This window comes from Neovison vison, chromosome 11 (genome assembly GCF_020171115.1).
Source record: "Neovison vison isolate M4711 chromosome 11, ASM_NN_V1, whole genome shotgun sequence".
In the NCBI taxonomy this organism is placed as follows: Eukaryota; Metazoa; Chordata; class Mammalia; order Carnivora; family Mustelidae; genus Neogale; species Neogale vison.
Genome location: NC_058101.1, coordinates 174,005,080 through 174,149,258, shown reverse-complemented (window position 1 = coordinate 174,149,258; position 144,179 = coordinate 174,005,080). Strand labels below are relative to the sequence as shown.

Below are 144,179 nucleotides of genomic sequence, written 5' to 3'. Positions count from 1 at the left end.
TGAGGCAGCCAATGGTCTCTCCGCTGCTTTCCCTGCTTCCCCGTCTGACATCTCAAGTCAGGAGCCCAGGATGCTTCTGTCAAAATATAGGTCAGACCATGTCACACTTCTCTTTTCAAAACCTCCAACAGTTTCCCATCTCAGAGGAAAAGCCAACACTGCCTCACAACGCTCCCCACCCTGCCCTGCTTCCCCGCATACCGGGACCCCTCCCTGACCTTCCACTACTCTGTTCCAGACACACAGGGCACACTACTGCCTCAGGGTTTCTGCATCTGCTGTCCGTCTCATCCCCTAACACCCACCCACTTGACTCAGCCTCTCACTTGCTTCCGATCTCTACTCACAAGCTGCTTTCTCAGTGAGGTCTTTGTGTGAGTTAGCTTGCTGGAGCATCCAATGAAAGCACCAAGACTGGGGGTCTCCAACAACAGGAATTTATCTTCTCACAGTTCTGGAGGCTGGAAGCCCGAGAACAAGATGTCTGCAGGGCTGGCTTCTTCGGAGGCCTATCTCCTGGGCTCGTAGGTGGCCACCTTCTCCCCAGGTCCTTCTGTGGTTTTCCCTCTGCCTGTGCTCTAGTTGCTTCTTCTTCAAGGTCACCAGTCCTAGGGGCTTGGTACCTACCCTCATTATCTCATTATCTCACTTTCCTCTGTAAAGACCCAATCCCCACATACAGTCACACTCTGAGGGGCTGAGGGTTCAGACCTCAACGTGTGAATGCCCCCATTGCCCCAGGGTGCAGTTCAGCCTGAAACAGTCTTCCCTCACCATTTTACCTAAAATCCCACCCCCCTCTACCCCACGCCCTTCATTTCTCCCTTCTCCTGTTTATATATTTCTTGCCAGCCCTTATCATGCTCTGTCACACGACGTGCGGTGGCAATGTCCTGTGGTCTCCTCTCTCGGCCCCACTGGAGTGGAGGCCCGCACGAGAGCAGGGGCTTCTGTCTGTTCTGTTCACTGAGTTATCCGCAGTGCCTCTCACGGAGCCTGGTATACAGCAGGCCCTATGCCAATATAAATACAATTAGCATAGATCATTCACATACATTTAATTCATTAAAGCCACACCTGTGTTTGCAAGGCCTCCAGAGCATCCTGGTGCTCGTTATTTCTTCGTTTGATTATTTTTATTAAAGGTTTTGAAATGAGCTTTGAAAATAGACTCATCATCTAAAACATTTGCCATCGTCATTCATGACATGCGTTTGCTCATTTATTAGCAGACTGTTTTCTCCCTGGTACCTTTTCCATCAATTCAACTGTAAGAAGCCTTTTCGTTTCTTAACCTCTTTTTGGAACCAGAAAGCATGTATTTTTTTTTCCCTCTTGCCCTTCTGTTTGGTATTTAAAAACACACTCTGAGAGGCATAAATGAAGCTTTTTTCCCCCTTCAGTGAATTTTCAGTAATTGTGGGCCCTGCTTTACGAAGACTCAAAGTACAAAAAGTTGAAGATGCCAAAAAACAGTGAGTAAAAGGAGGGGGCACAAGGTGAAAGATGATTGCTTTGCTCAAAGGTATTTTTTTTTTTAAGATTTTATTTATTTGAGAGAGAGAGAAAGAGTGATGGGGAGGAGGAGAGAGAAAGAGAGAATGAGAAGCAGACTCCTCTCTGAGCAGGGAGCCTGATGTGGGGCTTGACCCCAGGACTCTGGGATCATGACCTGAGCTGAAGGCAGAGGCTTAACCCACTGAGTCTCCCAGGTGTCCCTCACAGATCCTTTTTTTAAAAAATTGTTTTCTTTTTAAGGATTCAGCATCTTTAATAATGGCTTTCCTCTGGAGCTTTCTACATGTGGCTAGACGTACGCTTTTTCATTCCTACAGTACTAGTCTGAGCACTGGGTTCGAGAACTGAGTTGACTATAACTGTCCCAGTGTTCTTTGGGTAAAGGCCTTCTTGTAACCTTTTTATTTCTTCCCCTTAGAATCTCTAAATGGCTGCTCTGGGCTGCAGTGTTGGGATCAAGGGCTTGTGTAAGGACAGGGTGGCAGGGCGGTGGTACAGGGTCCATGTGGAGGAGTCCGGGAGGGAAACCAGCCCCACGCACCTCTGCCCCCAACTCGGTGTCTGTTACAGCTTCCTCTGCTCTCCCCTGTGACCCAGGGGAAAGGTAATCACAGAACGGGATTCCAAGATTTCAGAGAGAGTCCCCCTCATCCATCGGGACTTCAATGTCATGAAGGAGGGCGGCCCCCAGGACCCCTGACGGAACCATGGGATATCAGAGCCAAAAGGCACCTCTACGATCCTCCCTCCCTCATCCTACCAGGGAGGAAACAGCCACAGGGAGGGGATGAAACTTGCTCAAGGCTGCCAAGAGGAGCTGCAAAAGAAGGCCAGGTTTCCCTGACACATCCTAGGATGGCAGCCCCAGAGACAGCGGTGCTCAAGGGAGGAGACAGACTTCTGGGTGCAGCTGAGGGGGTATCTCAGTGTGAGGGTTGCCTGAGGTGCCCCTTGCCAGGTGTCCCAGTGCAAGATCCTGCCTAAAACAGAGAGCAACACAGGTAACAGGCGGGCCTGGACAAAGGTGCTGAAATGGTCAGGCACAGGGAAGGGACGAGGAGGGAAAGACCTGTCAGGAGCCCTCACCGGTGAGTGAGCGGAGAAGAGCATCCAGCCCCAGCCCTCGGGGTGGCATCCCAAGGGGGAGCCAGTAACCCCTCTGATGGGGGCCTAGAGTCAGTGCGTTAAGAACATACAGACTGAGGGGGCATGAGCCACCCCCATGGTATCTGAGCTCCCACTCTAGGGAAGGGTGAACCCCCAGCTCATTTGGATTGAAGGCACGGTTTCAATTCCCTTACAAAGGAAGTCAAGTCACGGATCGGTGACCTACAGATCCCAGAAACTCGGTGGGGGGCGAGGGCAACATGCAGTGGGAAGGCCAGTCCTCGGATCAGCAGCCGTCAGGGGACCGACTGAGAGCAGGGAAGCAAACACCTACCATTTAAGGAGGTGACTGGGACGGAAGTCACTAACTTGCGTGGACTCAACTCTGAGTGGTGATTGTATAGGTGCCCCCAGAAAAGCAAAGGGGGACCTTGGGGTGAGGATTCTAAGCCCAGGTTCCTACCTAAATGCCCAGACTCGGGCACCTACTGTGGCTCAGTTGGTTAAACAACTGCCTTCAGGTCAGGTTGTGATCCCGGAGTCTCAGGATCGAGTCCTGCATCGGGCTCCCAGCTCCATGGGGAGTCTGCTTCTCCCTCTGACCTTCTCCCCTCTCATGCTCTCTTCCTCTCTCTCTTCCTCCAATAAATAAATAAAATCTTTTAAGAAAATAAAATGAAATAACTGCCCAGACTCTTGGGGCACCTGGGTGGCTCAATCATTTAAGTATTGGACTCTTGGTTTTCAGCTGGTCTCCCGGGCGGAGGAGTTCCCTGCTTGGGATTTTTTCTCTCCTTCCCTCCCCCTTGCCGTCTTCTCCTACTCCTGCTCATGCTCTCTCTGTCCCTCTCCAAAATAAATAAATAAAATCCTTAAAAAAAAAAAGAAAAAGAAAAAAAGAAATGCCCAGACTCTGCATGTTAGCAGGGTTGTCATACTGTCAAACGCCAAGGCAGCAACTCAAAATAGCTCTTTTCTCATCACACTGCCCAGGGATCAGCTCTGTGAGTCACTGAGCCTCAGCAAGTGGAAACGCAGCTCCTCGCGTCTCTCTCGTTCCCTCATTGCTAAGCCTTCAGCCTCATCCAGTGTCTGGCATAGAACTCAGTCCATGTTTGTCGAGTGAATGAATGAGACATATTGCCATACACACAATCACACACAGCCTCAAAAACGACAATCAGGTTGTGTAACCACAAAAGAACCCCCTGCCCTCTCCAGGCTTGCAGAAGGAGCTCTGCATGCTCCTTCCATCTTGAATATTCTCAGATTCCATGAAGCCATGCAAATTTAAAATCCATTTCCCATCTCCCAAGACCAAACACGGACCTCCAGAGAGGTACATAGATCAGCATGAAGAGTTTCAAATCTGTCTAAACATAAGGTGCGGAGTGTTCTGTTGAACCTTTCAACAGAGGTTTGATTTGGGGTCACATCCACCAAAAGGTGAAAGCGTCCCCCACCCCCGGGTGACGGGGCAGCCCAGAGCAAGGACAGAGGGCATGGGAAGCCAGCCACTTCCTCAAAGGCATTTCAGAGGAAAGGAAGCAGAGCAGGGTGAATAAAAGAGAAAAGGAACAAGAGGAAAAACACAAGAGAGAAGGAGTAGAAGGAAAGCAAACATAAGAGCAGGGCGGTTTTGGGGGCCGGAGAATTTGAGTAATGTCCCCGGCGGAGGTCACTTCAGTCAGGCTCAGGTACCTACCGAGCCTATCTCTGGCATGGCCCCGGGCGGAGGGCGTCGTGGTGGTACTGAGCACCCGTGCTCCCGCTGGCCCACTGCGCAGCCAAACCTAGAGGCCGCAGGGAAAAGTGAAAAGCCGTATGAGTTAGCCCAGATGCGTGATGAAACATGGCCACACAGTGGAAAACGATGCCCAGGTCGTGCGGGATGTGTACAAGCTCTCCAAGATCCAGCAAATGAACTACAAGGACGATGAGGAACAGCGCTCCTCCCAGGTGGGAGGCTCCACTGGGGTCAAAAAACAAGAGAACGGAGCTATTGCAGAGAGCCACACACTTATTTGCAGACCAATATTTCTATGCTTAGAAACGCAGAGAAAATGTCTGGAAAGACACAAGGGAATTCCTAACTAGGCTGCCCTCAGGGAAGGGAAAAAGGAAGTAGGAAGTAGGGCTTTAACTTCTCATTGTGTGCATGACCTTTTATGCAGTTTTAGTTCTTTAATGAGGGGATGTCTTCGTTCCTATTAATCACTAGTTAACTGCTACGAAGCCCAGCATTTTTACGCTCTTCGTTCGTTGGTTGCTTTGCGTTTCCCCTGCACCCGTCTCCCCGAGTCCCGGTCATCTCCTGGCAGGACCTTGAAGGACTCACGTCCGCGCCAGCGTCACGCTGGTTAAGATGGCTCTATTTCTTTCTCGTTGTTCCATCTTTATCCTTCCCACGAGCCTGTGGGCGGCTTCCCGGCTCTTCTCCCATCCATCCCCCAGAGCTGCTCTGCTGGGTGGCAGTTCCCAACTTCCCACAGCCCAGACCTGCCGTCAGGGCAATCTCCCAGAAGACCTAGGAAGAAAACACTGGTCCCAACTCTCCTTTTTCTCGCTCTCTCTCTCTTTAAATGGTCATAACATACAGACCATAATTTTACCATGTTAAGCATCGTTAAGTCTTTGGTGGCACCAAATTCACTCACGCTGTGGCGAAGCCATCCCCACGATCCATGTCCAGAACCTTTTCATCTTACCACACTGAAGTTCAGCACGCACTAAACCCTAACTCCCCGTCCCGCTCCTCCCAGCCTCTCCCTGCTGGTCTCCGTTCTGCTCTGTCTCTATGAATCCGACTGTTCAGGGTTCCTCATGGGAGTGGGATCATACCATATTCGTCCTTTTGTGTCTGGTTGCTTTCTCCTTGCATAATGTCAAGTTTTATCCTCATTGTACCATGTCATAATGCTCTTCTTTTTTTTTTTTTAAAGATTTTATTTATTTATTTATTTGACAGAGATCACAAGTAGGCAGAGAGGCAGGCAGAGAGAGAGAGAGGAGAAAGCAGGCTCCCTGCTGAGCAGAGAGCCTGATGTGGGGCTCGATCCCAGGACCCTGGGATCATGACCTGAGCTGAAGGCAGAGGCTTTAACCCACTGAGCCACCCAGGCGCCCCTCAAAATGCTCTTCTTAAGGCGGGACAACACCACGTTGTATGTATGTCTGTAACACGCTTGTTTATCCATTCACCCATCCGTGGACACTAGGCACTTTCCACTTTTTGGCTATGTGAATAATGCTGCTTTGAACAACTCTTGTTTTGTTTTAAAATCAGATTTAATCAGGACGCCTGGGTGGCTCAGTTGGTTAAACCACTGCCATCGGCTCAGGTTGTAATCCCAGGGTCCTGGGATTGAGTCCCACATTGGGCTCCTTGCTCAGTAGGGAGCCTGCTTCTCTCTCTGCCTGTGCCTGCTTCTCTGCCCACGTGTACTCTCCTGCTCTCTCTCTCTCTGACAAATAAATAAATAAAATCTTTAAAAATCAGATATAATCAGATAAAATCTATATATAGCAAAATTTACTCATCTTACATGTGCAGTCTGGTCAGTATTGTCTAGATATGGAACATTTCCATCACCTGAAGAAGTCCCTTGTGACTCACAGTGGTCAATTCCTCCCCCACTCTGAGGCAACCTCTAGTCCACTTTCTGTCACTAGAAGTTAGTTTTTTATTTTTATGTGTACACAGAATGATGCAAAAAGTACTCATTTGACTTTGACTTCTTTCGCTCAGCATTATGGTCTTGAGATTCGTCTATGTTGTCAATACTATGTCAGAAGATTTCCTCCTTATTTCAGACCAAGTGTCCCGTTGTATGGTTACCCACGTTTGAACAAACTCCATAGTTGATGGACACTGCACTCATTTGTGATTCAAGCTGCTATGAAAGTTGTGTATAAATCTTTGGTGGACAGAGGCTTCCATTTTCCCTGGGTAAATACCTAGGAGTCGGTTCAAGGGGAAGTATGTGGTAAATTTGTGTTTAACTTGGTAAGAAACTGTCAAACTCTTTCTCAGTGTGGTTGTACCATTTTCCATTCCCACCAGCAGTGTCTGAGAGTTCAAACTGCTCCAAGTCTTTTTCAACATGCAGTAAGGTTTTCCGTTCTAGGTGTGTAAAGTGGTATCTCAGTGTGGTTTCAGTTTACCTTTCCTCAATGACTAGTAATTCACACGTTATTGGTCATTTGTATGCCTTTTTTTTTTTAAAGGATTTTATTTATTTATTTGACAGACAGAGATCACAAGTAGGCAGAGAGGCAGGCAGGGAGAGAGATGGGGAAGTAGACTCCCCGTTGAGCAGAGAGCCCAATGTAGGGCTCGATCCTACGACCCCAAGATCAGGACCAGAGCCAAAGGCAGAGGCTTAACCCACTGAGCACTCAGGTGCCCCCATTTGTATACGTTCTTTATTGAAGTGTTGCTCAAGTCTCTTGCCTAGCTTTTAAAATTAGATTGTCTGTCTTATTGTGTTATAAGCATTATTTATATATTCTGGGTACAAATCTTTTGTCAGATTATGTATTGCAAATATGTATATCTCCTGGCCTGTGGCCAGACTTTTCATGTTTTAATGGTGAAGAGAAAATTTGTATTTTGATGAAATCCAATTTATCAATTATTTTATGGTTCATGTCTTCAGTGTCCTACATATATTTTGTTTGCCTTCTTTTGCTCATCGTTATTCCTAAAATTCATTCATTGCAGGCAACTGTAGTCCTTTCATTTGCACCAGCATGTAGAATTCCTTTGTAGGTACCTACTGCAAATTACTTGTCCATTTTATTGTTGAGGATATGTGGATTGTTTTCGGCCCTTACAAATTTTATTGTTGTGAATACTCTTATACATGTGTCCCTGAGCACACGTGCATATACTTCTCTAGGTTTACAACACAGTGGAATTGCTGGGTCATAAGATTATTTATATATATAGAGAGAGAGAGAGACAGAGACAGAGACAGAGAGAAAGGGAGACCAGAGAATATATATATGTGTGTGTGCATATATATATATATATATATATTCAACTGTACTAGAAAGTACTAAGATGTTTCCAAAAGTAGTTGTACTAATTTACACTCCCATCAGTAGTTTACGAATTCCAGGTACTTCACATTCTCACCAATAGTTTATATATTTTTTGTCTTCTTCATGTTTATTAATTTGGTGGGAGCATAATGGCCATTCATTTTTCACTCCTTTTAAAATATATGTACTCTATTTGGTTTTTATTATTATTTTTTAAAGATTTATTTATTTGAGAGAGAGAGAAAGAGCACAAGAGCAGGAAGGGGAGCAGAGGGTGGGAGAGAGAGAGAGAGAGAATCTCAAGCGGACGCCCTGTCAAGCATGGAGCCCAGTGCGGGGTTCAATCCCATTGCCCTGAGGTCATGACCTGAGCTGAAATCAAGAGTCGGAGGTCCAAATGACTGAGCCACCCAAGTACTCTAAAATATATGTATTTTAATTAAGGCCATACATCTTTTGCAAAGTACTTCTTTGTATGTAGTGATTTTTAAAAACACTTTAATCATGAAAAATTTTGAATGTATTCAAATGTATAGAGAATAATATCATGAACTCCTGTATATTCATTAGTTAGTTTCAATGATTGTCAACTCTCTGCTAATATTATTTTATTTATATCAATACTGAATTATTTTGAAGCAAACCCCAGACTGCATACCCTTTCATCTGTACATATTTTAACATTTAACTTGAATAGAAAATAATCTTCTAAAATATATTATATCATAAAGCATAATTTAACACACTTAGGTATATCAAATTCTTAGTATCAAATATGCAGTGTTTGAATTTCCAACTATGATAAGTAGATTACTAAATTAATTGCTTAGAATCAGGATTCAAACAAGGTCCACACATTCCATTTTATTCACATCTCTCCTAAATCTCTTAATCTGTAAATTCCCACCACATGGCTGTTCCCCTCACCTCCTATCTCTTATTATTCCTTGCAATTTATCTATCGAGAGAACTTCGGGAATTCATCTGGTAACATTTCTCATATTCCAGATTTTGTTGATTGCATCACTGTGGTGGTGTTTAACATGTTCTTCTATCTCTTGCATTTCCTATAAACTGATAGATTGAGGTTTATTCAAAATCAGGTTGATTTTCTGGTCAGAATATTTTCATAGGTGATGTAAAAATATATGATATCCTGGATGTCTCTCTTTTTGTGATGCTAGCAACACTTGTTGATCTTTTTTTTCCCAAATTTGTTTACTTGAGAGAGAGCAGGATAGGGGCAGGGGCAGGGGCAGAGGGAGAGGAAGAGGGAGAGAAACAGACTCCCTGCTGAGCATAGAACCCAATACAGGGCTTGAACCCACAACTTTGAGATCATGAACTGGGTCCAAATCAAGAGTCAGATGCTTAACCCACTGAGCCACCCAGGTGCCCTGATCTTTGTTTAGATTCACTATTTCATATGGATTGCAAATAATTCAGCTCAAAATATTTTCCAATTTTTATTTTTCCCTGGCCCATGAATTATATAAAAGCATATTCCTTAATTTATAAACATATGGGGGATTTTCTAGTTTGCTGTTGTTATTGTTGTTACAGATTTCTAGCATAATCATGTAATAGTCAGAAGATTTACTTGGTGTGATTTCAATCCTTTGGTATTTGTCGAACCGTGCTCTATTGCTTAGTATGTGCAATTTTTATTTTATTTATTTATTTTTAAAAGATTTTATTTATTTATTTGACAGAGAGACACAGTGAGAGAGGGAACCCAAGCAGGTGGAGTGGGGGAGGGAGAAGCATGCTTCCTGCCTAGCAGGAAGCCTGATGCAGGGTTTGATCCCAGGACCCTGGAATCATGACCTGAGCCAAAGGCTTAACAACTGAATGACCCAGGTGCCCCACTAGGTGCAATTTTTAAAGATAATGTATATTTTGTTATTTTTTGCATGCTGCATTTTGTATTTGTTTATTAGGACAATTTTGTTAATCTTGTTCAATTATTTTATATCATGACTGGTAGATCTGTCTTTATAGTATGACTGGTAAAACTGTTTGCTAGCTCTGTCATTTACTTTTTAAAAGTCTTTTAAAATCAGGGCATCTGGATGGCTCAGTTGGCTAAGTGACTGCCTTTGGCTCAGGTCCTGATCCTGGTCTCCCATGATCAAGTCCTGAGCTGGACTCCCTGCTTCTACCCCTGACCTTCCCCCTTCTCATGCTCTCTCTCACTCTCTCTCCTTCTCTCTCTCTCAAATAAATAAATAAAATCTCTTTTTTTTTTTAGTTTAAAAAGAAAAAAAAGTATTTTAGAATCTACCACTTTGAGCTTCTCTGTATACCAGCAATGAACAAGTTGAATTTAAAATTAAAAACACACTACCATTTACATTAGCAACTCCCCAAACTAAATACTTAGGTATAAATTCAGCAAAACATGTAAAAGATCTGTATGAGGGAAACTACAAAACTCTGAGGAAAGATATGAAAGACAACTAAATAAATGAAGAGATATCCCATATTCATGGATAGGAAGTCTCAATATAGTCAACATGTCCATTTTCCCCAACTTGATCTATAGAGTCAGTACAATAAAAATCAAAATATCAGCCAGCTATTTTGCAAATATCAACAAAATGATTTGAAAGTTTATACTGAGAGGCAAAACTCAAAAACAAAACAACAAAATAAACTTAAGAAACCAACTTAATATCAAAGAACAAAGTCAGAGAACTGACACTGCCTAGCTTCAAGACCTAATATAAAACTACAAAGTAGTCAAGACAGTGTGCTATTGGCAAAAACAAAACCAAGCAAAAGAAATGGATTAGTGGGACAGAAATAATGCCACATAAATATAAACAACTGATGTTTGACAAAGAAGTAAAGGCAATATAATAAAGAAATGATCATATTTTCAACAAATGATATTGGAACAATTGGACATTCACATCCCCAAAAGATGCATCAGGATGCAAAACTTATACCTTTCACAAAAATTAACTCAAAATGGATCACAAACCTAAATGTAAGATGCAAAACTTTAAAACTCCCAGAAGATAAATAAAAGAAAACCAAGAAGACCTTGGGTATGGCTATGACTTTTTAGATACAAAATGAAAGGCATAATCCATTAAAGAAATAATTGATAAGCTTGGTTTATTAAAAATTGAAAATTCTGCTCTGTGAAAGACAATGTTAAGAGAAAAAGAAAACAAGCCAGACTGGGAGATAATATTTGCAAAAGATGTATCTGAGAAAGGACTATTATCCAAAATATATAAAGAATTCTTAAAACTCAACAATAAGAAAATGAATAATAATTAGGAAATTGGTAAAAGAGTTGAACAGATATCTCAACAAAGAAAACATACAGATGGCAAATAACCATATGAAAAGATGTTTAACATGCCATTAGGGAATTGCAAATTAATACAAGATACTATTGGAATATACAGAAATACAGAATAGAAATACTAAATGCTGGCGAGGATGTGGAGCAACAGGAATTTTCATTCTTTGTTGGTAGGAAGGCGAAATGGTACATTCACATTGGAAGATAGTTTGGCAGTTTCTTACAAAACTAAACATTCTCTTAATGCAATCCTTCTCAAAATAACTCTAGCATTTTTCACAGAGATAGAACAAACAATCCTAAAATTTGTGTGGAACCACAAAAGACCCTGAAGACCCAAAGCAATCCTGAAAAAGAAAAGAAAAGCCAAAGGATTCACGATCCCGGATTTCAAGTTCTATTGCAAAGCTGTAGTCATCAAGACAGTACGGTACTGGCACAAAAACAGACACAGATCAATGGAACAGAATAGAGACTCCAGAAATGGACACACAACCATATAGTCAACTAATCTTTGACAAAGCAGGAAAGAATATCCAATGGAATAAACATAGTCTCTTTAACAAATGGTGTTGGAAAAACTGGACAGCCACATGCAGAAGAATGAAACTAGACCACTGTCTTATACCATACCCCAAAATAAATTCAAAATGGATGAAAGACCTCAATGTGAGACAGGATCCATCAAATCCTAGAGGAGAATAACTTCTGTGACCTCAGCCACAGGAACTTCTTGCTAGACATATCTCCCAAGGCAAGGGAAACAAAAGCAAAAATGAACTATTGGGACTTCATCAAGATAAAACGTCTCTGCACAGTGAAGGAAACAGTCAACAAAACTAAAAGGCAGCATACAGAATGGGACAAGAAATTTGCAAATGATATATCAGATAAAGAGTTAGTATCCAAATCTATAAAGCTATCAAACTCAACACCTAAAAAACAAATAATCCAGTTAAGAAATGGGCAGAAGACATGAATAGATATTTTTCCAAAGAAGACATACAAATGCTTAAGAGACACATGAAAAGATGTTCATCATCACTTACTATCAGGGAAATACAAATCAAAACCACAGTGAGATACCACCTCACACCTGACAGGCCAAAATTAACACCACAGGAAGCAGATGTTGGTGAGGATGCGGAGATAGGGGAACCCTCTGACGCTGTTGGTGGGAATGCAAACTGGTGCAGCAACTCTGGAGAACCGTATGGAGTTTCCTCAAAAAGTTAAAAATAGAGGTACCCTACGACCCAGCAACTGCGCTACTGGGTATTTACCCAAAGGATACAAAGATACAGATTTAAAGGGGTACATGTGCCCCAGTGTTTATAGCAGCAATGTCCACAATATCCAAACTATGGGAAGAGCCCAGATATCCATCAACAGATGAATGGATAAAGAAAAGGTGATTATATATATATATATATATATATATATATATATATATATTCCTATATATAAATACATATATAGGAAGCACGTGTGTGTGTGTGTATATATATACACATTTATATATATATTTATACACACACACACACATATATATAAATGTACACACAATGGAATATCACTTGGCCATCAAAAAATGAAATATTGACATTTGCAACGATGTGGATGGAGCCAGAGAGTATGAAGCTAAGCCAAGGAAGTCAATCAGAAAAAGATTTACCATAAAGGTAAATCTTTAAAGGTAAAGTAAAAGGTATTTACCATATCATCTCACTTGTACGTGGAATTTAGGAAACAAAACAGATGAACATATGGGAAGGGGGAAAAAAGAGAGAGGGAAACAAACCACAAGAGACTCTTAATGACTCTTAATGATAGAGAATACACTGACGGTTGATGGAGGAAGGTGGATGGGGGATGGTATTAAGGAGGTATTAAGGAGGATGAGTGCTGGGTGTTATGTGTAAGTGATGAATCACTAAATTCTACTCCTAAAACCAGTATTACACTATATGTTAACTAACTAGAATTTAGATAAAATTTGGGGGAAAAAAACAAAACTAAACTATTCTTTTATTATATGAGTCAGCAATAACAGTCCTTGGGTTTACCCAAATGAATTGAAAATTTATGTGAAATCACAGGATCCTGGGATCAAGCCCTGCATCAGGCTCCCTGCTCAGTGGGATGTCTGCATCTCCCTCTCCCACTCCCACTGCATGTGTTCTCTCTCTACCTGTGTCTCTCTCTGTCAAAGAAATATGTGAAATCATTGCACTGCATATCTAAACTAATATTACACTGTATGTTAACTAACAGGAATTTACATAAAAACTAAAAAGAAAAACAGCTTAGATGACACAAAACCTACACACAGATGTTTATAATAGCTTTATTCATAATTGCCAAAACTTGGAAGCAACAGAGATGTCCTTAAGTAGGTGAATGGATAAACTGTGGTACATCCAGACAATGGAATATTATTCAACATTAAAAAGAAGTTTCAAGCCATGAAAAGACATGGAGGAAACTTAAATGTGTATTATAAGTAAAAGGACTCCATATGAAATGGCTACAGATTGTATGACTCTAACTATAGAGCATTGCGGAAAAGGCAAAACTATGAAGACAGTAAAAATATCCATGGTTGGCAGGGATTAGGGGAGAGAAAAAATGAACAGGAGAGCACAGAGGATTTTTAGGGCGTTGGAACGATTATGTATACTGCTACAAAGGTGGAACATGTCAAAACCCATAGGATGTGTATCGTCAAAAGGGAGCCCTAATGTAAACTACATACTGTGGGTGATTATGATGTGTCAGTGTAGGTTCATCGGTTTTCAAAAATGAACCTCAGTGGTAGAGAATGTCAATAGCGGGAGAGGCTTGCATGCATGGAAACAGGGCTTGTATCGGAACTTTCTGTACCTGCTACTCAATTTTACTGTGAACCTAAAACTGCTCTAATAAATAAAGTTGATTAATTTTTTAAAATCTGCCACTCTGACTATAGATTTTTAAAATTTATTATAGTCCTGCCCTTTTTTTGCTTTATATATTTTGGAATTGTTAATAAGGGTATATGAATTTATAATTTTGATGTCTTACTGGTCAATTAAAACTTTACCATTAAGTAAACCTCTTTATCTTACTAATCCTTCTTCCTTAAAATCTATTTTGCCTCATATTAATATAGCTATAGTAGCTTGCTTTCGGTTAGTAATTTCCTGACATGTCTTTTTCTATTTTTTTATTTAAAAAATTTTGGTAGTCTTACCTTTTTTCTTTTTCTCTTATAAGCAGCATATTATGAAATTTTTAAGTTCTTTTAAGTCTATTTATTGTGGGTTTTCTACTTAATCGATTTTTTTTTCTCTCCTTTGCTCCCTTCCTAGGGATTTATTATTATTTTTTATCATTTCATTTTCCCCACCTACTATTTTGGAACTTATATACTCTGTTTCTATTCCTTTAGTGATTCTCCTGGAAATTAAAATATGCATCCTAAACTTACTGATAGCTAATATTAGGACAATGTAAGGACAGTAAAACACTCTAACTCAATTTATCCTCTTCTAATTCACATTAAGTTGTTCCATTGTGGGACACCTGGGTGGCTCAGTTGGTTAAGCATTTGCCTTTGGCTCAGGTCTTGATCCCAGCATCCTGGGATCAAGTCCCACATTGGGCTCCCTGCTCAGTGTGGAGCCTGCTTCTCCCTCTGCCTCCTCTGCCTGCTGCTCCCCCTGCTGGTGCTCTCTCTCTCTCTCTCTGACAAATAAATTAATAAAACCTTTGAATTGTCATCCTGTATTCTAATTTTGTGTGTGTGTGTGTGTGTGTGTGTGTGTGTGTATAATTGCTTAGATTTACCCATATATCTTCCCAAATGTTAGTTTAACATTAGAAAAGCAGTCAACATTTGGGCATATTGACAGATTATAGGAGAAAAAAAGCTGTAAGAATTCTCAATAGATGTAGAAAAAGCATTTCACAAAATTCAGCGTCCACTCATGATAAAACTACTTAAAAATTAGGAATTCAATGACTCTTCCTTTGTCTATTAAAAGTATGCCTGTTTTTACCACTTCTCTTCAACATTGTGCTGAAGATCTAACCCAGTGCTGAAAAAGGAAGAAAGATATAAAAATTGGAAAAGAAATAAAACTCACATTTTTCAAGATGATGTGACAATATAGATAAATAAACCAAGAATCTGTAGGTGGGGTGCTTGAGTGACTCAGTTATTAAGCAGCTGCCTTCAGCTCAGGTCCTGATCACAGGGTCCTGGGATCGAGCCCTGCATCAGGCTCCCTGCTCAGTGGGATGTCTGCATCTTCCTCTCCCACTCCCCCTGCTTGTGTTCTCTCTCTAACTGTGTCTCTCTCTGTCAAATAAATAAATAAAATCTTAAAAAGAAAAAGAAAAAAAGAAGAATCTGTAGGTAACTTATTAGAACTATTAAGTGAGTTAATAAGGTTATAGGATACAAGGTTAAAATACAAAAATCACTGATATTTCTGTACACCAAAAATAAACAGAAAGTAAATTTTTAAAAGTTAGTTTTTTAGGGGCTCCTGGATGACTCAGTTGGTTGACCATCCTGTCGTGGTTTTGGCTTGGGTCATGATCTCATGGGTTGTGGGATGGAGCCCCGAGTGGGACTCCATATTCAGCAGGGAATCTGCTTGAAGAGTCTCTCCCTCTGCCCCTCCCCTACTCTCTCTCTCTTTTCTTTCTCTCCAAAATGAATAAATCTTTTTAAAAAGTTAATATTTTTAATAGTTTCAAAAATATTAAATACCCAAGAATAAAGTAACAAAGCGCAGAAGCTCTGTGTGGAAATCAGTACAAAAATTTTGATAGAAATTAAAGAACTCTACATAAATATATCATGTTCAATGAATGGGACCACCAATACTGTTAAGATATCAATTTTTGCCAAATTGATTTGGAGGATCAATGCAATCACAATCAAATGTCAATGGGATCGGGCACCTAGGTGGCTCATTTGGTTAAGCATTTGCCTTCGGCTCTGGGCATGATTCTGGAGCCCTGGAATCGAGTCCCACATCAGACTCCCTGTCTGCTTCTCCCTCTCATCCTCCCCAGTCTGTGCTCCCTCACTCTCTCTCTCTTAAATAAATGAATAAAATATTTTTTAAAAAATGTCAGTAGGATCCGTTTAGGAATCTGGTAAGCTGATTCTAACAACATATGGACATACAGAAGGCCTGGAAGGGTTAATCTCTGCTGAAGAAGAGCAACTTAGTAGGCCTTGCTTCACTTAATAGCAAGACTTCTCATAAAGCCACAGTAATTAAGGCAGGATAGAGATACCGGCCAGTGCATAAATAGTCCAGCAGAGATATACAGACCAGAATAGTCCCAAGACAGATCTATGAATCTAGATGCATGATGTCAAGCAGGGATAGATGGATTAATGGAGCTGGAATTGTGTATTTACTTGGGAAGAAAATGAAACTGTTCCCTGGACTCACGCTATAAATGAAAATCATTCCAGGTATAGTAAAGAATTAACTATGTAAGAAAAACAGTGAAGCTGTAAAAATTACAGAGAACATGATGATAGTCTCAGGGTAGGAAAAGATTTCTTTATTTAGGCAGAAAACTCCCTCCTATAAAGGGAGATCATATTGAACTGGATCACATTAAGAATTCTGTTCACCAAAAGACACCATTAGGAAAATGAAAGATCAAGTGACAGAATGGGAAAAGATATGAGTATTACATGCAATTGACAGAAGACACATCCAAAATGCATGAAGTACTCCTACTAGTCACTAAGAAAAAGACAACTCAGTAGTAATACAGGGGAAAGCTTGAACAGACACTTCGCAAAATTTCAGATAGCCAATAAACACATGAAAAGGTGCTCAACGTAATTAATAATTCAGTAAAATGCACAATATAACCACCAAGAGATTCCACTACACATGCCCTGGATTGACAAAAATTAAAACAATTGAAAATAACGAGTACTGAGATGCCTGGGTGGCTCAGTCTGTTAAGCTGCTGCCTTCGGCTCCGGTCATGATCCCGGGGTCCTGGGATGGAGTCCCACGTTGGGCTCCTTGCTCAGTGGGGAGCCTGCTTCTCTCTCTGCTTCTGCCTGCCACTCTGCCTGCTTGAGCTTTCTCTCTCTCTCTCTCTCTCTCTGACAAATAAATAAATAAATAAAATCTTAGAGAAAATACTGAATACTGAGGAGAATGTTTATAACAGGAGCTCCCATACACTGCTGGTGGGAGAGGAAAAAATAGTATGGTTATTTTTGAAAACTGTTTGGCAGTATCTAGTACGGTTGAAGTTACATACTGTCATCTAGCAATTCCCTTTCTAGGAGTATACTAAAAGAAACGTCTGCAAAGGTGTGCAGGAAACCTACACAGGATTAAATATAGCCACGTCGTCTAATAACCCCAACTAGAAACAACCTAAATTTTTTTTCGTTATTCACCATACAGTACACCATTAGTTTTTGATGTAGTGTTCCCATGATTCATTGTTTGTGTATAACACCCAGTGCTCCAAGCAATATGTACCCTCCTTGACACCCATCACCGGACTTACCCAAGCCCCCACCCCATTCCCTTCTAAAACCCTGTTTGTATCTCTGAGTCCATAGACTCTCATGGTTCATCTCCCCCTCCAATTCCCCCCCACTTCATTTTTACCTTCCTTCTCCTAATGTCCTCCATGCTATTCCTTATGTTGCACAAGTAAGTGAAACCATATGATAATTTACTCTCTCTGCTTGACTTATTTCACTCAGCGTAATCTACTCCAGTCCTGTCCATGTTCATACAAAAGTTAGGTACTCATCATTTCTGATGGCCGAGTAATATTCCATTGTGTGTATGGACCACATCATCTTTATCCATTCATCTTTTGAAGGGCATCTCAGCTCTTTCCATAGTTTGGTGACTGTGGCCATTGCTGCTATGAACATTGGGGTACAGATGGCCCTTCTTTTTACTAAATCTCTGTCTTCTGGGTAAACACCCAGTAGTGCAATTGCAGGGTCATAAGGTAGCTCTATTTTTAATTTCTTAAGGAATCTCCACACTGTTCAAAGTGGTTGCACCAGCTTGCATTCCACCAACAGGGTAAGAGGGTTGCCCTTTCTCCACAACTTCTCCAACATTTGTTTCTTGCCTTTTTAATTTTTTCCATTCTTACTGGCGTAAGATGGTATCTCAATGTGATTTTGATTTGAATTTCCCTGATGGTTAATGATGATGAACATTTTTTCATGTGTCTGTTAGCCATTTGTATGTCTTCATTGGAGAAGGGTCTGTTCATGTCTTCTGCCCATTTTTTGACATGATTATCTGTTTTTTGGGTGGTCAGTTGAGAAGTTCTTTATAGATCTTGGATATCGGCCCTTTGACTGTAGTGTCATTTGCAAATATCTTCTTCCATTCAGTAGGTTGCCTCTTTGTTTTGTTGACTGTTTCCTTTGCTGTGCAGAAGCTTTTTATCTTGATGAAATACCAGAGGTTCATTTTCACTTTTGTTTCCCCTGCCTTTGGAGATGTGTCTTGAAAGAAGTTGCTGTGGCCGATGTCAAGGAGGTTATTGCCTATGTTCTCCTCTAGGATTTTGATGGATTCATGTCTCACACTGAGGTCTTTCATCCATGAAATAACCTAAATCTATGTCAACTTTAGAAGGTATAAATACACTTGGTACAGTCCCATGATAGAATATAACATAGTCATGAAAATAAATGAAATCATAGTGACATACAACAACAAGAACAAGCCTCACAATCATGTTGAGGGAAACCAGATGCAAAGTGCAGAATTTTTTTTTTTTTAAGATTTAGTACATGTATTTTTAGGTTTGTAAAATTGTCAAATATTTTTAGACTATCTCAACTTCTAGAAAATTATTCCATTTGTGTTACAGGCTTTTTTAAAATTCATGATCTAATTTTAATCCTGAAATAGACTTTTAAACTCCAGGAGACAGCTATGAGGTCTTAATTAAAATTTTAGGTACTGTAAACTTAGTGAAAATGCATTTTTTAAAAAAAAAATTTCATTATTGAAATACAGTTGACATACAGAGTTATTTTAGTTTCAGGAGCACGGCACAGTGACTGGATAATTCTATACATTCTACAGTGCTCACCATGGTGAGTGTGGTCACATCCACCACCATACAGATTATTGCAATATTATTGACTATATTCCCTCTGCTGCACATGATTCCATTTCTATGAAGTTCAAAACCAGTCAAAAATGAAACTGTGGTGTTTAAGAGTGCATATCCAAGTAGTAAAATATTTTTTAAAAATTAAGGAAGTACCTATCGCTTAAGTCTGGTGATTATCTTTGGTCGGGAGAGAGGATTGCAATCAGAAAGGGGTCCTCAGATACCTGGGCTGCTGTACTATTTTTGGAACTGATTTGGTTGTACCAACGTATTTACTTTAAATGGATGCATGAAGCTGTACGCGTTTTATGAACTCTGAATATACTCTATTTTCACATGAAGAACAGGAATAGAAAAACGTTGAGAACCAAGTTGCTCTTCTCTGGGCACATTCACATTTTCATGGTATGCCTGGAACGGCAGAGGCTGCGTGGGGAGGAGCCAGCTGAAGACTGAGCTGATGCACCAAGGAGGACGGAACAGACTGTGAAAGTCACCACATAGCCGGGAGCCCTAATGAAGTAACTCAACGAAGATAAGCTGTAATACCTGGCTTGGGTCTCTTCTGCTTTGTTTTCCTTTGTAATTCTTTTAAATTAAATTTTATTTTTTCAGTGTTCCAAGATTCTTTGTTTATACACCACACCCTGTGCTCCGTGCAATCCGCGTCCTCCTTAATACCCACCACCAGGCTCACCCATCCCCCCACCCCCTCCCTTCTAAAACCCTCAGTTTTTCTGAGTCCACAGTCTCTCATGCTTCGTTTCCCCCTCTGATTTCCCCCAATTCACTTTTCCTTTCCTTCTTCTAATGTCCTCCGTGTTATTCTTTATGCTCCACAAGTAAGTGAAACCATATAATAATGGACGTTTTTCTGCTTGACTTATTTCACTCAGCATAATCTCCTCCTGTCTTGTCCATGTTGATACAAAAGTTAGGTATTCATCCTTTCTGATGGAGGCATAATACCCCATTGTATATATGGACCATATCCTCTTTATCCGCTGAAGGGCATCTCAGCTCTTTCCACAGTTTGGTGACTGTGGCCATTGCTGCTATGAACATTGGGGTATATATGGCCCTTCTTTTCACTACATCTCTATCTTTGGGGTAAATACCCAGTAGTGCAATTGCAGGGTCATAGGTTAGCTCTATTTTTAATTTCTTAAGGAATCCCCACACTGTTTTCCAAAGTGGCTGCACCAACTTGGATTCCCACCAACAGTGTAAGAGGGTTCCCCTTTCTCCACATTCTCTCCAACACTTGTCCTTTGTAATTTTTTTTTAAAGATTTATTTATTTGTCAGAGAGAGAGAGAGAGGGAGAGAGAGCGAGCCCAGGCAGACAGAATGGCAGGCAGAGGCAGAGGGAGAAGCAGGCTCCCTGCCGAGCAAGGAGCCCGATGTGGGACTCGATCCCAGGACGCTGGGATCATGACCCAAGCCGAAGGCAGCCACTTAACCAACTGAGCCACCCAGGCATCCCGTCCTTTGTAATTTTAATAGAATTACTTCCTTGGCCTTATCAAGTTGTTCTTGCAATATTCCACATTACTCAATTTTCAGATTTACAACTTTCAATAAAGATTCCTTTGAGGCTGTCAATTTAGGAGTTCTAGTCAATTTTAGTTAATTTCCTTAAATAGGAGCTAGACAAAATTTTTCAAAAACGGTGAAATTATTCTATATTGCTAGAGGTCCTTGTGTTTAGTAAATCCTCTATCGCTGCCTCTTACTCAATATATAACTGTTCTCATTTTCCCTGGAAAACTATGATCAAATTCAATCATTTTGACATAACTTACTACAGCCGCTTTTCTAACTTTCCTTTAAAAACAAAATTACACCAATCAACTCTATGAAAAACAACACATCAATTAAACAATTAGAACTTGTACGTGGGGCAGAGCCTTAGTCCCAGCAAAGAGATTTTATGTATGAATGCTTTTCTTTACTTTGTTCATAAGAAACTTTAAACTTAGGATACCAATTTAAGGTTTTATATGAAGTTTCCAAAAATTCTGGGGCTCAAAAAGCTAAGGCCAACTTAAATAACTTGAGAAATGATCTGAATGGTGTGTGTCTCCCAACATCAACCAGATGTCAGTTTCTTGATACGTGGTCACAGAAATGCCGCTGTCCCAGCCCTGCAGGGCCAGGCGTTAAGTACCAGTGACTAGTCGATGTCAGTTCAGCCCCTTGTATCTGTTTGCTCATCTTTGTACATGTATAAAATAAAAATAGTTGGTTAAAAATAAACATGTCATCTCAGAGAATGTTTATTTTTTTTTGAATGTCGCTTAAATGTGGCTATCAGAGAGACGTCTGTGTAGTAGAGTTAAATGCAAGAACATTTTTTCTTGATGACAAGAATATAGTCTCACACTTGAAGTTTATTCACAGAAATCACCAGAAAACAATTTGCAGAGACTATCTCTGCCTAGTGTTTTGAAAGGTCTCGAAAAATCAAAGCCCATAATACCACAAGGGTTTTCCTTATTTTGGGTGGAAATTACACCTGCCACCTTTTTGAGGCCTTATGTAATTGGCACACCAATATTCAGGCTCCTCATTAATATAGCAAGGAATCTCATTAAGTCCAATTTGTAGCTGTCACTTTGGAAAGAAAATCCATGGGTCTTTGCTGCATTAGGTAACCACACCAACTTATATAACAAACCCTTCTTGCCCTTTAGCAGAAATCTATTAACAAATGAGTTGAATTTTGTTGTGGGGCTTGTCAGCTTTCAATAGGATGATTAGACATTTGCCAACATAAGAAATGTTACTCTATGTGGTCTTCTGAGTTCATTGACAGAAACACGTCACTTGAATTTTGTTTTCTTGAAAATCACATCAAGAACATGAAATTTGCTTCCCCACCACCTGTCATAATAACCTTGCTTCCTCTGTTCTGCCAAGCAGTTTGCCTTTCTATTTTCATCCTCGTTGACCTGTATATTGCACATTAAGAGGAAAGACAAAAGCCACTGTCCCCTACCCCAGCTGTAACAGGGAGAACCTGGAAAAGCAAGGATCATTTACCTGACAGACTATGGCGCTCAGGGAATACACATTGTCACCATGCTACAGAGGAAGCTGGGCACCACCTGCAATTCCCAGAGAGCCATAACAGGGATAGATGTCCTGGAACCCTGGTTACTGAGTGTGGGACAAGATTCTAACACCAGGGCAGAGGCCAAGGCTCTCAGCATACATGAATAAGTGTGTTATCATTTTCTTCCCACATCTACCTTCTGATATAGAGGGAAAAGGTCAGAAAGTAGACAATAAAGAAATGAGCCAGCTCCTCTACTGAGATCATTCATGAATTGCCTATAAACAGAATTTCATTATTCAAATTATATTTTAAGTGTAATTTAAATACAGAGGAGGTGTTAACACTTTAAAAAGTGTATCATACATTCTTTGGGTCACATGTCCTTCGTAGAAGAATCAGAATTGGGGGCGCCTGGCTGGCTCAGTTGGTTAAGTGTCTGCCTTCAGCTCAGGTCATGATCTTAATGGAGTCCTGAGATTGAGCCCCAGCTGAGCAGGGAGACTTCCCCTCTGCCTCTGCCTCTCCCCCTGCCTCTGCCTCTCCCCTGGCTTATGCCCTCTCTCTCTGATATAAATAAAATCTTAAAAAAAAAAAAAGAAAAATCAGAATTGCTTTATGTTGAATTCACTTAAAGCACGTAGTGTGCAGTAGTAGCAAAGACAAGAAGCTTGTTTTGGGGACAGTCCATTAATGACTGCAATAGTACAAGTGACAGCTGTTGGGTCCAAATCATGGTTACTTAAGTAAGCAGAGGACATCAAGGGAAACGAGTCATTTTTTTTCTGGAGACGACCTGACTACATGGCCTAAAACCTGAATGGCGTGAGAAGGCGAACAAATGTCTGCTATCGGTACTATTCACAGACACTTGGTAAAATCCTAAATCAAGAAAGTGTGGCCGCTAAACCTTGTACCTGCCTTACCTCCCCACCCCCAGCTGTCAGTTCTAAATTAGATTAGAAAATCTAATTTTCTGGAGTCTACCTTGTATCCAAATTTCTAAATGAAGAGAGGCCAAGTACCACAACTCGGAAAACATCGAAAAAGATCATTAACGTTCAGGACCTCGATTTCTGGCACAAACCTCCCTCGATGACATGATCAGGTAAGCTGAGAGGAGAAAACAGCTTTGTTCCAATCCTAGGAGCTACTTTTTTAGTGCAACTGCATTTCCGTTCTTTGGTTGAGTGAATTACAGTCCCTTTAGGCTTTCAAATGGATTTCCCTCAAAAATCCAAAGTGAGGTCATGATACCATTTGCACTGGAAGAGGAAAAACTATCTACATTGTCAGCATTTAAACACACATATGAGTGAAAACTGGCATTTCAAAGTAAAGGCCATGAACTGACACTTGCTGTATAATGAGAAATGTGAAAAAGGCTAATATTTATAAAGAACCGGCGAGATATTTGGGAGAAGAATTCCACATGCAAGACAGACATCCAAAATGGCTCAACATAATTTATTTTTTTTATGTTAAAATGTACAGAGTTCTTTTGAAAGTACTTGCTAGAAAGGGGAAAAAAAAGTGATATTACATACAAGGAGAGGAAGGGAGACCAACTGGCCCAGGAGCGCATGACATGGAGAAATACAAAGGCATCTAGGCACCCCTTCCCCGTAGCTTACAAGTCACCATGAACAAAGTACAAAGAGGTTACAAAACAGGAAAAGCAAATATAAACAGACAGGAATAGACTTAGCTTCATTTGTACATGCGGCTTTTAGAGGCATCTGGAGCTCTATTCACACACTCTAGAGATCTCTTTAAAGAGAATTTTTATCTTTCTTAAAATAGTTTTTAATATTCTACAACAAAGATAAAAAATTTTAAAGATGGAATGAAATGAAAAAGCTCTTATTTTAAAAGGCATCAAAGTCACTAACAGTGAGTTTTTAAATTTCTTTTTTAGAAGATTACCCAAGTTATCTTGCTAAAAATACATTTTTTTTAAACAGAAGTGAAAAAATGACAGGTACCAATATTATTGTGTTGGATAATTTCTTTTATAATATAGAAAAGAACATTTTCTCTACAATAGTTCTACAGTCACAAAAAGGCTTGTGGAAAAGGGAGCTGCCCGATTGAATTTTTTTTTTTTTTTTAAAAGAAACAAATGAAACCAAACACAACCGCAAACCAACAGAAACTGAATTCACGGCCCTCATTTCAACAGCTTCTCCTTCTGCCTTGGCCCACCCTCCACCCAAGATACCTCCCTCCCGACCCCCCCATCCCCACCCCAACCAGGAAGCAATGACACAGCTGAAGATGTAGGGAGAGGGCAGCACAGTGCACTTTCTACATAGATGATTGGGAACTGGAATAGTATATACAGAGAAACTGGGTCCTACACAGCCTTGCACATGCTCAGAATTGATAGCGGTAAGATGTGGAATTCTGCCGTTTTCTACCTAACACATTTAATTGAGAAAGTCAATTAAAGTGTATTAAAAAAAACAACAAACCTGTGCATTTGAAAAAATTTAATGCCTAATTAGTACTTCAAAAATTTATCTATATAAAATGTACAAATAAAGGAGAGAATTTAATGCTTACAGGTATTTCTTTAAGCAGTACTTCCCCCTTTTGGATATTTGACTGCACATACCAAGTGGTATAATAGTTTCCATCTTCTAATGATGGAACATATATATAGATATATATATATTTTTTACCTATCCCTGGAGCAAGTAACAGGAAGAGAATGGGCGAACTGGCTGCACGAGAGAAAAGATAATGGGAGTTGGGAGCAACATAGGAACCTGCTAAACCCTGCTGTCCAGATTTGCCCTAGTATGCTGGTGGTTGGTTTATCCCTCTTCTCTTTTAACCACTCACAGGAGAGGGGCTGGTGCACTCTGATTCACAGGGAATGAACTCAGGATCTCAAGACAAATGAAAACTGGAGGTATGTATCATTAAAGTAGCTATAAAACTCACACCATGATCTCCCTTATGTCATCTCTTCCAACATAAAATAAACAGTGTCAAATGTTTGTCAGGTATTTTTCAAATCACTGAAATGTACAGTCATCCATCAACACTTTATGTAAGAATGTAAGAGGCTAATCACTGGGGACTGCTGTTTGAGTTTAGTCCGAGTAGAAGGCTCAAGAATCAAGACCCTTAGCATCTCAAAGTACATACTGAAAACAAGAGGCTGCGCGGAGTACGTGCATTATGGCTGATTCACCAGGTGGTAAAAAACAAGAGGCAAAATTCCTCTTTTTGATTGTTAATTGACCATCTCTATTCCTCCAAAGCTGGATTAGGATTGCAAACAGCTTTCCTCTGAGATTCTGCTGTTAATTGAGACTTACAGTATTTTTGTGTCTCTGAGTGCTGAGTGGGAATAGTAAACAAACAAACAAACAAAAAACCCAAACAAACAAAAACAACAGAAAAAAAGAAAAAATTATATTACACTTGATTTATGAAAAACAAACATTTCAATGAAGTCCATCTATAAAGAAACATTCTTGGGGAAAGGTTTTAAGAGGTGTGTGTGTGTGTGTGTGTGTGTGTGTGTAGGGAGTGGAGGGGATTTTAAAAGGAGAAGCACTTTCCTGCCTCGCTTTATTAATAATAATAATAATAATAATATTAACAATAATAATAAGTTTAAGGAGCTTGGGTTGTTCTCCATGTCCCCGTCCGAGTCTCCCATTAAGTGCCTCCTGCTGGAATGAAGTAGGAAATGAAAGGTTGGGTTAGGAGGAAAGGGTCTGGTTAACCCCCCGAGATGTATATATAACATTTAAAAGTGACAACATTGGGAGCTGCAAACAGTGAGGGGAAACATACATCTTAAAATAAAATAAAGATAATTCACTTTTACACAAATTCTGTCCATGTGGTGTGTAAAGAAAGTAAGGCTCTTTTTAATTATGAAAAGATTTTTGTGCATGTTTCCCCTATCCCCAAATCCATTTTTAGATGAGTTCTATTGTAAAATGTTCAAGATTGTGAAGAAAACCAAAACCCAGAACAAAATGAACCCAAAAAAAGAGAAGACCAGGTTTTCTAAAAAATAAAATAAACCAAAGAAAAATTCCTCTAAATCTACAGCAATATTTTAACTGGAAAAAGGTCCATTTTTCTCTGGTTTGTCAGTATAAAAGGTTCCTTTATTTATATATATTTAAGTTTTTAATTGCAAGTTCATCTTGCTCATCTTCTCATGTAAGGTCCATTGAGTGACTGCTTGGGCACACCAGCAGCATTCATGTAGCTGTGATGGGAGGGGCCAGTGTACATCATGTTTCCATGAGGGTTTGGCTGCATAGGCTGCTGGGTATAGGCCTGGCTCCCCATCATCCCCATCTGCATCTGCATAGGATACTGTGCTGTCTGGTTCATGTAGGCAGGGTTACTATGGTAACTGCTGTTCATCATGGGCTGTGTCATTCGATAGCTGTTCATGGCATTCAAGGTGTTCATATTCATGGAATTGACATTATAGGTGGGGGTTGGCATCAAATTAACCCCCATGTTCATGCCACGCTGAACAGCCAACGCACGCGGGCCGGCCTGCATGGCAACCGCAGGTGGGCTGCGGCCGTACAGCTGCTGCTGATGCGCAGCCGCAGAGGGCAGCGGCGCCGATTTGGAGCGGATGGAAATGTGCCCCTTAACCGGCATTTGCCCTTGCAACCTCTGTGTGTGAGGAATGCCAATGTTGGTGGCCGACATGTTGCACTGTAGCAGAGGTGATGTGAGGTTCATGGTGGTGGAGGCCAAGTTCGGGGGCGGCGTCATGGTGGCTTGTGCTTGAGGGGTCCCAGCTAATGGATGAGACGGAGCCAGCTGCGCCAGCCCTGTGTTAGACAAGGAAACACTGGTTGCATAGGAAGTCACAGCAGGAGAATGGCTATAAGGCATGGCATGAGGGTCCATAATGGTGTTAGTCAGCTGCTGCAACTTGGCTAAACTGAAGGTGGCTGACGGTTGAGAGTAGCTGCCAGCCCCGAAGTCCCCCGGAATCCGCTCATAAATGCTTATGTTCCCCGTGCTTCCTGATTCCGGAATCTCCATGATCATGGGCGCGGGAGTGAAGCTGTTGTTCATGCTGCACTGGGACAGGGGGGGCTGCTGCTGCGGCGGTGGCGGGGGCTGTGGCTGCGGGGGCTGCGGCGGCGGCGGGGCGGGCGGTGGCGGCTGCTGGGGCTGCTGGGGCGGCGGCGGCTGCGGGGCCGGCTGCGGCGGGGGTGCGGGCTGTGGCGGCTGCGGCGGCTGCTGCGGTGGCGGGGGCGGCGGCTGTTGCTGCTGCTGCTGCTGGGGCGGCGGGGGCGGCGGCTGCTGCTGGTTGCTGGGAGGCCTCTCCACCACACAGCTCTGAGGTGACTTGATGTTGCAGTTGGCCGCGGCGGGCTGCACGCTGTTCTGCTGCATCATGCTGCAGCTGTTGCCCATGCTGGCCATTTGCTGAGTGACAACACAGCTGTTCTGGGTGAGGCTGCCGGAGGATGCCAAGCCGCCGTAGGAGCAGCTGCTCTGCGAAGAGTTATTCCCACAGATGCTGCCACCCATGGTCGAATCGTAACTGCTAGGGTTCTCATAGTTTTCCGTGGTGCTCTCGATGCTGCCCAGGTCACTGAAGCCACTGTCCACCACCTGCTGAGAGTGGTCTGATACGGAAGGCACATCCATCATGGGGCTGGTCTCCATGTTCTGCATAGAGGGTGCGGACAGGGATCCTTGTTCTGGGCTGATCTGGGTGTAACCACTTTCGAGCGCAGGCACGTTGGGACTACTGACCGAGCGGACTGACTGGCTGGGATGGGACTGAACAGAAGAGATTGGACTATTATGTTCCGAAGCATGGCAGTCTTCAACCATGGACATCTGAGGGTCTTCGTCAGCCTGAGTGTAACTCTGCAGGGTCTGACAGGCTGCCAGAGTTTCTTCACAGTCCTGGTAGGCTCCCTCGTGCTCGTTACTCTCCTCTTGAGTCAAAGACTGCACTGCTTGCACGGTTTCCAGGTCCAGTTCACTATGAGGAATCTCTTCTTCCTCTTTCAGCTCAATTAATTCTTCCTTAGAGTTTGAATCTTCTTCATGATCATCCTCAGACCCTGGCATATGCTCTGATACCATGGATGTTTCATGGGAAGTCTGTTCCTCTTCCGAATCTGGGTCTGCTTCATCTTTATCCTTTATATTCTCCCTACTTCTCTGCATATTAGTATCTAAAAAAGACTCCTGACCACCAGGCTCCTCCTTGACATCTTCTCTAGCGGGCTGCTCCTCTAGCTCTTTTTTCTTGGTAGCTTCCAGATGGCCATCATCTTCATCGTCCGCATCATGGTCTTCATTCTGGTTTGTCTCTACAGCCACTTCGTCCTCTTCCTCTTGCTCCTGTTCTTCCAGTTCTTGCTGCTCCTCTTCGGATTGCCTCTGCTCTTCTAAAACACGGGGCTTCTCTTCCTCCTCTTCAATCTCGGGTTCTTTCGTTTCAGTCTCAGGACTGTTGCTATCCACTGGAGAAGCTGCTCTAACTTCACTGCTGGTTGTATCTTCTTCTTCTCCCTCTTCAACCTCTTCTGCTTCCACGTGCATCTCCTCCTCTTCCTTCCTTTCTTCAGTTAAAGGCAAGTCTTCTTTTGGTTTGACAGTTTCTTCATTCTCTTGAAGTTTGGGTTTACGTCCCGGTTTAGGAATGGGAACAATGGGCTCAACAATGCATTCTTGAGTAGAAACGGGTATGATTTCCCGATTCAACTTAAATCCTGGTTTGCGACCAGGTCTCTTCTTCCAGTGGATTGGTTTGCGGCTTTTGCCTTTGGGCCATCCCTTTTTCTTTTTCATAGGTGTGGATGTATCTGGCTCAAGTTGAGAATCTTTCACATCACGTTTTCTCAAGAGTGATACTGGCTTTAGGATAGGAGTATCTATACAGGAGGGATTAAAAATAAAACAAAATGTCACATTAAAAAAAGTTACAAGATTTTGTATTTGTACCACTGCCTTTTTCTGAGACCACATGAGCAACAGAAACTGTTTTATTAATCATCACAAACTTGATTACCTTCACTTTCAAGTTAAGAATCTAAAGGGGAAACCTAATAATGACCTCTACTGAAGTCAAGCAGTGAGCTGGCAGAACAAGGAGAGAACCCAAGTCAACACTCTTTGCCTCCCACTACTTAAAACCAGTTCAGGTTCATCATCCCCAACTGCACAGCTTTAGGAAGTTAGTCTACATGTCAGTGTTCTCCTCTAGAAAACGGAGACAAGCTGTGTAAAGAGGCAAATGCTTGGCAGTGATTACAACTACAGTGTAAGTCAAAAATCAGCTCCTTTCTTTTTTATTTTTTCCTGTTTGCAATTTATATTCTCTCTCTGGTTTCCTTATTACTTCAGGTAATATCACGAGTTAATTACCCCAGACCATGACTGAACAATTCTACATGAATAACTGCTCAGTCGATATTGTGTTGGTACGGGAACAGCCGCAAGGCATTTAGTACTAGACAAATACTGACCTGAAGAAAGAGTGAAAGCACCAATGACAATGATTTATTAGAGGTAAATTTGACATTAGCATTATTTTCTCCCCATTACTTTCTTCTATTTTTAAAGATTGTAGTAAACTACGCATAGCAGAAAATGTGCCACTTCAACCAAGTTTAGGTGTCCGGTGTGGTATGGCATTAAGTACATTCACATTTCCCATTAATTTTTAAAGGGAAGAACACCAAGGCAAGAAACAGGATTTCGAGGAGCAAGCTAAAAAGGCACGGTTGGCAATAACGTGAAAATAAAGAAAGGAAACGGCCCCAACAGCCTTTTGGTGGAAGGGTGTGTACCAAGTCAACAAGAATTTAAACAGGGGATATTATTTCAGTCTACAATGATCCAAGAGAGAATTTTACTGAAGGGCCAAATTTACACCATAAATCTTTGGTTTCCCATTATATACCTCAAGGTGTAACGCAATAAAACTGCAGAAAATCACTCAGAGCAAAGCACTCAGTCATCTTATCACTATATTACAAGTATTTCTTAAATAAAAATGTGAGAGTGGAGGAAATGCAATTTTCAACTGGATATGAAATTGAGCAAATTTAAAGAATAAAAAGCTCAATTAATTAACAAATAAACACTATAATTCCACCAAGAGTGGACGACCAGATTACTTAAAATTCACCCAGCAAAGTAAAAAAAAGCACTGTCTGACCCCCCTTACCCCCACCCCAGTTAAGGCAAACACCACAGATGCAGGCCACATGAGGCACTGGCAGAAACTTTAGGGTAGGATCTAAATGACTAGTCTGTGACCCAGCACATATACCGGTCACCAGTTTCTTTATTTCTATATGACAAGGTTATTTAAAAGTAAATCACCAGATTCTACACTATGCCACAAAATTTAACCTATGCTGAGGCACCGTTACCATTTTTATCAGAAATTTACTACTTGCAGAGAAAGGCACATTAGAGGTATGATTCAGAAGGATTCCTGATCAGATGTGAATCAAGTCCAGTTTATACGAAACTGATCTTATTTAAGAACCATCTTCCTAGGGGCACCTGGGTGGCTCACTGAGTTAAAGCCTCTGCCTTCGGCTCAGGTCATGATCCCAGGGTCCTGGGATGGAGCCCCGCATCGGGCCTCTCTGCTCAGCAGAGAACCTGCTTCCCCGCTACCTCTGCCTGACTCTCTGCCTATTTGTGATCTCTGTTTGTCAAATAAATAAATACAATCTTAAAAAAAAAAAAAATCTTCCTAGCATGTATCCACTTAGCAATATTTATTAAATGCCTATTTTAAGCAGTCAGCATATAACAATTAGACAAACATCTAAGTACACGGAGTATACTTTCTAGTAAAGAGTTATTATTTCAATGTTTTCCTGATGCTAAGTCCAATACATCCATCTACTAAAGATTCAGATAATGGGTGAGAAAGGATTAGGCCAAAAAGAATAATTTCCTAAGAGCAAGATACTTTCTGCAGAGGCAAAAATTGGTCCTATGTTGAGGGGGAAACTAGAAAAAAACTTTAAAAGGACAGAGGGCTCAAAGAAAAAATGGGGATAAATATACTTGACACAAATTCTGAAAGGTTACCAAGTCGGCCATCCTTTACTTGCTTAGTGGGGAGAGTCGTTTTTTCAGCCTTTTGGTGGAAGGGTGTGTAGCTATCACTTACAGTCTGTTTCTTTAAAAACAATAAAACTACCCTAAGCAACAGTTCTGTAAAACATACCATCAGCATCATCTGACTCTTCATCATCATCTTCATCTTTAGATTTCCTCTTTGAAGAGGACCGACACCTGAGCACATCTTGTGAGGAGAGATGACGGAAGTATCCCCTGGAGAAGAGTTCACTTTCATCCTCTTCCTCTTCCTCTTCATCAATCTCAAATGTAGGTTCTAATCTCGGCATTGGCCTCTCGGAGTCAGAGTCTTCAAAAGGCTCATCTAACACCTCCGTGGTCTCAGAAATAGTTTCTGTGACCACACTGCTGTTGTGGTGTTTGCGCTTTCGGACTCTCCTCCTTCGGTGAAGAATTGGTTTCTATTTAAAAGAGGAAGAACATTAATGTATTTTATTTACAGTAAAGAATGCTATCATATCTATTAACATAATGAATAGTTTTTTAATCTAACAAAATAAGCATATATAAAATGGGTATACTGTTTGCAAGAGACATTTTGAGTATTATTTCAAAATGCTACAGTAAGATCCTACACAGTTATCACAGAAAGATGCTGGATAATTGAATACAACTTTATAAAAGTCATGCCCAAAGAGCAGATATTATCATTCCCATATTAATAGTTCAGTTACATTTAAATGCCTTTTTCAATACTGAAATAACACAGAAGCCAGTCCTTTAACATCTCTTTACCTCAAGACAAAAAACAAAACAAAAACAAAAACAAAACAAAAAAAACACACACTTTGTCTCACAGCTCATAATAGATACAATAAAATGATAAAGATGATGCACCAGAAATTATCTAATCCGATCCCTCATTCTATAGAGGCGAGAAAGGTTACAGGGCTTGCTTAAGGTCACATATCCAGTCAGTATAGAAATGGTTGTAAAATACAGTCTCTGACTCCCAGTCAAGAGAATCTTTTTAAGAACTTCAATTATTTTGTGCATGATCTCTCTGCCTGTTACAATATTCTCATGTTTACACAAGGAAATAGCGTAACTTTTATCTTATAAATAGGCAATACAAGCCTGAAACGGCAAAGGTACGTTCTTCCTGATCACGTAATGAATGCCAGAGTTAGCCTGTTTTGAGTTTTTCTCCAATTCAAATTTAAATTTACTAGTCCTTTTAGTTGAGAGTACAATTTTCAAACCAGGTTAAGCATGTCTGACTATGCTTTTTGGAAAAATGGCTGACTCTAGGACTGGGACGTGAAATATACAAGATGAACGGAGAATATCCTGCAGTACTAGAAAGTTAAGGAAATGCTCAAAACAAAACAAAAAACCCTTATAATGATGATAATATGCCATTAAGTTAAAGGGACATGGGAGTGAAACTTAAAGACCCCTAATGGCCAATGCTGGAACAATCTGAGCAACAAATTAAATCAAGTGGTACTGCTGGGTATAACTCAAAGTATAAAGTAAATATCTGAGTTTATGCTGGTATAAATAAGTGCTTGAATAAGTAAAGGGATGGGTGGGAATGGCAATGACTAACTACCTTCCAAAGAGCACAGTACAGGAAAGGGGAAAAAAGGAGTGACTGATTTACAGTGGAGAAACCTGACAAACACAACCTCAAACCTGTTGATCAAGGCTGATATCAATAGTGAAAAGCCATACTGACAATAATACTATCATGTTTGGTGTATACACACATATATACATTCAGACATCCTTTATATGATGTGGTAAGAATGACACCGTATCTCTGTGGTCTTCTTCCAAAAACACATTATGCTATTTTAGTATTATGAGGGACATTCTAAAATACCTAGCCAGTACTCATCAAACTGTAAAGGTCATCAAAAACAAGGAGTCTGAGAAACTATCATGACCAAGAGGGGCCAGAGGCATGAATAGTATGTGTAATGTGTGTGCTAGATGAGGTCTTGGAACAGAATATTCTGTTCCAAGGACATACAGGAAAACTGAGTAGATCTAAATGAAGTATGGACTCAAGTTAAAAAAATACTAGTTCACTATTCGTGGCAAAATACTAAACCAACGTAAGAGGTTAACAACAGGGGAAACTGCCTGTAAGGAATACAGGAACTCTCTGTACTTTCTCTGCAATAACTGCATAAATCTAACTGTTCTAAAATTAAAAACTTATTTTTTTTATATATAGCCATGCTTCCCCCCTCCCCCATAAGGTTCTGCTAAGGAAAGGAACAGTTTCACTGCTTTGGATGGAAGCTGTCACCCTGCTACTCTGAGGTGGCTCATCCCGGGGGCTGGGCTCTGGCTGGCTTGTGGCAATGCTTAAAGTTCACTCCACAGCCTGGGACAGTTCCGGCAGACAGCGTGCCAGAACTCATGATCACCACCACAACACATTTATAAACTGGCTATCATTCAAAGTCTTACAAGATGACAAGATAAAGTTGAGAAAATATTTTTTAAACCAAGTTAAGCTGAACGACTGAAAGAAAAAAGAGAGAGATGGAGAGGGGACAAGAGAACACAGGGGGAAAAAGTCCCACCCCACCTAAGACAACAGCCTCTCTGAGTACCCTGACCTAGGGCACCGCTGTCCATCACGCTGTCAGATACTTTTCTCCTTTTCTAACATAGGCATTTCTAATTTATACGTACTTTTAAAATACTTGACAAATCCCTGAAAGTCATGATTACCACACCAAAGCAGCAAGCTGAAAAACAGTTTGTCAGCCCTTAAGTAAGTTTATGACGTCTACGTTCATTCCCATGAACCACAGGAGCCATATCCATGTTTCAAATGTTCACTGAGAAGGTCATAAGCTACAATATACCGAGACATAAAGTCTAAAAAATTAACACACTAACAATTTCTATATTCACTTTTTCAGAACTCCATTATAGACAGATGTCATAATAAGCTGCCACTGGGGAAAGAACAGACGAGTCAAAAGAAATGAGTCAAAAGAAACAATTCAAAAGAAAAGCCTTACTTTTCTCTTCAATGTGGGCTTTGTAAGAATTGGTGGAGAGCTGGACCGAGGACTTTCTGGCTCTTCTTCCTCCTCACTACTTTCACTGAAGCCTCTGAGGAGAGCCCTGTCACCATCACTATAGCGACGGGGCAGTCTATCATTGCCTTCTGGTAATCTACACTTCAGTGCCTCGGGGCTCTTCTTCAGCTGTCCTCGCCACAGCTCAACCCCCTCACTTAGTCTTCGTTTGGGAATGTCTGGCTTCCCATCCTGGCTTGGCTGCTCCTGAGAGGCTGCCAACTGCTCCTCACTTTCAGTATATTGTTCTTGGGAGGTTTCTGATTTTTCCTCACATTCTCCATATTGTTCCTGAGGAGTTGTCTCTTCCAAGAGCAGTTTAGAATCTTTATCACTAAAACGTTCCTGGGTTTTTCTGTTCTTCCTCCCCCAGCGGCCTCTCCGGGATGGCTGATTATTTGCAGGAAGACTATCACGGGGAAGGACTTGTTTGTTCAGACGTGCGGAACTGGCTGGTGCTGTGACTTCTGGTTTCTTTTCACTTTCTACTGAAGAATAAGAATCTTGTTCTTTGTTCTCCCGAGATGCAGACTTTCCCACCTGATTTCAGAAAATAAAACCATGCTGATTAATTTTGCAGTCTTATCTGATTATACCTCCTATCTGACCTCTTAAATACAGAGAAAGGAAACAGAACTTTAAAAAAGAAAGTATTATTTGATAGCTATCATGAATATTTCTCATGTGTTAGGCACTGTTTTAAATGCTTCATAAGATTCATTTAATCCTTACAACAATACTATGAAGTGTTATTATTATATCCTCATTTTATAAATAAGGTAAGTGAGGCACACAAAATACAAGTAACTTGCCCTAGGACATGCAATGGCAAATGTGGAAGCTGGGATCTAAACCCAGGCAGTCTGATCCAAGAGCTAGTGCTCTTAGCCACTATGCAACCCACCTTCAAAAGACAAAGTGAACAGCATTGTTCTTACAAAGGCTAAGTGATATAATTTATCAAATTTCTCAGCAATAAAATTTCTAAACAGAGAGGAGATGGGTTCTGGAGCATGGGCAAGAGAAAGGGAGTGTTTGAAAACAATGAAAGAAAATGTCTGTAATTATTATAAAGATTTATTTTTATTCTGAATATTTAATTTCATTTTTAAAATTAAATTACATTAAACGGGCGTGAAACTGTGTTTATCAAAGGAGGACATAGATTTTTAAAGGATGAAAGCACAGCTTAAAAAAAGAACAGAGAAAGATATGCATCACATAAAGAAAAATACTGAACACTATACAATGTTTTACAGTCCCTCATTAACTCTTTAATGTTTGAAAGACATTTGTGTACCCACTGAATTATTTAGTGCTCTACTAGAAAACATACACGTTTACATTACTTCCTTAATGTTTTATTTTAAGGAAAAGGGATCTTCATTTTATTTTTAACAATGGTCAGAATTAAATTAGATCCAGATTCCTCAATTACTGCCACACAGCTTAAAATTTAGCCGTTTATCAGCACTCTGGTATGGAATTCTTAGTTCTAAATAACACACTGTAACAAATTTGAAGGTCTCCAAATGATCTAAGACTTAAAAATATACAAATAAGTAAACAAAACCCGGTCTTCCTGAAATCTTTATCACTGAAATCAACTGAAATTCTAATGTGATGGACTGTGTTGGTCTAAGTTATTATAACACATTATCACAAATACTCATGAAAGCCAAAAATAGAGCCTTCTGTCATCAAAAATAGAGACTACTCATGCCCTTACACTCGTCTCTAGTTCTCTTTCCTGGCACTGCGGCTCTTCGTTTTCTCCTTCCTCAGCCTCCTCTTCTTCCTCCTCAGAGACAACAGAATTGGAGACAATGACAGGAGTCCAGCGCAAACATTCTGGATCTACATCTACAGGTCGCAAATTCAGCTGAAGCTTTGCCATGTGATCCTGGATAAGTTTTTCCCGGCGAATTATCACAAATCTGGAACCAGAGCAAAGTTTATAGCAATCAACGACACACAAGGAGTATCTAACCATGAATATGGAGCTATAACCCCCAGAAAACCTTGGAAATGATGACAAATGCTTCAAAAACAACCCACCTGGGAGCATGAAATATAGAAATATGCCACCATAGGAGATGGCTAGGAAATATGAAGTTGGCCAGCTACTTCATGCTCAATGAAAACAATGTATTAAGTGATGTTAACATTCACTGTCACACTTCCCACCTCTGCAATTGCTGCTACTCTCCTGTATCCTGTCTCCTAACCTCCATCTTTCCAGCCCAGTGCCTCCTTCCTTTCTCTGTTATCTTTTTCTGACCCCCTCTAGATAAGGGTCAGCTGACATTCCTTTAACCTGTATTTTGTACCACTTTATACAGAAATCAATCATGGGTATATTTTACTAGACATTATTTCTAAAGCCATTATTTCTTATATTGTGAAGGAGCTCCCAGCATTAGAAAAGAAAAGCCTCTACAGCTTAGGTCTAAAAGTTAGAAGGAAGATGAGAAAAAAGTTTTTTAAAAAATGTGATCAATGGTATCAAATATAGAAACAAAAATGGTGTCTCAGGATCACCAAATGTACCACTCATATTTGTTTATGCCCTTTCACTGATAATCTGGCTGCCTAATCCAAACATCTCCACCTAATTATCTTTTGAAAATATACAAAGGGATGTGATACTCACTGGTCACTACGAAAGTCTAGCATTCGTAGGTGGTGGAGTGTGGAAGTAATGTCTTGAGGACAAATTCCAGTCAACTTGCTTAACTTCTTAATGCTGATTTGTTTGTCATTTTGGTGATAAAGGCACTCCAATATTACACTTTTCCAATAAGCCATGTAGGAAAGACGACCTAGATCGGATAATGGTTTCTCTGGAGACCCTGCTTGGCCTTCACGCTTTGATAACAAATAACCTAAAGAAACCCCCGAATCACAAATATGTCAGAGAGCCTAAAATAGGCTAATTCACTAAAATAACAGTTCCCTCTTCCACAACCAATCTAAGTAGTATAGAACAAAACTGAAAAATCATTGCAATACACATTTGCACAAGATTATGTAATTTGTATATACTGAACATTAGTATTACTTTGTCCATATGCACTATAAATCACATTGTTAAAATATTCAAATCGTTAAAAAAATCAGAGAATTTCATATTAATATGATGCATTACGATCAAGGTAATAATGCTTTTTATTTTATGTGGGGAAAACCTCCCTTGCATGTTTTATTAGGACCACCAGATGGCAACAGCTATACCTGAATTGTTGAACAATACAAAAGAATGCCTTCGTTTTTTAGGTAATCCTATCTGTTAAGACTGTGGTTCTTCTGTGAGTGAATCAGATGGCAATTTCTCACTTCAGACAAAGCACTCCTCACACTGACCTTTCACCCTAACTCTTAGTGAGCAAGGATGTCAGCGTGAGGGTGTCCCTGAGAGTGTATGGTGGTAGCTGTCCTCTTGTCTAGAGCAGGCCTCTCAAGGACAGAAAGAGAAAGGTATAAATTCTAAGAGCAGCAACAATGGAGATGGCAGAAGAAATGCAGTTTTTTGTCATTAAAGAAAACTACTAAAAGCTACTAAATACTAAATAGTTTTGTGGGAAAATAAAGATTACATTAGGAAAAGCAAATAAAAACAAATACTGTAATCGTAGATTGCTGGTTGTGTATCACAAAAGTATAACTAATTAGCATAATAAAATATTTTCCCCTAACTTTGCTACTTACTGGCAAAAATGGCATAACACATCCAAACATGAGTCCTTTTTCAAAACAATATATTGATATTAAAGGAAAGAATCTGAGTTGCACTCTCTACTACTAACCTAAGAAGGCCAAGAACATACAAAATTAATCAATGGCACATATTTCCAATAAAATATGGTCAGGAGTATAAGTCTAAGGCCAACTAGAATAAGCTGAACTGGTCCATCTGAGAATTAACTTCTTAACACTAGTGATATAATCATCTAGTATTTAGAAGAACTGCCTGTATCAAAATATTCCCTCAAAAATCACTATAATTAATATAAAATCTATTATAAACATATACTTACTTTCTAAGCAACAATATCAACACGTAAAACAAAATTCAAATTCTACAATGACTTTTTAGAGCTGTTTAGCTTTCACGTCTGATTAAATTATTTCCTATGCCATTTATTTTTAAGATTTATTAAGGTGTACTGCGTGTTTCAACCACTAGGTAGAGCCCATAACTAAAAAGTTACTAAAAATTTTCTCAGATTATTAGGTAACAAAAATAAGGCAAGTGCTGTACTTCTTCACTGTACTAGCTTAAGTAGTTATACAATGTATTGAGTATTGCTGTGAGTTAGAATTCATAAAAGTAAGTTCCACCTGTAAATTAAGAGTTGAAAATTCAAAGTATTTGCATAGATCACACAAAGCCGGTATTTGATGTAAGCTATTTTAAAATACTTCATGTCCAATCAAAAGAAAAAAATTCATGACTTTAGGTTTCCAAATTCCCATACTGCAGCATGATGAAAGATACTAGGAACCAATAAACATCTACAAATCTCTAAAAATATATATATACAGAAGGTCCACAAGAAGAGATAATGAAAAATTATATTATTATAATCCTTACTGAAATCGATGAGAAACCTGCCATAGCCCTTACGCTGGTATTGGGGAAGAATCATTATACAGGAAACGTTGTACTTCTGTTGGCAGTGCTTTTCCTGGTAAAGAAGATTTTAGAACAACATGCGAGTAAGACTGAATAATAATGTTAATTATTAAGAAACAAAGACTAACAATCAAAACCAAAGCCCTGGTCCTTTGAGAATAGCATGCACATCAAGGAAAAAAAAAAATACCCCACTGGGAGGAGACAGGACAATGTTAAGTCATTGCCATTACCCACAAAGCAACCTTCCCAGGAGAGTAAGAATAAAATAAAATTATGCCAACTAACACCATCTGTAACTCAGAAACAGTATGCCATTGCCTAAAATGAGCAGAGGAATCTGAGTCCCAATCAATCTGCAAAGCTAAAATGATGAGTCAGTGTGGCACTCTAAAAATGGGAAAATTCATCTACCACTTCAAAGATTCTCTTACTCCCTGCTCTGGTGCTACATAGGGTAGTCCCATCTTCTCATCATTTGTACCTAACTTCACAAAAAACAATCTCAAAATGTCGGGTGCAGACACTTTTAAAACTCAGGTAATATATATAAAAGTATACTTAACTAGTGTACTTAAAGCTGGTATTTCCATGTAACTATTTCATACACATAAGATTTTTTTCATAGGCTAGCTTAAATAAAAGTACATCTTTATGTTGTTTGATTACAAAAAAACACCTTTTGTTCTCCCCAAGAGAATGGAAGATTACAGGAAGGAGAGAAAATATCCTTGAATAAAAATGGCATCTTATTCTTATTTCTATTCTTCAAATTTAAACTAGGAAGAGAAGATTTAAACTGAGAAGGAGCTCACAGAGGTAATGACTGTGTTTATTTCACAAGTTCACGGTAAGTTATTAACATGGGAATAGAAGTCATTTAAAAACTTTTTCTCTTGAGTATAAATGGCAGCCCATGTTCCTAGGAGAGTACAGTATGTTGAATGTTACTAAGCACCTTCAAGCACTTGATAAGTTTCTGAATGTTCCTTCTATTTTCCTTTCCAAAAAGTTAGGTGGTACCCAGAAGGTGCTGCATTATGTAGTGTCTCCAGTGAGAACTGACAAAGATTGTTTCAGATTTCCATGTGAATTCAAACAAATTTTAAGCTGATATACTTACTTTAGAAAAGTAGCCAACAAGGTGGCAGCCCTTGACATCATTCTGTGTTAGTACATAAAAAAGAAATGGCTCCACGTCATAATAGAGTGTTTTGTGGTCAAGAAACAACTTTGCCAAGAGACACAGGTTCTGACAATAAATGGTACTCACATTCCCATCAACCTAGAGGAAAATAATAGAACAAAATCATCAGGAAAGTGGCTCTTTAGTTCTAGAATAATAATACACATCACTTACAAATATCTGTGAGTATCCATAGTCCAGTCTAAGAGAATCGGTGCCCAGAACCTGGAAACTATCCTTTCAACAGCAGAATTAGGGTACCTGCTGTTTTAAGGCAACTAAACATATAAAAATACTATACTTGAACAAAGTACGATTAGCTAGATAGGGAAATGATGACACTTTAAAAAAAAAATAGCACTTTTGGGGGGCAGCTGGGTGGCTCAGTGGGTTGAGCCTCTGTCTTTGGTCATTATCTCAGGGTCCTGGGATTGAGCCCGGCCATCTGGCTCGCTGCTCAGTAGGGAGCCTGCTTCCCGCCCCACCTCCGCCTGCCTCTCTGTCTACTTGTGATCTCTCTCTGTGTCAAATTAATAAATAAAATCTTTTTAAAAATAGCACTTTTTGCTTTTATAACAAGATTGGCTGCCGTAATCCCTCAGATGGCAAGCTGATCTGACTCATTTTTTAAAGTAATTCAACAAAAGATCTAAAAGCAACCTTTTCTAAAATACATTTGTTGGGGCACCTGGGTGGCTCAGTGGGTTAAAGCCTCTGCCTTCGGCTCAGGTCATGATCCCGAGGCCTGGGATCAAGCCCTGCATTGGGCTCTCTGCTCAGCAGGGAGCCTGCTTCCCCCTCTTTCTCTGCCTCCCTCTCTGCCTACTTGTGATCTCTGTCAAATAAATAAATAAAATCTTTTAAAAAATAAAATACATTTGTTAAGTAAAACAAGGTGTAACTATAGTCCTATCTATGCCAGCAGCCAGAAGCACTGCAGTCTGACCATCATGATCAGATTTACCCCCAAACAAAGCTGTTTCAGGAATATTAACTATTGCCAGAAGCGCCAAGCAGGTTCCCTAGGTAGGAGCCTGGCAAATGAGGTATTTCTTGGAACTGGGTTGGCAAGATCAGGAGCACTACGGTGTTATTTCTCCTGACACACACCTATGTTGCTGGGAATGGCCAGAGCTTGTTCTTTTATGCGAAGGCTAATGAGTGCCCACATTAAACCCTAAGACACTGACATTTCAGGACAGAAACCTACTCAAGAATTTCAGTAACTTAGTATTACTTCTTTTAAAATACACACCAATATGTGCTTAAGGTAAGCAGTTTGCTCTTGGGTATTCTGAAACAGTACTGTACACCACCCCCACCCTTCTCCCCGCAAGGTGAAGAGCTTCACTATTGCTCACCTAAAACGAAGGTGTAGAGAAAATCAAGAAAGTTAGAGACTGAGCAGATCCCAACAATCTGAAATCCTATCATCACAGTCATTAACAGAACTGAATACATGGCAGGTACTGAATTAACACCTGGCAATGACACCACAGAACTGAGGATCAAGAAGCTAGAAACCCATGACTAACAACACAGAATCACAGACACAGCCCAAGTCATATCCTCATGATGAAGCGAAGAAAAAAAAAAATTTTTTTTTTTTTGTATCTTTACAAAATAAGGTTTATTATGGCTATTGAATATACCTCTACAAAATATTCCTTTAAGTAGAAGAGAAATTTTTTTCATTTAAATACTATTTCATAGATTCTAAGACACAATTTTATCACATCCAAACATAAACAATCAGTTGGCATTTTATACCAAATGGAATCCTGAAATGCAGAATAATTTATTCTGAGATCAAGCTTGTATGACCTTGGTACCATCTGGATTGGCCCAATTCTGCTTCTCATCATAATAGCTGAATTACTGGACTCAATCATGAGTACAACAGTAAAATAACATTTCAAAAAACCCCAAGTACAATTAGACACAGAATAGGTGGCACTATATTTGAAATGACAGGAAGACAACTATAAAACATCTACTTTACCTCAAAGACAGAAATATTATTTTTTCTGTAAATCTCATTGGCAGGAGGATGGAACCAACCACATTTCTTCATGTGCTGCTGGAGAATAGTTCTACTTTTCATATATTTTAGACAGAATTCACAAAGATACAATTTAGGCAGCCTGTAAATAATAATTAAACAAAAAAAGACAGGGCTTTTTATAAGTTTGTAAACTTTGACAACTATCCTTTTTGACTCTCATTACTACTCAAGTAAAAAGGTGGAGAATGTATTGTTATCCCCATTAATCAAATGAAAGAGAGAAAACAAACTATAAAAATAAAACTAATTTGGTTAATGGCACCCAACTAATTGTTAGGAAGGCAAGGGTGAGAAGTAAAGATACCCAATTCGGAGATCTTCCTATTAGACTAATACTTCCCTAATACTTTACCTAATACTTTACACTTCCCTAATACTAATACTTTTTTAAGTTACCCACTTGGCAGACAATAAAAATCTCATATTTCTCCCTCCTTGATAATCTCTACTAAGTAGAAAATAAAGCCTGCCTTCAGAACACCCCAATAAGTGAAGAAGATTTTGTCAAGGTATATATTCTGTCTTCCTTTATTTGATCATTCCTCCTCCTTTTTTTTTTGGAACAACATGGATCTGGACTGTGTGATCCACTCATACATGGATTTTTCTTGGTAAATACAGTACAGAAGTATAATTGTATTTTCTCCTCTTTATGAGTTTCTTAACATTTTCTTCTCTCTAAGCTTACTTTATTGAAAGAATATAGTTTAAGTACATGTAACACAAAAATTATGTGTCACTTGTCTGTTTATGCTATTGGTAAGGCTTCTGGTTAATAGCAGACTATTAAGTTTTGGGGGAGTCAAAAGCTATACATGGATTTCTAACCGCATGGGGAGGAGATGCCCCTAACCACAGCACAGTTCAAGGGTCAACTATACTACTGTGTCAGACCTTGTGCTAGGTGCACTAGATATAGAGTGCTGAGTAAAATGGATATAAAGTAGGTATTATAAAAGCAGACTTTATACATCTTTTTAAGTATAAAACTGTAATAATACATCTTTTCAAGTTAGGACATACTATACTACCTCCTTCCTTCTACCCCTGAAATTCTGGCTTTCCGTCTGGTTAAATACCCCATTAAATCCTGCAACTTAAAAGTCTATCATTCAACAAATGAAATACAAGTTAAAATTGTTCTTTCAGATTTTTCGTTATGAATTTATATTATGCAATAGTCATGCTATTTTAGCAGTTATTTAACAGGACTTCTTTAGCTCCCTTTTATGAGGAGCTAAGACAATAAAGTGATTGGATCAGTTCATAAAGTAATGGAAATAATGTAACCTAAATTGAAGGCTACTGGCTTTTATAACTATTTTAGTCTAATCCAGAAGACCATGTGGCTCTTCTATTACAAACATACACCTCACTTATCCTCAGCACAGAGAATTCTCTGCATCCTGAACTGTGTCCAGAACTGGTCATGCCTTGATAATCCAAGAACTGATACTATCATTAAAAACTGCAGATATAAAAATACTAGATATGACGACAAAACCTATAACCCAAACACATTACTGCATTTTCTCTCAAATAAGTTAATAAACCTCATTAATTTAGTTGCTATCAGTCTGGATAGTTAGGCTTTAAAAAGATCACACTAGAATTAAAGAAAAACACACAAAAACGTCTAACTGAAGTGTGAAGACCACACTATTTTTTCAAGTACTACTTTAGAAGCCACTTTTGAAACATAATTATATTTTATCTGAAAACATTCAACATTCAACTGAGGACTTTACCAAGGTATACTCATGGAACACTAGTCCTGTACGTATTAAGTGTTTCACGCTCAAATAAAGGTGGAAAAAGGCATTAATGTGACTTTTTTCCTTCTCCCCTGGGGATTTATACTGTGTATTCATTCTTCCGATACAACCTCATAGCTTACTTTTAAAGCTGTCACTCAGAGCACACTAAGAGCTTCCAGGGAACTGCTGAGGTATAATATTTCTAAGCCTGTACAGTATCTAATACTGGTTTCCAAGATCTCTCATATTAGACAAACCAATACAACCTGAAGTTATGTCATTAGTACAAAAGTCATTCCAAAATAAAGTACTGAGTAAAACAATTAACAACTGACACTGCAAATTGAAGTCAAGAAACAGGAGCCAAGACCACTGAAGAGAAAGGTTTCCTAGGTGACTTTGCTTATTTCCTTTGCATGCTGCCTCAAATTCCACTGCTCAGAGAACAGCAGTCTATCTATGGACTAGACAGCTTTTTCCTTCTTTACTACCAGAACTGAAAAATCACAGAACGAAATGGCCCCAATTATAAACTTCATCATCTAACGTGGGCACTAGATAAACTAACCGAGTCTCAGAGCTGACCCACAACTGCCAGACTATTTTAGTGAATATGTGGATTTTGAGTAATTTCTTCTTCTGAAAAGGATAGGAGGAGGTTCTCCCTAGGTAATTAATGGTAGCCTCCTTCTTCTAATTACCTTATCTTTATTTACCTGTGCTATACTCTCAATGAGGAGTTTTAACTTGTTGCAACATAAGATAAAAAAGAATCTGGGAATACAGTTTAGTCTTGAGAGTTAAATATTACAACTCAATATTTCCTACAATGTGAATCTGAAAAACATAAACAAAATCCTGGGATAAAAGGAAGGGAGGGAGGAGTGACAGACACTAAACTTTCTGGATTGTGCTAAAGATAAATGCCAATGTTAAAAGCATCCAATTTAACTTTTAGGTCTTGGTACAAAGACATGAAAATAAAGTATGACTTATTTTGTAAGGTCTATGAAAGAAGATCTAAATTTATAAAGCTCTCACAGTAAGCAAGTTGTTCAAGAAAACATAAGAAGGAATGAAATCTATAAAAAAAATTACTGCCAAACCTTATCTGGTAAACTTTAAGTTCATGCTATTTCCTTGGAATAGCAAGGTATATGATATTTTCTTGACTAAAAAAAACTTCAGCAAATCGTAGTATCTCAAAAATAATAAAGTAAAAGCAAGCATCATAAACTACTTGATTCCAATTCAGTTCTTGCTGAAAACATTTTAATATAAAGCCTCTTACTTTATTATAACCAAGCCCACTGGGATGACACTGTTAGTCTAAAGGGAATTACCTGATAAAACTCCTAGAAAAACAAAATGTTTTAATAACAGTACTTATGGCCGAAGTTCTTTCATTGAAAAAATACATCATACAGAAAGAACATCAGATCACACGCAATGAAGTATAGTTATAAAGAGTATGAATATTCTTAGCCCTAAAGAATACTGCTGGGTGTTGCTTTTTGTCATTGTCTTCCTGATAGAGCACACAGGCCTCACTGCATCATGGGGTGTCGCTTCCATAACCTGAAACTGATTCTAGAGTCAGCCACTCTGCTGATACCCTTATATGTGAAGTCAGGACTGGGCCACAACTATATGCACTTTAGAAGCATTGCCTCTCTTACTTCTGGGTTGATGCAAATATTCTTCCCAGGAACTCCCATGGTATGATCTTGGCTTCTGAACATTGCCCAAGACAGTTGCAATTTGTGTAGTCTTTATAATAGGTCTACTTGTAGTAAAATTTTCATACAACAACAAAATTCTATGAAGTTTTACTTAAATCAAAGATTATGGTAAAAGCCATGTGAGATCAATGTGGATACAGATGCCATATGGAGTAGTGCAAGCTTGGTGGTTAAAGGTTATGGCTATGTGGTAAGAGGAAAGTGAGATAAAATCCTGGTCCTGCCACTTATGAACTGTATGGTCTTGAATATGTTTGCTGAGTACTGATCTGGAAAATGAAGGCTGTAATATCTACCTTTAACTGAATTATTCCAGAGATTTTTAGTCTAGTACCAAGCTCAATGATAGTAACTAAAGCTACTAATAATTTATGATTAATACTAAAATAGTTTATTCTCCTTTCATTCATTTTATTTCATCATTTAATGGTCACCCAAAGTCCTTAAGGATCCTGGTCTAAGTAACTGGGGCTGTACGTAATCTAGGCGTCAAGTCAGGAACAGGATCAAAAGGGAGAGGAAACTTCCCAAGCTCCTCAATTACATGGAACTCATCCTTTAGGATTTCAGTATGATCTCCTTGCAAAAAGGTTATTATGAAGTTCTAAACACAGTTCAGGAGTAGGATATCCCATGATCAAGGTTACTCTTGCCTTCAGCCTATTTATGTCATGTTTTAGAAGGTTCTCTATGAACCTGTCTGCCATATATGAGCATCACATGGCTCTGTTGGAGAAATTTAGGGTTAAAACTCTGGTTTATACTATTCCAAATCGTACTGTTCCAAATGAAGCAGAATTAATGGCTTCATTGTTGTTTCATTTTGCTTTGTTTTTTAAGTCAGAGATGCAAGATTAGTTAATATACGATGCACACACAAATATCTAGATATCATGGGAAATAATGCACAATCCTACTTCCCAAAAGATTTTCCTTTGGGGATCTTTTCTTTTTATTCACTGCAAATTGTTCTGTTCTTGCATGATTATGAATTTTTCAAAAAGTGTTCAAAAATTTTAGTATTAAGAAAATAACTTAGAAGTCATTTAGTGCAGGATAATAAACAGTCATTAACAACGTAAGGCCACAGGTTTTCTTGGTCCTATAATTCTCTGAATATCCAGAACTCTTGAGAAATTGCCTTAAGTACCTGAGTTCTGTTAAGTAGTAGAGGAATTTCCTGCCCTCTTTTAACATATATAAATATATAATCACATATCATGTAATCTTCTTTTAACAAACTCATGTTAATTTTTGTTATTCCATGATATAAACAGAGTGCTGCCTTACAGATCTAACACAGTGTTCAGGGCTAACTAAACCTACAATAATTGGCTCTCAATTGCTGTTTCATGAGCTTGTGTGTTAGCTTCCTGAAATTTGGCTTTCTCTTCTTTTTTTTGGTTGCTGAGGTCTGTGTACATAACAACATTCTCACTCCTCCTTTTTCTACTTCAGCTTACATTTGGAAACCAGTTATCAAAGTATATGGAAAGAAAAAGTAACAATACTGAGTTTTTAGTTTAGTTTGTTTTTTTTTAAACAAACATACTAGCTTATTCCCAGCTTCTGGAAATAAACCACGTTATAGCACTCTCTATACTGTAAAACACTAAATAAATCAATATTATAATTACCTGTGCTAACATTTTGGACTAGGAATATTACTAGATAGGTAAAAAGCCACATAATGAGAGTATTCTGAACATGAGTTTAACTCATAGAGCACTTATTATTCCTTACCATACTCTGCTAAATGGAAAACCTGAGGCATTAAGTAGTTTACAAATTAAACAGAACATTAATGTGACTGCTATACTACAAAGTTTAATTTTTTTGACCAAAACTTATTTTTCAACTTTTAATTTCAATGCTAAAGGAAAAAAATATCTGACATTACTGAGCACTTATCCTCTTCTAAGTGATTTACATGTTTTAACTCATGTTTTAATGATCACAATGAAACCTCTGAGGTGAGTATTATTTTTACCCCCCTTTTGCAGATGAGGGAACTGAGGTACAGGCTAGCTGGGTAACTTCTAAGGTTATACAGCTTATAAATGTCAGTACTGAGTCATGAAACCAATTTGGCTTTGTTAAAAATGCTGCCTCACCCCAAAAAGTTGGTGACTGATTACTTTTTATGTCTGGAAACCCAAGCTACTTACATGTAGTATTATCGCATACCATTTGTCCAGTTATTCCTGGGAAAACCAACCATTCACTAAGTTCATTAAATTATAAAAACTTAGATAAAAGGCTACTCATTGAAACTTTATTTACATGTAAGTAGTGTGAAGTATGAAGGCAATTTCTCTTAAAGAAAAAATGTTCCCCTTGTCGTTCTGACCATGTGTCAGGCCAATTTTAAGTAACAGCTTTTGGACAGGTTACAGAAAAGAAAATTGAAAGCCCACTGGAATTGAGTGGTTGCCAAAATATGCTGTTACTATGGACATTTAAGAGTCATCAGTTTCCTCAAATGTATGAGATGAGCGGACTAAAATGTCCTCAAGATCTAGCTGTTGAGTTCTATGAATTGTTGAGTTCTATGAATCTAGAAACAGAAGGTAAAGGGTCTCTGAAAACATACCTTGAGTATTCTTGAGGATATGGGGAGGAGTACCAGGTGTGAATCTCATACTTCCCAAACTCAATGACAGAGGGACAGCGGACTTGTGGATCAGGGGGACCAGTCACTCCAACTTTCTGTACAGTCGAAAAATACATCACAAAAGTCAGCTAAATGAAATCTACTGAGATATTTTAAAACGCTGAAATTAAATGTTGTCTTCTCGGGATTCAGAAGAACAAACAAACAAAAAAAAAAAAGCCAGAAATGAACTAACAAGTTTTGAAATAAGCTGTATTATTTTTTTGTAAACAGGGTATTCAAGCGGAGAACAAAAAATACTAATAAATCTTTTAGAATCAAATGCAACTGGTGTCACTGCACTTTCCATATTTAATAAGACTGTGAATATTTTCCACAATTAAATTCACTCCCTTAATGACTTAGTTGTTAAAGAGAAGCTGCTGGCATTTGGGGATGTAAGACAAAGAATGACTTTTTAACAAGGAAGGAGAAGGAGCTCTGAACACTTGCCAAGGTCATACACACACTGCCTCACCAGACAACAGAAACAACCACTGAACATGTGAGCACATAGAGAAAAGAGTGACTTTCTGTTTTGGGAAAGTATGTAATATTAAAAGAACATAACAAAACAAGTATCGAAAGAGTCTTCAATTCATTTTACACTGCCCCTAAAATTCCCATCATTAGTAGCTCTTTATAGATTTAATCAACAACAAAATGCTATTATACACATACTCCTACCCCTTTTATCTACCTTCTGTTTATTATGAAAACAATCTCTATGCCCCCATCTCTGCAATAACCTGAACTACATTATCTGAAAGAAGAATTTGTAAAGCCTTTATGACTTCCATGCCCGCATTTTAAATATAAGCCACTGCTGATGACTACCAAGATCAGGTTTTAAAACCTTATATTCAAGAGCAATTTGATTTGCTCTATAACCAATAGAGGAAAATATTCATACACATATATATGTATATGGGTCAGTATATTATGCATATAACATACTGTATATTAATGGATATACTGTAATATATTGTAATATAATGGATATTCTATAAACATTAAGACACAGCACTGGGGTGCCTGAATGGCTCAGCTAGTTAAGTATCCACTCTTGGCTTTGGCTCAGGTCATGATCTCAGGTTGTGGGACTGAGCTCCACATAGGGCTCCATGTTCAGCTCAGAGTCTGCTTGTCCTACTCCCTTCCCCTCTGCCTCCTCCCCCACTCTCTCTAAAATAAATAAATTAATTAAATCTTAAAAAAAAAAAAAAACCACTGACTTAAGAAAAAGAATTTAGTCTAATCAAATACCGTATTAATAACCTTTCATCAAAAGAATAACCAATATTATCCTTCAACTTTATGCTTTAAAAACTGAGAAATTTATTTAAAGTCTCTTGTTGGAGCCCACAGATACACACAGCCTCAGACTCCCCTACACACTGACTTAAGAGAAAAGATATTTTTATTCACTGTTTTATGTAAATTCATATGAAGAAGCCTCTTCACTACAACTAACAGGAGAACTCTCCCCGGCCTTTCTAATTATTCTCTTTTATAAAAAGGCCAAGGGACTTATCTGAGGTTTCATACTGGAAGACAGCCAGGAAAAACCTCAACCTCTTCCTTATCCATCTAGAAACAAAAGACAATCATTTTCAGTTGGATCAATTGTGTTATGACACCAAGGAGTACTGGGGCGCTTCCAAATGCAAAAATCATTAAAAACAAACACACACAAGACAAGGTTAAAATAAGATTTTTTCATTTCTCGACACCAAATTAAAACTTTGTAAAAAGGCTATAAGAACATGGTTTTTTAAACTACATTCCAGAATCAAGTACTCTAGTTCATAAAGCAGCATCTTTTAACCTACCTTCAAAGCTCAAAATAACAAGATCAATAGTATAGAAAGTATCAGAAAAACTAAGTAACAGAAAACAACTTCCTGAGCCAAGGATTAGATAAAAAGCACAGAGGCTGAAAAGATGCACCTGCTGAGGCACTGCCTGTTGTTTGAGAGCTTTCCCATCAGCTGCTCGTCGCTCTTCCAGGTGGATGCCTGATGTAAAAGTGGATATCCAATTCCAGTATAACTGTTTGCACATCACCGCAACTAAGACAGTCTGTAAAACTAGATTCACAGTAGGCTTCCCCACTGCGTTTATCTATCCTCACCTTTTTGCACTGTGAAATGCCTGGCACATGCGCGCATCCACCTCTGTCCTCCACCACCATCTCCAACTCCCTTATGAGAGCCTCAAGAGCCTGTGTATTTCCGTTTACTAAGGTTTACAAGTTAACAAGGCTCTCTGCAGTGAGGAAGCAACAGCTGCATCCAAACCACTCATTAACTCAGTCCTTGCCAAAATCAAACTGTCAAATCACAAGGACGGGGCAACAGGGTGGCTCAGTCAGTTAAGCATCTGCCTTCAGCTCAGATGGTGATCTCAAGGTCCTGGGATCAAGTCCCATGGCAGGCTTCTTGCTTGGTGGAGAGTCTGCTTCTGCCTCTGCCACCCCGCTTACCCCCTCGCTTGTGCTCTCTCTCTCTCCATCTGTCTCAAATAAATAAAATTTAAAAGAAAAAATCTGAATGACAAGGTTAGTTTTGCTAGGTTTTATTTTTAAATTTTGCCAAAATACTCTCTCATTAAACATGCAGCTTTCGGGGTGCCTGGGTGGCTCAGTGGGCTAAAGCCTCTGCCTTCAGCTCAGGTCATGATCCCAGAGTCCTGGGAGCGAGTCCTACATCGGGCTCTCTGCTCAGTGGGGAGCCTACTTCCTCCTCTCTCTGACTGTCTCTCTGCTTACTTGTGATCTCTTGTCTGTCAACTAAATAAAATCTTTAAAAAACAACAACAAAACATGCAGCTTTCTAGGGGTACCTGGGTGGCTTAAAGGGTTGAGCCTCTGCCTTCAGCTTGGTCATGGTCTCAGCTTGGTCATGGTCTCAGGGTCCTGGGATTGAGCCCCACATCGGGCTCTCTGCTCAGCAGGAAGCCTGCTTCCCCCTCTCTATCTACCTCTGCCTACTTGCGATCTCTCTCTTTGTGTCAAATAAATAAATAAAATCTTTTAAAAAAATGCAGCTTTCTAAAGCAGCAGCTATCTAACATAATCAAGAACACAGGGGCACCTGGGTGGCTCAGTGGGCTAAGCATCTGCCTTTAGCTTAGGGCATGACCCTGGGATCAAGCCCCATATTGGGCTCCCTGCTCAGCAGGGAGTCTATTTCTCTCTCTCTCTCTCTCCCTCCCTCTGCCCCCTCCCCCCCGTCTGTTCTCTCTCTCTCAAATAAATAAAATCTTAAAACACACACACACAAAATTTTTTAAACTAGAATTCTGCCACCTTGTGCCTCCTTTTCATTTGAATATGCCAACATTTTTTAAAAAAATATGACCATGTATGGATTCTTTTTTTTTAAGATTTTATTTATTTATTTGACAGAGATCACAAGTAGACAGAGAGGCAGGCAGAGAGAGATGGGGAGGCAGGATCTCTGCTGAGCAGAGAACCCAATGTGGGGCTCAATCCCAGGACCCTGGGATCATGACCTGAGCGGAAGGCAGAGGCTTTAGCCCACTGAGCCACCCAGGCGTCCCTGAGTATGCCAACATTCTGAAAAGATGACATACATCCTAAGTCAGAACGGACCTTTCAATCTAAGAAAGTTAAGGGTGGGGGGCACTAAATGCCCTAGTAATTGGTATAAACCAAAAGGTAAGTTTAAATATGCCTATGCTAGATAATAAAACTTTAATTATTAGCAGTTTATAAGAAAAGATTATTACTCTTCTGCAAAAACTCCACCTCCACCAAATGACTCTAATTCTAATTTCCAATATAGAGAAGGAACTCTTGCAGTACCGTCCAAGTCCAGATCTGGTACAAACATGAAAATTACAACTGATCTACAACTGATATATAGTTCCTCTCTCTTTCTCTTGCCTTCCATCAGATAGCTCCCCCTCAACTTTCCCTTTCCATTCCCCATGGAGGAATGGCATTTTGAAGTGGGAGTAGAGGGGAGGAGTGTACCCTTATTATTAGTATGAGCATGTGAAGTGTACCGAAAAGAGATGTCTTTCTGGTATTTGAACATTTTCCTATAGAAACACTGTAATAAAAAATAATTCCATTCATTAGGGATTAGAAGCTGCATGATGAAAGAGAGATGTAAGAATGAGTTCACGTGCTCCAAAATGGAGGAAGCATGAACTTAGAAGAATAAAAACAATCAGCATTTGTGGTGCCAATACTGTCCCACACTCTACGCCTTATATGGTCAGTCCGTTCCTCAAAGTAGAAAACAATATGCCCACTTCACAGATGGGAAAAAAGGCTCAGAGAAAACAAGAGCCAAAAAAATTTCAGGAAAGGAGGCGCCTGGGTGGCTCAGTGGGTTAGGCCTCTGCCTTTGGCTCAGGTCGTGGTCTCAGGGTCCTGGGATCGAGCCCCACATCAGGCTCTCTGCTCAGCAGGGAGCCTGCTTCCCCCACCCCCCACCTGCCTCTCTGCCTACTTGTGATCTCTGTCAAATAAATACATAAAATCTTTTTTTAAATAATTTCAGGAAAGGGACATCAATAGTGAAGAATAAAGACAGAAAAAAACAAAATGGGAGTGGTCAAATACGAAATACGTACTTCCCTCGATTAATGTTCTGAATTCCAAAAGTTTTAAGTTTTTTTGAATTGGAATTTAGTTTTCCTAAGAAGTGAAGCTACAAGTTCACAGGCTCTTATCCAAAACCCTTCGAAAAGAATGTGCTTTAGAATTTTGATTTTTTTTTTTTTTTTTTATGTTAGTGAAGTACTACATATGTATTTGAAATCAACAGCCCCAGTAGGATTTGGGGCAACACTCCATAATCAGATACGCTAATATTTCTTTAGCAGAGCACATGAACATTCATATTAAATGGGATAAATAAAGAGTATGTATAGTCTCATGTCAGTTCATGCCATGGTTCGCCAATAATTCTGTTTAGGTAAGTGAGATCTTACTGTAGAATGAGTTATATATACTTTTTTCATTCTCCAAAGAGGATATACAGATGGCCAATAAGCACATGAAAAGAAAATGACTAATCATTAGGGAAATGCAAATGCAAACCACAATGAAATATACCACACCACACCTAGTAGAATGGATACTATCAAAAAAACAGAATAACAAGCATCTGGAGAGGATGTGCAAAAACTGGAATCCTTGCGCAGTCCTGGTGAAAATGTAAAATGCTGCAGGCATGGTGGAAAACAGTTCGGCAGTTTCTCAAAAAATTAAACAGAATTTCCATATGAACCAACAATATATGAAAGAATTGCAAGCAGGGACTCAAAACAGGTATTTGCCCATCCATCTTCACAGCAGCATTACGTTTTAAGTCAAAACGTAAAAGCAACTTAGGTGTCCATCAGATGAATGGATAAACATTCATGGTATATATACCAAGTGATATACATATAAATTCTGGTAAGGGAATTCTGAATGAACCTGGAAGAACCTTAAAGAAATTCTGCTAATTAAAGTAAGCCAGATACATAAGGGTAAGTATTTTATGATTCCACTGAGGCCTACCTATAGGAGTTAAATTCAAAGACAAAAAGTAGAATAGTGATTGCCAGGGGCTAGAAGAAGGAGAAAAGGGAAATTATGGTGTAATGGGTACAGAGTTTCAGTATGGGAAGACAAAAAAATTCTGGAGACGGATGGTGATGATGGCTGCACAACAATGTGTACACGTACTTCATGTGATTGGACTGTATTCTTAAAACAGTTAAGATGGTAAATTTTATGTTATTTTTATTTTATCATGGTAATATTTCATTACGTTTTCAGGAGTCTGGATCTCAGAATTATAGATATGATTACAGACTACTTCCTGTCTCTTTCTTCCCCCATTCCTTTTTTGTTCATCTACACTCAGGTATCTCCCTTGCTTTACCATTACATACTGATAAAGTCCACAATTTTATCTTCAGCCTTATTACCCTTTCTCACCACAGGACCTCTAATCCAGTGACCCTACCAGTTTTTCTCTCTCTGTATGCCCTCTCTTCTCCTAAACCATCTTAGATTTCAAGGTCTTTTACTGTACCTCATCTTTGCATATATCTTTATCTTCCCTTCCTTTCCCCTGATGCAACAACAAAATCCCAACTCTGGTTAAATTCACTTCTCCACATAATCCAACATCTGAATATGGTTAGAGGAAAAACACAGAATCACACTGACTGTTCTCAAATTGTAATTCTTTATTACCAATCTCAAATGGGCCCTTTGATGCTTCTCTAACTCCATTCACTCTCCCATGTTCCTTAAAAATTACTTCATACTTTCTATCTCCTCAAGCCTCCAACACCTCTAAGGTTATCTTCACTTCCAATCAAGCCTTTGCTTTCTACTATACTAGAAAACTAAGAAGCAGTCAAAAGAGAACTTCCACAACTTTCCAAAGCCACATCTGCATGTCTACTCTCTGTGCTCACAGAGCCTGTCATTCCTTAATACTAGAACTCAACTGTCTGTGCTCCCATCTAAAGCCAGTGCTCCACCTGCATACTGGACAATTCCCCCTTCCCCCTTTTTATTAGCAGGTTTCTCTCCACTGATCATTGCTATCAGCATATAAACAACTGTTATTTATTTCTTCCGTATTTCAAAAAATGGGTACGTTCTTTTGCCCTCACATCTTCATCCAACTATTCTCTTTCTCTGTTCCCCTTCATTGCAAACTACCTCAAAAGAGTAGTCCCATATTACTCCTATAACCAATTTCTCTTCTTCCATTCCTCTTTGAATGAGCTCCGATTATATTTTCATCTTCCCCTTCCCTCATGGAAAATGCTTCTCAAGCTGAACTCCGTGTTACTAAATCTGATGGTCAATTTTCAGTCCTTAATTCACTTGACGTTTATGTGCAAAATTTTCAATTCCTTCCTTCTTGAAATTTTTTTCCCACTTCGTTTGTAAAGAACCAATATCTCCAAGATTTCCCTCTTCCGCTGGCCATTCCTTCTCCTTTCTCCAATCCCTAAAACCTGGAGTACCTCAGGAGTTCTCAGAGCTCTGTCCTTTCCTTTGATGACCTCATCTAGTCTCCTTCCTTTTAGTACCAGCAACTTACTAACAAGTTCTACATAAATTTTCAGCCCAGACCTACACTTCGAACTCCAGACACATCTACCCCACTGTCTACTCGACATCTCCTCTCCTGAATACCTTGTAAGAATCTTAAATTTAACTTGTTCAAAATCAAACTTCTGATCTTTTTTTCCTGCCTACTGTATCTTCTCCACCTTCACTTGGGTCCTAGGCACTTTTCATTCTGATTACTGTGATCATTGGACAGGGAGATGTCCATGTTCAGGTCTTTTTCAAATCACTGCTCACTGTATCACCAAAGCTGAGCTTCTAAGCACAAATACAATTACATCACTCTTTTTAAAGTCTTCAATAGCTCCTCAAGAGCTATTTAACTATTTGAAAGAACTCCTGTAACCAAAAAAATCAAGCACAAACTTCTTAATATCAACCATGGGACCTATGTGACCTGGTCCATACTTAGAATTTCAATCTCAACTCTTACTTGAACTCCAGCCAAACTATTGCATGCAGCTCCAAGGGCTCAATAAGCTTTCTCAAACCCAAACTGTTCTTTTTGAAATACCTTCCTCTTCTTGCCCAATCATAAGTTCTTACTCTTTCCCTCAACAGCCTGTTCAAATATCACCTCTTCTATAAAGACTCCACTAACATCCCTGGACAGATGCCTTCCTGTTCATTCTCATTTCATCTCATGTATATTTCTATGGTAGCATGATAGCATGAACTAGAAATTAAGAGGTAAGGATCTGGAGTCAGACTGCATGGGGTTCAAATACTGATTCTGGTATTAACAACTATATGACTCTAGGTAAGACAATCTTTCTAAAGCTTCATTTCTTCATCTGTAAAACAGCAACAAGTAACAGGGTTGTACTAAAAAAAAAAAAAAAAACCTGATATATAATGCTATATGTAGTACCTGGCACACAGTAAAAGGGTATCTATTACTAACCACATGGCTTTGTTTACCTATGTCTCTTCAACTGGAGAACAGGGACAGATTTTCTATTTACCTAAGTATTTCTAGCACCTGGCACCAAGATAGCCAGCAGAAACTCACATTTATCTAGTGCTCATTATATGAATGAAACACCAGCACTTTGCAAATATCAGCTCCTTGAATGAAATCTCACTCAGTCCCTTCAACGAATGTATGAAGTAAGATCACGCAGCAGAGGCCTCAGTAAAACTGTGCTAAACTGTCAAACCAATGAACTCGAAATACATGTAACTAGCCTTTAATATGTGACTTGTAATTAATGGCCAAGACACTAAAACAACCTCTCACTCCCCATCTCTAATTTCACCAGTACCAAAGAGAAATCATCCCAACAACAAAAAAGCAGTCACAGGAATACCTTTAAATCCTGGAATGCCAAGACTAATGTCCCCTCTCGCTCCCCGCCCTTTTTTAAGGTGGGGGGGTGTTATGGATAGGGAGACAGCATCTTAAATAGTCTCCACACCCAGCTCAGAGCCTGACCTGGACTCAATCTCACAACCCTGATCAAGACCTGAGCTACAATTAAGAGGCAGATGCTTAACCAAATGAGCCACCAAGGTGTCCCCCCTTGAACTACCAGCTTTTAAAGTCCTCCAAAATTCAGCCCTATACTAGTTATTCAATATATTTCTTACCATTGCCCAACAAAAATTCACTCTGTTTTATCTATCAAAACTAAACACAAGCAGTTCTTACTATATATGGTACCATTAACTCAAACTTGTGAATATCTAAACTGAGATCAAATCCCACTCACCAGAGAAATGTATAAAGAATGGACATGGGGCGCCTGGGTGGCTCAGTGGGTTAAGCCGCTGCCTTCGGCTCAGGTCATGATCTCCGGGTCCTGGGATCGAGTCCCGCATCGGGCTCTCTGCTTGGCAGGGAGCCTGCTTCCTCCTCTCTCTCTCTGCCTGCCTCTCTGCCTACTTGTAATCTCTCTCTGTCGAATAAATAAATAAAATCTTAAAAAAAAAAAAAAAAAGAATGGACATGATTCTACTAGGCACATGTTTCCATTAACACAGTACTATGCAAAGCAAGGACTATCTGTACTATGACACCTTTATGGGCAACTACTGTGTTTTCTACGTATCTCCACAATATGACTTGCATATATTAGGCCCTCAAGTATTTGTTGATCTGATGGACCAAAACTCACGATGCCTCTCATATTTATAGTTGTCATTTATCCCTCAAGGCTCAATTTAATGTTATTTATTCTTCCCGGTAAGCCGTCATTCTCTCCATTTACCTAAATCCTTTAAGCCAGCTTCTTCTGTAATCATCTCATATCATACCAACTCTTACTAATCTTAGTATTCTCTGACCATATGGGAACAATCTGTATCATTTAATACATCAGTGACTTACATTAATTCGTATTCTTATGTCACTGTTTGTGGTTTATCTTCTATGTACTTTTCCCTACTTGGCTTTAGTACGTGCCTTATGATTTTGATGCCTCTATAACTTTTTTTTTTTAACAGTGTAATGCAGGATGTTACTGTGATTAAAAGGATGTTACTGTAATTAAAAGGGCATAAGATGTGAAGCTGCACAGGCCTGAGTTCAAATCCCACTTCTGCCATTACTAGTTATGTAACTTCAAGAAAGTCATGAAACTAAAAGTCTTGATTTCCTCATATATAAAATGGCATTAACAATCCTTACCTCATAGGATTAGGGAAGTTACTGAATCTAGTTTATTCCATTTTAATAACTGTTCAATTCTTTATGTAAAGAAAAAGATTATTTTAACATCCCACACAGATTTTAAAAATGCTCTGTTAATTTTCTAGAACCATACCAAGAAAAAAAAAGCAATCAAATTCTTGAATTAAAAAGCATTAAAATTAGTATGGAAATACAACATGCTATTTGCTGATATTTTATGTAAAAATCATTGCATATATTTCAAAAAGGCTATTATGTTCCAATGGAATGAGCTGAATACAAATGCTTCTTTCTGGTGATGGAACTTTTAAGAAAAACCATTTCCTCCAGGCCCGCAAGATTACTGCTGGAAAAAAAAATCAAAACAAAAGCCTATACTACTAATTTCTCATACTTCTATTTTTCTTTTCAGAGGTGGTACTTTTAGTGAACGTATTCATTATACAGCTAATGAAGAAATATAATACCAGATAAATGATATTCTTACTCCTGAAATTTAAAAATTATCAAAACCAATTAATAGATGTTCCTTAATAAACATTTCAATAATTCTTGACTCAGGGGTGCCTGGGTGGCTCAGCTGGTTAAAGCCTCTGCCTTTGGCTCAGGTCCTGCATCAGGCTCTCTGCTGGGCGGGAAGCCTGCTTCCCCCTCTCTCTCTCTGCCTGCCTCTCTGCCTACTTGTGATCTCTGTCAAATAAATAAATAAAAATCTTCAAAGAAAAAAAGAAAGAATATGAAAAAACAAAAGTTAAAAAAAATAATTCTTAACTCAATTAGATAACACATCATACAAAACTTAATTACTCAATAAAATCACTATAAGCAAACACTGATTTGCTTTTCTTGGCACATTTCTTACTAGACTGTAAGCTCTATGAGAATAAAAACTGTATATTACTCATAGCCTCTACACCTAGCACAGTTCCTAGAACCAAAATGGCATGCAATAAATGATAGGTTATTGGCTAGATGAATTCCAAACTTAATTCCTGTATCACTTATCTTGTACTGGTACAGCTGTAAGATCACCTAAGACCCTGTAATCTCCCTGCAATATTTCTGAAACAAACTTTGAGCGAGCTTCTACTAAGCCATATCTAGTCTCTCAAAAGTTTCTTCATGCATTATCTTTAAAAATATTTTCAAAACATCATATAATCTAACCAATGGTAACTTTCCAATCAGCCTCAACCGACTGAAGTCAGAGAACCTGGGAGTCAACCCTGGTGTCCTCTTGCTCCTTCAAACATATCAAATCTATCACCAAGTTCTGCTGAGTCCATCTCTAGAATATATTCTGAATCTGTCCACTTCTCTCCCATTTCTACTGCCGCCTCTAGTCTAAGTGTCTTCTTTTATTTGAATCATTTAAAAAACCTCTAAGTAGGGTTTCTGTATTCCACTCTTGCCTAATTCTAATCCATTCTTCATATAGTGGCCAGGAAAAAGAAAAATTTAATGCAAATCGGACTTTGCTATATTTCTTTGCTAAAAATCATTCATTGGTTTCCTACTACAATAAAAAGCCAAATCCTAATTTATGTCCTCAGCCTACCTCTCTAGCTTCATCTTGTGTGACACTTTTATTCATTGTATTAAAGTTATACTGGTCTCCTTACAGTTCCTCAAATTTACCAAGTTCTTATATGTCTCAAAACATTTACACAGGCAGTCCCCTTATGTCTGAAACATTCTTCTCTCTAGCACTTTGACCTGCTGAACTTCTACTCATCTTTTAGGTCTCTGTGTAAATTATTACTTCCTTAAGAGAGGAATCCCAACCTCCAGCAATCCAGATCAGGAAGCCCCTGTTATAATCTCTTGATGAATTCTTATTTTCTTCCTACTACCTATCAGTTTGTAATTGAAGATTTATTTATACGACTGTTTATATATGACTACTTATTGTTTTATTGTCTCGCTCATAAAACTGAAAGCATCATGAAAGTAAAGTCTATGTCTTTTTGTTCACCCTACAGCTCTCACACCATGCCAGGCACATGAATACTAATGAAAGAATCTCATGGAGAAATACCACCACCATAAGAATTTTAGTTCACCGCCAATGAAAATAAGCACAAGTTAGAATTCAAAAATCTAGCTGTCTATATTCTCACTGCCAGATATACACAGGGACAACCACAAGTTTAATAAAATGCTGGAAAACACACAGTTAACTAGATTACTGTTGATACAAATTTATATCGTCTCCACTGGGCCTCAGCAAGGCTCAGCATCCCTTTTAACTCTTTCTAGTCAATCTTTCTCTTCACACGCTATCATTCTAACTCCTGCCAACCAGACATCTAGACTAAAGAAAGCAATCCAGACAGAGAGAGCAGTTAAGTACAAAGCCTCCAAGACAGGAGGGTGCCCGGTGTGTCTGAGAAAGAGAAGTCCTGTGCCTGGAGACAAGTGAAAAAGGGCCAGAACAAGGGGAGTAGCCAAAGAAAAAGGCAGCCACGAAATGCTACAGTCTTAATAATAAGGATAAAGACTTTGGTTGTTAAAAATTCTAAGCAAGTACTTGCTTCAACAGTGCATATACTAAAAATTCTAAACAAGACTGAAAGTCATTCAAGGTTTTCTGTGCAGAGGAGTGGTATGACCCAACTTAAGTTGGAAAATATTTACTCTGGCCCCTGTATAAAGAATACAGACTAGAGAATCGGGTGAGGGACAAAAGTAGAAGCAAGGTGATTAGGGATATTGTAACAGCCCAATCAAGAGATAATGGTGGCTTAGACTAAGATAGTAAAGGTAGAAATAATCAGTAGTAGTAGTCATATTCTGGATATATTTTGAAGGTGGAACCATTAGAAGTTGCTGATGGATTAAATACAGAGTACAAAATAGAAAGAGAGAGAGAAAATCAAGATATCTCCTTTGGACCTGAGCAAGTGAAAGGACAAAAATGCCATTTATTCCCACTCTCCATTAAAAGAAACCAAGATGCCTTAGAGAAATAGCTGTATCTACAGCTAGAACAGTAAGAGCCAAGAACACTATCACTGTGGTAAGAAGGAAGGATGATGATATACACAAATGTTGAACCATTAGGTTGCATAGCTGAAACTAACAATGTTTTATGTCAATTACATCCAACTTTTAAAAAGAGTTGAATAAACTGGACAAAGTTAAAAAAAAAAAAAAAAAGATGGGCGACATGTCAAAAGGACACAGCTGCTGGCTTGAAGAATCTCTCCTGCCCAAATGTGGAACAATGTCAGCATCAAAATAAATAACAACACCAACAAATCATAATTCATAAAATAAAAATCTTCAAGTCTAAAGGGAATGAATAAAATAAATGGGAAGAAAAAAGGCTCTTCCTTACAGCAGACTACCAATTAATAAACTTTATGAAAGAAATTAGGGAATTAGAAAATCATCTGTTTAGCAACCAACAGAGTAATAGTTTCAGGCAAGAATCACCACTGGGTGTTAAATCCAGCAGGTAGAAGTCTGATGAGAAACAGGGTATTACATGATTTCAAATGTATTGCCAGAAGATACTTACAAAAGGAAAATAATTTTACAGAGAAGAAATTCCAGCTTAACAAAGGGTTCAGAGTTAACATCACTGAGTAACAGGACACACAAATACTACATACCTCCCGACATCACGCAGAGGACACATCACCTCTACAGTATTTCTGCCAGAAGTGGATCAACTGAATCTAATCATGGTGGAACATAAAACAAGCTCAAAGTGAAATAAATGACCTGTGTACTTAAATGTCAAAATCATGGAAAGATAAAGACCAAAGAACTGTTCCAGACTAAAGGAAACTAAGGAGACATGACAGTTAAAACACATGATTCTAGACTGGATAAAAGAACATTCTAGACTGGATAAAAGAACACTGCCATAAAAGAACATTACTGGTACAACTGACAAAATTTGAATAAAATCTTCAGATTGGATAATACAATTTATCTGTGTTAATTCCCCATTTGATGATCATACTATGATCACGGGCAAGAACATCCTTATTTTTAGGAAATATGCACAAATGAGTAGGAGTAAAAGGGCATTACCATTATGTCGGCAACTTAGAAAAAAAAAAGTTCCTCAAAAAAGAACAACTATCTCCTCCTTTGAATTCCCACTGAACTCCATGTAAATTTCTACTGTAACATCTATAATACCATTTTTCTCATTGGTAGGAAAAGAAATGGACCTTCCAAGGTTAAACAACCTGCCCAAAGTAGAAGTCAGTAAGTGACAAACCACAAATTGAACCAAGATCTAGGTGACTCAAAGTCAATACTTTGTTAAAGCACAAGATGGTAGAATGCTCAGCAAATGTTTGCTATTTATACTGTTTTTATTTTTCAAAAATACTCGCATAGTGACCAACAAAGACAATCTGTTCACAAATGGGTTTCTTAATCCAAGAGTGTCACCTAAACAATAGGAATCCCCAGCATCAGCCTTATAAACTCTAACTTTCAAGACAAGATAGAACTCAACTTGGCTAACATAATGAGTTGGTGGCAAAGAAAAAAAAGATACAGGATAAATGAACATGATCTAGAAGAGCCTTCACGATCTAGCCCTTGTGCTTTTCCAATCTCATCTCTTATTATTTCTACCTAATATTCTTTATCCTATGTGAAAATTTATTTATTCCCACAATTAAGCATGTTTTCCCCCATTTTCAAGTCTTCGTGCTTCTTTTCCTTCTGATTATATGGGACCCCATTCCTTGTCATGTGATAAACTAGTACAAATTCTTTAAGACCAGCTCATATAGTATTTTCCCTCAATGCCCAGGCACAGGTAGATGCTTGTTCCTTAATCTCCCAAACACCATGTATCCTACACTTAAACCTTCCACATGAATGAAATCATTTACTTATAAGTCTCACCTAGACTATGCTTGAGAAAAGGAATCCTATCATTCACTTTGGCATCTTTAGCATCTGAAGGTTCTCCATCTATACATTCATATCTTGCTACATGTCCCAAAGGATTAAGGCAAAAGCATTTAATAAATATTTCTAGCAGTAATGAATATGGGTGTTTTATCACTTGAAAAAAGTGTGGTTTTTGTTTTTTGGTTGGTCAAATCCCAAACTCTTTTTCATACATAAGACAGAAAATAAATAAACCAAACTTATTTCATACGGTAGTCAAGGGGCACCTGGGTGACTCAGTCGGTTAAACATCTGCCCTCAGCTCAGTTCATGATCCTGGGGTCCTGGGAGCAAGCCCCATATTGTGCTCCCTGCTCAGGGGGTCTTCTGCTTCTCCATCTCCCTCTGCCCCTCCCCTGGCTTGTGTTCATGTGTGCGTGCTCTTTCTCTCTCTCTCAAATAAAGAAATAAAATCTTTATTTTTTAAAAAAATGCTGATAGCCAAAGGAAACCTGTTTATCTGCAAAACCAAAGCAGTCATAATGGGTTTAAAAGGAATATGTTAACAAGCAGAACTATATACACAGACAAACGACATCTATTTGCAGATCAGACAGATAAATGAATTGCTGTTACTGCTTTACCCCAGGATAAATTAATCCTGTTTCTTGTCCAGGACCATATTATTTGTCCAATCTGAATATCCAACTTTACCTGCAGTGCTTGTTCTTGGATATCACGAAATAATTCCATATCTTTCTCAGTCATGATTTCCTGGCTCCCAAAAAGCCGTTCCTCACTTTCTTGTTTGCCATCCCAGCCATCCTGATTGTCTGCACATAAAAAAAGAGCTCACATGTTATCAATATTACCCTTAGTTTAATAAATGGACTAGAAAAAATTTCAAAAGCCTTTCAGTTTGAAGACCTTGATGTTATTTTTATAAGAAGACAGCAATAAACTGACAACTGGAAAGATTATATTTTAGTATATAATACATACATTTCTATAACATATACATACATATAATATATACAAATATATAATATATACAATTATATATTATAATATATGTAAAAGTTTGATGAGCATCAGGTGATGTGAAGAGCTGAAACACTATACCATACACCTGAAACAAACACAATATTATACTGTGTATGTTAACTGTAATTTAAATAAAAACTTAAAAGAATAATTACACAAAAGCAGAACAGGAAAAAGGTCTAAGGAATATGAAACTATGAAGTAATATGAATATAAAAATTTTAGTATGAATTTAATATATCAATATTCAAATATTGCTTTTTCCTTCTTTGGTAGTATGGAAGAAGTGTATGTTACAGCAGGACATGATTTTCATCACATGGTACCAAAACATGGAATATTTGTTCCTTTTATAAATCTTAATGGTCTTATGATCTTCATAATGCCAGTCAGTACATTCTTATCTCAGCAAAAAGATAACCTTCAAAACAGCTACCATACTCCCCTCATATTCTGGGTTCCCTTTTAAATAAACAAAACTCCACAATCTGAGGATCACAGATGATAATCCTCTGGGTAAGTATGAGAAATTATAATATTCAGTAAATGATGTAGCTTCCTCACATGGGGAAGGAAATTCATGAAAGGAGTATTAGGGGATTATGTAGATCATTATCTTCCGCACTTGAAGATGACACAGCTGATGGACTAATTTCCTATTTGTATAAGCATGGCAGAAAAGATCAATTCGTGACAGTTCCTTTGAAATTAAATAGACATATAGGCTGTCTGTTATTCACTTAGTATAAGAAGAATAAGGACAAGGACTCACTGCTGAAACTACTCCTAAATTGAAAAATATGGATCTGAAGATACTACGTCACTTTAATGCCCCCTAGTGCATGACACAGATGAATGCAGGCACAGATTTAGTAGAGCATTCAAGAGCATTCTGTCAGATGGTACAGACTGTCCCTTAAACTCTACAATTCATAAAGAAATTTACAAAGCCAATTACAGCAAAACCTCACACAAATGCAAAAAGTCAATATTGATTGTCCATATATTCTCTAATAACTTCTAGTTCTAAAACTTTCCAGGATATTCTAGTAATAATCCATCTCCAGTGAAACAGTTAATTCAAAAATGCCTTTCACTAGGATCTGCTTTCCTCCTAAGTCCGACCTAAATGGCTTGCATATTTTCTTAGATAAATGTACTCAGACTGGAGCTACAGTGTACATGACTGACAAAGTCATGAAAAGTACTTAAGTGCTTACACAGTAATTAGTTGATTGCCACTCTCGTGAAAAGCCAATAAATACAGCATAAAAAGGGGGACCTGACAATGATGAGAATTTCCTCTCCTGTGCCGGACCAATCAACCTGCTTATTCCTATATAAGCAGGAATGAAGAAGCAGTGAATATAATCACTGATAAAAAAAAAGCAGAACTATGATTTCCTTCAGGGAAAGGAAATCAACTTTAAGAAATTCTCTTGCAGTATATGAGATACTGTATCTTTGACCCTTGTGATCCAAAGGAGTCCATTCTCATTCTTCTACTTTCCTCAGACACTTTTCTACTTCCTTCACAAGGTTGTCTGTAAACTCAAGGCACTAAAGAGCAATGAGACTAGTTTAAATTTTAATGATCAAAACAGTTAATGAAAATTTCTCTCCTCTGACTTGAATTACCTGCTACACTATTAAGTCTTCTCTACAGATCTTTTCTACTTTGAAAACTAGGGAACTAGCCTGAAACGTAAGTATGAAATGAATAAAAAGAGGGTTGTTACACCTGGTAACACAGAAATACAAAAATCACAGAGGACTACTACTATGAATAATTATACCCCCAAAACCTGGACATCTAGAAGAAATGGATAAATTCCTACAAACATACAACTTACCAAGACTGAATCATGATGAAACAGAAAATATGAACAGACCAATTACTATTAAGGAGACTGAATCAATGATCAAAAACTTCCCAACAAACAAAAGCTTTGCTGGTGAATTCCACCAAATATTCAAAAAACACTTAGTACCAATCCTTCTCAAACTCTTTAAAAAAAAAAAAAAAAAGGCGGAACTCTTTCAAGCTCATTTTATGAGGCCAGCAGACTGGGTAACCAAGCCAGTCAAAGATAAAGAAAATTACAGGTTGATATCCCCAATGAACACAGATGCAAAAATCCTCAACAAAGTATTAGCAAACTGATTGCAGCAATCCAGTAAAAGGGTCATATACCATGATCAAACAGGATTTATTCCAGAGCTTCAAGGATGGTTCAATATCCACAAATCAGCTGATATACCATAATAACAAAAAGAAAGATAAAAATCAGATAGATGATCATTTCAAGATATGCAGAAAAGGCATTTGACAAAATTCAACATCCATTTATGATTAAAAACTCTCAACAAGCCAGGTATAGAGAGAACATACCTCAATATAATAAAGGTCATATATGACAAGCCCACAGCTAACATCATACTCAATGGTGAAAAGCTGAGAGCTAGTTTCCTCTGAGATCAGGAATAAGACAAGACTACCTATTCTTACTACTTTTATTCAACATTAAGTCTGAAAGTTCTAGCTAGAGCAATTAGGCAAGGAAAAAATAAAAGATATCCAAGTTGGAAAAGAAGAAGTGAAACTCTCATCCCTATTTGCAGATGACATAATATATAGAGAAAACCCTAAAGACTCCACCAAAACACTTAGAATAAATGAATTCAGTAAGCTTGAAAGATATAAAATCAAAACACAAAAATCTGAATTGTTTCTATACACTAATAATGAACTACCAGATACCAAAAAAGAAATTAAGAAAACAATCCCATTTATAATTGCATCAAAATGAGTAAAATACCTAGGAATAAATTTAACCAAGCAGGTGAAACACCTGTACACTGAAGACAAAACACTGTGTGTGTGTGTGTGTGCACACATGACATTGATGAAAGAAATTAAAGACACAAATAAATGGAGAGATGTTGCATGCTCATGGGTTGGAAGAATACTGTTAAAATGTCCACAGTACCTAAAGCCATCTACAGATTCAATGCAATCCGCATCAAAATTCTAATGGCATTTTTCACAAAAATGGAAAAAAAAAATCCTAAAAATGTGTATGCAACCAAAGAACCCAAATAGCCAAAGCAATCCTGAGAAAAAAAGGACAAAACACTAAAGCTCCCTGATTTCAAACTATATTACAAATCTATAATTATTAAAACAGTATGGTATTGGCATAAAAACAGACACAGAGGGGCATCTGGGTGCTCAGTTGGTTAAGTGACTGCTTCCAGGTCATGATCCTGGAGTCCTGGGATCAAGCCCCACATCGGGCTCCCTGCTCGGCAGGGAGTCTGCTTCTCCCACTGACCTTTCTCCTCTCATGCTCTCTTTCTCTCTCAAATAAATAAATAAAATCTTAAAAAAAGAAAAAAAAAAAGATCAGTGCAACAGAACTGAATGCCTGTGAATAAACCCATGTATATATAGTCAATTAATTACAACAAAAGAGCCAAGAACATACAACAGGGGAAAAGACTGCCTTTTCAATAAACAGTGTGGGAAAACTGGACAACCACATGTGAAAGAATGAAACTACACAACTCTCTTATACCAAGTTACTCAAAATAGATTAAAGACCTGAATTTAAAACCTGAAACTGTACAACACCTAAAAGAAAACATAGGTGGTAATCTTAACATAATTTTTGACAATCATTTTTAAAATCTGATACCAAAACCAAAAGCAACAAAAGCAAAACCAAACAAGGGGGACTATATCAAACTAAAAAGCTTCTGCACAGCAAAGGAAACCAACAGCAAAATAAAAAGGCAACCTACTGAATGTAAGAAGATATTCATAAATCATACATCCAATAAGGGGTCAACATCCAAAATATACCAAGAACTCATTCAACTCAATAGCAAAAAAGCAAACAACCCATGTAATGCCTGGGTGGCTCAGTTGGTTAAGTCTCTGACTCTTGATTTCAGCTCAGGTCAAGACCTCAGGGTTGTGAGATCCAGCCCTGTGATGGGCTCTGTGCTGGCTATGGAGCTTGCTTAAGAATCTCTCTCTCCATCTGCTTCCCCACTCCCATGAACATTCTCTCACTCTCCTCCCCAACCCCATTAAAAAAAAAAAACAAAAAAACCTACAGAAACAATCCACTTCAAAATGGGCAGAAGATCTGAACAGAAATTCTCCCAACAAAGGCATAAAAATGGGCCACAGGTACGTGAAAGATGCTGTACATCATTAATCAACAGTGAAATCCAAATCAAAAACATAAGGAGGTATCACCTCACATCCGTCAGGATGGCTATTATCAAAAAGACTAGAACTTAAAAATGTTGGTGAGAATGTGGAGAAAAGGGAACCTCTGTACACTGTTGGTGGGAATGTATATTGGTGCAGCCAGTATGGAAAACAGTACAGAGGTTCCTCAAAAAATTAAAAATAGAACTGCCATACAATCCAGCAAGTCCACTTCTGGGTATGTACCCAAAGAACACAAAAAATTCATTTGGAAAGATATATACACCCCATGTTTGCTGTAGCATTATCTACAATAGTCAAGATATGGCAATAACCTAATGCATCAAGGGATTAAAGAAACTGTGGTGTAGGTATATGATATTATTCAGCATAAATAACATACATACATACACACACACACACACACACATACACCCAACTCATAGAGAGAACAGATTGGTGGTTTGCCAGAAGAAAGCTGGGAGGTAGAGGGTAAGAGAAATGGGTGAATTATTTTTCTTTTTGTTTTTTAGTTTCAATAAACAGAATTTTAAATAAATAAATGAAAACTAGGAAGGTTAGCCTGATACATAAGTAAATGGTCTGAAGTTATAGTTCTCTTCCTCTCTTTTAACATATAATTCATGAAATATTACAACTATATTTGCCATGATTTGAAGTAGAAAAATCAATGATCTTAACATACTCATATATATATTTGTCTCTTCTCTATGCTTACTTAGGTCAATAGCATTTTATCTACCCACATACTTTCCAATTTCCTTCTGGAAATAAAGGAAGCATCATGACACTCACCACATGATTTGTTTTGTAACTTATGAAATGTAAAGATATCCTTGATTTAAGGTCATACCTAAAACTTCCACAGGAAGATTCCTTGTGGTTCTACCAAAACAAAAACCCAAAAAACAAACAAACAAACAACCCACAAACGAAAAAATACCGTCTTCTGACTAAGAGCTCCTATTTGCCCATTCTTGTAATTTCATCTCCAGCCTCTCAATCCCTGCCATTGTCACCACCTTACTTTAATCTAAATAGTACTTTTAATTTACTTTTTAATCCATACCATAGATAATAATCAAATATAAATCTATTCTAGATAACTAGTGTTATTCCAAATAACACACTTTGGGAATACATTCTGCTTCTACGTGAACTTTTACCTGTGGGCCAATCTGAAGTGCTCGATTTTCTGTTGCCCTTTTTCCTGATTCTATATTGCTCAGAGTAGTCTACCACTTCCCCTCGAGGTTTCCGCCCATCGGGAGAAGGGGTGAAGAATTTGGTAAGGCCATCGATGAGCCCTTTGGTTTTCTTGTTGAACTTCAAGGGAACACTGCTATCTCTGCAGAAGTCCAAGCCATCTATTCGCTCTAAATACCCTTCTTCTGATGACGATGCTGATTGGCTGGAAAGGGTGATTTTACGTTTCCGGCCCCTTCCTGGACCAGTCCGAACTTTGCTGAAAGGACCTTTTGATCTTTAAAAAAAAAAAGAAAGAAAGAAAGAAAGGAAAAAGAAATCAAACAGGGAAAAGGGTAACTATTAAAAAGGAAAACTTTATAAGGTTTCTATTTAATATAAACATGTAATTAGTAAATAAGCTACAGCTTTAAAAAAACTATATTGTCAAGAATATTCTATAAACCATAAGTATTAGAGAAATGAGAAGTAATATCGTTATTAGAAATAGATTTCTGAAAAGTCTAGTATTTTATAGCAAAAAGAATCCTAAGGTTAAGAGTCAGAGGCATGTTTAAGTCATAACTCTTGCCACTTTTTAGCTGTACACCTTAGAATAATCACACTGTCTAAACACCATTGTCTTCATCTATAAAATGAGAGTTGGACCAGAAAACAATTAAGACCCTTCCAGAGATAAAGTCCTATGATCTCTGTAACAACTCAGAGTTATACTTTTACCTCTAAACACAAGGATGGGTTACTCTCTGAAACTCAGGCATCAAAAGATCATCTTATAGGAAAATTAAAGCCTGATTTAAGATTTAAAATATGAACTACAATAATGGTACTGTATATTTCAAGCTGCTAGTGCCCATTCCTTTCAGTTATTATCTTCAAGACAGTCTAAAGTATAGAAAAGTTGGGTTAAAAAAAAACAAACAGATTTACAGGTTTAAAGATATCTTACAAATCATCAAAAGGGAATTACCATAGACACTCAAAAAAAAAAAAAAAAAAGAGTTAGCTACTGATTCTTGCCCCATATCCTCCAGACATAGCCCAGTTTCCTAGTTTTCCAGATGAAAAAACGCATGATTTTATTTTAGATCAGGATATAGAAAGGGGACTTGGCTATGACCGCAATAGCAAAAGTTATCCAGTGATTTGTACATACAATATAAACTACTGAGACCACATCAGGAGAGGAATCTATGAAATGCTATAATAATTTTTCTTTCTTGTTTACATAAGAGCAGCAGTATAAGGCAGTATTTAAGAGTTAGACATTGGTGCCAAACTACTTGTGGGTTTTAATCCCAGTGCAACACTTACTATAAACTGTGCAAGTTAATCTTTCTATGTAGTAATTTTTTCCTTCGAAAAGTAAGAGTAACAACAATACCACTTCATTTGGTTGTTGGGAACATTAAATGAGTAACACACTGTAAGGCACTTGGGACTTTATTCTAACTTGGCACTTTACTGCACAGTTCAGTTAAGTATAGCCATTATTATTACTTTATAAAAGTGCCAGTTGTAACAACCAAAATTTTTTTTACAATGCAAACAAGTGACTCCTACACTAGAGAGAAGACCCTATCCTTTTCTCCCCTCACCTTGCCACAAGTACAACTTACACCGTGTTTTGTTTCTTTAACCTGTTTTTCGGACGTCCTATTGGGTTAGCATAGCGCCGCTTTATCTGTGCTGCCTTCTTCTGTAGAAGTTTCCGTCCTTTTTTCCTAGGTCGACATATCTGACATATCCACATGCCTATAAAAAAATAATATTCCACATAAAGCACAACAGACACAGATACACAGAAAGAGCTGAGATACTCGAGGAGTTCTTAACTTCTCTTAGGTCAAGGACTCCTATTTTAAAATCTGATGGAAGCCCCTTAGAAAAATAAACATAGAAACATATATACACAAAATTCTACAAATGGAAAAGACTCAGAAGTATCCTGAAGCCCACATATGGTTGAAGTTAAAAAGTTAAAAAGCTCTGCTCTACCCCGGCACTCTGATATTAGTTTCCAATTACTATTCTATAAGAAAAGAAGCCAGGCTTCCATGGAGTAATAACTGATCCCAGGACTGGACCAAGGAAAATACTTGATAACCTGGAGCATCTTACAGTCCCAGAAAATGGAGAAGTGCTCAAAAGATGAGGAAGGCATGTCATAAGGACCCAGAAGCCAACCTGAAAGAGCTCCCAATAGCCAAATCTGGGTCATTCTGAGCAAGAAAAGAAATAATCACATCAATGGATTATAACCCATTGAATAAAATAAAATATCCATGAGGCCATGAAAAATACAATTGACAAATAAATAAATGGGAAAAGCGATCTCTTCCTTATAGCAGATTTCCAATGAATAAATGCGGAAGGGATGATGGAAGCAAAAAAACCATCATCATGTAAACACCAAAGTAAAATTAGTGCAAACAAGAATCACTGATGGATGCTAAAGTTAGTACAATGAGGGAAAAGAATAACTTAAAGGTTAGGTTTCTACAGTAAACAAATGATCACAGTTAACATTACCAGTAATAAGACATATTCATACCATACACCACACTACAATACACTAAGAAGCGTACAATATCACTTCTGTGGTGTTCTTATCAAACTTTGGAATCTTATTTTAATCATAAAGAAACAGACAAACCCAAATTTAAGGACTTTCTATAAAATAGCTGACCAGGGGCGCCTGGGTGGCTCAGTGGGTTAAAGCCTCTGCCTTCAGCTCAGGTCATAATCCCAGGGTCCTCAGATCGAGCCCCGCATCGGAGCCTGCTTTCTCCTCTCTCTCTGCCTGCCTCTCTGCCTACTTGTGATCTCTGTCAAATAAATAAATAAAATATTTAAAAATAAAATAAAATAGCTGACCAGCTGCTTCAAAAGTGTCAAGGTCAGGAAAGACAATTTACAGAAGTAATTCAGACTGGAAGAGACTAAGGAAATATGACAATTAAACGCAATGTGAAATCCAAGACTGGATTCTGGACCGCAAATTCAAATTAGGTCTACAGATTAGTTAATTGTATCATATCAATATCAGTTTCCTGGTTTCAGTAATTGTACTATGTTTTATAAGATGTTACCATTGGAAGAAGCTGGTGATGGCTGCAATATTTTTGCTACTTTTCGGTTAAGTCTGCAATTACTTCAAAATAAAATGATTCCCGTTTTAAGCTACAATGAAACTTCTTTTGTAGGCACTATACACAGGAATGAAGTCCTAAGAAAATCTTTATCTTGAAGGATTCTCAGAAGGCCTTTTGACCAGGTAGGAAACGGGGAATTTATTCTTCCAGTACATATAAATCTAAGACTTTTCAAAAGGTAACAACCAACAGAATGACATAATAGGGACTCAAGTAGGATCCTAAGTGAAATAACTTGACTATACCTAAGGTTCAATTCCTTTCCACCTGCAGGAAAATTTTTTCCAAGAAGAAAATTATCAAATATCTTATAAGCGTTTTACTTAAGAAACCTAGCAAGTCACAAAGTCAGAGTTAAAAATGCAATTTGTGTTAAGGCAAAAGCAGGAGAGACCACCTGAACTTTTTTTTTTTTTTTTTTTTAAAGAAAATCAAGCATATAGTAAGACGGAAGCTCAACCAACAGGCAGTTGTATTCCAACCAAATAACTTTCAAGGAGCAGTAGTCAAAAAAACAGGATAACATTAAGCTGTACTTTTATGAATTAGGTCACAAATATTATTTGTCTACAAATTATTTTATTAAAACATTTTTTTGAGTTTTGACTAAACCAGAGACTAACAACTCTAGGCCTTTCAAAGGTGATGAACAGTGTAATAATTGACACTGATATAATCAACACGATCTAGTACAACTTCATTTCTTCCTTTACAGAAAGAGGTATTTCAAAATATTACAAAAGGCAAGTACTTTGTCCTCTAGCTGTATGACTGGCAAATATTAATAAATGAACTACTTTGCTCTCCATGGGTACTTAAACATTGAAAATAGAGAAATAGAGGAAAATAATAAATCCATACACGTAAGTATGTTAGGATGTCTCAACAGACTGTGCCACCTTTAGGATGTCTCAACAGACTATCCCACCTTTAAGGTGACAGCACTCTTCCTGCTTAAACAATCCCAAACAGAAAGATGAAAATCATTCTTTCATCTATCAAAGTAGATAAAAGGTGCTTTCACTAACATGCCCTTTATATTGCCAGTCTGATTTCAGAAAGTATTTCTCACCTTTTGGCATCCGGGTGAGTGGTGGATCACAACACTCCATGTGAAAACCCCGGTCACAGGAATCACAAAAGAGCATGTTATCCTAAAAAATTGATAGGACAGTTTTGCTTAACCTTATGAAACAAAAGCATGTGAGGATCATAACTTCATAAAACCTAGAAAGCTTCAATGATCTCATAAAGGAGATTAACTACTGTAATAGTAAAAGTTTCCTTAATTTGTAAAAGAAGAGTAACTGAGTAAATGGACAGTCTGAGTTACCACAAGTTTTGCTTCAACCAACCTTTAATAAAGAACTACAGTTTCATAACTTTCAAGTTTATCCAGTAACCAGATATAAGCTAACTTTAGTTTTCTAATGGAAAAGAGAAAAGGATGATTTGTAGTTAATATACTAACTGATCATTGCTAAGTGAGTGACTCCACACTACTCAAACAAATCGCAGGAGTATTTCTTTAGGGGCGCCTGGGTGGCTCAGTCACTAAGCGTTTGGCTTCCACTCAGGCCATAATCCCAGGGTCCTGGGATTGAGTCTGGTATGGAATCAGGCTCCCTGCTCAGAAGCCTGCTTCTCCCTTTCCCACTCCCCCTGCTTGTGTTCCCCTCTCACTGTCTCTCTGTCAAATAAATAAATAAATTTTTTTTTTTTAAAGGAGTATTTCTGCAAACATACAATTAAGGTGCTTTAGAAATCACCTAGAAAGAAACCAAGTCTCAAAGAGTATGTATTCTAAACTAATGATGTGTAAGTTAATGAGACTCCTGTTTCAAATTCTGTGGGACCAGGTGACCAAAAAATAGCCAACAATACCTAGAGGAAAACACCAGTTGTACATTCTACTTCTAAGTGAAATATTCACGTTGTAAAGCAAAGATACTCACTGCATTTTTGCCTTGATCTCGACAGGAGCTGCACGTTTTACACTCAATGCACTGCCACCGTAAGGCCTTCACTCTAACCGTTAGTTCAGGGGAAAACTTTAAACAGGATGGATGACCTAGTAAGAGGGGTAAATTCTCAAATGAAATAATCAATGACCATTCTGTATTAAAGAAATGATGTACAGAAAGGCAATTACCTTAAATCAAAATATGTATAAAAAAAAAAAAAAAGATGTTCTTGGAAGCTTGTCAGACATGTCTCATCAAGAGCTGGCACTCCTATTCAGTTTTACTGATGCTAAACAGTACTCAGTAAACCACCGCCACCCCAATGTGATTATAGAAAACCTGACAAACTCCTAGCATTTATTAAGCCTGCATTAAAGCATTATTTGAACTGATTTGAGTACACATGCTTATATGTATACCAATAAGTAACATAGTATGCCTAGGCCATTTCTGAAAGGAAACACAAAAACTGTTTGCAACTGTAATATCCTAGGATATGAAGTTATAAACATCTTGAAGGAGATTTTGCCTTTCACTTCAATCCTTTCTGTGCTCTCAATTTTTAAAATAACATATTATATTTACAATCAAAATATATTTTTGCTAAATCTGATCATTAAAAGTGAGTTTACTTTAGCTAAAAACTAAAACCTAAGCAATATTTCTATTGTGATCAGAATTAACAGTAACAGGAAAAAAAGTTTCCTCTTCCAAAAGTTAGTATCCATTTAATTATCAGAATTTTAAGAAGGAAAATCTGCCCTCACTCTGAAAAGATTTCTCCCTTTCCTCTAAAAGTTGGTTACGTTTATTTTTCTTTGGTGAGAGAAAGGGCTAGTTAAATTATTTTCTCTTCCCTCTTTTCTATTCCTAAGTAAGTTTCTCTTCTATGAGATGCTATGAAGTTTATTATCAAAACATCACTGACATTAAAGGAAAATGAGAAAGCATAAAAATCTCATTCATAATCTCTTCTTCCTAGATTAGCCATTTCCTGTTCTACTTTTCCTTTATGGACTTGCTAAAATCCCTTGCGCAGCTTTAATTATAAGGTAAGCACAGTTTTATTTTGCTTTTCTTCATCCCTTTAGTCAAGTAAACATTGTATATATATTCCTTAAACTGAGTAATTCCATTGAGTTGATACCCTATAACCTACATGGCCATTTCCCTATTATTAACTATTTAAACTATTACTCGTAATAGAACACTACAATGAATTTCTTTCTTTTAGATTAATTCCTTAAAATAAATTCCTGAAAGTGGGGTTGGTAAGTGAAATGAAAAAAAACATTTCTGTGGCTTGAGAAGCAGATATGTACTGCCAAACCACGTTTCCAAATCCTCTGATAAAATATCTAGTGCTACCAGCAAAGTAAAAATGTTTTATCACAATTTCATCAGCTCTAGATCTGGGTTCTCTTACTGTTCAAATTTTATTATTATCAAAGCTATAAAATGATACTCCAATGCTGCACTGGTGTGCATGCTTATTATTACTTGGGTAAAATGTTTTCTTAGTATGTTCAACAATTAACTCTCTCATATAAACTACTTGTTCATAGGCTCTGCCCTTTGGACTTTGTGCTGGAAATGTAAACATGCTCTTCACACTTTATAGCATTTGCCCCTTTACCATAGTTAATGCAATTATTTTCCCCAATTTTTAAATTTTTTTTTTTAATTTGGGGTATTTTAGTTCTCAGTCTGGAAAGTTACCAACTGTCATATATTTGACTCTATCCATAGTCTTCTTCCGTGGCTACTGTAATAGCCAGGTCCCGCTGCCCTCCAAACATTCTTGCCTCCTGAAAGAATACCAATTAACACCTTGTACAGTTCCCTCCCACACTAAATAGGGCCGATCTGTGTGCTGAAATGACAGTCTAAGGCTAGGTAATAAAAGATATTATAGGTACCACCTTGCTCTCTCTCTCTCTCAGATTCCTGCTTAGGGGAATCCAGCTGTCATGCCATGGGCACACATGCAGCCCTATGAAGAAGTCCGCCTGGCAAAGAACTAAGGCTCCCTGTCAACAGGCAGCATGAAGTTGCCAGCCAGTAAGTCGGTCATCATGGAATGGAAGCCTTCAGATAACTGAGGGCCAGTTAAAATCTTGACTGCAACCTCATTAAGGATCACTAAGTCAAAACCACTCAGGTAAGCCACTCCCAAATTCATGATCAACAGGAACATGAATTTTAAAATGTTGCTTTTTTAGCTGCTACATTTTGGAGTTGTTTACTTCTAAAGCAACAGATAGCCAATGGTTATTCATTCTACAGTACTTTAAAAGTTTCCTCTATTGTTTTCAAATTGCAAAGAACTCAGAGACCACCTCAAATATAACATGATTTACAAGGCAGGGCTATCATCCAACTCTCCCTCCCCCTCACCCCATTTTATTCCCACCTCACCTGAGCAGACCTATTTTTATCTGTTTCATATACTTGGGGTCCCACGTCATTTTTTTAAGGGCTCTTCTACGAAAACAGTTCAGAAATCACTGCAATGTAGGATATGTCACTATATTTTTGTCCAATATTTTATGATTTTATGGTTTATATTTAACTGTAAAATCCACCCAGAGTTCATTTTGGTTTGTGATATTATGCTGGATATGGCCACCAACCACTCAAGATCTCTTGCTGCTGCCTTCAAAAACCTTCTGTAAATAAAAACCAAAACCTGAAAGCTATATACTTCCTAGATTCCTTTGCAGCTAGGCTCTAGATATGAATTAAATTCTACCAGCTATATGTACTGAGTGATTTTTTGAAAAGGAGAAGTGAAACAAAGACCACTTTTCTCTTGGTACTGTTTTCTAACGATAAAGTCATGAAAATGCCAATACCCATCCACTCTTCACCTTTATGGCTATCCAGAGGTAATTGTGACATTGGCCAAATTCAGCCTTTCAATATCCAAATGCAGCTAAAGTCCTCCAGCAGCCTCCTGCTTCCACCTCTTCCAAATGGAGGCAGATGTAAGTGACTCTCCTGGTAGATCAGTTCTGTGATACTCCAGAATCAGTCCTTAAAGCCCAGCTTAGAGCTTTCCTCTTCAACCCTTCTAATAATTTCACAAACATCTGGTCCTGGTATTAAATTTCCTTCCTCTCGAAATATCTAGAGTGGTTTCTGGTTTCTCAACTAAATCATGACTGTTAAAGTATAAAACACTGAAAATTAAGCCAACGATCAAAGATAATGTATAATGTTGGTTTACTAATATGGCCTTCCTACAAAAACTTGTAAGTTCTGAAATTGTAGACCAAGAATATCTCTGGAATTAACAAACCAGGAGAGTCTTTGCAAAACTGTTTTTAGAGCCCAGGATTTCACAGAGCTCACTAAATTGCAGTGTCAACATTCCATTTCCCAGTGTGAATATGTAAGTTTCTATCAAGAAAAACAAATCTCTTATCATCCTGGCTCTATTCATAAAGCCTGATGCATAAATCAAGAAAAATAAGTAGTGATTATTAAAGAAACCGGCAATAATTTCAAACTGATTGCTGTGATTTGAACAGATGTTTGACAGTCAAATATAAAGATCAACAGGAAAAAATAATCTATGGAAAGAGTTTTATAAAAAACAAACAAACAAAAAGACTAAGACCTGATTTAAATTAACTGAATAAAACATTTCAACTATTACATTTAAATCCCTCCCTTGTCTAGAAGCTCGTCTTAGTTACCTTAAACCAGAATCAAATTAAAGTATTAGTTTTATAAGGCTCAAGGATACCATCTCAGTTAAATACACCTCCCTCTTGACCGACCACACATATCAGAAGGAATCCAGGGGATTACATACCACTGTTGCCACAGTCAGCACAGGAGATGAGTTCCTCCGGCTTCTTTTCTCGGTTTTGTTCTTTTGTACCAAGACAGAAACTACAGATGGGGATTGGTTCAGCAACAGGCTATAAAGATAAAAACAGTTCACTCAGGTACGAGTACTTTCTTTTAGTATTAATACAAAGACATTAAAATTACAGTTTTAAATTCCTATGAGAGTTTATACATAACCTTAAGACAACTGTTACCATGCTCCTAAATCTCCAACTAAGAGAGTTTTTTGTTTTGTTTTTTTGTTTTTCTTTAGTAAGCGAGTTTCTACAGAGCCTGCTTTGGCTCGACCTTTACAACCAGTCCTTGTAGTGACAACTTTGGCCCAAAAAAATCATTATCTCAACTATATTGGTCACTTAGAAACTAAATGACACAGTATGGATTAAACAAAGCAAATCCTTCACCAAGGGTTAAAAACTCCAACTGAATTAAGCATAAGAAATCACAGTCTCAGTCCTTAAAACGTGATGTCACAAAGGAGAAGTGACGAATGTGCATAAATAAGCACCACATAAAGTGATGGACGCTAGGTGCTAAAGAGGCAAACAGGAAATGCTCTGTACAAAAATGAGAAAGAAATGTCAGTTGTGATTTGGAGAAGGATTGAAAGAAGAAGATAACACATATTAAGTACTAGTACTATGCTATGGGATCTTAAGAAGTTTGTCCACGCACAACTGATAATAACTGTTAAAACTGGGTTGAAACCTAGGTTTCTATGTTTCTCTACAGCACACCGGATGAAGAGAAAGGCAGTATATGTAGAATAAACAAGACGAACTTAGGTGTGCAATCTGCTAAAGCCAGTGCTTAAAGGATCTGGTTTCTGTGATAACTATGGGGGCGCAGATACATCAGATTGTGAAGATTGCCTCTGAATGTCTTACAAAGAAGCTGGACTTTATCCCACAGGAAGAGAACAATAGAAGGCTATTGAATCAAAAGATGATCACCTGTATTTGAAAAAAAAATTCAGAAGCAATATCAAAGAAAAATGGGGGGAAACCTAAAGACACGTAGAACATTTAAACAATGACTACAACAGTCTGGTGAAGACATGATATTAACCTGAACCAAAGATGATGAAAGAAAAAACAAACCAGAAACAGAAAAAAATGGCTATGGACTTAGAAACCGACTACGTATGGAAGTTGAGAGAGAAGAAAATGAGTTAACTATATATGACTGACTTAATGAAAAGATGGTCTGAACCGTTAAGTTATCTGCAAGAAGAAAAGCAGGAAATAAACAAAGAAATACGAAGTTTGATGTTAGGTGTGTTTAGTTGGAGGCACTCTCAGTCAAATCTCAACCATTTATGTGGGACAGAGATATAAAGTCCTCAAGATTTTTTTAGTCCACTGGAGAACACAGATAAAATGTCCATCACTACCATGATGGAAGGGTTACAACAAGGAACAACAGAGGGAGGGAATCAAGCAGGAGAATAGTGTGTCAGGGGACGGTTTCCCAGACTTAAGTTCTTCTGGAGGTATTTCGACAGGGAGACCCACTGATTGTTCAAACAAAATACAGAATTCCAGCTTGGGAGGAGTGGAATGAGCTCAGTTTGGGACTTACTGAGCTTAAAATACCTATGGGGCATCCATGTAGCAATGTCCATCAACTTTACAATACAGGGATCTGAAGTTCAAGAGAAAGGTTAGTCTGGAAATGAAAATCTAGAAATCATATACCTACAAAATGGCATTAAGACCTTCAAAGTTGATGAGTTCTCCCATGGAGAACAGGTAGAAAGAAGAGACCTAAGGTCAGAAAACAAATATTGAAGTGGCTGTTAGAGGAAACTGCCTGGGAAGGAAAATGGATTACTGAGAGAGTTGGATGATATATCAATAATGTCCAACACAAGCAAATCAACAGTATTCCTCAGCCAAGAGATTAAATGAGAGATGAATAGCTGGAAGTTGACTTAATAATTGTGATTCTGGTAAAAACTGCCACATCCTTTCCCAACTAGAATTTAAATAAAATTGAAGGGGGAGAAATATGAAAAAGAACAGGGGAATAAAGTCAGGAAAGACTTCATTGAGGAGTAGAAACTGCAAGTAAGCAAGCTCTCTCGGTGAACAGGCAAGCCACTAAATGGAAGCTATTAACAGCATATTTAACTAACAAGTGGCTTATATCCAGAATATACACTGAACTCTTACATATCAGTATGGAGAAGACAGACAATTCAATAGAAAGGTAGGCAAAAAAACTTCAAAACAGCAAATATGTGAATAATATATAAATGGCCAATGAACATAAGAAAAGATGCTCAACCTCATTAGCCATCAAGGAAGCAGATCTCCAAGAATGGCTAGAATTCTAAACCCTGGCAATAGTAATGTTGTTAAGAAAGTAGAACAACAGAACTCTTACACTGCTGACAAGAATATAAATTGACAAAACTAATCTGAAAACTACCAAAATTAAACACAGGCATATCATATGACCCAGCACTTCCACTCCTTGCTATATATCCATCAAATGAAGTACACACACATATATACAATAAAACATACACAAACATGATCAGAACAGCATTATTCATAAAATTTACTCAAACAAAAATTACCCAAATAACCAGCAATGGGTGCACAGATAAATTGTGTTATATCCATACAGTAGAATATTGAACTGTAATGAATATAAACAAATTACAGTCAACAATTTGTATTACTATCACAAAAATACTGAATGAGAGAACAGATATGGAAGAATACATAGTATATCATTTTACTTGTGTAAAGTTCAAAAACAGTTCTACATTACCCCAAGTTGAGGCAGCAGTTATCTTTTTTTTTTTTAAAGATTTTATTTATTTATTTGACAGAGAGAGATTACAAGTAGGCAGAGAGGCAGGCAGAGAGAGAGAGGAGGAAGCAGGCTCCCTGCTGAGCAGAGAGCCCGATGCAGGACTCAATCCCAGGACCCTGAGATCATGACCCGAGCCGAAGGCAGTGGCCTAACCCACTGAGCCACCCAGGCACCCAGTTATCTTTAGAGAGAAAAGAAGAGGTAGTGAATTGGAAAGGGACTTCCGAGGTGCTGGTAATGTTGTTTTTATTGACCTGCATGGTGTTTTCAAGGAAGTTAATAATATTTAAGGTACATACTTATAATCTGTGCACTCTTCTGTATGCTTGTTTTAATTCGAGTTGTCAAACGTAAACTAATGAACATCTATAGAGGAGGACAATGTTACCTCTGGAATATTCTGAAAAGAAATACCAACAGTGACTTGGACATTGCAGTTTGGAACTTAGAAGAAAGAACAGGCTAGAGAGATTTAAAAGACAGCAACATGCTGACAGCACCCAGTGAGAAGCAGGAGTGAAGCTGTAGTAACGGACAGAGAACAAGGGGAGGAGAGTGAAGAAGTGAGATAAAATCTAAGACAGAAGAATATCAACATTTAGAAGCATCGGGGGTGAGGGGGAAGGGACAAGAAAGAACTAGTGAAGATAAGATACTAACCTGAACCAAAGGTTCTGAGGGAAAACAGAACCAAGAGGAAGTGATGACACAAAAATTACGAGACACAGAGAGCAACCAACAATCAATGTTGGGAAAATAAAATATCTACTGGATTGTACAACTAAGCAACAATTAGAAATGTCACTAACAGTGCACCTTTTTCAATGACAGGGTAAGAACTAAACTCACAGGAACCAACAAACTGCCATGAAAGGAAAGAGAGCAAACAGAAAATAGCTTTAAAAAATGGCAATGGGTTTTGACATGTTCTAGGTATTTAAGATGAGAAAGACTAAACCTATTTAAATGTGGAAGAGAAGACAGACATGGTCAAAGAGATTCAAGAAAAAAGAAATAACAGGAACATATTATATAATAAGGTTTAAAGCTGCACTGCTCAATATGATGACCACTAAAACACATGGCTATTTAAATTTGAAAAAAAAAAAAAAAACAGATGTAATTCCTCCGTCGCACTAGCTACCTTTCAAGTACTCAACATTCACATGTGGCTAGTGATTATGGTACTGGACAGCACAAATATAGAACAATTCCATCATTATAGAAAGTTCTACTGGGTAACACTGGTTTTGGAAAAAAGGATGCATTTTAAAGCAAAGATAAGGGACTTTATAGTATAGGATAGTGTAGATGCCTTTTTTTTGTAGGAGAGATGGTGGGAAAGGGAAATGTTGAGGGTGCTTATTTCTGACAGCCTTATTATTTCTGGAAAATAGGAAATAAAAATCACCTGCCAAAAGTGGGGCAGGAATTGGATATATATATACAGCACAAAAAAGTGCTGACTGAGAAAACTGACAGGTGAGATAGACTGGGTCCAAGAACAAAGGTAACAAAAACACCCTCCTATCAAAATGGAAGGTGGATACGCATTTTTCAGGTAAGAAACAATCAGAAAAAATATGTATTAACAGAGAATAAATTCAAAACAGAAGAGAGAAAAGTCAATGCACTTGTCAAGGCCTCCATCTCTTCACTAAAACAGAAGACAATATTACTTGCTTAAACTGAAGTAGATAGGTATGGGTTTGGGTATTTACAGAGAGCAAAAAAAATCTGGATGTCTCTGTGTGGAAGTGAAAGAGAATCAATTAGTGATGGAAAATAAAACTGTCAATCAGCCTTAACCATACGGCTAACATTGGAGAGTTCTGTTTGTAGTTTTTCCAACCAAAATGGTTATACAACTTTCCTTACCACCTCTGAAGCCTTGGACTGACAAAATCAGAGAGCTGTACATTGAGGAGACAAACCCAAGAGTGAAGTCCACTGGAATGCAAATGCAAACAGTCAACCTTTGAACTACATCAGTTTAAACTACCCAGGTCCACTTACAGATTTTTTACAGTATACTACTGCAAGTGTATTTTATCTTCCCTATGATTTTCTTAGTAAGATTTCTGTTTCTCTAGCATACTTAATTATAAGAATAGAGTATATTAATACTAAAACATACAAAATATGTATTAATTATGTTTATGTTATTGGTAAGGCTTCAGATGAACAGTAGGCTGTTTAGTTAAGTTTTGGGGAGCCTACCACAGAGGTCAGAGTGCTGCACTGTTCCAGAAGGATCAACTAAAATGGTGGGCCACAAAGTTGAGACTGGACATCATAAGTAGAAGGAGTCTTACAAAAAGTATCTGAAGTTAAGGTACCAAGGGAATCCTGATAAACTGAAAATAAAGGTCCAGTAGGAAGTAAAAGGACTGAAGACTGGAGTCCACAGTGAAACTTTAGAATTTGTGATTTCCAAAGTATAAAGTCCTAGCTAACAAAGGAAACTTCAAATCATAAATGTGCATGAATTCTTTAATATTTAGTTAGCACTACTATAGAAATTTGAGGGAAGAGTCACGAAAAAGGCAGCTAAAGCCCCAACTTTCATAGACTTTACACTGACTACAGAAAAAAGTAAAATTAAAGATAATAAATTAAGCAGCCAAGAACTTGGGAGAGCATGATTTTAGAAGAATCATATAAATGTGTTCAAGTCATTAAAAACGATGACTGAGCCCCAAAATAGGAAAGCTTAACAAAAACTTTTCTGAAGTTTTAGAGAAAACATTGGTAAATGACAGAAACCCAGCACATACTTTAAAAAAAGCAGAGATCATGGTATTAGGAGATGGGAAGAACTTCAAATCAGAAGAATTTGTTCAGTAAAGGAAGAAAAATCATCTTAGAGGCAGTGAAGACCAAGGAATGTTTTCACTCTTCTTTGGTCTCTCCCCACCTCACCCTCTTTTTAAAATAGGGTATGAAAATGGAAAAGCAGCTCTACTAGTAGGATATGGACATAATTCCATGTAATGATGTACTAGTGCTAAACTAGTGGTACCACTTTCACACACATGAAGTACATTATATTACTTCAGAAGTCTGGCTAAAAAAGGAACAAGTTGGGGTGGTGCCTTGATGGCTCAGTCAGTTAAGCGTCTGGTCATGATCTCAGACTCATGAGACAGAGCCTGATACTGGGCTCCAAACTCAGTGGGGAGTCTGCTTAAGATTCTCTCTCCTAATCTTTAAAAAAAGGGGCGGTGGGCGTGCACCTGGGTGGCTCAGCAGGTTAAAGCCTCTGTCTTCAGCTCAGGTCATATCTCAGGGTCCTGGGATCGAGCCCCGCATCGGGCTCTCTGCTCAGAGGGGAGCCTCTCCACCACCCCACTGCCAGCCTCTCTGCCTACTTGTGATCTCTGTCAAATGAATAAATAAAAATCTTAAAAAAAAAAAAATTCTCTCTCCCTCTGCCCCTCAAATAAATAAATCAATCTTTAAAAAAAAAAAAAAGGAACAAGTTGTGTTCAGATAAAGAATCCTGTGTAACCTGCAGTTGTGGTGGAGATGGAGAAGCCTACATTATAGTAAGAAACTAAAAGGCAGGGCCTCAGTGGTGGCTCAGTCAATTAAGCATCTGCCTTCAGCTCAGGTCATGACCTTGGGGTTCTGGGATGAGCCCTCCTGCTGGGTGGGAGCCCGCTTCTCCCTTTCCCTGACACTCCCTTTGCTTGTGCTCTGTCAAGTAAATAAAATCTTAAAAAACAAAAAAACAAGACCTAGTATCTAGCAGCTGCTGCTGCTGCTGCTACTAAAGGGCAGAACAGGACTGTATTACAATTCAAACTCAGTTACCATAAATAACATACATTAGTAACAGCAAGTGCTTGCTTAATCTACTGCTACTTTCAGGGATAGATCAGATCACACTTAAGGAAGCCAACATACAAAATGAAGAAAAGAGAAAGTCTGAAAAACAAATTATTGTTATTCTCCAGCATAAGAAATGCAGTCTTCAAAAATTAAAACTATGTAGTAATCGTCTTCCAAATATGCATCCTTATCGCCTGGAACTAAAATAAAGTTCCCAATGGCAGAAAATGTTATTTAAAATCATACCTAAGAAATCCTTAGCAAAACTCTCCCTATATATTCCCATATATTCTCTGTAACATTACTGCTGTTAATATTTCTACATACAATCAATGCTTCATATCGCCAGATTTTTTTCTATTCCAAAACAAAACAACTAAGGTCATTTAAAGCTGTTCATTGAAGCTGGTGAGGGGAGAAAGCCAATTTACACAAACTGGCTGCCTCCTCACTTAGAGCTGTGTAGACAGTCTAATTCAATTATTATGATACTTACCAAATGACCACAGTCCGATTAGACCTTGCCTACCCACTATATAAAACAACATGCTAATGACAACCTTACCTAATTTTTTTTAACCTTACCTAAGTTTTAACAGTATTGATTTTTTTTACGTTTTTATTTAAATTTCAGATAGTTAACATACAATGTGTAATCCTAGTTTCAGGTATCATTTAGTGATTCAGTATTGATAGTTACAGAGTGAAAATCAGGCTGAAAAAATATATTTTAAGTCAAATATAGACTTTAATTCAAACAGACACAAATTACATAGGAAGTTTTCAGTAACATAGGGCACCACAACTATAACGTCCTTAACCTAAACATTTCACACTGAAGATGTTTACTCTTTGGCATCATAGAACCAAGCACAAAAATGATAAATTTTTCAGCTACCAAAACAAAAATGAATCCACAGAAAAATACTACTACTAGCAATAATTATATATTGATAATTTCAGGGTATTTTTTAAAGTGCAATTTGGGAAAGAATAATAATACTCCGAGGATTAGTCATTTTAGCTGATAAGATTACAAACCAAAAAAGTGACTTAAATAAATCATCTAGCTTACAGTACAAACCTTTGAGTTCTTCTCCGATCAAACAGCACACCTAATCAGTAATTGTGTGATTTGTTTTAGAATGTGCCTAAATTCTAGAAGAATAAATGAAACAAGATGGGATTGGGAGGGAGACAAACCATAAGTGACTTTTTTTTTCCTTTTTTTAAAATTTTTTATTGTTTATAAACATATATTTTTATCCCCAGGGGTACAGGTCTGTGAATCGCCAGGTTTACACACTTCACAGCACTCACCAAAGCACATACCCTCCCCAATGACCATAAGTGACTCTTAATCTCACAAAACAAACTGAGGGTTGCTGGGGGAGGAGGGTTAGGAGAAGGGGGGTGGGGTTATGGACATGGGGAGGGTATGTGCTTTGGTGAGTGCTGTGAAGTATGTAAACCTGGCGATTCACAGACCTGTACCCCTGGGGATAAAAATATATGTTTATAAAAAATTAAAAAATTTATTAAAAAAAAAAAAGAAAAGAATGCGCCTAAATTCTGTAAGGTGCATAAAAAATTCCAACTCCAGATCATTTTTATTCCCAAAATATTAATGAGCAGGACAGTAAGTCAGAAAGGGCTAAAACTACATTGGGTTCACTCTAAGATTTGAACCTGAAATGTACTAGGGTGATTCTAGGGCAGTGAAGAGACTTTCATTAACATTTTCCAAGTGAAACTCTACAAGCTGGTTTCAATTTTCCTCTATCACAGAGATATAATAACAACTGGTAACTTACGAATACAGTTTTTAAAAACCTGTGTAGAGATATACAACATGCCATATAACCACTGTTCCAGTCCTGTCCAAGCATAGTCTTATAGCTTACTGTTTTCCTATCTATATAAAGTGAACCTGTTCCTACAGCTAATAAACAAGAAAAAAAGTTTGTAGCAAACGACTTTACACACCATTAAACACAGGAGCAAGAGTAAACCTGTTAAAAGGTAAATCAGAGGGGCGCCTGGGTGGCTCAGTGGGTTAAGCCGCTGCCTTCGGCTCAGGTCATGATCTCAGGGTCCTGGGATCGAGTCCCGCATCGGGCTCTCTGCTCAGCAGGGAGCCTGCTTCCTCCTCTCTCTCTGCCTGCCTTTCTGCCTACTTGTGATCTCTCTCTGTCAAATAAATAAATAAAATCTTTAAAAAAAAAAAAAAAAAAAAAAAAAGGTAAATCAGAGCACGTCACTGGGCTGCCCCAAATCCTCCATGCAGTCCAGTGGTTTTCACCCTACATTCAACGCCAAATGAACTACAAGGCCCCATGTGATCTGCACCCCCACATATAAATAGCCAATTACCTCTCTGACCCATCTTCTACAGCTCTCTCCCTCTTACATTCTACACTGGCTTCCTTGCTAGATAGAACAAGTCACACGTTCCAATCACAGGGCCTTTGCATTTGCTTACCATCTCTCTGCAATGCTCTTCCCTAGATGCTTCCAATCTTTAATCAAAAGTCCCTTTCTCAGCATTAGCAAGGCTTTCTTTGACCACTGCATCGAACATTTCAAAACAATTTGCCAATGACAAGAATTTATATCCCCCTTCTTTGCTTTATTTCTTCCCCTTAACCCTTTTCACTAATTAACATATTGTGTGCTCTGATTCCCACTAAATATAAACTCTATAAGGTTCATTTCCAACTGTTTGTTGAGGTCTGTATTCCCAGTACCGTGAATAGTACTAACCTAACTAGTTAGTTATAATTATTATTAGTATTATTATTAGTTAGTTATTCTAGCTAGTGTAGAATGTAAGAGGGAGAGAGCAACAGAAGATGGGTCAGAGAGGTAATTGTGTATTTATATGGTCCTAACCCAGTAAGAATAGTGCCTAACATACAGTATGCATCCAATAAGTGCTCAATACCTTAATTAAACTACCCTGTAGAACCAGAAATAATAATAAAAATACTATCTTAGAGCAATGAGTTTGCAGGAGCCTGATAAAGATGTGTGCATCTTAGTAATATATAAATGCTCTGTTCACAAAGCAATCTCACAAAGTAATTTCATGGACTCAATAACTAAATTTAAAATTTCTGCCACAGCAACCCACTTCCATTCAATTTCTCCAAAGTAGGGGGCGAGACTTGTGGTAGCAGGCACTTAGACTGCACCTTTTGTCATCTGTTGCCTGAGGGTGCCTTAAGCACCCTGCTGAGATCTTCATAATAATCACCAGATGGCAGCATTGAGGCAAATACATAGGAGATACTCTAAATAAACAGCAGTGGAGTAGCATTTGACTTGAGCTTTTGAAAATAGCTTTTAAAACCAAAAACAGCAAAAAAATTTTGCCCAATGATCTCTCTCCTATGAAATTTATACTATGAAAAAAATAATTTTTAGACACAATCATTTAGACTATCTTAAAAATTTCTGTATCATCTAAGGCATTCCAATCTGAAAGTCCAACTTTCATTTTCCCCAAAGACTTGTCTTTAATTTTTTTGAAACCATTATCCACTTGTTACTGTCTCCACTTTCTAATATCTTCTGAGGAACTCAAATCTATCTTCTTGTCTCTGTTCTTGAACACTGACATAAAGAATAGTCAAGAATCTGTTTAAAAAAAAAAAAAGAATCTGTGTTGTTCTATGTAATTATCTAGTTTTCTCCAGACTGAACTGAGTAGTTCTAGAATTTATGACCACCAGAATTTTCAAGGGAAAAAAAAATGCACATATAAACTTAGATTTACGACTTCAGGAACCTCTAAGAAATCATTTCATAAGCTATCAGCCAATAAAGATGTGTGATTTCTTAAAAGCTACAAATTTTCTCAAGTTTTATGGCCACTGGAAATTACTAAGACAAATTAACATAGCTAATATTAAGAGTATGAAAGTATATAACTCACATAAGACTCCCTATAACATCCAAAGATGCACTAAACAATAATGGTCACATCGTTCTTCCTTAGACTTCATACATATGCATATATACATATAAAATTCTATAAAGAATTATAAAAACAGGGGTGCCTGGGTGGCTCAGTGGGTTAAAGCCTCTGCCTTTGGCTCAGGTCAGATCCCAGGGTTCTGGGATCAAGCCCCATGTCTGACTCTCTGCTCTGCAGGGAGCCTGCTTCCCCCCAACCCCCCTCTCTCTCTCTGCCTGCCTCTCTGCCGACTTGTGATCTCTGTCTTTCAAATAGATGAATAAAGCCTTTAAAAAAATTATAAAAACATTATTAAAAACATATCATCTATAATTACTGCAACTCATTTTTTTTAAATCAAAATCTTGATTTTGATTTTTTACAAGTAGTTAAATGCATACAGGCTGAATGTAGAACAGAGGTTACCAGAAGCTGGAAGAAAGGGAAGAATGGGTAAGTTACTGCTTAAGGAGTACAGACTCTGAGATGATAAAATTCTGGGAATGGATAGTGGTAATGGTTTCAAAGCACTGTGATATATATAATGCCACTGAATTATACACTGAAAAGTGTTTAGCATGGTAAATTCTGTTATTTTTACAATTTTTAAAAATTGAACTAAAAAATTAAGTAGTATAAAAAAATTAAGTGGTATGTTTCAGTCTCACAGATCACATGATTTAAGTAACAGGTCAAAACTCACACAGTGAGAAGCAACTACTTCTAATTTGTCTTCATCTTAAAAACCTCTATCTTTTAACTGTTCCTGTGGAACCCTTTATTATGTTAACCCTGACTATAATAATTAATCAGACTTAGCAATACAGCTTCAATCCCCCTCAAATGAAAAAAGTTTTAATTACTAATCACAAATTCTGGCTACTGAATTTAAATGTTAGCCATTTTATTCTCACTGCTCCCACATTGAAGTTGGTTTCATCTTTTAATCTCATTATATAAAACCAGCTCACCCTTATACCTTAATATTTTTCTTATAAGTCTAACAATTAAAATCTATATCTATCAAGCACTGCTCAGTCATAAACTAAAACCTCTTTCTGACTGCTATGTATCTGATCCAGCCATGTTACCCTGCATGAAACAACAAAAGCTCCTCTCAAATCTACCCACCTAACTCACTTCCTTGCTTTTTTTTAATCTACCACCTCGCCTACCTTTGAATTCTTCTAGTGGTTCCAAGGTATTTGTTTATCCTCCCCCTTAATTCTCCCACATTACAATCAAGTAAAGTAAATTTAACTGCCAAGTTAATTTTTTTCAATGGATATTTATTTCACAGAACTTGTAACGTTAATAATTTTCAGCTGAGATATCATTTACTAGTTGATAATATCTACTGCTGAAATACTCTATTATGTATAATAAAGCTACAATAATGGCTCTATTGTACATAATAAATACCCAAAGGATAAAGAGGAGGTTAGAAAGGAGAAAATTATTCTTAGACATGATATAGTGGAAGAAATCAAAATGATGTTCAATGGCTGAGCACAAGGAAAACAAATTATTAGGAGGTTATCAAAATACCATCCAAAGCATAAGAAATCTGGTAGATATTTGTTAAGCATTGTTAACAGAACATAAAAATGTGATTAAGATAAAAAAGCAGCAGTACTAATATTTTCAAAGCACTTACAAATGTCAGTAAATACAAAATAAAATCCACGCAAAATTATTAGGAAACAATTGAATACTATTCACATTACCCCCTTACACACCAAAAAATTTAAAAGTAAGTTTTGAGAAGGTATCTGCACAAGTACTTTTTTCTGACACAATAAGGCAAACAAACAGGCGCGTTGAACTAACTCACTTTAGGAAACGAATGGTTTGTTAGAAGGTACTTGTACTATGTTGGGAAGGCTGAATATCCTAATACAGTGTTCTCTTCGGCAAGCCCTCCTCTCGGTTTTATCTAGTTCATGCTTTCACTAATAATGGCCTTGCATGAACTCTTCCTGCTCCTCCCAAATCCTTTCTGGCAGTTTAGAATTTAGTTTTTCTTGATCTTTTCCAAAAGACAGTACTAAGAAAGCAGAAATCACCCTAGACCTCTTAAGTACACCTTGTACACTGTATATACTAAATAAGCATTTACTGAACTTGAAATACAACAAAATCATGCTTAGCTCTAAAAAGGTTTATCAATTCTTACTCAAAGCTTCTCCTCCAAGATGCAATAATCTTCACAGGCTCTGTCCTTGGGTAGGATTTAATCTCTCCAAATTTGTCAGCATTCCATACACGATCAAACACTTCATGGTTGCTTATTAAACATTTTTTAAATCATCTTTTCCTCAAAAGTATATAGTTGCAAAATACATATAATATTAAAACAATATGAGTGGCCTGGAAAAGAGTCTATTTTCTATTATTAATAGTCTATAATAAGGTAACCCTGTATAATTCTAATCAGGTCCAACATAACCATTAGCCATTACAAAGTTTTAGTAGAGGTACTAAATTGAATTTTTATTTTGATGAGTTCATTCAATGACTTGTACAATTAGACACAATGAGATTATTAGTGATATAATTAGATCAGTAATGATCAATTTCAGCTTACACTTTTACCATGTATACAGTCCACTGTAAATTTAAATGAGAAAGCAGTCATCTATCAAGATACTATAACAATTTTCTTTTTCCTAATCAGGGGTGACATAAAAAATAACAATGTGCATATTTGCTGAGTTTAATTTCTATGCTAAGAAACTGCAGAGTTCTTTCTTTCACATATTCATCAGTTCTTTGAAAGCTCCACTTCGTTTGTCAGTGATGGATCATTCTCTTTATTCATCCAAATAACATACTGCCAAGTTATTACTGCTTCTCCTTTCCTTTGTGGTCCTTTACTTTCTATTTTAGTTTGTTTTATATCCCCTATGGCTCTTTCCTAATTCAGAGTCACATCACCATATGCAATCTCCTACAAGGACTGACTCACTGTAGTCTCTGATTTTTTTCCTTGCACATTGCTTTCAGATTAATCACCATAAAATACTGTTTTTAAAATCTAGCTACCATCCTGGCTCAAAACTTACACAGCATATATCCTAAATGCCAACTCCTATAGCTTGGTGTTCAATTACTTCCATCATATATACCAAACTACTTTTCTCACACTATCTTTCTCTACTCCCAATCTATTCACTTGTCTTGAGAGATCACATTTTACGCTTTTTCTCTAGGTTTTACCCTGTCCCTCAAAGTCCTTTGTATCCCTGCCACTAGGAATCAACTCTGCAGAGCTCAGAGACAGAATAAGTTCCGCCACTTAATGGCTTCGCTTTGCCCAAGTTAGTTAGCCTCTTTGGTGTAGAATGGTACAACATACCTACCTTTCTTTTTAACTTACCATAAAGATTAAATAGGATAAAGTTATGGGAGTGTGATTCAAGTGTAAAAAGCATCTAATAAATGCTGATTTCTTATATCCCCTTTCAAAATTTTATCTCTCCTTTAAAGCTTATCTTTGTTAAGGAACCACTGCAACATTTTAATTACTTTTATTAATATATAATGTATTATTTGCTCCAGGGGTACAGGTATGTGAATCATCAGGCTTACATATTTCACAGCACTCACCATAGCCCACACCCTCCCCACTATCCATAACCTAGCCACGCTATATATGCTTAAAATACATAAAATATAAATATATATAAGATACATAAAAGTGATGGTTTAGAAGCAGCAAAATGTTCAACAAGACTTTCCCATTCACTACATTTTTAGGAAACTACAACCGTACGCATTTATTCTGGCCAAACTTTGGTCTAAAATAAGTAACTGGTTGAACAAATTGGCATACAGCATTATTTTCTTTAAGACCTATCAAAAATAGTAACTTATACATATCTGATAGTATATGCAGTGTTCTGCTACTATCAGAATCATGGTGTTTGGAACTAGAAGGGATCTTCAAAAAACATTAGACATTTGACCCTTGAATGTGGGAGTTAGGGGCACTGACCCCCCCCTTCCCAAGTCAAAAATCTGTGTGTAACTTTTGATTCCCCAAAACCTTAATTACTAATAGCCCAGTATTGACTGGAAGTCTCTCCAATAACATGAACAGTCAATTAACACGTATTTTGTGTATCTATATTGTATACTGTATTCTTACAATAAAATAAGCTAAAGAAAAGAAAATCTTATTAAGAAAACCACAAGCAGAGATGTCTGGCTGCTCAGTCAGTGGAGCAGGTGACTCCTGATCTCAGGGTTGGGAGTTTGAGCCCCATGCTACATGTAGAGATTACTTAAAAATAAAATCTTAAAAAAAAAAAAGGAAAATCGTAAGGAAAAGAAAATGTTTATACAACCATACTATATTTGTCAAAAAATCACATATAAGTGGATCTGCACAGCTGAAACCTGTGTTCAATGGTCAACTGTACACTAATTTTACCAAAGATAAAAATCATTTCAAAAGCCATAATGAGGTGCCTGGGTGGCTAAGTCAGTTAAGCGTCTACCTTCAGCTCAGATCACGATTCCAGGGTCCTGGGATTGAGCCCCACATTGGGGCTCCCTGTTCAGCAGGGAGCCTGCTTCTCCCTCTCCCTCTGCCTGCTACTCCCCCTGCCTGAGCTCCCTCTTTAAATTAATAAAGAAAAATCTTTTTAAAAAAAAAGCTATAATGGCCAGTAAAAGTGACTGAAGTTACTCAAAGTCAGGTACCCTAAGTCCAATACACTAAACAGTTTCAACTCAGTTACTCAATTTCGGTATATGTGATGCCGAAGTAAACAACCTACAGATAAATTCATTTTAAAAAAGAAAGACAGACAGACTATAGATGGAGAGTGTTGAGTTTACATTACTGGTAAACAGTGATTACTATTTACTAACAATATGGGGCAGCAGAATTTAAACTTACATATACAAAACTGACCAGAGGTTCTCCTACCTTCTTCAAAGAACAGCATAGCAGTAGTTTGGTTCTAAGCAGAGCAGAAGGAACCTACCCAAGGAACCAAGGCAAAAGTAAGATGGAGGCCTCAGGAACCTAGTCAGAAGCACTATAATAATTCAAGTCCCTGAGCATTTGTAGGGACCTGAGAAAAAAATGATGTTTCCCCACAAGAATAAAGGAGCTTGTCAAAAGACAAGCCTCAGCTGTCAGCTGCATCGAGGCTGCAGTGGCAAGTGCTATCCTACCTATAAAGCATCCTGAAGTTAGTTCTAGGACTTCAAGAAGTAAGCCAAGAATACGTACTGCATCTTTGCCAGCTTCAACGTTTTCAGTTATAAGAGAAAAGCTTTACTAGTTATCCTAATTATAAAATCATGATATTCTCTCTTTAAAAATTAGATAATCAGGGATGCCTGGGTGGCTCAGTCGGTTGAGTTCCAACTCTTGATCTCAGCTTAGGTCTCAATCTCAGGATCATGAGTTCCAGCTCCAGCCCCACATTGGGCTTCATGCTGGGTGTGGACCCCATTAAAAAAAAGAAAGAAAGAAAAAGAAAAGAAAAGGAAGGGAAAAAAGACAGTAAACTCCTCTCCTAAGCTTTCTCTTCCTCCCCTATAACACAACTAACATTAAGAAGCAGTTGAAGCAGTTATACATGCTTTACAAATATTAACACTTTTAGACCTAACAACTGTCCTATGGGTTATGTACTATTATCACCAGATGAGAAAACAGATGCCCAGGAAGACTAATTTACCCAAGATCATAAAAAGTAGTGGAACCTACTTACTAACCCTATGCTGTCTGACTCCAAAGCCCGTACTCCTCCACCTAGGACTGTGCTGTCTTCTTAGGTATACTGTCCTCAGCTTTTCTTTCTTTCTTTTTTTAATTTTATTTTTTTTATTTATTTGAGAGAGACAAGAGAGAGGAAACATAAGCAGGGGCAGTGGAAGAGGGAGAAGCTGGCTTCCCATCAAGCAGGGAGCCCAAAGCAGGGCTCCATCCAAGGACCCTGTGATCGTGACCTAACCTGACGGCAGATGCTTAGTGACCGAGCCTCCCAGGTGCCCCAGTTCTCAGCTTTTCCTACATACAGTTCAAAATCAAAACAAAACACAAAGTAGGTCCAAACTACATTTGTTAAATTTATTTCCGCATCAACAAATCCAAGTCAGCATCATCTAATGGCCATATAACATTTCACTACCTGTTGTAAGATATTTAGCCAATCCCATATTGATAAATATTCAATACTTCTAACTTTTTATCACACTGAATACTGTAATCAAACACCCCTGTACATACATCTTTGCTCACTTTTTGGAATATTTCCTTAGGATGTATTTCTTGAACTGGAATTGCTCGATCAAAAGATTTACACATTTCTAAGACTTTTGATACATATTGCCTCTCTAAGGCTGTACTCCCAACAATAATATCTGTGCCAGCTATGAAGCTGTTGTTTCAATTCCAAGCTTGCCCTTACTCTGTTTTGTGGTGCTAGGCTCAGAATGCATATGTCATTTCTTCTCTGTCAGCCACCTTTCCATTAGGCTCCACCGACAGGGAACACTAGAAGGATACAAGAAAGTAAATATGAAAAAAAAAGAAAAAGAAAGAAAGTGAAGTGACAAAAAAATGGACCCTTCTACTCTTCCTGCCAGTGCCACCCTAGCATGGGTCCTTTTTCCCAGCAACAGCAGTTGCTCACAGACTTCAGCTTCCTACAGAAGACGGATTTCTCCCAGAAGCAGCCTCATCATGCTCCCTCAGAAGTACCAGGAGCAGCAGAGCAACAAATCCTTTTGGAGGCCTGCATCTCAACCTTTGGGACCCCTCTGTAAGGTTTTAATAGCAATCAAGCAGGGAGACCTCCTAAAAAATGTGAATCCAAGCTCCATGGGACCCCTCCTCTAAGCCTCTAGGTTCTAATAACCCCAGTCTCCTTCTTTTTTCCCTCCAGCTCTAGAGGTGGTAGCTGCTTAAGGAAGTTACTACCTGTGTCACTTCAGTGTTCCCATTTGTTTGTCACTTCTCTCAACCTCTGCTTTATCAATTCCCTGGACTACACTCTCTCATACTTTCTCTTCTCCTTACTATAACATGACTGATATGTTATCTGATAGTTCAATTATTTGGCATCTCTATATTCAGGGCAGTGTTATGGACTGAACTCTATCCCCCCCCCTCCGCCCACCCCAGAATTCTTGGGCTGAAGCCCTAACCCTTAATGTGACTGTATCTGGAGACAGGTCTTTTAAGGAATAATTAAGTTTAAGTGAGGTCCCAAGGGTGGGGGCCCTAATCTTAAGAGTTCTGGTATAATACAAGAGAAGGAAAGGGGGGACAGCGGCATGCATTTATGTGCCCAGAGAAAAGGTCATATGAAACACAGCAAAAAGGTAGCCAGCTACAAAACAAGAAGAGATGGCTCAGGAGAAATCAATCATGCTAGTACTCTGACCTTAGACTTCCAGCCTCCAGAACTGTGAGAAGAAAAAAAATCCTTATTTTTTTAAGCCACCCAGTCTATGGTATTCTGTTTTTAAGCCCTAGATGACTAAGTCAGCTAATGAAATCACCTCACCCTACTCTCATCCTCAATATTATCTCCACATATAATTATCCATACTATCTCTTATACATAAGGACACTGAGTCAGATGCCAGAGAACAAGATGCAACAAAAACTGGTTCCCTGCTGCTGGGTCTTACATCCTAATTGTAAAAATAAAACATATGCATTAAAAATACACTGCAATACAGAGTAGCACACGATAAGGAACAAATGCAATGAGAATACTGTAGTTAAAGGCAACCAAATGAGCTTATTCAAATTTATGTTCTGCTAAACTATAAGTCTAAAGGATTCAGAAAAAAGGAAGTAGGATGCCATCTTATTTTTTTAAGAGCTATATAAAGCTTTAATTAATAGCCAACACCTTTTCTTTAGACCTGGATTTAAGCAGTCTCACCAAATCAAAGAATAGAAAGTAATTTTTTTCTCTGAAATCAGATATTGTCTAGAAACTCAACATTATCAGCAGTCTTGAAAATAAGAACTCCAAATTTAAAGATCTCATATTATCTTCTTTAATTCAACATACATTAAATAAATGAAATCACTTTTGTTCTAGAAATGTCTATTTGCAATGCTGATTAAGTTAAAAATCAATACCTCTCTAAGCTATCTTCAAAGTCCTTTGAGAAAATGTCTCTTCCTGAAAGATTTTTTAAAAGCAATGTAATAATTTCAGGTAGTTACCAGTACCTTATCTTCTCCACACTATCCTAATACTGCCCAGAAACACATACATGCACATGTATACACATACACCCTAAGTCGATATTACATCAAATTAAAATTTCTCTTTGAGACTTAAATATATTTCATCTTCAGTACTACCACCATAACAGTATAAATAAAGCCTTAAGTGTTTAACAAGTTTGAAGCCTGAGGACAGTAGCTTTTCAAAAGAAAAGACAGTATAATGAGGGTGGAGAACACAGTGACGTAACGCTCAACAAGGAAAGCCCTGACAAGTGTAGCCTGCGCACACACAATAAGAGATCAGGAAAGCGAGGCTGGTTTGGTTTCATGCTGCAAATTTTTGGCAGACATTCAATTCCTTCTGCTGTTTTCCTAGCCAGCACATTTATCTATGTAATGTCACCAGATCTAGGGAGGGAGTGAGGTTGAGAGGAGGGGGAAGAAGAGAAAAAACTGTTTTACGGGCTGCCAGCCCCTCCGCACATGCTGTTACTATACAAAGGATGTCTAGAAAGCCAACGTGCTGCACAGATCCAAATGCTACAAGCAGGCGCACGCGCGCATGCACACACACACACACACAAACACACACGTGCGCGTGCGCACATGCACTCCACCCAAAGAACAACTGCAGAAAAAGGAAACTGCCTTTCGAAACAAGAAAGCCTATAATTAAAGTCTTGATTCACAAGCAGAGACTCCCTTCTGAAATTGATTTCAGTTCTTGGGGGAAGGACGGAGGCAGGAAGGTATTCTAATCCCGTGGGGAAACAACCAGTATTCTTCAAAAAAGACTGAGTTGGTCTGGTCCATCCCAACTACAAGCATATGCTACCACAGAAACAAACCAATAATACTCCTGAGAAGCAAAAGTATCCTGTCAATTAACAATTACCTTATGAATACCTGATGACGCTTTACCAATAAGTATATGGAACGAAAATGAATTTTAAGAAACAGTTTAGGTACCTAAGAAACGTAAATCTTGTCTGTAGTAGGACAGTTTGCTATTCTTAGCACTCCTGTATGTACATACACAATAGTAATACTGAAACCGAAACTGTAACTGGAATATAAAAATAGAGATTAAAATTCATAGCTCATAGAAATAGTCAAAACTAGCAGTTTCTATAAATGGACATTCTAACCCCATGACATATTATATAAGTTACTATTACCAAATGCAATACATGAAAATACAGACCCTGAGCATTTATTTAACCTGAGAAACCACTCAATCTATTCCTCAATCTTCTCTAGTCTAAAAACCAAAATGCTTTTTCAAGATCAAAATGCTGCATCTCCAAAAATAGCATACAATCTGCCCCCTAAGAATGTGTCCTAAGAAACAAACAGGAAATATCGTGTGTTGAAATCAGGAGGGTTTTTTTTTTTTTAAGATCTTATTCATTTGACAGAGAAACAAGGAGAGAAGAAACACAAACAGGGGGAGTGGGAGAGGAAGAAGCAGGCTTCCCGCAGAACAGGGAGCCCATTGCGGGGCTTGACCCTGGGATCATGACCTGAGCCAAAGGTAGACACTTAATGGCTGAGCCACCCAGGTGCCCCAAAATCAGAAGTTACAAACAACTTTGTTCTACACTGAGGTAGTTTACACACACAAAATATAGTCTTCAGGCAACAGTATGCTTAGCACTTCCTTAAAATTAAATTTAACAATGAACTCATTAAGGAGGTGGCTTGATAGAAGGCTATCCAGATTCTCTAGTCCTAGTTCCCCAACGATGGGCAAGTAACTTAACCTGTCATGGTTCTTCATTGGTAAAATGAAAATATCTGACATGATTATCTCTAAAGTGTCTTTTTTCTTAATTTCTACAACTACAGGTATTTAAATTTTTTAAAAAGTGGGGTTTCCTACTTTCAAGGAGCTTATAATCTATTTAAGGGTAGTCAAAAATGAATTAGCAAACAATGGTAACACAGTGACTGGCCCAGAGAAGCTACTTAATAAGTGTGTCAACTGCTCTGTGAGTCCTGACTTTAAGGGCTTAGAGTCTAAAGGAGGACAGGTGAAGCTGAGATAACTTCAAAGAGAGCAGAGTTCTGCTGGGGCTAAAAGGTTCATTAGAATTCAACATAAACCCCAATCAATTAATCCAAATTCCATGTAGTCATTATCTCATTATCCTCATTCTATTGATAAGGAAAATGATATTAAGCATTAAGGCTTAAAAGATACTAAGCACTAACAACCTAAAACACATTATTTGCAAATTTTATATTACTTAGTCCAAATTACTGCTCAGCCCAGTATGACTGATTTATGCAGAGCCAGAAGACTAATAAAAGATTGGGCTAAGTTTGAACATGACAAGCTTGATCCACAGAGAGTAAATCACAAAGCTCCTCTCATTAGGATACGTAATCTAAAGCTAACATTTTTAACTACAAAAATCCTAAAGCCTAATAAATAAAAATAAAACCTGTCGTCAAGCAGTACTTTCTTTAACATGGTCCGTAAGAACAGTGCTATTTTAAGAGAACTTTCTGGGGACGCCTGGGTGGCTCAGTTGGTTAAGAGAACTTTCTGTAGGGATAAAAATGTTATCTGTGCTGTCCAATATGGTAACCACTAGCCACATGTGAGTTACCACATACTTGAAATGTGACTATCATTAGTTTTTCTTTTTTTTTTTTTTTTTTAAATTTTTTTTTTTTCTATTTTATTTATTTGAGAGAGAGAGACAGTGAGAGAGAGCATGAGCGAGGAGAAGGTCAGAGAGCGAAGCAGACTCCTCATGGAGCTGGGAGCCTGATGTGGGACTCGATCCCGGGACTCCAGGATCACGCCCTGAGCCGGAGGCAGTCGTCCAACCAACTGCGCCACCCAGGCGTCCCTATCATTAGTTTTTCTTAAATTGTAATTTATATAAGTAGCTACATGTGGCTAATGGCAACTGTATCGACACAATTCTAGAAAATCTATATAGAGGGAAGACATTTTAAAACTGAGTAATAAGGTTTTAAAGTTGATGAATAAAGCAATATGAAAAGTGACTATAGCAATACTTACACAGCAATTTTTTACCTTGAAAAACAACTTTTAACATAAACTCTATAGTGTATGACTTTATATGCATACTACCCTGTGCATGACTGCTTTATATATCAAGTGCCTCAAATCATGTATCACCCCTCACCTTTAATACAATGCTCTCAGGGTTTACCTTAACTGGTTGTTGAACATATACCAGGTACCTATACTGGCTCTTTCTTCCTCCATAAAACAGAGATAACAGTAACTAGATCTGTTTGACTTGATTAAATGAAATAAAATGGAAACCATAATTAAAACATAAAAAAGCAGTTATTACTTTACATAGGAATAAAATTTTTAAATATATTTACTGCTATTATCTCAGCAAACGTCACGGTAACTGTGATTCTTACTGAACAACCATATACAGCACTACTCTAGTGTATATAACCTAGCAAGGAAGATTAAAAAAAAAAATACAGAAAAGGCAACAAAACAAAAGAGTGTTCATAGAAAAGGTAACATGAGGTGTCCCTAAGATGACTGACATGTTCGTATGCGTTTTACATTCTTTGTAAACCTTTAAAGTTTTTTCTGGTTTTCCTCAAAACATCTGAAATTAGCATCCTTGCCAAAAGCACAGAAAGAAGTCTCATTTTAAAAAAAGAACACATCTGCCTAAGAAAAAAACTAATAAACCCAATTCTGCAGTGATAAATTTATCTTTATGGAATTAGTCTTGCTACATACTGTCACAGATCTTAATCTCAATCACAACGTGCCTACTAACAATCCCAGACTGGAATTTAAAAGAACAAAACTCTGTGGTGTGTACAAATTCTGCTATCTCCCTAATGTAAGAATTCAAGTGGGCTTTATTCAAGACTGAAAAACTAATCTTAAAGTGCATCCTTCCAACCTATTCTTAAATGTGTACTATAACTATCTATGGGGCAAAATGGCAAGAAAGTATGAATTTATCTAGGAACATTTTTCTACATTAGCCAAAAATCACTCAAACAACCTTCCACTGACAGTAGGCCAGAAGCTTGCAGATCAGAAAACCCAAATACTCTTTGAGTGAACATGACAGCTAAATAATATCAGTTTCCTATGGGAAAGTAAAAGAGAATTAGGTTCTGATTCTAGGATTTTAATCTTATCCATAAGGCAATTACATTTACTTATTAGGACTGATCTACAGAACCCTTAGCTCTGTTTACATTCAGTTCCCAAAAGGATTTATGAAAGCACAGAGCTGTACCTAGCTTTCTCCTACACACTTTTAGGCAAGTCTCTTCCCAATTTAAAAGCCCTCAGTCTCAGAGCACCCTATCCTGCAACAACTGATCATCGCCTTCCCCTCAAAGGGATTTGTGGGGGCAGTCCAGGTTTACACCTGTCCCTGGCACACCCTTTCAAAAATAACCTGGTTTGGATGACAAATTATGTAATCACCCTAACCTTCACTAATTCAGCAATCATTCCCACCCTCGTCCATAAGCTTTTCGTACTCTACTATGTACTCAAACATTCTTAAGTCCAGACCCTTCTGTCCTGAATTTTGCACAGCTGTTTAAGAAAATAACACAAAAACAGACAATCAATAGGAAAGTGTTAGAAAGGGACAATACAAGAAGCTGAACAGAAGCCCCCGAAAGGTAAGCACAATAGAGCAATGTGAAAATTGCTTTAAAACATCTGGTTGGCCAGTCCACTGCATTAAGTAGCTAGAGAAAAGAGCACTGATCAGACTCTACTGACTCTACTGACTATTGTTTTCAGTAAAATTCTTAAACTAGGTTTAGACCTATACCTACCGATAACTCTTAGAAATTATTTCTATTCAAATAAAAATAATAACAAGCATAAATAATTAATACCAGAATTAATCATTATTATATTCAAGGAGTAAAAAAAGCATCAGGTGTGGCAACTTAATGTAGGTTCACTTGGAGCCCTTAACAGTGGTTACTGTGTTTCTGTCTATCCACTAACCCCCACCCCACAAGGCCACTAAATCTAAATTGGGCCAACTGTAGAAATGCATTTTGAGTCATTCATTCAAAAACCTTTATAGGCCTACCATTGCCCCATACTGTACTAGACCGTCAATACAAAGGTAAACAAGATAATGTCCCTACATTAAAGCAATTTATATAGTCTAGTGGTAAAAAGACAAAATTCAAGTAAGGAGATGGATAAAATAACTCTCAACTGTTTTAAGCAGTACTGCGAAGCGAGTAAGCAGCTTTTTTAAAAAAAAAAAAAACAGATTGAGTCATTTCAAAGCCATTTATTTTAAGATTTTATTTATTTGAGAGAGAGAATGAGAGAGAGAGATAGAGCTTGAGAAGGGGGAGGATCAGAGGGAGAAGCAGGGAGCCCGATGCAGGACTCCATCCTGTGGGACTCCAGGATCATGACCTGAGCTGAAGGCAGTCGCTTAACCAACTGAGCCACCCAGGCATCCCCGGAGTAAGAAGCTTGTAAAGAGATGGAAATGGAGTTACGTGTTTTAGAAAAAGAACCTCTGTGAAATGACACTGAAGTAGAGACCTAATACAAGGGGAGCTTTTGCCTCTAGCTGGGGAAATCACTGCATGCAGAAGGAACAGCATGTGCGAAGGTCTCAAGAAGAGAAAGAGCATGGTATATAAAGAAATTAAGAGAAGAGCAGTGTAGTTACAATACAGTAAGCAGAAGTGATGGTCTAGATATGGAAAAGGGCTGGTTATTCCTTTAAGGATATCAAAGAAGAATCAAAAAGGACTCCTTGTTTTCTGGCTTTGATAAGGAGTGGATTTACTGGTATGGGGGAAAAGAGAAAAGAGGAAATAAAAGTTTGTTTTGTCCATACTGAATCTGAGTTAAGATGTTCAACTAAGAGTGACTGCTTAGTGATATGCATGTGACTTCAACTGAAAACCCCAGGGATTTTCTGAACAAAATGTGAAAATATCCCTTTTGGGGCTCCTGGATGGCTCAGTTAGTTGGGCATCTGACTTCGGCTTGGGTCGTGGTTTCAGGGTCCTGGGATTGAGCCCCTTGTCTGGCTCCCTGCTCAGCGGAGTCTACTTCTCCCTCACCCTCTGCCCGTCCCCCCACTCATGCTTGTTCTCAAGTGCTCTCTCTCTGCCCCCCAAATAAATAAATATTTTTCTAAAAAAGAAAAGAACTATAAAGAACAAACTGATGGTTACCAGAGGGCAGGTGGGTAGGGGGATGAGTTAAATAAGTGATGGGGATTAAGGAAGGCACTTGTGATGAGCACCAGGTGTTGTAAGTGATGAATCACTAAATTCTACAACACCTGAAACTAATGTTATCCTGTATGTTAACTAACTGGAATTTAAATAAAAATTGAAAGAGAGGAAAGAAAAGAAAAAAGAGAAAAGAAAAGAAAAAGAAAAAGATCCCTTTTTTCCTCTAGGGTCAGGAAGTTGGAAGGATCTGAGTCCTAAGACACCTGCAACCATGATCCCAACCATTTGGAGAAAATCTATCTGAAATAAGACACACTGTAACCAATTCAAAGAGAGAAGCAGAAATGAGAAGAGAGAAAGCAAGCAATAATCTAACCCTTCCTCCAGCTGTCCCTAAAGCCAATTCAATCCCTGTCCTTCCTTGTAGTTTGGTAACATACATGATTAATAAATCATTTTTTACTCAAGGGTTTCAGTTGCTTGCAACCCCAGACCTGACTAACACACCCACTATATGCTGATTTAAATTCTATTTCCTTTATTGAGTAAATCTATTAGGAACCAAAAAGGAATTCAAGTCTAATTTATTCAGTTTTAGAGACTCAAAAAGGAAACCAGGTTGCAGCAAGAAAATATAAGAAGCAAGAAGATTACAAAAGAACCAATATCTTCCTAATTCCCTAAGGCCCTGGACTAACTTGGGAAGAACAGAGGTGTTTAAAAATAAGCAAACTCAACAGAGAAAAAAACCCAATTTTAAAAATGAAAAATAGGGGTGCCTGGGTGGCTCAGTGGGTTAAAGCCTCTGCCTTCAGCTCAGGTCATGATCTCAGGGTCCTGGGATCGAGCCCCGCATCGGGCTCTCTGCTCAGTGGGGAGCCTGCTTCCCCACTCCTCTCTGCCTGCCTCTCTGCCTACTTGTGATCCTGTCAAATAAATAAATAAAAATCTTTAAAAACAAAATGAAAAACATATGGACAGACAACTCACCAAAGAAAATATAAATAAGCACATTTGAAAAGTGCTCAACAGGACTAATCATTAGAGAAATGCAAATTAAATCATAATTAAATACCACTATATACCTGTTAAAATAACTTTTAAAAACGACAATACCAAGCACTAGTAAGGATGCAGCACAAGTGAAACTCTCACATGTTGCTGGTCAAAATGCAAAACAGTATAGCCACTATGGAAACAGTCTGGAACTTCCTTGTAAAATTAAATATACCCTTACCACATATGACATAGCAATCCCCTTCCTGGGTTTTTACCCAAGTGAAATGAAAACCTACTGTAGTAGGCTGAATAATGGCCCTCAAAGATATCAGTTCCTAATCCTTAGAACATGTAAATGTTAATTTATTTGGACAAGGGCCTTTGCAGATGTGATTAAATTAAGGAGCCTGGGTAGCTCAGTGGGTTAAGCCGCTGCCTTCGGCTCAGGTCATGATCTCAGGGTCCTGGGATCGAGTCCCGCATCGGGCTCTCTGCTCAGCAGGGGCCTGCTTCCCTTCCCCTCTCTCTGCCTGCCTCTCTGCCTACTGTGATCTCTCTCTGTCAAATAAATAAATAAATAAAATCTTAGAAAGAAAAAAAAAATTAAGGATCTTGAGATTAGAGATTAGCCTATATTATCAGGTAGGCCCTAAATGCCATCATAGTACCCTTATGAGAAAGAAACAAAGGGAGGTTTGACACACAGACACCGTGGAGAAGGCAGAACAGGAAGATGGAGGTAGAGACTGAAGTGATAAGCAGCAACAAGTCAAGGGATGTCAGGAGCCACCAGGAGCTGGAAGAGCCTCTGAGGGAGCATGTCGCTGCCAACACCTTGACTCCAGCCCAGGAAAACTGATTTTGGACTTCTGGCTTCCAGCGGCATGACGGGATAAATGTCTGTTATTTTAAGGCATCTAGGTTGACAATTTATTACAGCAGTCACAAAAACTAACACATTATGTCCACACAAAAACCTGTATATGAATGTTTATGGCAGCCTTATCCATAATTGCCAAAAACTGAAATCAACCCAAATATCCCTCAACAGAGGAACAGATAAACTCTGTTCATACAGTAGAATAGTACTCAGCCACAAAAAGGAACAAAATATTAATACACATGACAAGGATGAATCTCAAATGCATTATGCTAAATGAAACAGACCAGACTCCATAGGTTATATATATGATTTCATTTATATAATAGCCTGGAAAATGCAAAACTATAGGAACAACACTGGCTCAACAGTCTGCCAACGGGTGGTGGGGAGGGGAGGGTGCTGGAAATGACCACAAAATGTTTGCATGAAGGAAGGTTTTGAGAAGAGATAACAGAATTTTTCTGTATCTTAACTGTGGTGGTTACATAACCCTATGCACTTGTCAAAACTCATTATACTGTGCATCACAAAGAACACATCATGGGGCGCCTGGCTGTTTCAGTCAGTAAAGAATGCAGCTCTCAATTTTGGGCTTGAGAATTTGAGCCCCACGTTGGGTGAGATTACTTAAATAAACTTAAAAAAAAAAAAAGGAAGAATGTGTCACTGTGTGTAAACTCATAATTAAATGTAGCATTATAAAGGAAAGTAAACTTCCATTAACTGGTTTTGTTTTGTTTTTTAAATTTTTTTTTACAGACTTTATACATTCGAGAGAGTGTGAAAGGGAGAAGCAGACTCCTCACATAGCAGGAAGCCAGACACAGGGCTCCATCCCAGTATTCTCAGATCATGAACTGAGCCACCCAGGTGCCCCATTTACTGTTTTTTTAAATGATCACAAACACATGTATAATCATTCTTTTATTCAATAAACATTTAAACAACAGATATGTGATCCTCTGTTCCTATTTTAACCAAGGGTGCTAGGCCTTTTGTAACAAATTGTCCTTGATATTAATTCATGAACCTTATTTCATCTAGACAGGTAGGAAGGGAGATAGCTAGGCATGATGACGGCATTCCCAATCTCCTAACACATTTACCCCTCACAGACCAGGTAAACTATGAAACACTAATCCACGCATAAGTGACATTCTGACCAACTTAATAACCACCCAGCATTTTTGTCAACATGCCCATTTTTGTCAACAAGACTGCCCTGGAACACCAGACTGAATTCCCAGAGGGGCTCCATTTTCTTCCCTCTGTCTTTCCCTTTCCACTTCCCCACAATTTCAGTCACTAAAAATGCACAGAACAAAATGACCAAAAATCTCTTCTGCCTAACTAACCTCTTTAGGAAAGTAATCTTCAATCTGCGATTCAATTTTGTTGAAAAGTCCGTTTGTAAATCAGTTGTTTACAACTTGGAACAAAGTGTCCCATTTTAATGATGTTCTAAAAACTGGTTAAGCCCCCCCAAAAAATCAATGAAGTACAATGTTACTGAAACAGATCTCTAACTACTTTTCAAGACACAGAAGACATCTGAATGAAAATTTTAGATGACAAAAACACTTTCCTTCTCTGACCCTACCCCCTAAAAAATGGGCGGGGGGGGGGGGAGTGATTCCCAGGTAGCAGAAATCTGTTCACTACACAATGACAAAATAGAACTATGATCTGTGAAGCATTTTTAACCATACACTAGTACCTTATATGCATTAGTTCATTTAATCATTACAAAAACCCTATACTATCAATTTCTGTTTTACAGATAAAAAAATTAAGGCTTAGAGAAGACAGTCTGTCTACTAAGATATTACAGAAGAGGGAGTATCACTCATCACTGATGTGGAAAAAAAAGTAAATAAAGAATAATGGGCTAGAGATTCAGGATCTATACCTGGATAGCTGTATGACCCCCAAAGTTGATGTAGTTTTCTAGTCTCAATAAAAACTATAAAATAAGCGAGATGGATTACATGTTCCAATTGTAAAGTTATATTATTTAAGAAGACCACCACAGAGAAGTATCATTTTCACCTAGAAACAGCCAAGATGGTACCTATAAGTGAGAGACTGGCAAACTCTCTCTGTAGAAGGTCAAAAGGAAATGTTTTAGGTTTTGCAGACCACATCAGGTCCCTATCAGATAGAGCACATTACCTATTTGGGTTTTGCTTTTTTTTTTAAATAATCCTTTAAAAATATAAAACGGACTGAAGGTCCATATAAAAATAGGTCTCAGGCAGATCTGGCCCCCAGGCTGATCAAGTTTGCTGACCCCTGTCCTAAATCAATTGTTTTGAGATATTTGTAACTGAGAAACAGAGAGGAGTGACGGATGAGGGGAGGAACATGTGGGTAGACTCCATTTTGGGTAACAGAAGTTGGGCATCCATGTCATTGACCAGATGTATATTTGAGTACAGCCTATGTTTTTCTTCTCTCCCATTGAATCACTTCCCAACATTACTTTTCTTCCTATCTTCTTAAATATGGGTTAAGTATCCACTCTGAGTAGAAACAAAAACATCTTTTTTTTTTTTTAAAGATTTTATTTAGTTATTTGACAGAGAGAGATCACAAGTAGGCAGAGAGACAGGCAGAGAGAGAGGAGGAAGCAGGCTCCCTGCTGAGCAGAGAGCCCGACGCAGGACTCGATCCCAGGACCCTGAGATCATGACCGGAGCCGAAGGCAGCGGCTTAACCCACTGAGCCACCCAAACATCTTGAAGAGTACTTAGTGATGCTAAACTTCCTCCTTTGTTTCCAAATTTATTGCCCAATAACCTATTTCTTGTTAAAAACAATAAACAGAAGTGGTGATAAGCATGCTATAAATACACTAGTAAAGAGTAAGCCTAGGGATTATCAGTTCTAGATTGATTCATTTCATAAATACTTACTGCATACTCACTATGTGCCATTCAGTAAGGTAACAAGCCATGCAAATATTTACGTTAGAGACACCCATCCCTCCCCAGCTCTTTGCATACGTATCATTTTATCCAAGAGATAGACCTCTCTCAGCACACACTATTTCTTCCACTGCACAAATCTCATAAAATACCGTATCTTTTATTTATGTTTGCTTTTTTCTTTTTTACTGTCTATATATATATATACACACACACATACACACACACACACACACACACACAAATGTAAACTACATATAATGTGGGATTTTAGGTTTTGTCCACAGAGCACCTGCCACGTAAAAGGTACTCAATAGGTAAGGACTATCTGGGGGAAAAGTGTTCCAAGTAGAAGGAACAGCAAATGCAAAATGCCCTGAGGGAGGGATGTTCCTACAAATTAATCTAGCTGATGGACAGTAGAAGACAGAATAGCAGGAAGTAAAATCACAAAGTACATATACATGGGAAGGAAGGGTTTGAGGAGGATCTGGTACTATCTAGAGTGGAAGTCGGAAAACTATAATCTACAGGACAAGTCTAACCTACCCACCTGTCTCTTTTTTGTTTATTTGTTTGTTTGTTTTAAAGGTGTTATTTATTTGGGGATGCCTGTGTGGCTCAGTTGGTTAAGCAACTGCCTTCAGCCCAGGTCAAGATCCTGGAGTACCGGGATTGAGTCCCCTGCTCAGCAGGGTGTCTGCTTCTCTGACCCTGCCCCATCTCGTGCTCTCTCTCTCAAATAAATAACATCTTTAACAACAACAACAACAAAAAAGAGATGTAAAAGATGTTTTTTATGGGCAGAGTGTGAGAGAGAGAGATCACAAGCAGAGGAGGGATAGAGGAAGAAGCAGACTCCCCACTGAGAAGGGAGTCTGATTCGTGACTCAATCCCAGGACCCTGAGACCATGACCTGAGCCGAAGGCGATGCTTAACTGACTGAGCCACACAGGCACCCTACCACCTGTTTTTGTAAATAAAGTTCTACTGGAATACTGCCATGTCAATTTGTTTTCATACTGCTTATCTGCTTTCACACAACAGCAGAGTTGCATTGTTGCAACAGAACAACTGTACAGAAAACATTTTCCAATCCCTGATTTAGAGCTTTGTAGGCCATTATAAACAGTCTTTTACTTTTCACACTTACTCTGAACAAGACAGCAAACTGTTAAATGGTTTTGAGCAAAGCAGTGACAAAATTTGGCTTACCTGTTATAAACACCACTCCTCTGCTGTATAGATGTAGGGGAACATAGACAAAAGCAAGGAGATAATTAGAAGACAAGAGCAAGAGTTTAGTCAAGAAGTTTAAACCAGATAGTAGCAGTAGAGGAAATGAGAAGGAGATGGATTCTGCATTTCCTCTACAGGAGGGTTTGGCCAACTTTTTCTGCAAAGGGTCAGGCAGTCAGTATTTTAGGCTTTACAGGCCATAAAGCCTCTGTTGCGACTAGTCAACTTTGCTGTAAAGCGTGAAAGAAGCCATGAGCAAGTGTGGCCATGCTCCAATATAAAACTTTACGTGGATATTGAAATTATTTTCACATATATGAAATACTCTTCTTTTGATTTTTTCAATCATTTAAAAAATGTAAAAAAACATACTTAGCTCACAGGCAGTACCAAAAAAGGTGGAGACCAGATTTGGCTGGGGGCCATAAATTACCAAGGGAAGAGCAATAAGAATTTGCTACTGGACTGCATGTAACATGAAAAAAAAGAGAGACAGACAGAGAGAGAGAGATGTCAGATATGCTAATATAGTCTCTTTGCTAGAGTTGATTTTCCTTACTAAACTGTTCCATATATAATATTGGACCATTACTGGGTAATCAGCTAATACAGACTATTCACAATCGCCTATACCCAGGCTATAGTATCCAGGGCAAAACCCCATAGAAAAATCAACTGAAGGCGATATACCAATAAAAAGAAACACATTTTTGGCTTGAGATTTAGGGGCTATGTTCTTTCTTAAATTACAAAGAGAAAAAGTCTCAGGCTACTAGTTTTCTAAGAAACAAAGTTAAATCAACAAATACACCTCAAATCCATAGCATAAACAGTTTTTGTTTGGGTGGGACAGAAATCAAAGCAATAAGACAATGACAGATGGGAGGACAAGCAAAGCAAAGAAAGAAAGAAGAAAAGGATAAAGTAGGACAGGGAGGATAAAAGATTAGCAAGTCAATCTATCAATCTATCTATATACATCTAAAAAAAGACAAATCTACAGATGTTATTCAATTAGGATAAGCAACTTCAAACACAAGGAGATGGTAACAGAAGCAGAAGCCGGAACAGTGTGTGATCCAATAACACATTTTGGTAAATGCAGTGATTCACTTTTAGTCAGGATTCGCTTTTAGTTCAAGATTAGATTAGGCTATGGGTTTAGGTCTCTTTAATTAGCTGAGGAATCACTGTTCATAATTCTTCCACTACTCCTTGTCCTTAAGCCTCAAGATTCTATTTCAAATGGTTTACCGCATGAGGGAACACATTAATACATATACATAACAGAATAGGCTAGAAAGTGTAAAGTTGAAGTTAGAGATGCTCCACCAATGTCACCCATAAAGATATACCAAAAATTTTGAGGTATCACATATCAAAGCCTACAAATATTCTGTCCAATGAGGTCAGGGCCATGGCCTTGTGTCTCTGCTGTATTAATGAGAATCCTGACTCTCAAGGTGGCAGCCTCTATACTTCCTAAGCAGGACTGTAATCCACAGCCCCTGTGTGCTGGGGGAAAGCAGAGCTAGGAAGCAAGGAGGACAGATTAATCAGGAGGCAACTACACAAACAACTTTCCAAAATCACAATAGCATTTAATGGCCAATTACAGATGACTAACAATGTCAGATACATAGGAGGCACTCTGTAAGTGAACACAAAACATAAACCCCTCCTTGCCTTAAACTGAAACACAGATTACTGTCACTCATAAACCAATATTTGCCTGTGAGCAATATAAAGACAAAAGCTTTATCTTCAAGGTGCTTATAAATTAGTAGATCTAGAAAACTTTCAATGCCAATTGACAACTGAAGTATCTGTTCCTACTCCAATAATCCGAATAGTCAACAAGTCTGATGTTCAAACAGGAATTAAAAAATAGCAAAGGGGTGCCTCGGTGGCTCGGTCGGTTGAGCATCTGATTCGATTTCAGCTTAGGTCATGATCTCAGAGTCATGAGATCAAGCCCTGCATCAGGCTCCAAGCTCGGTCTGCTTGCCCCTCTTCCTCTGCTCCTTCCCCCACTTGCTCACTCTATTTCTCTCTCTAAAATAAATAAATAAAATCTTTAATTTAAAAAAAATAGCAAAGAAGTTTGCTCATGGATATACACAGACCCTAAGGACAGGCTTTTCCAGTTGAAATAGACTGGATCTTTTTCCTCTTGAAGTTAACTCCCACAGATACTTTACTGCAAATGCAGAAAAGCACAAAGACTCTAACTGCACTGACAACCAAAAGGCTAAGTTGTGAAAGAATATTAGAGCCCCAGAAAAAGCATAATACCAGTGCTTCTGAAACAGCTCTTAAGATGTGAGAGGTGGAAGAAGGGGGTGAGGGTCTTCCTTTATACAAATTAAGTTAGCAAAATTAAAAAGGTACAGAGCTGGGGATTCCATAGGTCTTCTATGAATACACACTGTATCCTTAATTTACTGTGCCAGGGATTCCTCTAGTCTTTGAATGCATATTCAAGAACTGGTGTACCAAGGAAGGAATTTAGGAAACAACTCTCTCCAACCTACTGTTTTAAAATTAGTATTAAAAGTGAGCAATAGGGGCACCTGGGTGGCTCGGTGGGTTAAAGCCTCTGCCTTTGGCTCAGGTCATGATCCCAGGGTCCTGGGATTAAGCCCAACGTCGGGCACTCAGCTCCGCGGAGAGCCTGGTTCCTCCTCTCTCTCTGCCTGCCTCTCTGCCTACTTGTGATCTCTGTCTGTCAAATAAATAAATAAAATCTTTAAAAAAAATGTTTAAAAGTGAACAATAAAAATTAGTATCAAGCATCATAAGTCAAAGATTAATTAAATCTTTTCCTTTTAACAAACATACACATATGGTATATTTTAACAATCTTTTTTTACATATGCATACCCCTGAATTGAAAACACCAGAAACATAACACAACAGATTAAGAGTAATAGTTACAAATACAATTTTAAAGTATAACATCCAGAAAATAAGAGTCAAAGAGAACTGCAATATGATAATGTACTATTTTAAAAAAGAGGTGTTGGTGAAATAAGGAGATATACAAGTAGATAGATCTACTAAAAAGGTGGGGGTAGGGAGACAAAAAAATTTTCTCTAAGAGTATCATTGAAAGGACAAAACTTTACTCTTAAGGGGAAAAGAAAACATTTATAAGCCTTCAAAAAAATTTTCTGCTAGTGTGAACATTTTATTTTTTTTTAAGTTTTTACTTAAATTCCAGTTAGTTAATATAAATATACAGTACAGTATTAGTTTCAGGTGTACAATACAGTGATTTAATACCTCCATACACAAGCCTTCACATTTTTAAAGACAGTAAATACAATGATTTAATCAGCAAACACAGTTGTTTAAAATGTATTTTGTATGTAACTAAACCATCCAAGTGACTTTGGATCTTGGATGCGCAAAAAAATATTAGCACTGCTTATATTTTTTCTTTTTTTCTTTTTAAGATTTTATTATTTATTAGAGAGAGACCACGTGAGCAGGAGGAAGGAGCAGAGGGAGAGGGAGAAGCAGGCTCCCACTAAAAGCAAGGAGCCCAGCGTGGGGCTCCATCCGAGAACCCCGGGATCACGACCTGAGCCAAAGGCAGACAGATACTTAACCTAACTGAGCCACCCAGGCACTCCTATACATTCATTTTCCCCCCGTATTTTCCCCCAAATGCTTTTACTACTTAAATTTTTTAAGTAAACTTATTGAAAGTGCTCTTAGACATTTTTACCATATATCAATCTTGTGCATACAAAGAATAAAAATGTAAGCAAAATTAATTATCCTCAAACCTTCTCTTAATTCAGAGTTCATCTTTTCTGAGTCACTTTCTTTCTTTTTTTTTTTTTTTTTAGATTTTATTTATTTGACTGAGATCACAAGTAGGCAGAGATAAAGGAGGAAACAGGTTCCCTGCTAACCAGAGAGCCTGATGAGGGGCTCGATCCCAGGACCCTTGGGATCATGACCCGAGTTGAAGGCAGAGGCTTTAACCCACTGAGCCATCCAGGTGCCCCTGAACCACTTTCTATTCAAAGTTGTCACTGCTCATTTTTGTTGTTTTTTTAACTTGTTTTTACAGTGTCATTCTTTGAACCGCCTAGGGTACCAGTGATACAGTAATTCTTTTTTTTTTTTTAAGTTTTTATTTATTTGACAGAGAGAGATCACAAGTAGAGAGAGAGAGGAGGAGGAGGAGGAAGCAGGCTCCCTGCCCAGCAGAGAGCCCGATGCAGGACTCGATCCCAGGACCCTGAGATCATGACCTGAGCTGAAGGCAGAGGCTTAACCCATTGAGCCACCCAGGCAGCCCTGATAAAGTAATTCTTAAAGACTATTTGCCTCTGGTCTCCAGACTTTTCTTCTAAGTTACTGCCCCTATTCTGCAAGTCTGGATGCTAACAACTTCTGATATACCAGAAGGTGACCACAGAAGATTTTCTGACAAACCAGGACTCTCATTCCTTGCTCTTACGATTGTAAAATGGTTTGCAGATCCCCACATTTTTACGTCTGTCTTCAACAGTTTAGAACACTGCTTCATTAAAAACATAACAACAGGGCACCTGGGTGACTCAGTTGGTTAAGCAACTATCTCCGGCTGAGGTCGTGATCCTGGAGGTCCGGGATCGAGTCCTACATTGGGCTCAACACTCAGCGGGGAGTCTGCTTCTCCCTCTGACCCTCTCCCCTCTCATGCTCTCTCTCTCTCTCACTCTCTTTCAAGTAAATAAATTTAAAAAAATAAGAAATAAAAAGATAACAACAGCACTGTTTGGATACTTGATAGAGACTACTTATTAGCAATATGTGTGCACACACTCGTGTATATGCATGTGTAATAAAAAGAAGGGTCTGTCTTGAAAGTAAGTTGTCAGCCTTACTGTTAACTCATCTGAGAAGAGTTTATCTCTTTATCTCCATTATCTGGCACAGAGTAAACACTCCACAAATTCAAAGGTTTACTGAATGAACCCCCAACATTCTTCAGTCATCTTGATAGTGCTGAGACAGTAAATGTTCAGGCATTTCATTCATTTGTTCAATGAATATTTCAAACTAAGAGCCAGGCCCCTTGACAGACACTAAGAAAGAAATAAAAAGCAGCCCTTGCCTTTAATGTCAGTAGGAGAGGCAGATAAATAGACTATCATAGTACAGAAGAAAAAATGTCATAGCATCAGCATGCCTATCATCCCATGAGAATATGTTTGTTACATTCATAAAGAAAATCATCTCACCAAGCCAGTGCTGGTAGTGGAGGCTTAAAGGATGAGCACCAGCTATTTTTTTGTTTGGAGGACCATCTAAAAGAATGACATTCCAAGCAGAAATACATACATATAAAAACTTAAAGGCAAGAGTGTGGTGCCTATAAGGAACTGCAATATGTTGGAAGGCAGAGAGTTAAGAAGTGTGACAACAGATGACAATGCATTACAGCATGGAGCCTGAACTTTATCCAGAAGGCAACAGAAATCCATGAGACCTGAGCATTCTAAACAAAGGGAGGACATGATATTTTAGAGAAAGTAATCAGATAAAAGTATAGAGGTAAGTTCCAGATGTCAAGACTGGAGTCTGCTAGATAATCTAAGCTCCTTGAGAAGAGACATTTTTATCCATTTGGTTCACTGCTAAATCCCCACACTAAATCCCCACAATAGTACCTATACCACACGTCAGGTATCAATAAATATTTACTGGATGAATGAAGGGAAACCAGTCTAAAGACAACTGCAGTAGCCAAAAAAAGAAGTGAACTAAGTAAGGCAATGGGAGACAGACATAGGCGGCATGAATAAAGCTGCTAAACAGCAATTATATATATATATATTTATATATATATATATTTTATTTTCTAAGTAATCTCTACACCCAAGGTGGTGTTCGAACCCACAAGCCTGACATCAAGAGCTGCATGCTCTACCAACTGAGCCAGCCAGGTGCCCCTACTATTTATTTATTTATATTTATATATATATATATATATATATATATATATATATATCGCTTGTCAGTAATGAACGTCACCTTTTCCTTCTACTAATGCAGCTCAAAGAGACTAACAATTTTTTAAATTCTAAGCTCTGTAAAAAAAAATCCAACTTAGTCTACTAAAGAGCAATAATAATGTTAGAGAAAACTGTTCCTGGTAGCAATCCTAAAGAAATCAAAATTATTTAATTTACAGTCAGGACTATAGTTACTTTCCATCTCTGCTGAGGTCAGAAAATTACTTCAGTCTACATTTACCAATAGCTTACTATGTACCGGTGCTGTATGTACTAGGGGCTAGTACTTACTATGTACTAGATGCTATCAGATACAGGATTTCTTATCACATCCTAAAGTGTGAGCAGTATGAAGATCCCATGAAGAAATGGAAGGGCAAAGAAATTAAATACGTTGCCTAGGACCACACAACTAATTACGTAGTTAAACCAGAAAGAGAAAGGAAACTCCAGATCCCAAATTCTGTTCACTACCCTAAATGATGATAACTGATTTGAGTGTCCAAGGATGTCTTCTTCTATATTATGCATTTTTCAATACTGACCAGAAAAAAGCAATTTACAGAAATGCTTCACTGCACTGTTATGTTGAGATCCCCTAATCCCCTCTACCTGTCACGGCTCCTTTCCCCATACAGTAAAAAGAGAAAATAGGCATTTGTGCTGCTCTTTAGGAATATGAACTAAAATTGTCAAGCAAGGAGACTCCTGGGTGGCTCAATGAGTTAAGCGTCTGCCTTCAGCTCAGGTCATGATCCCAGGGTCCTGGGACAGAGTCCCACATCAGGCTCCCTGCTCAGCGGGGAACCTGCTACTCCCTCTGCCTGCTGCTCCCCCTGCTTGTGCTCTCTCTCTCCGACAAATAAATAAAGTCCTTAAAAATAAATAAATAAAATTCTCAAGCAAAAGCTCTTTACCTTTTTTCTCAGTGACACACATGACAAATGACAACCACATGTACAATATGGTACCCTATATACAGGCATACCTTCTTTTATTGGGCTTTTGCTTTGTATGCTTTGCAGATAATGTGTTTTTTTACAAATTGAAAATCTGTGGCCACTCTGCATTAAGCAAGTCTGTTAGTGCCATTTTTCCAACAGTATCTGCTCACTTCATTTCTGTGTGTCACATTTTGGTAAATCGCACAATATTTCAATTTTTTTCATTATTACTTTATTTATTATGATGATCTGTGATCAGTGATCATGACTCAAGCTCAGATGACAGACTTTTTACCAATAAACCATTTTTTAATTAAAATAAGTCCTTTTTTTTTAAGAATACAATCGCATACTTAACAGACAATATAGTGTAAACATAGCTTTTATATGCACTGGGAAACCAAAAAATTCATCTGACCCATTTTATTGTAATATTTGCTAATTGTAATGGTCTGCAACTGAACCCTCGATATCTCCAAGATATGCCTGTGTAAACAACTCATGTTCCCAGATAGCATATATGAATGCAAATAAAGCACTGAAGTTATTTTAGAGGTAAGCACCTTAATTTTTCAATTAAGTCATTTCCTACTTTAAATTATTTTCAACATGTCTCACAACTGAATGTAAAAACACTGCTATTCTAGAGCAGGGGTGGGCAAACCATGGCCTACAGACCAAATCCAGCTCACCACCTGTTAGGTAAGTAAAGTCTACTGGAACACACACTTGTTTGTTTACATATTGCCTATAGTTGATCCTCACAGAGTTGAGAAGCGAAATCAGAGACTATATGGCCCGTAGAACCTAAAATATTTACCCTCTGACACTTTACAGTAAATGTTTGCCAACATCTATCTTAGACTGACAATCAATTCAATCAAAGCTCCACTACACTGGGAATTTACATGTCAATACATTAGACAAATCAGTTTCTTTATCTTAAAAAAACAAAAACAAAAACAGTTTTTATACTTAGATGTTCAGAGCTCCCTGGACTTAGGCATCACCACTTCATATAATTTATTGCTATCTCCTTGGCTCCCTTACTTAACTGAGAGCAGAGTATGTATCTAGCATCCCTCTTATATATAATCTCAGTACCTAGCATAGCACCTGGGAAACAGATATTCTGTGGAAATCTGCTGAGTGCATGTCTGAAAATAAGCATATGATTTAAGACAGTCAAGAGTGAAAGAGATGCAATCCTACAGAAACTTCTTACTCAAAGTATTCTGTTCAGCAGTGGAATATTCAGGAGCTTGTGAGAAATGCAAAATCTCAGGCCTCACCAAAGACCTAAAACTTTATTTTAACAAGATTCCCCGATGACAATTTGAGGAACAGTAACATACAAGAGGGTACTTAATTAAAGTTGTTAGTCTGATTCCCAACATGAACTAGGGCACTTTGCATGGGTTAAAACAACAGTTCAAGGCTTCATCCTTACCTTAAATTCTGAGCTTCAAGATACAAAATAAAGACCTATTTGACAACTTTGTCAAAGGGGGTACTTTCTTTTTTTGTTTTTTTTTTGGGGGGGGGTGGGGGGAGGAACACTTACTAAAAAATAAGACCAAATGCAGGGACTACTCAAGTATTTTGCCTATTCCAAAGGAATATGACCAGAGACTGCCCATCCTAATTTAAATGGATTACAAAGCATATGAAAAACACTTTTTAAATATCTAGGTATCTGTTTTTATGTCCCATTAAAATTGATATGTGTTCATGAAAACTTCAAATAATTTGCAAATTACGATGGCAATATGTTGTGGGTTAGTAAACGGATTTGTTTTATTGTTTCACTGGAGAAAAGAGGGGGAAGTCAGCACTACTTCCTGCTGTTTATTTCTGAAAGCAAAGGCTAAAAAACCATTTTAGCTTTGACCTGCTTGGCCTAAAAATAATCTTCAAAAAGGTTGATGCTTGATGAATTTGGTATTTTGGTACTATTACTATCCCTCTTACAGAAAAGGAAACTGACACTCATGGAAGATAAAGTAACTTAAAGATCAAACAACAAGCAATGAGGCTGAGATCTGTAACTATTCTTACATAAGCCCCAAACTAATCAGAATTAGTTTTGTAATAATTCACAAAGAACTTTAAACTAATGCACCAACTTACCAGAATTTGTTTTTCTCAATTCTGAATTCATAGTGGTTTTTTTTCTTATGACTACCACTAGCTTCTACATTCCAGCACATATATTTTAGCTCCAATACCTTGCGTAAATCACTTGAGCTCCATGAGCTGTTAGTTCATCTATAAAACAGACAACTTTCCTTAAAGGTGATTGTGACCTAAATACCTACATAGTATTTATTCAAAATTATGTAAGTTTTCAAATACAAGTAATACATGCACTTAAAAAGACTGACAAGCAAGAACATACTAAATCATCTACTGAATAGGTTTTCCCCGCCATCAGTACAAAAGCAAAAAACTTAAAGATTTGGGGGTGTGGGTGAAGGGTCGTTCTATATAGGTCAGAAATCTAACAGTATAGGCCACTGCAAGAGAGAGGTCATTACAGGCTTACAAGGGAGACCCAGCAAAAAAGACCTAGATATTTCTCAAGCCACATGTAACAGTTAAAAAGAAACTCAACATATTTCTGATTACCTCTAAGAATTGTATGCTTTTAGGTAATCAGGCTTAAGAGAAACTAGTAGTAGAATACAGATCAGAGGTTGTCTCTGGGCACTAGGTAAGACAAAAGAACAAACTCTGATGAGAAGCAAAAAAGTCGAAAATGGATAATGATTTTTCATTTATCAGACTGCCAAAGATCAAAAAGTTTGGTAACACTGTTGCAAAGGGCGTGGGCAAAAAATGCACTGCTGGTAAATCTCTATGGAGAGAAATTTAGAAATACCAAAATTACAAAGGCATACACATTCTTTGACCCAATTATGCCACTTTTAGGAACTTACAAATCTAAAATAATGCACAAAGGAGGTTACTGAGGTGGAGAAAAACAAGGCAAGGTGCAGAACAGTATATGAAGGTATGTTATCAACTGTAGGAAAAAAATGCATATATAAAAGTGATTACTTATATATACAGAGAATCTCTCTGGAAGGTAGAAACCAAACACACTGGCTGCCATCTAGGAGGAGAACTACTTAGCTGGAGAAGAGGAATTAGAAGAACTCTTTTGCACCTTTTGAATAATACATACTAATGAATATATTATCTACTGGGCAAACATAATTTCTTGAAGTTTTAAAAATATTTTATAGGTAACAAAGAACAAATATTACCCTGAAGGAAGTAACAAATGGTACTTTTTAGCTAAGGTATCAAACATTTGCTGAAAACATCTGAACCACTATCTCTCTTTTTAATCTACAGAGGCTATAAATTTTGAGAGAATAAATGGGTTAGTCTCGAAGTTTAAAGAGAGTTAACAGTTAAACAAACGAACAAACAAACAAAAAAACCACTTGATTTCTATCATTTTCCCTTCAGTTTAAACCTGACAGTTTCAATTCAACAAACATTTTCTGAGCATCTTACAAAGGGTTAGGATCTGGTTAATAACACGCATGACCTGATAATGGTTGAACAGATGTACCTAATAAATGGTAAAGGACAGCACTTTTTAATGCCTGTCATTTTCATGAACAAGGGGCAGCCTGTGTACCAAAAGGAGTACTGGGCTTGAAAGAAACCAGGAATGTAATTCCATTTACTCCCATAACCAATCATATACTTCCATATACATAAAATCTGGCAATCATAACACCTGGACTGCCTACTTTACTACAAAAGTATTACAGCAAAAGAAGATATATGTGAAAGCAAAATTCTTTATAATCTGTGAAACACTTCGGAAACACAATTATACGACCCAAATGAAGTTTGAGAAAAATATTTTATTTCCCTTTTTCTTTCTCTAGTTTTCTTTGCTGAAGTTACGGGTTCTCTGTTTAACTGAAGTTAGCAGAAACAAAATTGTGTTATTTTTATTATTATTTTCAAAGTTAATAGATAACAAAGCCAACCCACTTGTAAAGCATTCAAAGAAAGGTAAGTTTTTATTGAAAGTTACATATATAGAGATGCCAAGGTGGCTCAGTTGGTTAAGTGTCTACCTTCTGCTCAAGTCAAGATCCCAGAGTTCTGGGATGGACACCCAGGTCATGGAGCCCCAGCTGGGCTCCTTGCTCAGTGAGGAATCTACTTCTCCCTCTCCCTCTGCCCCTCCTCTTGCTTGGGTACTCTCTCTCCCAAGTAAATAAAATCTTAATTTAAAAAAAAAAAAAAAAAGCTGCTAGCAAAATGCAGAAACATATAAAACATATAAAATGCTAACTAATGTTTGCTGTGGAGGGTCACTACACCAAATCCAAGATCTAAAAGTTAGACATGTGATTTGGCTTTTTATTCACACCCCATCAAATACTTATTATGGGCCTACAATGTTTTGCTTCTAGGCCCCTGTACGTGCTGTTCCCACCGCAGGAACCACTCTCTTTCCCACCCCACCCATTTGCTTCCCCACCTCCCAAACCTCTCACATGTGATTTCCTCTGAGAAGACTTCCCTAACTTTCCCCACCCCCTCCTCTGCATTTAGACAAAACTAGGTTTTACCCCAACAGAGCACTTACCACTGTGTATGTTAATTAGAGATTGTAGCTCCTTTACTCAGGACTTAATCACTGTGCTGGCACCTGAATATGTTGCATAAATACTTGCGAAGCATACCAAACATTGTGCCAGACAGACAGGGATACAAAGATGAAAAACAAGATCCTAAATTCACTAGTAGGAGACAGGCTAAAGCAACAATACAATGTAAAATGGACTATGAAGGAGGCATGTATGGGATATCAAGGGCATGAAGAGAGCTAAGTCAACCTGGAAGCAGGATGAGTGATAATGAAGAAAGAAACAGAAAGAGGATATGCCTAAACTAAGCCTGCAAGGTTAAATAAGAGCTAACTGGTGAAGAAAAGATAAAGGATAATCATTCCAGATATGAGAAAAACAGGAGCAAGAGAAACAAGGTGGTTCTGAGGAAATACAAGTAGTTTGGAATGTGCAGTGGGTCTCAAACCTCAGCATGCATTAGAATCAGCTGGGGCTTACTAACATACAAGTTGCTGGACCCCACCCCCCGTTTGTGATTCAGTAGGCCTGGAATATGGCCCAAGAATTTGCATTTCAAACATTTTCAGGTGACATTACTGCTATTTCTGGTCCCTAGGGCAACACTTTGAAAACCACTAGCACAGCAGAAAACCGCGGGCATATAAAGAAGTAGCAGTAGACAAGTTTGGAGCAACACGACAGTGCAAATGGGGTTAAAGTTACATACATTATGCCAAAGAATTTGGTACTGAAGGATTTTAAGCAGAGGAGTAGGTTGAACTTTAGAAAGACGGTAATAGCTAACATTTATAGAGCAATGGGTTTTATGTATTCTGTATCGTCCAGTAATTATTAGCCACATATGACTACTTCAATTAAATTACAATTAAATTAAATTCAGTTCTTCATCAACCAGCCACATCTCAAGAGCTCAACAGCCACAAATGGCCACTGGCTAGGGTACTGAGCAAAGATACAGAACATTCATTCCATCATCACACAAAGCACAATTAGACAACACTGATGTACATTAACTCACTAAAACTTTGGAACTTCGTTATGAGATACACACCATATCATCTCCATTTTATAGAAAGAAATGTGGCTAAGAAAGATTAAGCAAATTACCCAAGGTCATAAAGCAAGTGGTGCCTACATGGGATGTAAACCCAGATGGTCTGGTTCTTGAGCCTATGTTCTTAATCACTTCTTAACAGGATCATTATTGGCAAAAATATGAACTGGAGGAAGATGACACTGGAGGAAGGAACACCAGTGAGTAAACTACTAAGGTAAAACAGGAGAGAAATGTCAAGGACCTATACTAAAAGTAGCAGCTGGAATGGAGAAGTTAATTAAAAGAGATGTTAAGAAGTAGAAAAGATTGGGAATGGACCAGAACTGAATCCAAAAGAAGTACAAGTGAAGTGTAGAAGATGACACCAAAGTTTCTTATAGGAATCTGAGTCAATGGCAATGTCCCATACCCCCATACCATAGTAAGAAATCAAAAGAGCAAGTTAGGAGGTGATAAAGTCTGTCTGCGTCATTATGAATTTGAAGTGACTAAAAAAAAAGCCACTACACTGTGGGTTATACAAGCCCAGAACTCAAAAGAGAGATCTGGGTTATGAATTTAGTCATCAGTACAGTTGAAACAAAAAGCAGCAAGCAAATAAAGGATCTTAGGGGGGCACCTGGATGGCTCAGTCCGTTGAGCATCCGACTCTCAGTTTCAGCTCAGTTTATGAACTGGCTGATGGTGGGATCAAGCCCCACAAGGGGCTCCACACTCAGCTCCTAGTCCACTTGAGAGATTCTCCCTCTCCCTCCCCCTCTGCCCCTCCCCCTGCAAGTCCCCATGCTCTCACCTTCAAATAATTTTTTAAGAGTCTCCCTTTGCCCCTCCCTCGCCCCTCCCTCTCAAAACAAACAAACAAACAAAACAAAAATGCAGACCCCTAGGGAATCCAACATATAAAATTCAGGCAAAAGATTAAAAAAAAAAAAAAAAAAAAAAGCCAGTAAACTGAAAATGAATTACCAGAAAGAGAACAGGGAGAACACCTAGCAAAGAATTATCCCAAAGGTCAAAAGAGGAGAGAATGGTCAACAAGCATAAATGCTGCTGAAAAGTCAAGTAACAAAGACTGAAAACTGTACACAGGAACTGTTTCAAACAGTGCTCTAGGAGCAAAAGGCAGGTTTCGACAGATACGGAATGAATACAGACTTTTTTTTTTTCCAAGAAGTTTCAAAATGAAGGAAAGGAGATAGGGTGTATGTACACATCTCCAGCAGTATTTCTGTTTGTTTTTATTCTAACCTGATGGGAGAGACTTCCCCATGTCAAGGAGCAAAGAATGGAAAGACTGGGAACATTACTGATGGGCCAAGGCTCCTGAGACAGGAGAAAACACTGAGAGATGAGCTCTAGACAAGACACTTTCTTTTATATCCTCTGAAAAGCAAAGGGGGGCAAAAGTACAGACATATTTAGGTTAGTGTAGGGCGGTATAAGCTGAATGAGCTCATATGGCCAGAGAGATTCTATGCTGTGAAGTAGAATATGGGAGTGTCTGCTGACAATGTGAACTGAACTGCTGCAGGGAGAACAGATGAAAGACACAGACATACATCCCAAAGCAGAACTGATTAAAAGCCACAAATTCGTAAGTGGCATCCCACCACATGGTTGTACAATCTTCTTCAAAATGATAAACAGTCCCATTTAGGAGTAGGGAGAGAAAAATTGTTGCCTTGATGTCAAGGTTGGGATTTGCCAATTAGGAGTAAAGCATGAATGAGGTGATAAACCGTAAGGCCAAGCAATTAGAAGAAAACCATTAGAGTGGTGGGAGAGGGGCACCTATCAAACTCACACATGGAACCTTCTCCAAAATAATGCCATATGAGATGCTGGTGAGATAAAAGGGCAGGGGAGAAAGGTGGAAGATTAGGGCAGTTATGCTCAGGAAGTATGATAAAACAAAATGTAGGGGGGGGGCACCTGGGTGGCTCAATCGTTAAGCCTCTGCCTTCACCTCAGGTCAAGATGCCAGGGTCCTGGGATGGAGCCTTAACAGCGGGCTCCCTGCTCAGCGGGAAGCCTGCTTCTCCCTTGCCCACTCCCCCGATCATGTTCCCTCTCTGCTTCTCTCTGTCAAAAACATAAATAATTAAAACAAACAAACAAACAAACTTAGAGGTTTCCATGAGTACACTGTCCTGGTTTCAGTCAAAGTATGTTCAAGGGAGTGGATGTGAAGTATGTAGTTTCATTTATTTGTCTGAATTGCAATAATTAGATAAAAGTAGCTGCTTCTGTCCCCTGAGTCCCTCAGCCAGTTCTGTTAGAGCCTAGTTCTCAACCTTGGCTATACATTCCATGCACATGGAGACTTCAAATCAAACAAAACAAAATAACTTGAAATCTGGGCCCCCTAAATCTGCCAGATTCTAATTTAAGTGGTTTGGTGTTTATTTTTTGAGGCTCCTTGGGTTGTTCGAAAGTGGATATAGTGTCAATAACCACGGCTTAGAAAGAAAAGGACTTGAGATTTATGTTATGAATTTAAAGAAAAATTGACTGGCATGATAAGAAATGAAATAACTAAAGCAAGAAAAAGGTAAAAGAGGATCTAAATCCTAAATCAGGTATCTGAAGATGCCCTCAATAGAAAAGTTGAAAAACCATCTTAAAGCACAGCACCACACTTAACACACACAAAAAAATGTAATAATGTTTCTAAGGGTTCTGTTACATGTTCTAGAAAACTCAGGAGTTAAATGGTTCACTGTAGCCAATGAAGAAAAAAGAAAAACCTGTACTCTACTAAGCAGAAAGAACTGAAAACCAACACTTAACAGCAGCTTTCCAGGTCAACTACAGTTCACCACTCCCTGGAGGAAAAAGCGGCCTATAATATAAGCATGATAACACCTCCCACCCCCAGAATCTACCTCTTCTGCACAAAAGGTAAATGGCAAAGAATCAGCTGTCTTCTTTCACACAAAGATTTTAAGCTTTTTAGCTCCCAGATTTTCTTTCTACATCATTTACCAATAATCTTAAAACACCCAATCATTTTATAAATAACTGTTCCCAATCTTAACCTTTTTTTTCACCATTATTCTAATGTAGTTGCTAAATTTTACCACAAAGTAAAAGTAATACAGAGATGAATTGTCACAATGACCAAAAAAGACAAATATAATCTATTATCTGCTACCTTTTCTTAAGGTTTACTATTACAAATCACCCAGAAACAAGACTCTGTATACACATAACAATGAATCATAGACCCTACATTTTTATCTCCCCATACCTGATGTCTTTGATAAGAATTAGTTCATTACTTAATAGAAAGGCTGGTACCTTTCTCTCTCAGTCCTAATTTTTTTTTTTTTAAGATTTTATTTATTATTTGAGAGAGTCAGTGAGAGAGAAAGAGTACAGGAGCAGGGGCAGGAGAGACTCGGGCTCCCGCTGAGTAGGGAGCCCATCACAGGGCTCCATCCCAGACCTGAGCTGAAAGCAGACACTTAACCTACTGAGCAACCCAGGTGCCCCTCATTCCTAAATTTTTTAAGTTCTAAGCAATTATCCAAGTCCTTCAGAGGTCTATGTTATATAGACTTTCTGAAAATCAGACTTAATTATAAGCAGACCTTTTTTCCCCCCCCCAAAATTCAAGGAGTATTTACTTTCCCTTCCAGCACTAAGGTATAAACATGTTCTAATATTTAGCTAAAAAAAATACAACTTTCTAACTCTCCTAATTACAGCCATAAGAAAGCAATCTTTTCCAAAAAAAATTTTAAAAACTGTTTCTACTTTCAAGAACGTTTCAACACTGAAACAAGCTGATTTACATATTTGTGGTTATAAAAACCACCAAAATTCTCTACACCAGGGTTTATTCTATGGTTCCCATTAAGCAATACATTATTTTATATTCATTGCTCTCTAATACTTTTAAGCAGTACTATACTTAATGATGAAAAGCAAAGAACTGAGAAGGGTCTGACCACTTTCTCCCAGATTAGCTTACTATGTGATACTCAAGTCTCTTGGGACCTCAATTTCTCTATTTGTGAAATAAGATTAGAAACACTGTTACCAAGACTGCTACTTGTTCAAAATTCTATAAAATGTGTAAGATTCAAATCTTCTTTCAAAGAATTTATCTATACTTTGTAAACATAATATAATCCAATTATAAAATATACCTTACTCAACACCACAGCCAAATTTACTTTTCCTTAGCAGGTCTTTTTCTTTTTTTAATTGCTGGCCTTAAAAACTATTTTGACCTACAATAGCATTCTGCAAATCTAAATGCTACACTACTATAATCTCCATGCTTAATTTCAACCCTTAACCAAATAGTGCCATTCTACAAACTGTTTCTTCACCTGTTCCCTAATGAAGTTGAAAGTAATTCTTTGGACTTGAATTTACAGAGTTATGTACAGTGCTGATGAAAGCCATCTGTTGGGAACTATGACTTTCCTGTCAAAGGAAAACACCAGAAAAAACAGCCTAGATTTTCCTGGGAACCAGCTGCAGCTCAATGAGTCCTAATCCTGCTCCAGCTGGGAAAAGCAGAAGGGTGAACTCACTACAGGTCTAATTCATCTGCAGCAGATCCTTTGTGAACTGACTCCACCCATGAGTAGCCAACTGGTAAACAACTTTACCAAAGAAGGCTCTTAATCACTACACGAAAAAATTCATTTGTTTCTTTGAAAATGTTTAAATCAGAACACCAAAAATATGTGCTATTATAATTTTAACACTTGCCAGTTCACGAAAAATTTAAAAAAAAGCAATTCTATTTTAACCAACCTGGCAAACAGATTCAGTTCTCTTATAGAGCTAAAATCCAAGTCAGTGTAGAAAATATACTTTCTCCAATATTCCACATAGGAAGAGAAAAAGTCCTATTATCTATGTGCTTTCACAGTATTAAAGATAAGTGTAATGTAAAAAAAGTACTGGCCTGTGTGTCAGGATGAACTAAATAAAAGCATGGATAAGATAATGCATTTTGCATACATTAATTTTCTATTTGGTTTTTTATGAGAAACCATAATGAAAACCTGTATTATTAAATGTTATTAAATAGCTATTACATAAATATACTACACCTATAAAATTTAACCATGTAAAATTCTCTGAGACTTCAATAAGAAAACATGTTAAAGCACTCTGAACAGTACTCAACAAATTGTTAGCCCTTAACAAATGTTAGCTATTAATAGGTTTCTATAAGCAACTGCTTACTTTCCCTTGGCCTACTGATAAAGGGCAAAGAAAGGTCAAGATGGTTACATCCTCTAGATCCCTATTCCCAAAGCAATTTTTTTTTTTAAGATTTTATTTATTTATTTGACAGAGAGAAATCACAAGTAGATGGAGAGGCAGGCAGAGAGAGAGAGAGAGAGAGAGAGAAGCAGGCTCCCTGCTGAGCAGAGAGCCCGATGCAGGACTCGATCCCAGGACTCTGAGATCATGACCTGAGCCGAAGGCAGCGGCTTAACCCACTGAGCCACCCAGGCGTCCCAAAGCAATTTATAGTATCTGGCATCTTAATTAATTTCTTCCCTTTATTTCATCAATTTATTAGTAGTCAGTCCAAGTAAGTGCTACTGTCAAAAGTACAAGAAAAGTGTCTAGGTTGCGTGCATTGACTGGGTATAGAAGTTTTGATTAGCAATGACAAACCAAAGGTTTGCTTCAGTAGCTCAAATTTTCTTTCAGGGTATGTCATGGGCTGAAAATGAACCAAAACACACACAGTTCATAAGCTAAACAGAAGACCAAAAATTGCCTGCATAGTTGATTGTATTGCATTACAAATATATCTCTGCCTGAGTTATTTTTAAAATTCTGGAGTTTTTAAATAAGAATAAGTCTACTGAGACAAAGTCAATTCCTAATTATATTTAATCTATCTCAATAACTTGTTAGTAACAAATTTTTATTTCTAGCCAGCTTCTCCTCCAGGCCCACAACATTTAGAGTCACCAAAAAAAAATGATGTAGCATCAATTTTACTACAAAGGCCATTTCCAAATAGCAAAATCAAAACTTTATTATTCTTAACTCGGTAACCTGAAAACATATTTCCATTCAAATCCTCATCTCTACATCAAAGCTCCACTTATTCTGTGAATTTAAAATGTCAAATTCCAGTAACAAAATAATTTGGACTCTACTAAAAGTTTACTGTATTGAGACAGAACTTATTTTAAAAGGCTATAAATTTATCACTTGATCTTTCTTCTCCAGGGTACCTAGCTGGGTAATAAACTAAACAATAACATTAGTTGACAATACTTTCTCTACCCTTTCCAACTGTAATGCTTTGGCAAATTATAATTCTGTTCCACAACACTACTCAACAGAGTAACACTTTAATGATGTGGCTGATTATCACAAGAGTACAGTTTTCTGGCTTAGTAATATGGAACATAAGCTATATATATTCAAGAACATTTTTCTGTGTTAAAATGAACCCAGACAAGTTTGAAATCAAGGTGAAAATAATTCCTGAAAAGGTTCCTTCCAAGACTCCGTGTCGAAAGATACAGATCATCACAATCTCAATAATACAGCCTCAAACAAGAAACAGCTCATTATTTCTGCGGGATTGACAACACTTAATTGTTCTGAACAACAATGACTGTGAAAAACTAAAAGTTACAGTTTATAAACTAAAAAAGAATCCCCAAAATATTTCACCTCTCTCTGCTTTAATCCTCAACAAGACCTAAATCTTAAATTCATTGTTATGGTAGGCATCTTAAATGTTTCCCAAATGAGTAGGAATAAATGAAACAAATGAACAAATTATCCTAGAGTAAAATCTGTATTTCAAAAGGGAAGAAATTTGCAAGGGGCCAAATGCTATTTAAGCCAGTTTCACACTATCACCCTCACCTATATGCCACAATTCAAGGGAAAGCAACACTCTGAATCCCCAAATGAAAGCGCTCTAATACAGCCATGCAACAAACCCCAGGCTGAAAATCAAGAAACTTCAGTAACAGATAAAATGAAAATAAGCACAGACATTATCCTCAAGACAAAAAAATAAAACAAAATATCACGTAGACAAAACAATTTTTTTATGGACCTCAGGTATACAAAACTAGGTTTTTCATAATCTCTGGTTTCTGATACATTCTTTTCACTGGTTCAAAGCCAGTTTATAAATCCAGTCAGTCTATGATAGAGAAAAAGAGACACAAACCATGAAGGGGTGAGGTAAGGGGAAATAAGGATAGATGATATAATTAGAGAATGTAACATAACTATAATATAACAATAATAATATAATATAAAAATATTAAAAATATAAAATTGCATAAAACATAATAATGTAATTAAAGAATGTGCTATGAAGTTAACAACAAGAACATTCACAATTGTGTACTTGACGGCAGTGACAGGAATTATATGTAACAACTCCCAAGAGGCAGCAGGTATAGCTGTTATAAAGACTGGAGCCAGACTACCCAAGTTCAAATCCTAGCTTTGCCACTAATATCCCTGTGACTTGGAGAAATTACTAAACCTCTTTTATGCCTCAGTTTCTTCACCTGTTAAGATAATGGTACCTACTTCATTGAGTTGTATGCGAATTTAAAAAGTTAATATATGTACAGCTTTAAAGTAATGCCAGGCACATAGTAAACACATCAAGTTATCCAAATTCATCATAAAGTACCACAACACTAAAGCTAGCTCAGAAATTTCCCTTACAACATGGATAAAACATTTACATCACAGTATCCCATGGCTTTTCCTCACTATTTATCAACGTGAAAACACAAGTAACTGTTCACAAACTCTTAAAAATACAGTTGTTTCTACACAGCTGATTCCAACAGAAGTAGCAAAAACCACTCAGTTGTTGATAATCTAACATACAGTTCTACAGTTCCTTCCAAAGTTTGCTATCACAAAGAAATAAAAGTTAAAACTGATAGAGATGAAAATAAAGAGGAACTTGAAATAATGCCATGTGGGTTCTAAGGAGAGTGTCTGGCCCCCAATAGGTGCTCAATAACTATTTGCTAAATTAATTAAGGCCTAAAAGTTAAACTACTCCCCGCCTACACTCTTCTTTCTCCATCACTGTTGAATACACTCTATTTTTTTTTCAGAATACCTAGGTTCACAATAGCAAACCAATCGATTTTAAAAAGAGGAAAGAAAGTAGATTAAAAAAACAATGTAAAGAGTAAATATATAATCTGTTCAGAGAAGGAATAATTCCTCACTGTATTATCATTTGGAATGTGAGTTTTTCCTATCCTTGGGGGAAGCACTGAGGAAAATCACTACTGAAAATAAGACTATTTAAAAAATATATAGGAGATCTCACCAACTCTAATTTCACAGATATTATAAAATTAGTTTTCAATTCAGACCAGCACACATATATAGAAGTCTCCATTCAATGAAACTCAATTTTCCTAAATGTATACTCCACATTTAGATACTTTGGTTAATAACACTATATATTACAGTTACATAACCAAAAAGATATTTCTAACCAAAGTAAACCAGCAAATCTCTACTGGATTAAACTTTTTTTAAATGTAGGTCTCATATCAGCTGCAAAGAATTGTTGGTTAGATGGCTCTCAAGGTCCCTTTCAAAAGTAAAATCCTAGGGTGATAGGACTCAGATCCATTCTATAGTGTACTGTATTAGCTACTTTTTAAAAATATGCAAAACTGTCATTTTATATAGGACTAATATTCTTAAAAATTGAAATATCTAATTCAAGCAAGGGAAACTATAATAAAAGCAAGCACCCAGGTGTTCTAACAAGAATTTATGATATATATAATACTCACAGATAGAACACTAAATTCATTATAAACTATAAATTATTTCCTGTTTCCATGTAGTTTAATCTATAGATCATTTGGTAACAATTTCAGGAATCAATCATTGTACTTCTTTTAACTTCAGCCTTATGGGATCAAGAACAGTTCTTACAGTAGGAGTTCTATAGGACTGAACTACAGAATAAAGCATTTTGGTTACTTGGCCAGCTTGAATTTTTAATACCACACTTTTAATAAATGCTCAAATGAAAAGAACCATTCTATCAGAATCATTTCAAGGGTAATAACAGTAAGAAATAGAAACATTTTTCTATTTCAAAGTTCACAGGGAAAACCACCCTAAAATAGATCTCTAAAAACTCCATCAAAGAAAAATACTGTTTATTTTCAATAGCTATTTAAACAAAAATCTATAGGTGGGCTATTAACTGCAATAAATTTAGATCGAATCTCAAATATTTTTAAATACATTCAATGTTAACTTCACAATCTCCTCATCCTAGAAGTAGCCTCCCTGGTCTTAGGCAAGACACAGATTATTTGACTATACTGTGTACTAGTGTGCATCAGTACTACCACTCTCCCCAGAACTACATTCAGAACACCTGAAATAAATTTCCTGAAATAAATTTCCATCTAAGACACTACGCCAGTGTAAAAAAACCACTAACAAAATTCTCATTCCCCAATATCTATTTAAGGGCCAAATTTTGTTGTTTCTTAGTGTACTTTCAACTGCACAAAACAACAGCATGACATACAGAACACAGTAAGGTATATCACTGTGTATCAAAACTCACAACTCCATAGAACTCTGGGAATAAAGGATACTTTATTCCTGACCCATGCAGTTACACCTGCCATAAAAAATAACACTTAAGACTTCATCCTATGCAAAGAAAGTTAGAATACAACAGAAATAACGAACTGAGGAAAATCCTTAGCTACTACTATGGGTCAGGAGAATCAGTCTCACTCCTGCCTAATGATAATGTGCAACAAAAAGAAAAAAAGGAAAAGAGTTTCTTAGAGTCACCTGCTTATTTCAAATCCAAGCCTCGAACATTCAGAATTGCTCATCAACTTCTAGGTATAAGACATTATAAGAACTTACAACAGCCTCAAAGTTGCATGATTATCTAAATATGTTCTAACTGTTAAATTCTTATCTAAATCTGTTCTTTTAGGTACATCAATACACTCAGGCGTCAAATATTTCTAAGTGTAAGGACAACTGGTAGCTATGAATTCTAACAACTCACCAATAAAAAATCAGAAGTGATCATTCCATGAGTCCCCAAACCCAAAACCTGAAGGTAACTCCTATATAACTTCTTAGAAATGTGACTTTGTAGTATGCTATGATCATCAGCTCTATGAACACTGATACATATGCCACCCTTACCTTATCCTTTTCATGTGGAAGGAGTGACACTGGAGGTAAAGAGGAAAGAGACTCACAACTCTCTTTCCCATCCACACTGGTTGCTTTAGTGTTGAGCCGATAAAGAGGTCCATCTTTAAGGAGTCTGCCGTGGCCAACGGCTCGTTTAATAGCCAATCGTAACTGCTGGTGAAAGCCAGAGGCAGCACTGCCTCCGAATAATGCAGACACATCCTTCTGACCTTTCAAAAAACGTTCAATGCTTTTCAAAGTTGAGCCACTGGACTCTGCCAAGCCCTCAACTGCCCGCTTGATCAGTTTATTCCAATCTACATTTTGTTTATTATCCAATTTTCCATGGTTTCGGGGTTTAGGAAGTGCTATTCGCCCAGGATTATCAGGATCTTTATAGGAATTGAGTCCTTTATTGGAGACTTTTAAAATTGTTCCATCTTTAACACTCAACTCCAATTGTTCTAAAACAGTTTTACGATCCAAGCCATGGGATGAAGACACTGCATTGCATATCCTTTCTTCTGAAGGACGCTGTTTTTGCTTCTTCACTTTTTTGATGGCCTCCAAAATCCACTCCGTATACAGCGGGTTAGCGAGTTTTACCATGGTGAAGGATTCTGTATATCCATAGAGTCGTTATCCCTTATCCTGATGCTGAGTAAGTTTTACACCATGGAAAACAACATTCTCGGAGGCTGGGAACCAGTTAACCATAGCATACAAGTTTTCTGGCCTGAGTCCTTTCTCCTTTCACAAAACAGAGAGCCTCCTCACTTTCACTTTAGAAACCAAAACAACCTGTTATTTGAAATGTCTTTAAATTTCCCAATGAACTTCTCAATAGCACCACACATGGGTCTCTTCATAAAGTTGTTAGAACTCAAGAACATCTCCTTCCCAGCAGAAAAATGTGCATCTTATGCCTGAAAAACAAACAAGGTCAGTTTTCTATCAAGTCCCATTTCATAAATAAGCTGTAACTGAGACATCCTAGTCTTTAAAAATAATCAAATACCAAGTGTTTACTTGTTTTAACAAGTTTCTATCAACATTCCAAAAACAATTATGTATGTGAACCATTGGGGTAAAAAAGGAAAAAAAAAAAAAAGATGAATAATTAGGATACAATGAGGAAACAAGATGAGATACACTATGAATGACCTTAGGCTACAACTTAGCAGGAGGGTGCTGACTATACTGTACTCCACAATCTCTGCTCACCAGTCTATGAACTGAAACTCTTCCTCGACATCTTTCCCCAAGAACCTATTCAGCACTTCAACAAGTATCTGGATTAGTAGAAAGAATCCTGCAATGAAAGTAAGAGTGAATCTTTCATCTTTCAAAATTCCAGACATTCAAACTGCATAAAAACAGTCAATTAGGCAAAAAAACCATTGAGAAAATTTTAACTAGTTTATATAAGAAACAAAATATGCAATTTACACAGATTAAGTTCATACTGTATGTACAATATTACTGTAAACATTCCAAATGGAAACAAAAATAATATTGAAAGTCAAGTAAGAAAAGTCCTTCAGAATTTTAAAATCCAAATTCATTCAAATTTTAAGAATTACATGCTGACAGCTTGTCCTAAACTGAACTAAAATACTAATACTCAATAAACTGAAAGGAGAAACTGTCAAAACGTTCATAACCAAGCTACAGAGAGAGAAACTAGAAGTGAGAAATGCCCAGAATCACTGGGTTCAAAAATGCACACACTACATATCAAATGTACTATATTGCCTGTTGGCAGGTTTAAAGAGATCTCACAGATTCAAGATTGCTGACCTGAAATGTACATTAATGAGTAAAACACAAGCACATAAATACATTTCCTCTCTAGGATCCAAGTCAATATTCTTCCAAACAAAAGAATTTGGCAGAAACAGGTCTTTTTGAAAATCACCAAAATAATGAATTCTGATTAACTTCTTTGCTTCCAAAAAATAAATATAATTTATGTTTTTTTTTGAACGTCTGCTCTTAATTCTGAAGGGCATTTACATTACAATATAAACAATGACAGAAAAATGGCTCCCGCAGCAATTATTAAGACTGACATTAAGATCAAAAGGAAAACTAAGAGATATCAGGAAAGCTGCAATCCTATTAACTCTAACAGGAAAAAAAAGACTGAAGTAAACACTCAAACCTGAGCCAAGATTTATTTTTAAATTAGCTGACTAAAAAGAAGCCCCCCTGAGAGAGCTATGCTTCATTTTGGTGAGAGTCTCGAGAGGACAGAAATCATAGTATTATTACTCCAAGAACGTTCATTATGCAGACATCAAGGCTAAACTAAACGAGAGGCTCCAATCTGAGTTTAAGAGGCTGCGAACGTCCTAATTGATTCTGCTCGCAGGTAAACGAATGACAGCTACTCCTTGTCTCTCCGGCCAGGGTCTTCACGCGTCTCCAGGTCTCCCGAAAGTAAAGCGCCTGCAGACGTGAGCTGTAACTCTCTGAAAGTACACCAGCGGCTGGAGAGAAAGTGCAACTTGCTTCCGACAGTCCTTCCCCGGTCTCCATTCCCCACCCCCAAACACATCTTCGCGCTCTCTTTTTAAAGAACGAGAAACTTTAAAAACTTGAAACCGCACAGCCCCGCAGCTTGCCAGCGGGTAGCTCCGCCGTTCCCATTAGATGGAAACAGAACCCGAGGACTAAGTTAACAATGAAATCACGTGAAAGAGTTAAGAGCAATGGATCTCCCCTTCCCAGCTCCTCCAAATCCTAAGCTCCACAGAGGCCGGTTCAAAGGAGGCGTCTGTGGCACGCAGGCTGCCCCAGGAGCCTGACAGGTCCCCCAGCTCCCGGCCAAACCGGCCGAAGGTTGACAGGCAGCCCGCCGCCTCCCCTCCCAGCACAGGGGCTGACAGCCCGACAGACACAACACCACACGTGCTGCCTCCTCCGCACCACAACACCCGCCAGCCTGTCACCCCCACTTGCCGCCTCGGCCCCGCTCGGATCTCCGCGAACCCGGCCGGAGCCGGAGAGCGAGCGCCCGGGAGCGCGGGCAAAGGGAGCCGCGGCCGGCTTGGGGCGGCCAGCAGCCGGGCGCAGGTGGGGCCGGGGCAGTGGGCGCGCCCCCGAGGGAGAGCGGGCTCGCCGGCACAGCCCAGCCCGAGGCTCCGCGGCCTGGGCCGCTCGCCGCCCGCCCACCCGCCGGCTCCCCGGGGCTGGGCCCGGCGAGCGGGAGAGCGGACGGGCGGCGGGGGCGCTGGGCCCGCGAGAGCCGGGCCGGCGGGCGGCGCGCTGGCGCGGGGCGGGGGGAGCCGGGCGCCGGCCGGGCGCGAGGGGGCGGCCTCGGCGCCCCAGCCCGAGGCCTGGCGCAGAGCAGCGGGAGGCGGCGCAGGCCGCGGCGGGGCCTGCAGCGGCCCGCCGACCCCGCGAAGCGGCGAAGCGGGCCCCGGAGCGGCTCAGCCTCGGGCTCGACGGCCAGGGACGCTCGCCGGTGGCTCCTCGGCTACTTACCGGGGGGGAAGAGAACCGGGATCCCGGGGCCCCGGGCCGGACCGCGGAGATGCCCCAAACTGACACGGCCGCCATCTTGGAGACAGTGAGCTCCGGCCGGGGGGAGGGGAGGCGAGGCGGCGGAACAGCCGCGGGGGGAGGGGAAGCGTCGCGAGGGAACGGCTGCCTGGGGAGGGAGCGGGAACAGCCTGGGAGGGAGGCGAGGGGGAGGGAGAAGGGGAAGCGCGAAGGGTGGCGGGTGAGGAGCGGGAAGAGCTGCGCCGAGAGCCGGGAAAGGCCGGAGGGCGGGGCGGGACAGGAGGGAAGAGCCGGCCGGGCAGGTCACGTGGGGCCGGTACAAAAGGCCAAAGCCAAAGTGGGGGGAGGACCTGATGGGTCTGGAGGCCAGCAACTGGGGGTTTCTTCTCGTCTTTCTCACGCTGTTAGGTCAGGCGGATAGCGGGAAGGGGAGAGAGTGTATCCCCATTACACAGCTAGGGAAACTGAGGACAGGCGCATGGGTGGGGTGGCTTCCGTATGGCAAGGAAATCCGGTGGCCAGACGATCTGAACTCCTGATGATGTGTGTTTACAGTTAGTAGATCCTCCCTCCCCACTTCTGTGCCCTCACCCCACTTCCACAGTGACTCTCCCAGAACCAAGGTTGAGAGCTGGGGGAGTGAGGAGCGGACAAAGGGCGGGAGGAAGTTGCCTTCCTTTAGGATTCCCTTGTTGCTCTCAACTAGCATCCCACACATCTTACCCTCCTGTAGGAAAAAGAGGAGGGCAGAAAGGGTGGAAACTCAGACACCCATATCAAGCCCTTTCACCACAATGACTTCATCCTCCCCACAACAGAGTCTTGTTGGACCTTAGCAAGCCATTTTTATAGAAAGACCCAAGTCACTTGTGTCCTGTGACTTGCACAAGGTCACACAGCTCTTTTGTGGCACACATCTGAGTTTGAAACCTTAGTCTCTTTTGTTCCGCCGCCTGTTTTTTACCCATGCCCTGTGCAGAATTGCTTTTTTCCGAATTGATAGCTAAACCATGAACTGGCCCTTCTTGTGGCCTGTCTTCTACTGATGACATATATGTTTGTCTTGTCTCTCATCTAGTTTAAACTACTTGAGGCAGAGATTGAGTCATACTTCATATTTTTTTCCCTGCAATAAGTGACAAATGAAAAGACATATTAAATGCTTAATAATTTTTAGTGGAAGTGTTTTCCTGCTACTGGACCTTTAACTGTTTTGTGTCCTGCCCCTATGTAGACAGTTCTCCCCAACACCACCTCATTTTATCTCAGCTTTACCTTTTAAAGACCACCCCTTCACTCACTGCCTTAACTTTGATTTGTATTTTCTTTCTGAATTTTTGTAGTATTGACCACTTGCCCTGTTCCTTTGGCACTTGATATGTTGCTCTTCTATACATTTTTTAATATATTACCAGACATATGCTCTTTGGGAATGCCTCTGCCTCTCCAGTGATCTAGTCTTGTACAAGCAGCACAGACTCAAAAAAAAAAAAAAAAAAAGTTCTTAGTGAGTGAACATTTCCTCAGCCTCAGCCACTAAGAAAAAGACGGAATTTTTACCCCCAACACCAGCCCTGCCTTGTTTATCTCTTTAGCTATTCTCCATTCTAATCCTTAGCCTTATTGTTCTACACCACAGACCATTAGATCATTCAGTAATAACATAGGAATTTATATCTTCAGATGGTGGTCCAGCCAACTCTATTCTAGTATTAACACTGATAACAGAAGTGTGGTGTGGTGAGATTTACTGAATCACTCTTCATCACTTACTTCCAAGACACATCCCTAGATGAGAGAAATTTGGGAATATAAAATAATCTGTTAGAAAGGATATTTTCCAAACTAGATGAATCAGACAGATGCAGTCTTAGGTAAAATGGGAGCTACCTGTAATGGAAATACATTCAGAAGAAAACAAACAAACAAAAAAAAAAAAAAACGCAGTGGGAGAGTGGGGATTCTCATAGAGAAATAAAATAAGGTTTTTATTTCCCGGAGAGGACAGATGAAGTTGTATTAATAGTAAATGAGTTCTTCATGTGAGACTAGTATGTAGTCTTCACAAGAAAAATAATACAGAGATGTGTTGTGTTTGCTTTTTGATAGTTTGGAAGAAAACTAACCATAGACATTCCTGTGAAAAAACAAGCTGGAGTTTAAGCTCCTAGTAGCAGGAATATAAAACAATTTGCAACAAAAAAGCAGTTTAGCTTTTCAAACAACTTCCATAGAGAGTCTTTGCTTTACATTTGCATAATTTAATGGCACATTCAAGAGGTCTTCTCAGAATAAATGGTTTGCAACAAAGATCAAAGCTCTCATATCTTGCATGTTAAAAAAAAAAAAAAAAGAAAAAGAAACAATCCCTAGCACTGAAAGGACAGCTTTTCTTCCTTCAAATTTTAGTCAGAATTCAGCTCTGGAGGATTGGCAGCTGAAAGCTACTTACCTCTTCCACATTTTGCTTGAAGAAACCCTGCCTTTTCAGTTATATTTGTTAATTACATTTTACACAGAGTTCAGTTAACCCGAAAATAAGAAGGCTCTTTTATCTTGTTTCAACAGGAAAAGTTTTCGTCCATTTATATTTAGTATAATTACTGCTGTATTTGGATATATACATGCCATCTTACTATTTATTTCTTTTTGCCCACTTATTCATATCCCTTATTCTGTTCTTTGTTGCCTTTCTTGAATTAAAAATATTTATTATGCCATTAACTTTCTCTATTAGCTTATTAATTATACATTGATTTAGAAGTCAGAGATTACAACATGACTGTTTGACTTATTACACTTTAAAATAAATGATTACTTTTACCACTTCCCCAAGAATACCAAAACCTTAAAACTCTATGCTTCCACTTATCCCTTCCCCTTTTTTGTGTGTTTATTTTTGTTGTGGATTTTAATTATGCATATATTTTAAGCCACACAAGTTTTTATAATCATTTTTCTGTACAAACAATACCCATTATATTTACCTACATATTTACCCTTTACACCTTGTTTCAATATGGATTTATGTGCTCCTGCCTGGAATTTTTTCCTTCTGTTTGTATAATTCCTGTATTAAGAGCGGGTCAAGTAGTGACATGTTTTCTCCATTTCTGTTTGCCTAAAAACATCCTTCTATCCTTAATATTTTTGCTGGGTACAGCAGTTCAATTTAGTAACTTCTTTTCCCCCCAGCATTTTTAAAATGTCCCCTGAGGATGCTTGGGTGGCTCCGTTGGTTAAGTATCTGCCTTGGGCTCAGGTCATGATCTCAGGATCCTCAGATCAAACCCTGCATGGCGCTCCCTGCTCAGCAGAGATTCTGCTTCTCCCTCTTCCTTTGTCCCTCTCCCTGCTTTTGCTTGCTCTCTCTCTCTCAAATAAATAAATAAAATCTTTTTTTTTTTTAAATGAAGTTGCCCCCCCAATTTCCATCACTGCTTTGTCACTCTTGAAAAGTGATTTTTTTTCCCCTAGCTCCTCTTAGTATTTTTTTTTCTTTAGTTCTCAAGAGTTTTCCTGTGGTATGTCTAGATGTGGTTTTTTTGTACTTATCCCTCTTGGGTTCTGGGGTGGGATGAATGCCTCTCAAGGAGTTCCTTGAATCTGTAGCTTGATATCTTTTATCTGTTTTAGAAAATTCTTCATCACTATCGCTCCTTATCTCTCTTTTCCTTTTAGGACTTCAGTTATATATATGTCAGAATTTTTCACTCTTTACCATCTGTATTTCCTTTCATCTTTTTTGCCTGTTTGTGCATGAGTATGTATATTTTGTACCTACCTATCTAAATCTTCTTTTCGGTCTGTTTGTTGAGCTCTTAATATTGGTCATTCTGTTTTTAAGTTCTAGAATTTTCATATGTTTTTTTTTTTTCAAATTAATTATTTATTTATTTGACAGGCAGAAATCACAAGTAGACAGAGAGGCAGGCAGAGAGAGAGGAAGGGAAGCAGGCTCCCTGCTGAGCAGAGAGCCCGACGTGGGATCATGACCTGAGCCGAAGGCAGAGGTTTTAACCCACTGAGCCACCCAGGTGCCCCGAATTTTCATATGGTTTTTAAAGAAAATAAAATCCAATGCATTTGGAGAAATTCTCTTTTTATTTATTTTCTCCACCTTTGCCTATACTTTCTTGATATATCAATCCTAGCAATTTTAAATCTCTTTCAGATCATTATAATAGCTACATCTTCTGCGGGTCTATTTCTATTGTATATTCTTTCCATTCATTTTTGGTCCTTTTGTTTTTACTGCCTCTTGGCTTGCCTAGTAATTTTTAATAGAATGCCACACATCAAGTGTGGAAAGTTACAGTGGCTCTGGATAAGATTATTTTCATTAAGAGAGGTTTTACTCTGTCCTCTACAAAGTAGTCAGGATGAGAGCTAACACCTTAATCAGTCAGAAACTGAACTAACTTGATGATGGGTTTTGCCAAGGCTTAATCTACATTTTTTGCTACTGTTCCTATAGCACAGCCCTCCAGGTGTTCCAACTGAGAATCTTGTGTGTACCAGGGCGCCCTTGATCCCCATGGATACTGAAGTCTAATCTTCATTTCATCAGAACTGTGAGACTACAAAAAATAAAACAAAACAAAACAACAACAACAACAACAACAAAGAAAAACACCTCTACTCTCTACTCTGCTTTTCAGAGGTTTTCTGCTTGATAGTTTAGCTTTCTTTCCCATTCATCTTCAGAATTTGGCAAGTGACCTGTGGGAAACTATCAGTGTATTGGGCTCATTCACTTCTTCTCACTGAGAATCTGGCCCCTCTGGTCTTTATGTTTTGTCTCTCCAGCCATGGTTAGCTGCCAAAATCCCTGCTGGTATCTTTGCCTCTTAGGGCCACTTTCTTGGTTCTGTTCCAAAACTCAGACTGGTCTTATGCTCAGAGTTTTCCTGAGGGACAAAGGAGCTGGAGAATATCATGTCACCTCCAGGGCTAGTTTCCCATTCTTTAATATTGTGTCATCTTAAGTCCTGGTTGTCTCAGCTGTTTGCTGATGTCTCCATATGGATGTCTAATGTTGTATCTGCTCACTTAATTGTTTTAAATTAGATCATTGGTTGGCTGTAACTACCTCATCATACTCAGAACCAGGAAAAGTTTTAAAAATGAAAAGGGCTGGCCTTCCTTCTAATTAGAAGAATGTCTGAACAAGCCTTTGCCTAAGGTATCAAGATATAATTTCCAACACTGTGTGTATATCAAAATCTTTTTAATAAGCAAAGATTCCAAGATTCCACACCAAAGCTACTAAATCTGAGTTTCTGAGAGAGAGATAAATTTGGCTTTCTATTTTTAAAAACTCTCCAGGTAAAACTTCTGTTCTAACTATGACTAAGTAATGGAGACTGACTGCATTTGTCCTCCCTCATAAATTAGAAAACCTGGCAAAATGTATGAAACAATGGTTTTCAGACATTGGGCAATAGATAGTATAAGATAGTAATCACTGGGGCTCCTGGGTGGCTTAGTTGGTTAAGCATCCAGCTCTCAATTTTGGCTCAGGTCATGATTTCAGGGTTGTGGGACTATTGGGTTCCATGTTCAGCATGAGTCTGCTTGAGATTCTCTCTCTCCCTCTCCCTCTGCCCCTCTCCCCACTTGTTTATGCATGTGCATGTTCTCTCTCTCAAATAAGTAAATAAAATATTGGGGAGAGAAAAAAGACGGGTGCCTGGGTGGCTTAGTCAGTGTAGTATATGACTTTGGCTCGGGTATGATCTCAGGGTCCTGAGATGGAGCCCTGCTTCTGGCTCTGCACTCAGCAGGGAGTCTGCTTCTCCTTCTACCTCTCCCCCCCCTCTGCTAATGCTCTCTCTTTCTCTCTCTCTCTCTCTCTCAAATGAATAAAAATATTAAAATAAGAAAAAAAGACTGTGATCACTAAAACAACAGAAGTGAGTAAGTTGAGCCATATAATTGCTCCAGCCTACTGCTTTGAGACAGTTTCTCGACCACAGGACAGGGAGTGGGGACCCCAGAGATCAGCAATATTCCTGACTTGAGGAGTTAATGTCAGAACTAAGGAAAACCAAGACAGCTAACATTAGCAAGACAGAGAACCAGAAAGGAAGAAGATCCATATATACAGAACTCAATATCTACAGAGGAATCCTTTTGATTTGTGCATGAAAATTGATTTGCACATTTTTGGGAAGAAAGTAATTGGGGAAAGAGTCAGGATATCCCACGATATTCCATATGGATGGAAATAGTGCCTTTTCCAGAAGCCAGGATAGAAAAACTTTTTTTTTTAAGATTTTATTTATTCTATTTGAGAGAGAAAGCATGAGAAAAACATCCTTAGGATGAATCCTATATTAGGGATCAGGGGAGAGATTTAGAAATAGTATTTAGAAGGAAATAATGGCTACCATATTACCAAATTAAATAAAAACTATAAACCCACAAGTTCAAGGAGTTCAATGAACACCAAGCAGAATAAACAAAGTCATAGCAATACCAAGGCATATTTTAGTAAAATTGCTGAAAAACTATGATAAATAGAAAAATCTTAACAGTTGCCAAGAAAAGAAAGACACATGATATATGAAACAACAGAGAAGTATACCAAACTTCTCATTAGAAACTATACAACCAAGTTGAAAATGAAAAATATATCTTCAGATTTCTGAAAGATAAAAAAAAAATCAATCATCAATCTATAATTCTTTTTTCAGTAAAAGTATCCTTCAGAAATGGAGGGAAAATAGAGACTTTTTCATACCAAAACAAACAAACAAAAAAGCTAACACAAATTTATCTCTAGCTGACCTAAACTGTCAGAAATGTTGAAATTTTCTTCAGAAAGAAGAGGAAAAGATATATCCTTTATGAGATGGAAATTTGGATTTATGGAAAAGTAAGTGTACTGGAAATGAGATGCTTTATGGATAAGTATATATATTCTTTAAAGTCTTTTTATCTCTTGTTAAGGCAAATTAATAACCATGTATATAGAGTTTAAAACTTATGTAAAAGTAAAATGGTTGGTACAGTAGTCTGGGGAAATGGGAGTAACTGTTGCAAGGTTTCACAAAGTCCATGCAAAGGCATACTATTTGAAGACAGACTGAGCCAAAGATGCATATTCCAAACAGTGGAGCAACCCCTAAAAGTAATAATAATGATGAAAAAAACTAAGATATACCCAATAAGCCAATACACGAAATAAAGTAAATTCACAAAGTGATACAATCTAGAAGATAGGAAAATAAGAAAAAAGGAGGAAAGAACAGATGAGACAAATGGAAAACTATAGTAAATGGTAGATGTTAAGCTCAACCATATTAGTTATATTAAATATAAATGGCATAAATATCCAATTAAAAGATATAGATCTTTGGGGTACTGGACTGGCTCAGTAAAGTAAATTCGCAAAGTATCTTGATCTCAGGGTCATGACTTTGACCCCCATGTTGAGTGTAGAGATTCCTCAAAAAAAAAATTTAAAAGTATAGATTATCATATTGGATAAAAGCATGATCCAAATATGTCATGCCTATAAGGAATAAATTTTAAATAAAAAGACACAAGTAAGTTAGAATTAAATAAATGGGAAAAGATACATCATGCAAACACTAATGAATGCTGGAATTGCTATATTAATGTTTTAAAAGGTATATTTTAGAACAGGGAATATTACCAGGAATAAAAAAAATATTTTAAAATGATAAAAGACTTGATTCATCAAGAGAATATAACAATCATAAATGTACAGCTGATTCCTGAGCAACACCAAGGTTAGAGCTGACAACCCCGACACAGTCAAAAATCCATGTATAACTTTTGACTCTCCAAAAACTTAACTACTAAGATCCTTCTGTTGACTGGAAGCCTTAGTAATAACATATAGTTGATTAACACATATTTTGTATGTTATGTGTGTTATATACTGTATTTTTACAGTATATAGCTAGAAAATCATAAAAATACATTTATAATACTGTACTGTATTTATTGGTGCTGAAAACTTATATCATCTGATTATATCTATCAATACCTACATCAATATTGTCTTATATGATACAAAACATTGCAGATGTTATACATATTCCTAACACTAGACACAAAAAATAAAAAGATAATGTGAAAACAATTTCATATTTATTTACAGGAATAATGGTTCATTCACTGATAATTAAGAAGAAGCAATATGATTGCTTTATGGTAGCCAACTATAATCAATCCAATTGCTTCACAGTACACTAGCTTATACATTAAAGAATGAATCATATAATTT

The 144,179-nt window shown here is 38.1% G+C and overlaps 1 protein-coding gene across 3 annotated transcripts; it reads right to left on the bottom strand.

Annotated features, from left to right (window-relative positions):
- Positions 1-23,632: 23,632 nt before the first annotated feature.
- Positions 23,633-135,989, bottom strand: KAT6A (lysine acetyltransferase 6A). 3 transcript variants are annotated; one of them, XM_044225310.1, is made up of 17 exons: positions 135,902-135,989; positions 132,422-133,338; positions 78,455-78,563; positions 74,626-74,741; positions 73,743-73,824; positions 71,135-71,270; positions 69,476-69,792; positions 63,737-63,855; positions 48,345-48,460; positions 42,190-42,331; positions 40,125-40,286; positions 38,960-39,053; positions 37,019-37,250; positions 36,095-36,302; positions 34,306-34,905; positions 31,407-31,719; positions 23,633-29,085 (listed from the first exon to the last, which is right to left on the bottom strand). In XM_044225310.1, the coding sequence occupies exons 2-17, from the start codon at positions 133,019-133,021 to the stop codon at positions 26,366-26,368; spliced, it is 6,066 nt and encodes a 2,021-aa protein (XP_044081245.1). In that variant the 5' UTR covers positions 133,022-133,338; positions 135,902-135,989; the 3' UTR covers positions 23,633-26,365. The 3 variants fall into 3 exon arrangements, with proteins under 3 accessions (XP_044081245.1, XP_044081244.1, XP_044081247.1); XM_044225309.1 differs by lacking the exon at positions 135,902-135,989 and adding an exon at positions 133,637-133,720; XM_044225312.1 differs by lacking the exons at positions 23,633-29,085; positions 31,407-31,719; positions 34,306-34,905 and adding an exon at positions 133,637-133,724 and having other exon boundaries at positions 36,083-36,302; positions 135,902-135,981.
- Positions 135,990-144,179: the final 8,190 nt, after the last annotated feature.

Excerpts from the sequence above, each read along its gene's own strand:
- KAT6A (XM_044225310.1), bottom strand. The coding sequence starts at position 133,021 with ATGGTAAAACTCGCTAACCCGCTGTATACGGAGTGGATTTTGGAGGCC. Across the intron at positions 74,742-78,454 it reads TGCTGACTGTGGCAACAGTG|GTCATCCATCCTGTTTAAAG; the intron begins GTATGTAATCCC and ends CCCTCTTACTAG. Across the intron at positions 31,720-34,305 it reads AGCCCACATTGAAGAGAAAA|AAACCAATTCTTCACCGAAG; the intron begins GTAAGGCTTTTC and ends TCTTTTAAATAG.